Source organism: Nicotiana tabacum, chromosome 15, assembly GCF_000715075.1.
Source record: "Nicotiana tabacum cultivar K326 chromosome 15, ASM71507v2, whole genome shotgun sequence".
Classification (NCBI taxonomy): Eukaryota; Viridiplantae; Streptophyta; class Magnoliopsida; order Solanales; family Solanaceae; genus Nicotiana; species Nicotiana tabacum.
The window spans coordinates 129,642,477-129,786,655 of NC_134094.1; the positions used below are offsets into that span (position 1 = coordinate 129,642,477).

The following is a 144,179-nucleotide window of genomic DNA, read 5'->3' on the forward strand; positions in this document are numbered from 1 at the left end:
ACTATGTCATGAGAGAAGACCATTAAGGGATATGCGGCAACCACTCGGGCGCAGATTCTTTGGTGCTGAAATTAGTTCGGGTAGGATATTACTAGCCCCGTGGCCGTTCATGAAATGGGGGATGGACATCGTCGGACCGCTACAACCGGCTCCTAGAAAGGTAAAGTTTCTTTTAATTTTGACTGACTACTTTTCTAAATGGGTGGAAGCAGGTCCTTATCAGAATATCAGAGAACGCGGAGTGTCGACTTCCTATGGGAAAATATAATTTGCAGGTTTGGAATACCAAAGGAGATTGCTTGCGACAACGGGGTGCAGTTTATCGGCACAAAAGTAACAAAGTTCCTTGAAGATTTAAAGATAAAGAGGATCACCTCTTCACCTTATCATCCGAGCGCAAATGGTCAAGCAGAATCAACAAACAAAGTGATTATTCAAAATCTCAAGAAAAGATTGGAAGCAGCAAAAGGCAACTGGCCCGAAGAATTACCTGGGATTCTATGGGCCTACCGAACAACGGCTAAGTCAAGCACAGGAGAAACCCCCGTTTCCCTTGTGTACGGCGCAGAAGCTTTGATACCGGTGGAAGTAGAGGAAACAACCTTAAGGTATTTCTAGGCGGACGAAGAATCGAACAACGAAGCAATGCTAATCAACTTAGAGCTGCTCGAGGAGCGCAGGGACTTGGCGCATGTAAAAATGGCAGCTGGGAAGCAGAGAATGAAGCGATATTATAATCGAAGAGCCAACCTCCGCTATTTCATAGTAGGAGACTTGGTCTTGAGGAAGGAAAGTCAAAACACCCGGGAACTCAACGCGGGCAAGTTAGGCTCAACATGGGAAGGCCCTTACCGGGTTTCAGCTATCACTAGGAAATGATCATACGAGTTGGAGAACCAGCACGGAGACAAGTTGCCCAACAACTGGAATGTGGCTCACCTTAAAAGATATTACTACTGACGAACAACAGTTAAACGGAAAGTATGTGTCGCACTCTTTTTCCATTCGTTCAGTTTTTGTCCCAATTAGGTTTTTCTGGCAAGGTTTTTAACAAGGCAACAACGAAAAGCATACTACGAAGACAAGAGTGATAAGACCTTTGATAACAAGGCAAACAAACAAGTTTTCACTCGGTAAAGATTAGATAATATTTGCTTCGATAGTAAATTCCCACCGGGAAGTTAAGTTTGCTACCGAACAGAGGTTACCCGACCGTTCACGAGCACAAACCACTAGAGAACTGTTAGATATTCTTTTGCTCTATAGCATAGATTCCTAAGGGGAAGCAAAGTATGTTGCCGAGTGGATGATTACCTAGCAATTCATTGGTGGAGCCTTCGAGGGTACAAGACTTTCAGTGTTCCAATTCACACTCTACGCCTTCGAACACTGGGGGGAATAATATGAGGATATGGCAACAATGACTGCCACGTCAACCGGGAATGAAAATTTGAAAACAAAATGCTTCATTGGGACCGGGGACTGCATAGCAAGCCCGGTAGAAATAAGTTGTACAAGATAGCCACATGTAGTGGCAATTTCTTTTTGCATAGCAAGATACTTATATATTTTTTGAAATAAAAGGAATAAAATGAAATCCTTTTACTTTTATCTTGTTTCATATCTGAACGATGAACTAACTTTGTCATTTGAAAATTAAACAAATACTTCAAATGTTAGTACCGTAATGAAGAGGAGACAACCTCTTCAAGAGCACCATAAACATAAGAGGGCCCTCTCTTATAAAAATCCTCACGTTAAAGGGTTGGTTCCAGAAGAATTTATGCCCAGAATCAAAAATGCTATCGATATAAAAACCCTCACATTAAAGGGTTGGTTCCAGAAGAATTTATGCCCCGAATCAAAAATGCTATCGGGGAAAAATACACCCGAAGCCGCATATGAAAAAGATGAAAAAAAGAAAATCAACCTATAGAATTCAAAAAAAAATCTCTCTCTAGAAAAAACGCTCCCTCCACTCTCTTCTTTGGGCGACAGATTATGGGGGACTAGCGCAGCTATGGCTGCCACCATCTCTCCCCAGCTTAATGCTATGGGAGAGACAATCAAAAACCATAATCCATCAACCTCATATGCAGCACAACTGGAATCCAACAAATCAGAACAAAATCCGGCAATAATCGAACTAAAAAGAGTGGAGTTCGTCCATGGGGAAACCACAATTAAATTTACAATGGAGGAAGTAACTCAATTTGTTAAGGACGAAGGACTACATCAAGCCCCGGTAATCAAATTTTCGCAAGAGCAATATGATATGCAAGAACTCAGAAAACTGTTGCCTAAATAATTTGGAACGTAAGGTCGTTGCCTCGTTGGATGGCTCGCAAGAAGACATATGTTGGTAAGGTTTGATAGACATGACGATTATGTTATTGCTACTGCAAAATCTGTTAATTATTTAACAATCAAAGCACAAGAATTAAACTTTAGAATTTTTCCATGGACCATTGGTTTTAACCCTAAAGAGGAGACGAGCAAAGCTTTTGTGTGGATATCGTTTCCTAGCCTTCCTCCTATGTTATTTGCAAAGAAGTCATTGTAGTCCATTGCTTCAGCGGTGGGTAAACTAATTGCAATTGATAAAGCAACCCAAGAGAAGTCCAGACCTAGCACAGTAAGGGTTAAGGTAGAACTTGATCTGTTAGGTAATCTGCCGCAATAATTGCGTATAAATTTGGTGAATGAAAAAACAGGCCAGGTGTTTGAACATGTTCAGAAGTTTGTTTATGATAACTTGCCTTGTTTTTGCACTTTTTGTAAGCATCAAGGGCATGGTGAGGATGACTGTCGTTTACTACTGAGAAAACATGCAACAAATTCACAAGAAAATGCAGAAATTATGTGCACTGATATTGAAAAATATCAGGGTGATGCAAGGGAGATTTTGAATGCCAAATTGGCTAAACAAAATGGAATTGCTAATAAAGGTACGGCTAAACATTTAGCAGTTGTTACTGGTGCTGTCACAGTTCCTGTCACGGCAGATATTGGTAGGATTGCTAAGGAATTGAAGGTTGATTCAACTGCAGTTTTTGATCGAGTTTCGAACGTTGTTACAAAAGGTCCAGTTAGTGGCCAAAAAATTGATGAAGTAGGGCACGGACAGGGGCAAACTAGCTTACAAAAATTAAAAGATGGAAAAAAGAAAGGAACTAAGAAGATGATTACTAGAGGAATGTGCTTGGAATCAACAACAAATAATGGTTCAATTTTTCCAACTGCTGGAGTTCTAGTGGAACAAGGGATGTTTTAAGTGATAGTTGGTACAAATCAACAAATGGATACTGTGCAAGACTGTGGAAAAGGGGAGTTGGTTGTTGCAGTTGCTGGAAAAATGATTGAGCAGAATTCTAAATTGGACGAGATACAAGTTAATCGAGCTTTGGCTATGGTGGCGCAAGGATTAAAAGTCAATAGAATTGGGCAGGAATTAAAATGTGATAAATAGTTAAATGTGGATTGTGCTGTGACTTTGAATGTAAATGTGGATCCAGCTACTAGTTTAATATTGCCTAGGTTGTGCGACGTTGTGGTTGATCAATGCTCAGCTGGAGTTCTTAAAGGTTCAACTATTAAAACTGGGCAGCTTCAGCAGCTGCTGGACAACAGTGCAGTTATTGTATCTGACCAAGTACATAAGAGTAGTGAGGCGGATATTTCAAAGCTGGGGGATACTGCTGCAGCGGAACCACCTGGTGTTTGAGATATCACTGGGGTTATTAAACCTACTGCTACATTGGGTGTTAAGGCATTACAATATGCAACTTCCACAGGGTCTAAAGGGGTTAATATATAGGCTATACAACTTCAGGAATCTGCTGGAAAGGATCATGCAGCAACTGGGGTTTTCAAACCTACTGCTTACTTGAAAAATAATGAGGATCGAACTACGACAATTCATTTAACAGCTAAAAACACTGGGCATGTACATCATACTCTAAGACAATCGGCTACATCTCCAAGAAAATCAAATACAAGGAGTAAGAAATGGACAGGGGGAAATAGATCACCTACCGAGAAGCAAACTCCAGTCCTTAACAATCAGTTTGTCTCATCGACAGTCATTTGGATCTCCAACTCTTTTGATGCTTTGTTGTGTTATGTCGAGCATGCTATGAATGAGACTGAGCATACGGACCAACAGCTGGAGGATGCGACAAGACCAGTAATTGAAAATACAGGCTACAGAGATAGTGTAAAGCAACAGAAAAATGCAGCAGACCAACAAGCACGACTTCAGCTCGTTACTGTTGATGTTCAAAATTGTGGGCAAAATCAGTCAGCTGATGCAGCAACATCAACTCTTCATATTTTCAATCCCGAACTAGTTAAAATGGTAAAGTACGCACAAGCAGCTATGATGATGAACACAACTACAAAGATCATGGCACCGCTTGTCACATTGAATACAACAGTACTTGAGGTACCCTCCCAATCCATCGAATCTTTCAGTGAACAAACAGATAATTCTGGATAGCAACTACTCTCAACGGGAAACAACAAACAAGCAAACAAATGTTTGGCATCGCTCTCTCAAACATCCACAAATGTGGTAACTGCCCAGAATTCAAATGAGATAGAGAAGGAAGATATGTGTAGGCATAATACCTGGGCTGACCAAAGAGAAGAGGATGAAGAAGAGTGTGATTCTATAAGAAATATGAGGAAGATGAAGAGGAGCATGTATCCAAATGCTGGGTAGATCAGGTTGATGAGGAGGAAGGGAATGAGGTTGAGTCGATGGATAGTTATTCGTCAATTGATAATCCTTCCGATGCACAAAATTCCAATACACCAAGTTCCAAGGCAGCAACAGGGAAGAAGAATCAAGAGCAGCAGCTGCACCATGAAGCAATTAGGAGGCACGATGAGCAGGCCACTAAATCTGCTACTATTTTAGGAGCCAAGAAAGGTTTAAGTCCAAACACTATTGCATTTGTCCCAACTGGACATAAGCAAAATGCAGCAATTGTTTCGACTATCATAGTACTGATCACATCAACAAGTCCTCAATTCCGGCAGGGCAGCAACTAACAGCAGACATGAAGGGCACTGAAATTTCAATGCATACTAAAGAAGTGCACAAGAGAGTAGCTACTGGAAGTACTCTTGCATTGACTACAAAATTCAACTTAACACTTACCAATATCCTCCATGCTCTTGTTACGCATGATATGGATACATTGAGAGCTATTAATAATCCGAGGAATGATCAAGGTGCATTAGTGGTGTCCGGATACAATCATAGTGACGCGTTTGGGATGGAAACGGGTCAAGATTTTTATGAAGAAGGGGAAGAGGAAGAACTACTGAATGACTCCTTCAAAAATATAGCTAGGGAGGGAGATCTTTCACCTAGGCATATGAGAAGTGGATCAAACAAAAACAAAAAGAAGGCACATGAAAGGCAACATACTTGGGATGGCAAAGCAACACAAGAGGTTGTCATCAGGAAAGCACCAATGAGAACTGCAAAGCAAAAGGCGAGTGTCCCTACCACTTCCACAAAGTCAAATAAATCAAAAAAGAAATGAAAAAGTTCGAAGAATATTTGAAGACAGTGGAAGAAGAAGCCAGTGATCTACAATTTGAAGAGTGCACAAGGTTGAAGAAAGAAGGGAAAGACTCAAATTTTTACCTTGTTTTATTTTATCATTTTTAAGTATCATCATTAGTAATATCATCACAGAGTATGTTATAAACTATGTGATGATCATAGAGTACTTAGTTCATTCCAATTCATTTTTTCTTCATGCTTGCCAGAAGATGAGGTTTATTATGCCTCAATAGAATTTGTAAGGTAATGTATAGCATAATATGTGTGTGCTATATTTCTATGCCTTTGGGAAGATCCAAACCCTCGTGAGACTTCGGCCGACAGCTACACCATGATCCTCTACATGAGGCTGCCATCTTAAGGCAATGAAGGTGCAGAGGAGTAATTATATAGCCAAGGTATAGAGGCAACACTATTGTAGCTACCCCCCTTACTTGTACTTTTCCGTTGTGGTTTCTTTTTTATTATTATTAATAAAATAGCTACTAAGCACGCCTAGTAGTATAATTTGCCACACAAAAAAAAAGACGCAAAAAGCAAACTCGCGCAAATACTTATTAAAACCCTCACGTAAAAGGGATAATTCTTGGAAACAAAGTGCATCGAAGAAAATGCATCCGAGATCACATACAGAAAAATGTTAACAGAAAAACATGCACAAAATCATTAAAAAAAATATAATGATTAAAAAACTTGCACGGATATTCAAGCGAAAGTAAGACTCAAATAAACATTTGAGCAAAAATATGTCTTCATTTATAAGAACGTGCCAAAAGAAATACAAAACGGGAAAAGACAAGTAAAGCTAAACTGCAGTACCTCCTGGTCTAGGAGAAAGAGAAGTGTCCGCGCCCCCAAGAGTGGTAGACGGTTCTACCGATGGCTCGAGATTTTCCCCAGTCTGTTCTTCAACATCGTCGCCCTCCGATTCTTCTTCAGTTCTCGAAAATTCGGAACCAAAACCAGATGGGCCAGATACATTAGACCTTGATGGAAAGCTAGTCTTAGCGGCTAACTCAAGCTCGCGTGCCTTGGCAATTTTGGCATCAATATCAATGACACCAGCTTTGGATTCTTCCAAGATTTTTCTCCTCATGTTGTACATGGCGTAAGTTTTTTCAACAACGAGGAAAGCCTCTCAGTGCTTGAGTTCTTCTTTGAGTTGGGTTATCTCGACAGAAAGATTTTTTCGGGCGGACCTAACAGATTTAAGGCTGTCGTCAAGCTCGCGAACAATTGAACTAAAGAGCTTGTTATGCTCGATAGTTTCCTGTACTTCTCTTCTAGCTGGGCATGTTTCACCCCCGCGGCAACAAACTCTTCAACTTTGGAGTTCAAGGCTGCTTCCAAGTTAGTTACCCTTTCAGCAATAGCAGCCTCGCGCTCGGTTGCAGCAAGAATGGCGTCCTGGAGGTCAGCCCATTTAGACTTGGCTTCATCAAATCTAGCCCTCAGCGGGCTAACTTCTTGGCTGAGGGTTGTCACTTCTTGCTCGCTTTGCTGCAAACGAGCTTCCAAAATGTCGACCTTGGTGGATCTGGTTTCCAGTTCTAAGAGACGAAGAATGTTGGTCCCGTTCCATCAAAAGTTGATCCCGTTCAAAAGTAAGTCCTTCCTTCTCGCAAATCAACCTTTGAAGACCCTCAGAAGCAAGAAAGTTGGCCTACAAAACAAAAAGAGTTAAAAACTTAAAATACATTCATTCAAAAGTAGGAGAAATAATAGGGGAAGAAAGAAACGTACCGTTGCGGCGTTATGCATAGCATTGTTCAACAAACACTCTCTCGAGAGTGTCTGAATCTTTTCCCAATCCTTCTCTGAAGCCAAAGGCTTCAGATAGTTAGCAAGCTCCATCGGCGGGGAAAGAAGATTGCACCCGGTAGAGACCGAAAGAGTAACGTTCCTCCTCCTCTGAGGATCTTCAGGAGGGGCAACATAATTTTGCCCCAAATTACCATGAACTGGGGACTGTGGAAGAGGAACGCCTTCTTCATGGTCAGGTGTGGCCGCTGGAGATGATGTTGCTGGTGGAAGAGTGGATGAAGATGGAAGTGATGTAGCAGTTGCTGGTGTTAGAGAAGGTGGTGATGAAGCTGATGGGATAGAAGATGGAGAAACAGTGTCAAAAGCAGCAATGGATGTTGGGTGCTCGCCAACCGAAGACGTCAAGGACCCGGTACTCTGCCTCACAGTACCGGGCACAACAATTGGGGCCCGAGAACAGGAGTTGGCATTATCTACCAAATCAAATTCTCCCCAAAGTGCCTAGATATCATCCTCGGTTGGTATGACTGTCTCAACAAGTTGAGCATCCTATTGAGATTGTTACACCCCATGTTTTTGTACGTGAAAGTACGTCATCAATCATCACAGTGTCTATGACCGGCCTGGGAGGAGGACCAAGCACCATCTCCACCAGAGATAGCTCGGGAATAGCAGTCTTCGATCGCTTATTCTTCTCCCCGGCCACTGAGGAACGTCTTCTCTTCGGTTGCTTATCTTCTGGATGAGGACTCCGTGAAGGTGTGGTTGCACCCGAAATAGGCCCGGAGATACCTGTTCGAGTGAGAGCTTCCTGAAGCAGCCTCGCTGCATCAGCGGGATCAGCCAAAACGTCCTCCTCGGGGACAGTAACAAATCTCGCAGGTAGACTTAATTTCATAAACAAGTCAGAAAGGTTCAATCGATATGCAAAGCAGAGAAAGATGGAAGCGAGGTAAGTTCAAATTACCATGATTTTTGGCCTTCCACCCGTATTTCAGAGCCAGCTCTTTCCACAAGCGAGTTTCGGGCGTTCTGACATCCAAAATATTTTGAACCCATGGTCTAAACCTTTCACCATCGGTGGGACCCATCGAGTTGCTAAAACATACGAAGAATGAAAATACGGCCATAGAAGAATATTTAATGAAAGAAGGAATATTAGAGATCTTACGAGCGCGGTTCCAAACGGCCGAAAAGGATGAAGCTGTTGTTGGAATGATACTGCTAGTGGCAACGCGACGAACCATTCCGTCCACCCGCGGCGAACCATTCTGTCCACCCGCGGTCACTATCATCATCCATGCTAGTCAACAAAGCATGGTGACCTCATTTGCAGAGATTTATCATACCCCTCCCCCATACCCCTCCCTCCCCCCTCCGAAAAATTTTGGGGGAGTAGAGATTCATCATGTGAGCTAATATTAGCTCTTCTCTAGTTTCTTGGCACAAGCGTCGAAGGCAGGTAACTGTCCTCTACACATAAGGACTTACCTGTGCCAAACACACTTGATATCAGAGGCAAAATTCTGCAATCATGGAATCAAACTCTCCACTCAAAGAAAATGCACCCAAAGTGAAGGGATACGTGTAAAAGTATGTAAAACCTTCCTTGGGAAGGGTCACTTGCTCTGATAGATCGGAAGTGATGATATTCAATTCATGGCAACTATATTCTTCCTTCACAATGGGAATATTGGAAGGACGAACGGAAGAAGGGTACCTGCTAACAACCCATGTACGGGGGTTAGCAGAAGGGAATTTCTCCTCAAAATTCTTTGCGGTATTGAGTCTTTTTGGTATGATAGAGTCTACGGTTGGAGCGACAAAGTCGTCGGTTTTATTTTTGCCTTTTGAAGAACCAGTACATTTTGAGGAGGAAGCCATCGAAAAAGAGAAATGATTTTTTTTGAAGAAGATGAAGACTCAGTAGGCGAAATAAGATGAAGGAAATTGGAATACAATGGGGGAAGTTGATACGTATAAGTAAGGTTTTGGCGGCTAAATCCTTGGCTAAGATTACCTCGATAACCGGAAAAAGGCGTGCATTAAATGCGGAGAGATAGGCGTCTAATCAACCGTCAGTGGCCTTCAAAAGGAATTATAGTAATTCTCACCAAAAGAGTGTTTCTACCAACTTACAGGTAACACAAAGTTATATCACCGGAAAGCAGGGGGACTATCTGTATTAGGTAAAATATGTTATGGCATGAGGCCACCCAAGAAGGGGACACGTGGAACCTAAGCCGGGATGACGAAAAATCGGACGCAGTTATCCCGTGTGTCACCGGAAAAGATAACGTTTATGAAGACATTGAATACTTTGCGCCCTTTAATGAGGAATATTCTATAGCATTAAGAGCAACAGCCCGTTACAGAGAATTTGACATTTATGTTCACTGTTACGTATTCATCAATGCTCATCATAATTGACATTAAAGAAGGGTACGATTTTAGTAACTTTTTCATAGCTATAAATAATAAGCTCAATAATTATTATAAGGGACATGAATTTTCTGGCTAACTTACACTACATTTTATACAGAATTTTAATACAATTTTTCTTTCTCGCTCTTTGATCTTATCATTACCGTGCCCGAAAATTCTGTTCCCGAACTTGTCAGCTCTGTCATTTCATCTACATTTTAAGGCTGAGTATTTTTTATTTCATCAATTATTTCGTTATTTTTTGGATCAAATTAATTTACTTATCTGAAAACCACGAACAAATTCAACCGTACCATTTTACGGGTAAATAATGTACAAATACAATCTTCTTTTTGTTGTATTAGATCTTTTTTTTAATCGATAGAAACAATTAAAAGACATAGTTAAATGGGAGGGATGAAGTATAATAAAAAAAATAGTCAAAAATATTTTTATGATTACGTACATAAATTATGGAGAAAAAATTAAAATTAAATTAAAGTACATCATTCAAAAAAATATGTGTTAGATAAAATGACAAGTCACACTGAGTAATTATGAAAAGTGCATCACATCACAGGAAAGGTCACTGCTTAGCGCAGTAGATCCCATCACACTCAACAAATCCCTCTAATTTCTGCCGAGTGTATACAGCTAAGCTACTACTACAATATAAGCCATTTCCAACACTTCAACTCCTTCCCAAATTCTCGTTGTTCTTTGACTTCTATCTCCTTCTGTTTCTTCCTCCTAAAACAGCAAATCTTCATTTCCTTTTCTTTCTTCTTGATCTGCCTCCCCAAAAAACGAAAAAAATGCAAATGCAGTACAAGAATTTAGGCAGATCAGGCCTAAAAGTATCCCAACTTTCATACGGAGCATGGGTCACTTTCGGCAATCAACTCGACGTCAAAGAAGCTAAATCCCTCTTACAAAAATGTCGTGACCACGGTGTCAATTTCTTCGACAATGCCGAGGTTTACGCTAATGGAAGAGCAGAAGAAATAATGGGGCAAGCAATTCGTGAATTGGGTTGGAAAAGATCAGATATTGTTATATCTACTAAGATTTTCTGGGGCGGATCGGGTCCGAATGATAAGGGTTTATCGAGAAAACATATAATCGAGGGGACGAAAGCTAGTTTGAAAAGACTGGATATGGATTATGTGGATTTGATTTATTGTCATAGGCCTGATGCTAGTACACCTATTGAAGAAACTGTTAGGGCTATGAATTATGTGATTGATAAAGGTTGGGCTTTTTATTGGGGAACAAGTGAATGGTCAGCTCAACAGATTACTGAAGCTTGGGGTGTTGCTCAAAGATTGGATCTTGTGGGTCCTATTGTTGAACAGCCTGAATACAACTTGTTGTCTAGGCACAAGGTATTATCTTTTGACTCTAATTTTGGTATTTCCTTTTGTCAAATGCGAATTCAAGATTCAGTCAGTTTAGAATAAATGTGATCTTATGTGTAGAGTCTATGAGTTCAGAATTAATGTGATCTTATGTGTAGAGTCACTGAGTTCAGAATAAATGTGATCTTATGTGTAGAGTCAGCGAGTTCAGAATAAATGTGATCTTATGTGTAGAGTCTGTGAGTTCAAAATAAATGTGATCTTATGTGTAGAGTCACTGAGTTCAGAATAAATGTGATCTTATGTGTTTTCATATGTATACATAAGTTCGAGCCAGAAAAATTGAGTTTGGATTGTTTTGGCATGAAGTTCAAGAAAGAAAGAAATATATTTAAAACTTGTGATCTAAAACAAATCATTGATATTTGTGTCATTGTAAATCAATTTATTAAGGGAAAAGTAGGAATTCTAAAGATAAATTATTTCTAAATAAGGAAATGTGACATTCTTTATGGGATTAATTAAAAAGAAATGAGTGTCACATTAATTGGGACAGAGGGAGTATTTCTTTTTGTCATATGTGAATTTAGGATCTAGAGTCAGTGAGTTCAGAAATCAATATAAGATAGTCAGACAAGTGAAATGTGAAATATGGAAGGAGTGGCTTAATGGTGATAATCCATGGCAGGGTATTTGAGGTAAAATAAGAGATTTGTTTTCTATATAGGCAATATGGAAGGAGTGGGTTAATGGTGATAATACACGACTGGGTGTTTGAGGTAAAATAATAGATATTTCTATATAGGCTATACTAATTAGTTGAGGGTTGTCTTTAGTCATGTTAGTACGTTTACTTTAAGTTTTGTGCTTTGTAGGAGTCTTTTGGTTCAGTCCATCTTTTCTTTCTAGGATTCTTTTAACCCTAGCAGAGATTTGTATACCTGTAAAAAATATAGACAACTTCTACTACTTTTTAATTTATTTTGTATAATAGTGGCCTGAGTTGAGTTTTAATGAAGAAATACGGTCCGTGACCCCAACTCGTTTGGTACTGAGCATAGTATTAGTTGTTGCTGTTGTATCATCTAGGTCTCTCTACAGTCAAATATTTTATTGCAAAACTGCATTCTTTTACAGCTGCACGCCTGTCATGACAGCTTCAGTGTAGGATTTTCAGGGTGTTGCAAGTCGAATGTTGCTATTTGTACATGGCCAAAATCCGTTGCCCTTTGTTGTATGAGAAGAGAAAATATGTTGTTGGCTGTAGAAACTTCTGTGAACGTCTTGTCTAAGTATGCTATAGGATGTTGTCCATTCATGCTTCATCAGGATCTGATTTTGATTTATGCTGCTTTTGTTGGAGTGATTTGGCTGCCAGAATCTTAGTTGCTTGCCATTTTTATGCTGATCACTACCTGAATTGTCAGATTTCATTGCATTTGGCCTCCGCCTGTAGCTCCAATGTTAACTTTGCAAAAATGTCGTTCTCTGTATTTACAATTTGTCATGTGTCTTTTGTCTAACAATATGGACCTCATTGAATTGTTGCAGGTTGAATCTGAGTACCTCCCTCTGTATAGCAACTACGGCATTGGTCTTACCACATGGAGTCCTCTTGCTTCAGGCGTTCTGACTGGAAAATACAATGCAGGGAACATTCCAGCCGACAGTCGATTTGCACTGGAAAATTACAAGGTAAAACCCTCAAAGTTTTACAAGAAAATCCTGTTTATTGAAACTGTATGCTGCCACTCTAATTGGCTTTTAAGTTAATGTTCTTATATGTACTGATGGTCATCAGTAGTTCCTAGATCATAGCTTCCTAAATAACTAAAGCAGAAATTTCTATGAGCAGTTGGTTGAGTAGTCAGACTTAAAGGAAGCTCAAGTTGCAAAAGTTGATTAAAGAGTTTGGGTCTCAATAGGCCTGAGGTCCAAGTTTTTTTCTTTTGGCTACTCACTTGTAAATATGGTTTCAGTCCAACCTAAATAATATACCATATATTACCATCTCAAAAAAAAAAAAAGAGTTTGGGTCTCAGCAAGTTGAAATCCCCTTAATCGTAAGAGGAGAGAACTTCATAAAGAGTAACTCCAATAATTGGTGAAAGTTTTCGAAGGGAACTAAATTTCCTTTTTTTTTTTTTTTTTTGAGAAAGAGAGGAGATTTGCAAGAATTATTAAAGTTTAATGTAAATCAACCATGACTGGAGAGCTAAGTGAATAATGGTTGCCCGACTTATTCGAATCTGCTTAGAAGAGGCTTTGCTTGTGCTACAGATTTAATCTTTGATCCAGCAACTATTATAAAAAAAATCTTTGCTCCAGCAACTCAGAAGATATTAATCACCTCTCTTTGCACTGACCAGTGGTTACTCAATTATCACAACTATTTTTTTGCCTCTCTGATGTTAATTGGAGCATGTATGGACAGCTAACGGTTGCTATTATTATTAGCTGGATGGGGATAAAGATGAAGAATTGTTTTTTGAGAATACTTCTAATGCTGTCTAACACACTATACCAGCGTACATCCTATGGGTAATAACTAATATGGAAAGAAACAAAAGTCGTTTTAAAGGGATGACAGTAGCTTCACATACACTCAAATACAAATGTTTCTACTTATTTGCCTTTTGAACTAACTTAAAACGTGTACAACCTTGATAGTCTTTTTGAGTTCCTCGACACTCTACAGGAACAGTAGGACTTAAATCTTTTTTAATCTCACACATTGTACATTTCGGCACCCACATAGGTGCTAATTCATTAACACTTTGTTTACTTTTCAAAAAAATAAGTTGCAGTTTTTAATCACTAACATGTAATGACAGCGAAAAAATATAGTTAAGGAAGAGTGATGCTAGTACGAATATTAGACCAAGCTTAGCATCGTAATAATTCCTTTTTTTTTTATGCACCTCTATGAACATTATGAACATGTTCTACTACTTGCCATGAATAAGATGGTGTTAAAGAGTTAAAGTTCTCCAAATTTAAGATGATCCGAGGATCTATCAAGCAATTAGTTCTTGTGGTTGTTAACCAGCATCTTCAATTATGAAAATGGACGGTTTATGTGTGCCAAAAGGAATTTTTGCTTCCCTTAGACATGAGTTGTGTTTGTAAGAAGAGGTTCAATATTTTTTGAGTTGCATTCCAAATAGAGGAACCACAGGTCCAATAGTGGAAAGTGAAAGTTTTCCTTGTAAATAAGATCAGATATATGCTTCTGTGGACATATCCAAACTTCATGTATTGATGTGTATGCATGTGCATACTTTGTTATTTATGTAAACATTTTCTTTATCAATTGTCACTCGCCTTTTAAACTACTCCTATTCAAGAAACTTGACTAGAAATTTTATGCATTGCAGAATCTCGCCAACAGATCTTTGGTGGATGATGTGTTGAGGAAAGTAGATGGATTGAAACCAATTGCTGAGTCACTAGGTGTACCTCTACCGCAACTGGCAATTGCCTGGTGTGCTGCAAATCCTAATGTCTCATCCGTTATTACTGGTGCCACCAAAGAGTATCAGGTCCGTTAGTTTTCCATTTATGCTATCCCCGAGCTTTCCCTTTCAGACAATGATTCTTTTTCTTTAGTCTTGGCCTGAATTTTGTTAGCACTCAGTTCAAGTATTGATATCAATCTCGAACAGTTTTTTTTTTTTAAAATTGTATTCTTTTTAGCATGCATTTTGAACATGGCATGATATAGAGTATTTATTGTATGCCGCGTATTGCATTTATATTTATAGTTTTTAACCAAAAGTTTCCAATTATTGCATGTTTGTCTTTCTTTTTAGTTAATCATGTTGGTCTGTTAAACCTTTCTGAACATAATTTATAGCTTCTACTTTCTAGTATATATTTATTAACTGAATTCAGGCCTGATGCCCCCTCTCCAAAACAAGTTAAAAGGGAGAAAAGGAAGTCCTCTTACTTTGCTTTCTGAAATAAGTTCTCTTATTGATTTGTTTTTACTCTTAATCTCTAATGATTAACATAATTTCTAGAGACATCCACGGAGAAAACGATACAATCTTCTCTTCGAATAGTTCTCTTCTAATTAGGGGTGGCAAGTGGGCCGGGCCCGGTCCTAAGTGGGCCGGTCCTATGCGGTCCGGTCCTAAACGGTCCTGGGCTTCGCGGGCTTATTGCCCGAACCGGCTCGGGACCGGGACCACGAACTAACGGGCCCGGGTTAAGTGGGCCGGTCCCGGGCCTAAACGGGCCTAAACGGGCCCAACAGAAACTTTCTATTTTTAATTTTTTTTTTATAGAAGTTAGAGAAAAAAATAGTAATAAAGATATATAAGCTATATTCGATTTATATACTATATATACATCTTAAAATATATATATACTATATTATATATACATAGTATACATCTTAAAATATACTATATATACATCTTAAGATATACTATATATATATATATATAGTATAGTATAGTAGATCTTAAGATATATATACATCTTAAGATATATAAGCTCTATATATATATCTCTATATATATATATATATATATATATAGTAAGATGTATATATAGTATATCTTAAGATGTATACTATCGAATATGACTTATAAACTATGTATATATATACATAGTATATTCGATATACTATAGTATATATACATATATATATATAAGCTTATATATATATACTATACTATACTATATATACATCTTAAGATATATAAGCTATATTCGATTTATATACTATATATACATCTTAAGATATATATATATATATATATATATATACACACACACACACACACACACACTACACTATATATACATAGTATATAAGTCATATTCTATAGTATACATCTTAAGATATACTATATATACATCTTATCGTCATACGGATCCTCATCAAACTCCCCAGTTATACAAATGGGAAGAAGGAGTTTAGTCAATGAGAGGATATCTCTCAGAGAAGAATCATCGATTGGACCATCCGTCCATCTGGAAGATATTCCGGAAGATAGTCCGTTATACGCACATTTGCAGGCATATTTGACTGCTCAAAAACAGAAAGATACTTCTGTTAAGCAAAGTAATACTTTTGCTTCCATTACTAAAGATGACAATGATGATATCAAGTCATACGAGAAAGTGCCAAAAAGAGAAATGATATTTCTCTTAGAAAATTCTGACATTCAGAGAAAAGAAGAACCATGGAAGATATTCCAAAGGTATTTGATAAATGGGTTATATTATCCGGGTGAGTCATACAAAACCCGTTCCTACTATGAAACGATACTGACCAGTACTGGAAGTGCAGATTTTCAGCACTTTTCTGGGTATAGCACAGACGAGAACGTTTATAACTTCTCGAAGATTATAATTAAACAGATTATATCTGTTGAAGACTGGGGTATATCCACAATGAAGGAAAGGCAGATAAGCCTTAACAAAAATAAAATAAATTTTACTTATTGGGATTATATCCAAGCTTTTGATAAAGTATTATACTACAATAATGATAGACACAAACATACTTGGTTTATAAAAGTATGTGCAAAGATATTTGCAACAACTGTTCCTAATTGGTTTCTAAACTGGTGGTCATACCACGGTCCAACAATAAAGATTTTACCAGATCCATTTCTCATGTTATACAAAGAATGGATAAAAATTTCTCCTTTTATTAACGATTTATACCACGTAGATCATATCTGCTACCCAGAAAAAATTAACCAAATATATTTCTTTCTGGAATTTTCTATCCCTTGGATACACAAATAGAATCCAGAAGTCGGATTCACTGAAGAACAAGTCCCCTGCTTATATAGGACTTTTTACAACAATTTTTGGGACAAGTTAATGAAGAAGGATCCCAAAACAAAGACCTTATATGGTCAAGAGCTCTTGGATTCAATCGAGATGAAGATCCAAGAATATTCCAGTAAACCTCAGAAAGAGGTAATTGATGACAGTTCAGTGAGGCATATTGCCAGAAGGATCTCCTTTCAAGAAGGAGATAAAACAGAGATGATTAACAGTTACTTGGAAGAGGTTAAAAGAAATTTACTGTCTTCCATTAATCAATATGAAAAGTCAGATACGTCAATGCAAAGTGAAACAAGCAACGATGATATTGCTGAAGATTCTCAGCCCATTGAAGCAGAAAGGATATTATCTGAAGAAGACTTACATGATACAGAAGAATTCATCCGCAAATTGAAAAAAGCGGAAAAGAAACCAGCACAGTGAAACAGCTGGACCCCACTCAAACAGTGAAGCTGCCGGACCTACAGCATAGTGAAGCCGCCGGACCCACTCGAACAGTAGATACACTGTTCATCAACAGTAAATACACTGTTACAGGGACCCACTTTTACTGTTCATAGATTCCTTTTCTATTTATAGAAATCATTCGTTCATTCTTAGGAGGCAGACGTCAAGACTCCCTCTCTCTCTCTCTCTCTCTAAGTGTAAGTAAAGAGTTAGTTTGAAGTTTGTAGATTGTAATAGAAGAACAAATAAATAAAAGTTTTCAGTTCTTCATCTTCAGGGCCTTGCTTCTTGGCCACAAGGTACATACTTCTGTCTTTCTTAGTTTAGATTTTCTTCTAGTCTCTCCTCTCTGGCCGTGACGATGTCCGGCTAAGAGACTTCATATCTATGTTGAGTATCTAACTTCTCTCCTATATACACTATGAAAGCGACGACATCTATTAAAATATAAATGAGTTTTATATATAGAGTTTTGACTTGGTGTCAAGATGGTTGGTACAGTCTGATATAACACTACTCTTATTGGCTTTGCCTTAGTGGCTCCGTCTAGCCAGCCGTGAACCTCAGCCCGATAAAGGAGTTAAAAGGGCATCTTCTTTCACGGTTAGAACTGCTAGACACATGGGCTCAATAAAAGTATGTATTATATTATGACAGACCCCTTACTTGAGTAAATGTTTTTAACCTTCCATACAGTCATTAAACTATATATAAAATTCAAGTATATTTCAATTCTTATCCTTACTGATTGTGCGGATTACCGCCAGTCTTTAAATATAAGGGTACTGAATTAGCTAGATTAAGAATTCTCAAATATGTTAAAATAGAAATCTTTAACTGGTGGAAACCTTCCAGGCATATAAAAGCCAGATGTGAGGTGTGAAACAAGTCCAGTTCCCGGTCAAACGGTGATTTCTGTTTTAATTTAATTGAGAAGGCATGGCGGATTACCGCCCGCCACTTGATCCTGTTAAATGGTATCAGAGCCTAGGTACTTTCATGGTATATATAAGATAGATATGAAATATTCGACATAGATATGTTTCTGAAATATGGATTTAGGAGAAACTAGTATGAAAAATACTAGATTGGAAGAGGTAGATATACCTCAAAACCTTGATTTGTTAAACAAATGGACTATTCCTAAAGTCCCTATTAAAACAATCTATGATTATGGATGGTTTGATAAACTCTCTTCTAAACAACTTGTTATATAAGCTTATATGTATACTATACTATACTATAATATATATATACATCTTACTATATATAAGCTATATTCGATTTATATACTATATATACATCTTAAGATATACTATATATACATGTATATCTACTATATATATCTAGTATACTATGTATATATAGTATATCTTAAGATGTATATATAGTATATCTTAAGATGTATATATAGTATAGTATATATAGTATATCTTAGTATATATAGTATAGTATATATAGTATATCTTAAGATGTATATATAATATATCGAATATAGTTTATATATCTTATGAGATGTATATATAGTATAGACTATAGTATAGTATAAATATAAGCTTATATATATATATATATATATATATATATACTATACTATATTATACTATATGTATAGCTTAAGATATAAAAGAACAAAAATATTGTAAAGAGATATTCAAATCAATGCGTTATATTTTTATTATAGCATTAAAAATCATGGCAATATCTTTCTTAGTCTTCCTCCCCCTATGGAATGAGCACAACAAGGTGCTAATACCACCATTGAGAAGAAAAAGAAACTAATCAAGATGTGCTAAAATACAAGTTACATATTAATTTACATGGTATCTCTTACAAATTTTATAAATCCTTCAAGGTCCGGAGGAATTTCCGTTGGTGGTGGCGGAAATGAAGCTTGCTCATCATCGCTTCCAGGCGAAGCATCATCCTCCGCAAGTTCAGCTAGCATTTCTTCATAAGCTTCGTCTACCTCTGGTTGTGATTCAGCAAGTCCAAAATTTCTTCTTTCCGAACGGATCCAATCTCTGAAAAGTACTGGTTTTTCCAAGCTCTCCCTCATAGACGCTCTATAATCACCGAGTTGAAGTCTTGCTTGACTGAAAGCGCTCTCTAATGCCACTGTTGAAGCTTGAATAGTTAAAATATCTAGGGCCATCCTTGAAAGAATCGGAAAGTGTTTTTCTTTGTCCTTCCACCATTCCAAAATATTAAAGGAGCCGTCGGGATTCACTTCCTCAATTCCCTGTGACAAATAAACTTCAAGCTCATTTAGTTGTGAAAAATCACTAGTACTAGAACCTTGAGAACCCCTGAACCCTGCCCAAGCACTAAGTGCTCTTACTCCCGCAGTTCTTTTAGATGATTGAGAACTAGAAGAAGAAGGAGTTGGAACATTTGGTCTAGCATGATCTAATGCAACTTGATAAGCATTATAAATAGTTTTATCTTGAGGGTGTAGCAATATGTTTCTAGTCAAACTCCCCTGCCCCCCCCGACTTCCAACATATTGAAAAACTAACTCTTTGCCACAAGTTTTACACTTAGCCCTATTTTTTCTCTTAGTTGAGTAAAAAATTGCCAAACAAGAGATGTTTCTGCCCGTTTAGGAGGTTGTCTAGAAAAAGTAGGGGCACTAATAGGAGGGTCAGATGGGGGATCATCTAGATTATTATTAGTTGGGTTAACTTCAGGAGCAGGACTAGTGGGTGTATCATCATCCGGTTGCGTTTCATCAAAATCTATTTCTTCATCATCATTTTCATCAATAGTTGGATTACCATAAAGAGCATTCATATATTCATGGTTTAATTGTTCACCGGGTGCTATATTATGGAAAAATTGACTATCGGTAAATTGTAATAAACTATTATCGTTATCAAGAATAGGAGGTGTAGGACGGGTAACATGTTTGGGTCGAGGAGCTGGGGGAAGTGGAGGAGGAACATATTGGCCACTAGATTCACCACTCTTCGATTTTCCCTTATTTTTACTAAACATATTTTTTAAGGAATAAGCCATCTTAATTAATCAAGCAAAGTAAATAAAACAAACAAAATTATAATATTAAAACTTAAGAGTTGGAACGAGTTTACCGAATTGACGAACAACTTGTTGGAAATTGATTATTGTTGAAGACTTCAATTCACCAACTACACAATTGTTTCACAAATTGTAACAATAAAGTAAGCAATAGTAGAAGTAAATTAGAGAGATTGTGATAGATTGATGATTTTGTAAGAAAAAATGAAATAATGATGGGGTATTTATAGTTGAAAATAGAGAAAAAGTGTAATTATAAAAAGTTTGGGATTAAAACAAAGTTGAGGGGTTAAATGGCTACTATTTTTGACAGTCCAACGTTTTTTTAAAAAAAAATAGCCGTTGGGCCCGCTAAGGGGCCGGTCCGATCCCGGGCCCTGGCGGGCCAAACGGTCCCGGGGCCTGACGGGCCCAATCATAGGACCGGCCCACGAGACCGGACCAGGCCCGCTAAAACCGGACCAAACGGTCCTGGCCCGTTTAGCCGTTTGGCCCGCGGTCCTGGGCTGGTCCCGGGCCTGGACCGGCCCACTTGCCAGGCCTACTTCTAATACTTTGATTAACATAATCTTAACTTTGTATCATATGCTGGCAGAGGAAGAATTCTTAATTTGTAACCTCTGTATGTGCTTTAAGGTAGTATCCGAAGTTGGTGACATCTCTCCCTGGATTATGATCAGCTTACTAATCTCTGATTACAATCAATTTCCTTCTACTAATTTCTTCTTCATTGTGCTAGAGAAACTAAGTTTTTATAATATTGCCAAGAGGGCTTAAATGGGCGAGATAGCTGACCACAACTTGCTTGGGATTAAAGCGTAGTTGTTTGTTATAGATTGCTTCTTCATATTAATCATTAAATATTCATTGATGCCAGATTGAAGAGAACATGAAAGCTATCAATGTCATTCCAATGTTAACACCTGCTGTGATGGAGAAGATTGAGGCTGTTGTTCAAAGCAAACCAAAGCGCCAAGATTCATATAGGTAGATAAATTTTAAGATCCATTAGGTCTTAAAAGCACTACTATTTCCAGAATGAGTTTTCCTTGCTATGTATTTTGCACATCCTATTGCTTGTCTTATGTTAAGTACACTAAGAGTTGGTGTTGTTTCGGAACCAACCTTTAATGTTGGTGAATTTTCTACTTTTCTTTGGGTGGATGAGATGTTGGCTTTCAGAGTTGGAATGAATATTGTCTTTAGTCTCTGTTTGTGAGTAGTAATTTTGTCAAAGTAGCACGGACTAGCCAGTTTTCGGACTGGTAATTGAAAAATAGCGAGTGTTTGCAAAGTCATTGAAAAGTAGCCACTATTTTGCTGCAACACGGAAAGTTCCAGCATAATATACCGGAGATTGGAGCACTTGTGTATGAACTTCCAGCATATTATGTTGGAACTCCAGCATACGGAAAGTTCCAGCATAATATACTGGAGATTGGAGTGCATGTGTATGGCCTTCCAGCATATTATGTTGGAGCTCCAGTACATTATGAATTTTCAGCATGTTATGCTAGAAGTTCACATGTAAAAAATTCAAATTTTAGGATTTAAATCAAAATGTTTCCAGATAACAATAACTTAAGTTTTCACAAAATCTAACCACAAATTTCTCCAGATAAATCTTTTTCTAAATTGTTCTATAATGTATCCCAAACCAAATTTGTTTCAAAAGAATTTTCATAAAAATAAACCATAAAACCAGCACGTTGTTTTTAGAAAACCGGATTAGTATTCTTTTGTCTTTAGATTGTGATGCTAAAAGCATCACATGAATTCACATCAAATGGTGCTGAGGGTATTGTATTACACAGTTCAAACTTCCATGTCAAGAGTGCATATTTTATTTGGAAACCCATATAGAAGGAAATGGACAAGCAGCTGAATTTTAAGAAAAAATTGAAAATCTCATCATTTCATGCCTTCTTTAAACTTCCAAGACAATTGGTAGTTGTAGCTACTGATTCAGCCAGGCCACTATGGAACTTGTTATTGTAGTGAACAAGCAGATCAAGTGAAGACTAACCTCCATTATGAGGGAAAAAAGTACATAACAGCTCCATTAAAGAACAATGGAAATAAAGGGCAGCCCGGTGCACTAAGCTCTCGCTGTGCGTAGGGTCCGGGGTAGGGCCAAATCACGGGTCTATTGTACGCAGTGTTACCCTGCATTTCTGCAAGAGGCTGTTTCCACAGTTTGAACCTGTGACCTCCTGGTCACATGTCAACAACTTTACCAGTTATGCCAAGACTCCCCTTCTAAAAGAACAATGGGAAGAGGGATATCAAATTGACTTTGTATTGATCAGAGAGTTTAACCATGAATAAGGTTAGTTATCTACATAGTGAATTTACAAGAGGTAAAAGGGTAAGTGTTGATAAAGATTAAATCTGTAATCAAAAATATTGAAAAGAACGAGAAGCATCTTCTAGAGAGAAGCATTTTATGTCATGCAAAAGCAACCCAACATGGAAATCCAAATTCCAGCGAAGGACAGAAAATGATAGGTAATCCAAGCAAGATAATTTCCATTCTGAACGTTCTAGAGCAATGATCTTTTCACAAAAGCCACTAAGTCAGTCAGAAGAAACATAAAAACTTGGAAAATGTACTGGAATTACGGTATGAAAAAACTTGTCAACAGAACACAGGAAAAGAACTGAGGCAACCAATTGTATTTACCTGAATCATAAGCAAAGTTGCAACACATTTAGTGATAAGTTCCTGAGTTTTTAGTCAAAATTATCCCTAACATTAGGGGTAGGCTTAACTTTGTCCTCAAAATATAACCCCAAGCACTATTTGTCCTTTAAGTTTACAAATCTTGAGCACTTTTAGTCTCACTAACAGAAAGTCATAACTTCAGTTAAAAAACTAACAGAATGTTCTTTATAAAATGTGTAATGCTAAACTAGCTACAGAAAGGTAAAACCAATGAAAAGAGTCGGCATCACCTAAATATTCAGATTTCATTGAACATCATTGGTTCAAAAATGAAGATCATATCTGTACAATTCCAATTCCACTAACTATCAATTCTAACTATCACCATAGACAAAAAAGGAAGAAAAGAAACAGATTCAACAGAATTAAAGTATCTAACAGAAGAAAAATAAAGCTTCGCAACAGCAAAACTAATATCGACAACATTTCAGCAGTAAAAAAGCCTTCAATCAGCACTCCAGCAGCAAAAATCAGCATTCCAGCAGTAAAAACGCATTCAAAGTGCAAAGCTATCAGCATTTCAGCAGCAAAATCAGCATTTCAGCAACAAAAATCAGTATTTCTGCGGGAAAAATACAGCATTCCAGCATTTCAAGAGCAAAATGATCAGCATTTCAGCAGCGAAAATCAGCATTTTCAGCAGCAAAAATCAGCATATCAACAGCAAAAATTCAGCATTTCAGCGGCAAAAGTACTCATTCCAGCATTTCAACAGCAAAATATCACCATTTCAGCAACAAAATATCAACATTTCAGCAGCAACAATATTAGAACTTCAGTCATGTTAACTATCAAATTCTTGAGCACATTGCATATGTTTATGCACCACATGTCCTCTTCTTACCTGCAAACAAAATATATGGTACTATTACTCGTTCATATTATAATAACTTAATAAACAGAATTCAATTGTAAGTTATTGATACTGGAAGCTTTGCACGAGTTGACGAGGCAGGAGCATAAGATGAAGGCTCATCAACTTGGGAATCTAGCTGAATAATAAATTTGCATGTTCTTTTATTGTGGCCAGCATTATGACATAAGCTACAAAGCAAGGAATTCTGCTTTCTTTTCATTTTAGTTCTACTCGCTCCTACTTCATCTGGTTCTTTTCTCCTTAGTTTTTGCTTTCTTCCTTTTGTGCTTGTTCTTACTAATTGTGGAGTCAAAGGAGGCACGTTGCTTGACTTAGGCCACATATGTTGACCATTCATAGGTAGAATAGCAAAGTCATAGACCCTTCTATATGTTTCCACCTTGTAGCAATCATGAACATAGAATTTAATCTCATCTTTTTTAGCCCAAATTGCAGCAATGGCATGCTTGTAAGGAATTCCTGTCAAATCCCATTTCCTACAACTGCATATTTTGTTTAGCAAGTCCACAACCCACTTATCATGTATGCTTGCCCCTATAATCTTATCATGAATTATTATTAGGATCAATTCCAATAGCGGTCAACAACTGAGTCCCATACATTGGACCCTTAAGCCAACAACCATCTACTCCTACTATCCTTCTACAACCACTCTTGAAACCTTCCTTACAACCCCCAAAACAAATATAGATTCTCTGAAATCTATTAGGTTTGTTAGAAACCTCATTTTCAACCAACTTCATATAGATAGAAGTATTTGGATTTGTCCTCCCAATTTCATTACAATAGTTCCACATTACCTTGTATGAGCATTTAGATCTCCATAAATTAGTTTCAGCGCCTTTTGCTTAGCTCTTCGACATTGATGTAATGTCACATGAGCTCTTAGCTCCACACTCACATGATCTCTAAATTTCCTTTGACATTCCAATTCATGTGCTTGCTAATGTCATCAAGATATCTTCTTGCAATGTAGGAAGAAGTGATGGTTTTGTTCCTATGGTTCCATCCTTTACAACTATGATAATCATTGTATGTCTTGATCTGAAATGCCCTATCCCTATGCATTCTTGAAGCCATAATCTCCCATTCGCAACCTGAATGTCTACAAACTGCTCTCACTCGTGTGTTGTCATTTTTGCGCCATTTTATGTATTGTCCTTTGACTAACTTCATGAGTTATTACAGCATATATGAACTCTCTTGTTTCCAAAGGTTAACTCTAATGCCAATTTTGGATTTTTTCCATCTGTTTTGGGGTTGAACTTTGGAAAGTTTAAACTTTCGGTATCCGAATCACTTTGTAAGCTCCTTGTGTCATCAGAGTTGCAGCAGTTTGACTCCCCATCTTCAACATTCAACTTTCTCTGTAGCTCTTCACTAACCTCATATCTACGCTTCTCATTTCTAATTCTTTCTGATAAATCATTTTCATCTGACAAGTCGTTTTCTGAATCTTCGAAATCTTCACTACTTGAAGAATTTTCACCTCCAACTTCTTTTTGATGTTCTCCAACAGTAACATGATTATCATTCCTTGAATTGTTTTGTCCATCATAGATATCATCCTCAATACCCATTTCTATATACGCATCCAAATGTTCAAAGTACATGTCAACTACCCAATCACTGAGAATATTTTTTGCAACAACGGCGGCTTCCTTATCAGTTGAAACTAGCCTCATTTTGTCACCTAGCCTGCTGGGCCTGTGCCAAAAAGTTATCGAGTCATTCCCATAACCACATAATTCAGCGATCGATTTGAATATCGACAACTTTAGTTCAGCCCCATTGACATAGTCAATAAAGTTCATTCTGCCCCCAACATAATGCCTTGTAGGATTGAGTTTCATTAAACCAACATGTGTTATTTTAATGGTAAAATAATCTGACTCGTACAAAGGAACTGCATAAACAAAAAAAATTGAAAGTTTATTTAGACATACTTGTAAGCACGTAATTTTTGATCCGGCACGTTTTTGAGCTATTTTAGTGTTTAAAATATTTATTTAACTTAACTTTAATTTTTATAGAGTTTCAATCAATTTTTACTTCAAATTACAATTTAAAAAAACTCAAAAATATTTTTATTTTTAGTTTAAGGTCAGTTAGTATATTTATGTTTATAGTATTTTAATTTTACCATGACTTTAGCCTATTTTCTCTATTTTTACTTTATTATAACATTTAAAAATATAAAAATATAGTTTTACTTTTAATATTTAATTTTATTTTAGTAGTTTATTAGGAATGATTTTTATAAATACATTACATTATTTTAGTCTTCTTAGCCCAAAATTAAAACCCAACAAGACATGGACCCAACCCAATTTCCTAAATCCAAGCCCAATCCCTTAACCCTAAGCCCCTTCTCCCTACCTAAAGATAAATACACACCTCACCCAAAATAAAAACAAGAAAAAAAGCGGCCGCTCTTCTCCTCTCTAAAATTTACTCTTTGCCTATTAGTTATCTCCTAAAGAAAAAGCTTTAACTTCAACACCTCTACTGTTTCTATTTGGTATTTACCATAGCAGAAATTTAGTTATCCTTTATTATCTTAGTGGAGTCTGCTTTTGTCCGAGGGAAAATAGTAGAGTCGAGGTCGAAGTTCGATAGCGCATCTAAGACCCGCCTCAGCTCGCTGCCCTACAAAAGCTCTTTGAGTTTCGGTTTTCTCTGGGTCGAGTAGAGTTCGAGTTCGTCCGCGAGATTCGAGTGTTTTCCGGCATGGTCTTTGGTTAACGGGTCTGGTATTATCGGCTTGATCTTCTTTGTAAACCAGCTGAGAAGTATGTTTTTTTTGATATTTCGAAAGTTATAAAAAGGTCCGTTTTCGGCATTTCCTTAGTTCTGCTTGTTTTCTTTTGCTTATTATAGTTTGGTGTTTATTTTTTATTAGCTTATGCCTATTTCGTGTCAGCATTGTTTTAGTTGTTGCTTTGTTTGGTCTTGTTCATTTTCATAATATTCTGTTGGTTTATTCCTTTGAGTTGTGAGGGTTAAAATCGTTGGTGAAATCTATTAAGCAGTTTGGTGGATGTTTAAGTCGTTCTTGCGTGATAACATACATTTATCTTGTTAATTTGACTAGTTTGTTCATTTTTTTCTTAATATTAATTGTCTTGTTCTCTGAATTATGATAATAGATTTGATATAATGGAATTTGGATTTAGTATGTTGGGTCATTAATCTGTTGGGGCTATAGAGTATTGGTACATGTTGGCCTATTTATTCCGTTAACTAATTTACTTCATTCTTCCACAAATAATTTCATAATTCTTGACCTTACAATAATCTAAAATTAGCTTTAGGAAATTAATTAATGAACATCGTAGTTTTCTTTAAGCGCGATTAATAATGAATCATCGTGGTCATGGGTACGGTTTCCGTGGCATGGTCACCATACGTAAATTCCAATTCGGGTGTGCATTTCATGTGACCCAACCATAACTTCAAACAACAATAAAATAAGCATGTCGTAAATCGCGAGTGCGTTTCACGTGACGCGATTCGCAATATGTACAAAAACAAACGAGTGCACGACATCGCGACTTGTTCAAATAAATTCCATAAATATTAAAAGCGGTCAAAAAGATAAAATGCGCAATAGGCTTCAAACATGTAATAAATCAGATAATTAGGCCAATTAATAATAGTTGAGCGACCGTGCTAAAACCACGGAATCCGGGAGTGCCTCACACCTTCTCTCGGGTTAACAGAATTCCTTACCCGGTCTTCTGTGTTCGCAGACCATAAATAGAGTCAAATTTTCTCGATTTGGAATTTAAAATAAACCGGTGACTTGGGACACCATAAATTATTCCAAGTGGCGACTCTGATCAAATAAATAATCTCATTTCGAATATTGTCACTTTAATTGAAAAAACTCCCTTATCCCCTGTCCCCGCGGGAAAAAGGAGGTGTGACAGCTCTGGCGACTCTGCTGGGGACCGAACCCAGAATCTCTGGTTCAGAGTTCAGAATTCGAGCTTAGATGACTGTTATACTTGGCTTTTACTTATTATCTGATTTTTTACGTGTTTGAGCCTAATGTGCTAAATGCCTCTTTTTACCGCTTTGATATTGTTTGGACTGTATATAAACTGTCACGAAAACCCTTCTTCTCTCTGAGTCTTCTAAATCTTCTAGGAAGTGCACGCTGGCGTGACTTCTTTTCTGTTAATGTCATATCCTAATTTAGAACGAGGATCGGATCAGTTACAAAGCCGGATGGCCTTTTGGTTACCGGTACGTTGCCCCCCCCGGCTCGAGTTGTCCGCTCGGGTGAGCCAGGTCTAGAACAACACACTTCAGGATTCAAACTTAGAATAACATAGCCTCATGCTGGATCCCTAGTAGGAACGTTTGTTTGCATCACGTGCATTTGACCTTAGGGACTCAACACAGGGGTTGGGTCCGTCTAGGACAGGTGTACCCAAAAATTAAAAGACCATCCTGATGCATTTTACGTGCTACTTGTGTTTTCATTTGCTTCAGCTTGTATGTTGACCGGCTTCTAGAATAGGGAAAGAAAATCAAGAAAAAAAAAGTGAGGTAGGTATTTGAAACATTTCGAAACTCTGCGGAAATTTTGAAAAAAAAGAGAGAAAATAAGCCAATACTTTCAAAAGTCATTGTTTCCCTTGTTCCGTCAAAACTGACAGAACTACGCGGGTCTGATTCTCACCGGAGGTGGGATACGTAGGCAAACCTCATCGGTTCCGGCCCACAATTTTCAAAAAATCCAAAAATATTTTCTTTACCTCCTCTTTAGGAAGTCTTTCTTTTAGACCACAATTTTTAAAAAATCTAAAAATATTTTCCTTTATTTCCTTGTTTAGAAAGTCTTTCTTTGAGACCCCATTTTTAAAAATCCAAAAATATTTTCTTTAATTCCTTCTTTTAGGAGTCTTTTTTTTTTTAGAAAATCCCAAACAAATAAAAGATTAAAAAATAATTTTACACCAAAAAAAAATAAAATTATTTGTAGGAGTCTTTCATTAGAAAAAGAAAACAAATGAAATTAAAATCCAAAAAATATTTTCTACCTTTTTTTTAGAAAGTCTTTCTCCCAAAAAATCCAAAAAAAAAACAAAAACATCAAAAGCCAAAAAATATTTTTATTTCTTATATAGAAGTCCTATCGGAAAAAAATTAGAAAAAATAATCAAATTCCAAAAAATATTTTCTTTTTTTTTATATATAAGTCTTTCTTTCGGAAATTAAAAAGAAAAGAAATCAAAATCCAAAAAGAGTTAGTTTATTTACCTTATTTCTGATCCTCTCGAACTACGCACGATCTGATTCATGTTCCCACATGATACGTAGACAACCCACATCAGGTTCGATCGACCAAAAAAAATAAATAAATGAAAAAATAAAATAAAAATGATGATGATAATAAGGACCGACTGAGTCCATTCTAACGTGTCTCTTGTTTTGAATCATAGAAAAAGTTTGAGGTGGTCGGTTTGTGGTAAGTTGGCAACACAATATCCAAGAAAAAAATGCCATTGACAACTGGCATCAAAGTTGTTACAAGTGCTCAAGAGACTCAGGGTCAGAGGGTTCTACATGAGTCTACTGTGGTTGAGGAAAATAGAGTACTGAAGCAACAAATGACTGAAATGTGTCAAGCATGGGCCAATGGCCAAGGACCGCCTTTTTCTATTCATGGTTTCCCAGAGTTCACATCCATTTCGACTACTACCATTCCGGTCTCATTGCCCGATCAATCCTATCCACCTGGGTTTCAGTCTTTTTCCTAACTGTATGACTACAACTGAAACTTCTGTTGCGCGCTCCCAAAGTGTGCCATTGACAACCAATCAGACAACCACTACTGTTATACCCGTCTTCACCATCCCACAACCGACGGTGGTGCAAAAGAAAACTCACGAGTCACAATTTGCTACCCAACAAGAACAATACCATTCTCCTGAGTACCACTCGTACCTATTCGATCTTCCTGCAAAGATTGAGAATCCTGCCCGTAAGATGGCACAGGAAGAAATGACCCAAAGAATGAAAAGCTTAGAACAGCAGTTGAAAAATATGCAAGGGTTGGCAGGTAAGAAGAGTGTTGCCTTCAAGGATCTATGTATGTTCCCCGATGTTCGTTTGCCACTTGGTTTCAAGATCCCCAAATTTGAAAAGTATGATGGACACAGCGACCCCATAGCTCACTTGAAAAGGTATTGCAATCAGCTAAGAGGTGCGGGAAGAAATGAAGAATTGCTAATGGCTTATTTTGGGGAAAGCTTGACAGGGGTGGCCTCTGAATGGTTTATTGATCAAGACACCTCTCACTGGCATGTCTGGGATGACATGGCCCGGGCCTTCGTCAGACAATTCCAGTACAATATCGACATCGCCCCAGACCGCAATTCCCTTTCTAACTTGAAGAAGAAATCGACTGAAAGCTTCAGGAAATATGCCATTAAATGGAGAGAGCAAGCAGCTAGAGTTAAGCCACCCATGGATGACCACGAGCTAATCACTGTCTTCCTTCAGGCTCAAGAGCCAGATTATTTTCAAAACATGATGTCCGCAGTTGGCAAATCCTTCTTGGAAGCAATCAAAATTGGGGAAATGGTTGAGAATGGCCTTAAGACAGGCAAAATTATAAGTCAAGCAGTTCTCAAAGCTGCAACTCAGGCTGTAAAGATTGAATCTGATAATTTTAGTGACACGAATGAGAAGGATGAAGAAACCATGATGACAATAAGGTCGAGAAGAGGTCCTAGGAGAACATCTCGAAGGTATGAGCAGCCTCATCAGGTTTCCGATGATTCCCCTGAGCACTACTATCCACCTCAGAACCCACAATACTCTATTGCTCCATTTCAGTATGTTGTCCAGCCACCAAGACACCCCAGAAAGCGAGCACCAGCACCGCAAAATCTCCACCAGTCTCCACAAAATTTTCAAATGCCCTATAACCCACAACGGAGCCAGGGGTATAGAGGGGAACAAAGGTTGAAAGATAATTTTACACCAATAGGAGAGTCCTATGCAAGTGTGTTTGAGAAATTAAAGCATTATGACATGATTGCACCTATTCCTCCAAATTATGTGGACCCACGTGCAAGAAACTTTGACCTTTCTAAAAGGTGTGAATACCATTCCAATGCCCAGGGGCACAATGTTGAAAGTTGTCGGGATTTGAAAAGAGAAATAGAAAGGATGATCCAGGAAAAACTGATAGTGATCCAAGATAATGACACCCAGAATATCACGCAGAATCCTTTATATGCACATGATGATGCACACTTTGTGGGGATGATGTGTGGTGACATGGAGTATGAGAATCCTCTCGGGAACTTGCCGACTGAAATTGGAGAAGGCCATGGTGATTCTGATGAACAAATTTGTGGCTAAATGTCAAGCTTAGCAATTGAAAAGTCATTCCCTCCTCACTAGGAAGGAATCTTGGTAGCTTGTTTTGATGATTTTTCTATTACCTGGGTTATTCCAGGGTGTGATCCAGATTTTATTTGTTTTATTGAGTCGAACCCTTCTATCCCTCTATTTTGTCTGTGTGAGTCTTTTCTGTTCGTTTTGTTGCTATTTTCATTAGCCGGGTTATTTTAGGGTCGTAACTCGGATTTTAGTTTGTTTGTCTTATTGTCAAATCCTTCTATCCGTTATTCAGTGAAATACAGTTTGTCCTTGTTTCATTCCATGCTTAGTTCTTTCGCCGCTAGTTCTAGTGACATGGCATGCATGCGGAACTTTTGGCCAGATCTTAGAAAATTGATCTAATCTTGAATCGGATAACCGAAAAAAGAAGAAGATATTTTTTAGGATGAACAAAGAGTCGAAACACTTTGGAATTAAGCTCGAGTAAGTTTTACCTTCAAATTATTGTGAAGATCGGGTTTGGGAAAGAATTAATTGAAGTTTGTTGGAAAGTTTGACATTAAGGGATGGAAAGTGTCTTTCGACCACGACACACCAAGAAGACAGACATGTTCATCAATGTTGTATCGCGAAAGGAAACCATGTTTGGCATTCTCGAGGCTAGGAGGCCATTTTTCTGCTACCCAAACACTTTACCCTTTGTTACCCCTTTTGAGCCTGTGTTATTTTCTTCGACCACCCTCTTTTGGAATCAAGTTTAGAGTTAAAAGTCCAAAAAAAAAATTGAAATGAAAAAATGAAAAGAAAAGTCCATGCCCAAAGAGTACGAACTGGGGCAACTCTTAGAAAGTACAAGTAAAAAAAAAAAAAAGAAGAAGAAAAGAACAGTCAAAAGCTCATACCCCCAGAAAATAGAAGTTGGGCAACTTGTTTTGAAAAAATAAAAGAAAAAAAAACGGAAAAAAAGAAAAAAAAAGAGAGCAGAAAGAACGATGAAAAATAATAGTTAGGTCAGTTGTTTGAACTACGTTAGACCTGATTCCTTTAAAAAAGGGATACGTAGGCAGCCTTACACGGTTTGGTCCAACAAAATAAGAATTCAAAAAAAATAAAAAAAAATCCAAAAATCCCCAATATCTAAAGCTGTGGCAAAGATTTTATTTCACTTTTGAAAGAGTCGATTCCAAGAGTTGTAAAGTGTACAACCCATCATATTGAGTCTACTTAAAGCCTCCATGCCGACCCATCTTTCCAACCCTATCCAAAAACCTTCCAAATAAAGACCTCCCGATATGCCTTCAAGAATGCCAAGAAACGCATGCAACGAGCAACGGTTGTCACACGACATAGAACACTGTCAGGTTGCTCACACAAAGAAAAAAAAAGAAGAAAAATGAGAGAGTCTTACTAGTGAAAACCCTCATGGGCACTGTAAGACGACGGTAATCAGAGATGAATAAATGAGAGAGACTTGTTGATGAAAACCCCTCGGGGCACCACTAGTCGAAAGTGAGTCATTAAGCTGATGCAAAGAATTGGCACAAACAAGCCCGACTTCAAATGTCATAGGAATGATAAAAGGAAAGATTTGAACAGTTTGAAAGATCAGGCCGCTAAGTCCAAAATGCATGTCATGATCATAAAGGCTAGCTGCCGCCCCCCCAAAAAAAAATCTTCCTCCTTTCCTTCCCGACAGGGGTATTTCTTGTTAATATTGTTTCTTCGCATCATTGTGTCATTCGCTCTGAGTCAGTCCTTGTCAAAACAAGCAAGAAAAGATTTCAAAATCTGCTACCAGCTTTTCAGTTGCACAAAGTAAATTTGGCCAGCACAGTCAGTTGTTACAGCCAACATGTCTTGAGGATTCGTGCAATACGAAGGTTTCCCCCAAAAGACTCTTGTCAGCCTATTTGGCTAAAGCAAGCAAAGATAACCTCAAGGTTAATCAGGGATTCCCTGTAGTACCGAACAAGGACTATGAAGTGGCACATTGTGCAAAACACACTTACCAGTTGTGATTCTCCCTGAGAGACCAAATTGCTCTAAAAGCAAAAGCCATTCAAGATATCTGAAAAGGTTATCCAAGAAAAGAAATCTCTCTTTTTTTTAGATAAGGCTGATTGAGCCTCAAAACACAAGTGGAATTGGGAGCGAAACAATCAGGTTTGATACAGAAAGTAAAGGTCCCTTGTAAGGAACAACAGAGTCTCCCAGCAGTGCAGCCAACTACCAATGCAGTCAGTCTTCCAAAAGTTGGATGATCACAAAGTCAAGCCATCCAAGACTCAAGGCCGCAAACCGACCACCACTTTTAAAACTGACAAAATTTTCTTTGTTTGAAACAGGAACAAAGCAGTGCAAGGAATTTGGGTTTCCAAAAAAAAAAAAAAAAAAAAAAGAGAAGAGCCAACAAAAGGTAAGTTTCTCAAATTTTTGCCTTTATCTGTCTTGCTAGTATGCATAAATGTTGCCATTGCTCTTCACATTTTTCCTTCTAGGATAAAAAGTCCTAGTCCGATGGATTTTCTCCCAATAAAAATCTTAGTCTGATGAATTTTTCTCCTAAGATAGAAAACCTAGTCTGATGAATTTTCTCCTAGGATCGAAATCTTAGTCTGATGAATTTTCTCCTAGGATCGAAATCTTAGTCCGATGAATTTTTCTCCTAAGATAATAAAAAGAGACCTAGTTTGATGAATTTTCTCCTAGGATCAAAATCTTAGTCTGATGAATCTTTCTTCTAAGATAGAAAACTTAGTCTGATGAATCTTTCTCCTAAGATAACAAAAAAAGACCTAGTCTGATGAACTTTCTCCTAGGTTCGAAGTCTTAGTCTGATGAATCATTCTCCTAAGATAGAAAACCTAGTCTGATGAATTTTCTCCTAGGATAAACGTCTTAGTCTGATGAATCTTTCTCCTAAGATCGAAGACCTAGTCTGATGAACTTTCTCCTAGGATCAAAATCTTAGTCTGATGAATCTTTCTCCTAAGATAACAAAAGGACCTAGTCTGATGAACTTTCTCCTAGGATCAAAATCTTAGTCTGATAAATCTTTCTCCTAAGATAGAAAACCTAGTCTGATGAACTTTTTCCTAGAATAAACGTCTTAGTCTGATGAATCTTTCTCCTAAGATAGAAAACCTAGTCTGATGAACTTTCTCCTAGAATAAACGTCTTAGTCTGATGAATCTTTCTCCTAAGTATCTTAGTCTGATGAATCTTTCTCCTAAGATACCAAAAAAAAAAAAAAAAAACTAGTCTGATGAATTTTCTCCTAGGATAATAAGTTTTAAAAAAAAAAGAAAATCTGAAAAAAAAATAAAGGTCAACTTTTAGTTTTCTTGAGTAATCAATCTTTAGTTTTCTTGAAATCAGGGGTCTCGCCTGGAGAATAGGGTCAGTTTTTAGTTTAGTCAAGCTTAGTTTATAGTTTTCTGTAAGCTCAATCTCAAATTTAGGAGATGCACTTCCTAGTTTGGGTTTTTCAGATTTTTATTTCTTTAGAAGATGCACATCCTAGTCGAGTCCTCAATTTTGCTCTCATCATTGCATCCTTCATCAATAACATAGGTAATTTATAGTTCTGCTAATAACTCACAAATCTTCCTAGTGTAAACTGGGGCAGAAAAAGTTTCTTTTGTTGTTTCCGTTTTGTTGTAGTTGCAGGCACCCACCTGGAAAACGAGGGATTTTATTTCAAGTTTTAAGTCAGCAGGCGCCCACCTGGAGAACGAGGGAATTAATTTCAAGTTTTAAGTCAGCAGACGCCCACCTGGAGAATGAGGGAATTTATTTCAAGTTTTAAGTCAACATCAGGCACCCACCTGGAAAACGAGGGATTTTATTTCAAGTTTTTAGGTCAGCAGGCGCCCACCTGGAAAACGAGGGAATTCATTTCAGGTTTTAAGTCAGCACAGGCGCCCACCTGGAGAATGAGGGAATTTATTTCAAGTTTTTAAGTCAGCAGGCGCCCACCTGGAGAATGAGAGAATTCATTTCACGTGTTAAGTCAACAGCAGGCGCCCACCTGGAGAACGGGGGAATTAATTTCAAAGTTTTAAAGTCATCAGGCACCCACCTGGAGAATGAGGTAATTTGTTTTAATTTTCAAGTCATTATCAGGCGCCCACCTGGAGAACGAGAGAATTTATTTCAAGTTTTTAAGTCATCAGGCGCCCACCTGGAGAACGGGGGAATTAATTTCAGTTTTAAGTCAGCAGGCGCCCACCTGAAAAATGAGGGAATTCATTTCTTTTTTAAGTCATCAGGTGCCCACCTGGAAAACGAGGGAATTTATTTCAGTTTTAAGTCATCAGGCGCCCACCTGGAAAATAAGGGAATTCATTTCAAGTTTTAAGTTAGCAACAGACGCCCACCTGGAAAACGAGGGAATTCATTTCAAGTTTTAAGTCAATATCAGGCACCCACCTGGAGAATGAGGGAATTCATTTCTGTTTTAAGTCAGCACAGGCGCCTACCTGGAAAACGAGGGAATTCATTTCAAGTTTTTAAGTCAGCAGGCGCCCACCTGGAGAATGAGGGAATTTATTTCGAGTTCTAAGTCATCAGGCGCCCACCTGGAGAACGAGGGAATTCATTTAAGAATTCAATTCAAGTTAGAAGTAGCAGAAGCTCGCCTCAAGAATGCGAGCTGACATTCCGAGATGACCAAAGGAAGAAGTCTCAATCCAGAATAAAAGAAAAAAAAAAGAAAAAGGAAAAAAGAGAAGTGAGTCCAAAATGCATAAGCCAATGAAAGACATGAACTGCTCAAGACATGGCTGAATACACGAGCACTGCATGTCCGGTCTTGATCCGAAGAAGCTGTAGAAGAATGAATCAGCACCTGCAGTTAGCAAGCCGCAAGGTTCAAATCAAAAGTCTGCATGAAGAACCATTCAAGCCTCAAGATCAAGCCTAGGAAGACTTATAGATAGGAATCTTGTAACTCATAGCTGACAGGCTTAGTTAGTCTTTTTTCATTTTTTGATGTAATAACAGGACCGCGGACCGGAACCTCGACGGAACGGTATCTCACTCGACTCTGTCATCCTCTCCACACACTCCATTACTTCATTCACCCCTGAACTACACGTGACCTGATTCCTTTAAAGCCAAGGATATGTAGGCAACTCAGATACCAGGGCTCGGTCATAATCTTTTGTCCGTCTTTGTTTCGCTTTGAATAAGCGTCGGGTCATAAATCAATTACGTTGCTTATTGTTCTTTGCTCCGAAAACTCTTCGTGTTTCCAAGCAAAGAGGGGCAGCTGTAAGCACGTAATTTTTGATCCGGCACGTTTTTGAGCTATTTTAGTGTTTAAAATATTTATTTAACTTAACTTTAATTTTTATAGAGTTTCAATCAATTTTTACTTCAAATTACAATTTAAAAAAACTCAAAAATATTTTTATTTTTAGTTTAAGGTCAGTTAGTATATTTATGTTTATAGTATTTTAATTTTACCATGACTTTAGCCTATTTTCTCTATTTTTACTTTATTATAACATTTAAAAATATAAAAATATAGTTTTACTTTTAATATTTAATTTTATTTTAGTAGTTTATTAGGAGTGATTTTTATAAATACATTACATTATTTTAGTCTTCTTAGCCCAAAATTAAAACCCAACAAGACATGGACCCAACCCAATTTCCTAAATCCAAGCCCAATCCCTTAACCCTAAGCCCCTTCTCCCTACCTAAAGATAAATACATACCTCACCCAAAATAAAAACAAGAAAAAAAGCGGCCGCTCTTCTCCTCTCTAAAATTTACTCTTTGCCTATTAGTTATCTCCTAAAGAAAAAGCTTTAACTTCAACACCTCTACTGTTTCTATTTGGTATTTACCATAGCAGAAATTTAGTTATCCTTTATTATCTTAGTGGAGTCTGCTTTTGTCCGAGGGAAAATAGTAGAGTCGAGGTCGAAGTTCGATAGCGCATCTAAGACCCGCCTCAGCTCGCTGCCCTACAAAAGCTCTTTGAGTTTCGGTTTTCTCTGGGTCGAGTAGAGTTTGAGTTCGTCCGCGAGATTCGAGTGTTTTCCGGCATGGTCTTTGGTTAACGGGTCTGGTATTATCGGCTCGATCTTCTTTGTAAACCAGCTGAGAAGTATGTTTTTTTTGATATTTCGAAAGTTATAAAAAGGTCCGTTTTCGGCATTTCCTTAGTTCTGCTTGTTTTCTTTTGCTTATTATAGTTTGGTGTTTATTTTTTATTAGCTTATGCCTATTTCGTGTCAGCATTGTTTTAGTTGTTGCTTTGTTTGGTCTTGTTCATTTTCATAATATTCTGTTGGTTTATTCCTTTGAGTTGTGAGGGTTAAAATCGTTGGTGAAATCTATTAAGCAGTTTGGTGGATGTTTAAGTCGTTCTTGCGTGATAACATACATTTATCTTGTTAATTTGACTAGTTTGTTCATTTTTTTCTTAATATTAATTGTCTTGTTCTCTGAATTATGATAATAGATTTGATATAATGGAATTTGGATTTAGTATGTTGGGTCATTAATCTGTTGGGGCTATAGAGTATTGGTACATGTTGGCCTATTTATTCCGTTAACTAATTTACTTCATTCTTCCACAAATAATTTCATAATTCTTGACCTTACAATAATCTAAAATTAGCTTTAGGAAATTAATTAATGAACATCGTAGTTTTCTTTAAGCGCGATTAATAATGAATCATCGTGGTCATGGGTACGGTTTCCGTGGCATGGTCACCATACGTAAATTCCAATTCGGGTGTGCATTTCATGTGACCCAACCATAACTTCAAACAACAATAAAATAAGCATGTCGTAAATCGCGGGTACGTTTCACGTGACGCGATTCGCAATATGTACAAAAACAAACGAGTGCACGACATCGCGACTTGTTCAAATAAATTCCATAAATATTAAAAGCGGTCAAAAAGATAAAATGCGCAATAGGCTTCAAACATGTAATAAATCAGATAATTAGGCCAATTAATAATAGTTGAGCGACCGTGCTAAAACCACGGAATCCGGGAGTGCCTCACACCTTCTCTCGGGTTAACAGAATTCCTTACCCGGTCTTCTGTGTTCGCAGACCATAAATAGAGTCAAATTTTCTCGATTTGGAATTTAAAATAAACCGGTGACTTGGGACACCATAAATTATTCCAAGTGGCGACTCTGATCAAATAAATAATCCCATTTCGAATATTGTCACTTTAATTGGAAAATCTCCCTTATCCCCTGTCCCCGCGGGAAAAAGGAGGTGTGACAGCTCTTAGTTTTAAGTCAATATCAGGCACCCACCTGGAGAATGAGGGAATTCATTTCTGTTTTAAGTCAGCACAGGCGCCTACCTGGAAAACGAGGGAATTCATTTCAAGTTTTTAAGTCAGCAGGCGCCCACCTGGAGAATGAGGGAATTTATTTCGAGTTCTAGGTCATCAGGCGCCCACCTGGAGAACGAGGGAAGTCATTTAAGAATTCAATTCAAGTTAGAAGTAGCAGAAGCTCGCCTCAAGAATGCGAGCTGACATTCCGAGATGACCAAAGGAAGAAGTCTCAATCCAGAATAAAAGAAAAAAAAAAGAAAAAGGAAAAAAGAGAAGTGAGTCCAAAATGCATAAGCCAATGAAAGACATGAACTGCTCAAGACATGGCTGAATACACGAGCACTGCATGTCCGGTCTTGATCCGAAGAAGCTGTAGAAGAATGAATCAGCACCTGCAGTTAGCAAGCCGCAAGGTTCAAATCAAAAGTCTGCATGAAGAACCATTCAAGCCTCAAGATCAAGCCTCGGAAGACTTATAGATAGGAATCTTGTAACTCATAGCTGACAGGCTTAGTTAGTCTTTTTTCATTTTTTGATGTAATAACAGGACAGCGGACCGGAACCTCGACGGAACGGTATCTCACTCGACTCTGTCATCCTCTCCACACACTCCATTACTTCATTCACCCCTGAACTACACGTGACCTGATTCCTTTAAAGCCAAGGATATGTAGGCAACTCAGATACCAGGGCTCGGTCATAATCTTTTGTCCGTCTTTGTTTCGTTTTGAATAAGCGTCGGGTCATAAATCAATTACGTTGCTTATTGTTCTTTGCTCCGAAAACTCTTCGTGTTTCCAAGCAAAGAGGGGCAGCTGTAAGCACGTAATTTTTGATCCGGCACGTTTTTGAGCTATTTTAGTGTTTAAAATATTTATTTAACTTAACTTTAATTTTTATAGAGTTTCAATCAATTTTTACTTCAAATTACAATTTAAAAAAACTCAAAAATATTTTTATTTTTAGTTTAAGGTCAGTTAGTATATTTATGTTTATAGTATTTTAATTTTACCATGACTTTAGCCTATTTTCTCTATTTTTACTTTATTATAACATTTAAAAATATAAAAATATAGTTTTACTTTTAATATTTAATTTTATTTTAGTAGTTTATTAGGAGTGATTTTTATAAATACATTACATTATTTTAGTCTTCTTAGCCCAAAATTAAAACCCAACAAGACATGGACCCAACCCAATTTCCTAAATCCAAGCCCAATCCCTTAACCCTAAGCCCCTTCTCCCTACCTAAAGATAAATACATACCTCACCCAAAATAAAAACAAGAAAAAAAGCGGCCGCTCTTCTCCTCTCTAAAATTTACTCTTTGCCTATTAGTTATCTCCTAAAGAAAAAGCTTTAACTTCAACACCTCTACTGTTTCTATTTGGTATTTACCATAGCAGAAATTTAGTTATCCTTTATTATCTTAGTGGAGTCTGCTTTTGTCCGAGGGAAAATAGTAGAGTCGAGGTCGAAGTTCGATAGCGCATCTAAGACCCGCCTCAGCTCGCTGCCCTACAAAAGCTCTTTGAGTTTCGGTTTTCTCTGGGTCGAGTAGAGTTTGAGTTCGTCCGCGAGATTCGAGTGTTTTCCGGCATGGTCTTTGGTTAACGGGTCTGGTATTATCGGCTCGATCTTCTTTGTAAACCAGCTGAGAAGTATGTTTTTTTTGATATTTCGAAAGTTATAAAAAGGTCCGTTTTCGGCATTTCCTTAGTTCTGCTTGTTTTCTTTTGCTTATTATAGTTTGGTGTTTATTTTTTATTAGCTTATGCCTATTTCGTGTCAGCATTGTTTTAGTTGTTGCTTTGTTTGGTCTTGTTCATTTTCATAATATTCTGTTGGTTTATTCCTTTGAGTTGTGAGGGTTAAAATCGTTGGTGAAATCTATTAAGCAGTTTGGTGGATGTTTAAGTCGTTCTTGCGTGATAACATACATTTATCTTGTTAATTTGACTAGTTTGTTCATTTTTTTCTTAATATTAATTGTCTTGTTCTCTGAATTATGATAATAGATTTGATATAATGGAATTTGGATTTAGTATGTTGGGTCATTAATCTGTTGGGGCTATAGAGTATTGGTACATGTTGGCCTATTTATTCCGTTAACTAATTTACTTCATTCTTCCACAAATAATTTCATAATTCTTGACCTTACAATAATCTAAAATTAGCTTTAGGAAATTAATTAATGAACATCGTAGTTTTCTTTAAGCGCGATTAATAATGAATCATCGTGGTCATGGGTACGGTTTCCGTGGCATGGTCACCATACGTAAATTCCAATTCGGGTGTGCATTTCATGTGACCCAACCATAACTTCAAACAACAATAAAATAAGCATGTCGTAAATCGCGGGTACGTTTCACGTGACGCGATTCGCAATATGTACAAAAACAAACGAGTGCACGACATCGCGACTTGTTCAAATAAATTCCATAAATATTAAAAGCGGTCAAAAAGATAAAATGCGCAATAGGCTTCAAACATGTAATAAATCAGATAATTAGGCCAATTAATAATAGTTGAGCGACCGTGCTAAAACCACGGAATCCGGGAGTGCCTCACACCTTCTCTCGGGTTAACAGAATTCCTTACCCGGTCTTCTGTGTTCGCAGACCATAAATAGAGTCAAATTTTCTCGATTTGGAATTTAAAATAAACCGGTGACTTGGGACACCATAAATTATTCCAAGTGGCGACTCTGATCAAATAAATAATCCCATTTCGAATATTGTCACTTTAATTGGAAAAACTCCCTTATCCCCTGTCCCCGCGGGAAAAAGGAGGTGTGACAGCTCTTAGTTTTAAGTCAATATCAGGCACCCACCTGGAGAATGAGGGAATTCATTTCTGTTTTAAGTCAGCACAGGCGCCTACCTGGAAAACGAGGGAATTCATTTCAAGTTTTTAAGTCAGCAGGCGCCCACCTGGAGAATGAGGGAATTTATTTCGAGTTCTAGGTCATCAGGCGCCCACCTGGAGAACGAGGGAATTCATTTAAGAATTCAATTCAAGTTAGAAGTAGCAGAAGCTCGCCTCAAGAATGCGAGCTGACATTCCGAGATGACCAAAGGAAGAAGTCTCAATCCAGAATAAAAGAAAAAAAAAAGAAAAAGGAAAAAAGAGAAGTGAGTCCAAAATGCATAAGCCAATGAAAGACATGAACTGCTCAAGACATGGCTGAATACACGAGCACTGCATGTCCGGTCTTGATCCGAAGAAGCTGTAGAAGAATGAATCAGCACCTGCAGTTAGCAAGCCGCAAGGTTCAAATCAAAAGTCTGCATGAAGAACCATTCAAGCCTCAAGATCAAGCCTCGGAAGACTTATAGATAGGAATCTTGTAACTCATAGCTGACAGGCTTAGTTAGTCTTTTTTCATTTTTTGATGTAATAACAGGACAGCGGACCGGAACCTCGACGGAACGGTATCTCACTCGACTCTGTCATCCTCTCCACACACTCCATTACTTCATTCACCCCTGAACTACACGTGACCTGATTCCTTTAAAGCCAAGGATATGTAGGCAACTCAGATACCAAGGCTCGGTCATAATCTTTTGTCCGTCTTTGTTTCGCTTTGAATAAGCGTCGGGTCATAAATCAATTACGTTGCTTATTGTTCTTTGCTCCGAAAACTCTTCGTGTTTCCAAGCAAAGAGGGGCAGCTGTAAGCACGTAATTTTTGATCCGGCACGTTTTTGAGCTATTTTAGTGTTTAAAATATTTATTTAACTTAACTTTAATTTTTATAGAGTTTCAATCAATTTTTACTTCAAATTACAATTTAAAAAAACTCAAAAATATTTTTATTTTTAGTTTAAGGTCAGTTAGTATATTTATGTTTATAGTATTTTAATTTTACCATGACTTTAGCCTATTTTCTCTATTTTTACTTTATTATAACATTTAAAAATATAAAAATATAGTTTTACTTTTAATATTTAATTTTATTTTAGTAGTTTATTAGGAGTGATTTTTATAAATACATTACATTATTTTAGTCTTCTTAGCCCAAAATTAAAACCCAACAAGACATGGACCCAACCCAATTTCCTAAATCCAAGCCCAATCCCTTAACCCTAAGCCCCTTCTCCCTACCTAAAGATAAATACATACCTCACCCAAAATAAAAACAAGAAAAAAAGCGGCCGCTCTTCTCCTCTCTAAAATTTACTCTTTGCCTATTAGTTATCTCCTAAAGAAAAAGCTTTAACTTCAACACCTCTACTGTTTCTATTTGGTATTTACCATAGCAGAAATTTAGTTATCCTTTATTATCTTAGTGGAGTCTGCTTTTGTCCGAGGGAAAATAGTAGAGTCGAGGTCGAAGTTCGATAGCGCATCTAAGACCCGCCTCAGCTCGCTGCCCTACAAAAGCTCTTTGAGTTTCGGTTTTCTCTGGGTCGAGTAGAGTTTGAGTTCGTCCGCGAGATTCGAGTGTTTTCCGGCATGGTCTTTGGTTAACGGGTCTGGTATTATCGGCTCGATCTTCTTTGTAAACCAGCTGAGAAGTATGTTTTTTTTGATATTTCGAAAGTTATAAAAAGGTCCGTTTTCGGCATTTCCTTAGTTCTGCTTGTTTTCTTTTGCTTATTATAGTTTGGTGTTTATTTTTTATTAGCTTATGCCTATTTCGTGTCAGCATTGTTTTAGTTGTTGCTTTGTTTGGTCTTGTTCATTTTCATAATATTCTGTTGGTTTATTCCTTTGAGTTGTGAGGGTTAAAATCGTTGGTGAAATCTATTAAGCAGTTTGGTGGATGTTTAAGTCGTTCTTGCGTGATAACATACATTTATCTTGTTAATTTGACTAGTTTGTTCATTTTTTTCTTAATATTAATTGTCTTGTTCTCTGAATTATGATAATAGATTTGATATAATGGAATTTGGATTTAGTATGTTGGGTCATTAATCTGTTGGGGCTATAGAGTATTGGTACATGTTGGCCTATTTATTCCGTTAACTAATTTACTTCATTCTTCCACAAATAATTTCATAATTCTTGACCTTACAATAATCTAAAATTAGCTTTAGGAAATTAATTAATGAACATCGTAGTTTTCTTTAAGCGCGATTAATAATGAATCATCGTGGTCATGGGTACGGTTTCCGTGGCATGGTCACCATACGTAAATTCCAATTCGGGTGTGCATTTCATGTGACCCAACCATAACTTCAAACAACAATAAAATAAGCATGTCGTAAATCGCGGGTACGTTTCACGTGACGCGATTCGCAATATGTACAAAAACAAACGAGTGCACGACATCGCGACTTGTTCAAATAAATTCCATAAATATTAAAAGCGGTCAAAAAGATAAAATGCGCAATAGGCTTCAAACATGTAATAAATCAGATAATTAGGCCAATTAATAATAGTTGAGCGACCGTGCTAAAACCACGGAATCCGGGAGTGCCTCACACCTTCTCTCGGGTTAACAGAATTCCTTACCCGGTCTTCTGTGTTCGCAGACCATAAATAGAGTCAAATTTTCTCGATTTGGAATTTAAAATAAACCGGTGACTTGGGACACCATAAATTATTCCAAGTGGCGACTCTGATCAAATAAATAATCCCATTTCGAATATTGTCACTTTAATTGGAAAATCTCCCTTATCCCCTGTCCCCGCGGGAAAAAGGAGGTGTGACAGCTCTTAGTTTTAAGTCAATATCAGGCACCCACCTGGAGAATGAGGGAATTCATTTCTGTTTTAAGTCAGCACAGGCGCCTACCTGGAAAACGAGGGAATTCATTTCAAGTTTTTAAGTCAGCAGGCGCCCACCTGGAGAATGAGGGAATTTATTTCGAGTTCTAGGTCATCAGGCGCCCACCTGGAGAACGAGGGAAGTCATTTAAGAATTCAATTCAAGTTAGAAGTAGCAGAAGCTCGCCTCAAGAATGCGAGCTGACATTCCGAGATGACCAAAGGAAGAAGTCTCAATCCAGAATAAAAGAAAAAAAAAGAAAAAGGAAAAAAGAGAAGTGAGTCCAAAATGCATAAGCCAATGAAAGACATGAACTGCTCAAGACATGGCTGAATACACGAGCACTGCATGTCCGGTCTTGATCCGAAGAAGCTGTAGAAGAATGAATCAGCACCTGCAGTTAGCAAGCCGCAAGGTTCAAATCAAAAGTCTGCATGAAGAACCATTCAAGCCTCAAGATCAAGCCTCGGAAGACTTATAGATAGGAATCTTGTAACTCATAGCTGACAGGCTTAGTTAGTCTTTTTTCATTTTTTGATGTAATAACAGGACAGCGGACCGGAACCTCGACGGAACGGTATCTCACTCGACTCTGTCATCCTCTCCACACACTCCATTACTTCATTCACCCCTGAACTACACGTGACCTGATTCCTTTAAAGCCAAGGATATGTAGGCAACTCAGATACCAGGGCTTGGTCATAATCTTTTGTCCGTCTTTGTTTCGTTTTGAATAAGCGTCGGGTCATAAATCAATTACGTTGCTTATTGTTCTTTGCTCCGAAAACTCTTCGTGTTTCCAAGCAAAGAGGGGCAGCTGTAAGCACGTAATTTTTGATCCGGCACGTTTTTGAGCTATTTTAGTGTTTAAAATATTTATTTAACTTAACTTTAATTTTTATAGAGTTTCAATCAATTTTTACTTCAAATTACAATTTAAAAAAACTCAAAAATATTTTTATTTTTAGTTTAAGGTCAGTTAGTATATTTATGTTTATAGTATTTTAATTTTACCATGACTTTAGCCTATTTTCTCTATTTTTACTTTATTATAACATTTAAAAATATAAAAATATAGTTTTACTTTTAATATTTAATTTTATTTTAGTAGTTTATTAGGAGTGATTTTTATAAATACATTACATTATTTTAGTCTTCTTAGCCCAAAATTAAAACCCAACAAGACATGGACCCAACCCAATTTCCTAAATCCAAGCCCAATCCCTTAACCCTAAGCCCCTTCTCCCTACCTAAAGATAAATACATACCTCACCCAAAATAAAAACAAGAAAAAAAGCGGCCGCTCTTCTCCTCTCTAAAATTTACTCTTTGCCTATTAGTTATCTCCTAAAGAAAAAGCTTTAACTTCAACACCTCTACTGTTTCTATTTGGTATTTACCATAGCAGAAATTTAGTTATCCTTTATTATCTTAGTGGAGTCTGCTTTTGTCCGAGGGAAAATAGTAGAGTCGAGGTCGAAGTTCGATAGCGCATCTAAGACCCGCCTCAGCTCGCTGCCCTACAAAAGCTCTTTGAGTTTCGGTTTTCTCTGGGTCGAGTAGAGTTTGAGTTCGTCCGCGAGATTCGAGTGTTTTCCGGCATGGTCTTTGGTTAACGGGTCTGGTATTATCGGCTCGATCTTCTTTGTAAACCAGCTGAGAAGTATGTTTTTTTTGATATTTCGAAAGTTATAAAAAGGTCCGTTTTCGGCATTTCCTTAGTTCTGCTTGTTTTCTTTTGCTTATTATAGTTTGGTGTTTATTTTTTATTAGCTTATGCCTATTTCGTGTCAGCATTGTTTTAGTTGTTGCTTTGTTTGGTCTTGTTCATTTTCATAATATTCTGTTGGTTTATTCCTTTGAGTTGTGAGGGTTAAAATCGTTGGTGAAATCTATTAAGCAGTTTGGTGGATGTTTAAGTCGTTCTTGCGTGATAACATACATTTATCTTGTTAATTTGACTAGTTTGTTCATTTTTTTCTTAATATTAATTGTCTTGTTCTCTGAATTATGATAATAGATTTGATATAATGGAATTTGGATTTAGTATGTTGGGTCATTAATCTGTTGGGGCTATAGAGTATTGGTACATGTTGGCCTATTTATTCCGTTAACTAATTTACTTCATTCTTCCACAAATAATTTCATAATTCTTGACCTTACAATAATCTAAAATTAGCTTTAGGAAATTAATTAATGAACATCGTAGTTTTCTTTAAGCGCGATTAATAATGAATCATCGTGGTCATGGGTACGGTTTCCGTGGCATGGTCACGATACGTAAATTCCAATTCGGGTGTGCATTTCATGTGACCCAACCATAACTTCAAACAACAATAAAATAAGCATGTCGTAAATCGCGGGTACGTTTCACGTGACGCGATTCGCAATATGTACAAAAACAAACGAGTGCACGACATCGCGACTTGTTCAAATAAATTCCATAAATATTAAAAGCGGTCAAAAAGATAAAATGCGCAATAGGCTTCAAACATGTAATAAATCAGATAATTAGGCCAATTAATAATAGTTGAGCGACCGTGCTAAAACCACGGAATCCGGGAGTGCCTCACACCTTCTCTCGGGTTAACAGAATTCCTTACCCGGTCTTCTGTGTTCGCAGACCATAAATAGAGTCAAATTTTCTCGATTTGGAATTTAAAATAAACCGGTGACTTGGGACACCATAAATTATTCCAAGTGGCGACTCTGATCAAATAAATAATCCCATTTCGAATATTGTCACTTTAATTGGAAAATCTCCCTTATCCCCTGTCCCCGCGGGAAAAAGGAGGTGTGACAGCTCTTAGTTTTAAGTCAATATCAGGCACCCACCTGGAGAATGAGGGAATTCATTTCTGTTTTAAGTCAGCACAGGCGCCTACCTGGAAAACGAGGGAATTCATTTCAAGTTTTTAAGTCAGCAGGCGCCCACCTGGAGAATGAGGGAATTTATTTCGAGTTCTAGGTCATCAGGCGCCCACCTGGAGAACGAGGGAAGTCATTTAAGAATTCAATTCAAGTTAGAAGTAGCAGAAGCTCGCCTCAAGAATGCGAGCTGACATTCCGAGATGACCAAAGGAAGAAGTCTCAATCCAGAATAAAAGAAAAAAAAAAGAAAAAGGAAAAAAGAGAAGTGAGTCCAAAATGCATAAGCCAATGAAAGACATGAACTGCTCAAGACATGGCTGAATACACGAGCACTGCATGTCCGGTCTTGATCCGAAGAAGCTGTAGAAGAATGAATCAGCACCTGCAGTTAGCAAGCCGCAAGGTTCAAATCAAAAGTCTGCATGAAGAACCATTCAAGCCTCAAGATCAAGCCTCGGAAGACTTATAGATAGGAATCTTGTAACTCATAGCTGACAGGCTTAGTTAGTCTTTTTTCATTTTTTGATGTAATAACAGGACAGCGGACCGGAACCTCGACGGAACGGTATCTCACTCGACTCTGTCATCCTCTCCACACACTCCATTACTTCATTCACCCCTGAACTACACGTGACCTGATTCCTTTAAAGCCAAGGATATGTAGGCAACTCAGATACCAGGGCTTGGTCATAATCTTTTGTCCGTCTTTGTTTCGTTTTGAATAAGCGTCGGGTCATAAATCAATTACGTTGCTTATTGTTCTTTGCTCCGAAAACTCTTCGTGTTTCCAAGCAAAGAGGGGCAGCTGTAAGCACGTAATTTTTGATCCGGCACGTTTTTGAGCTATTTTAGTGTTTAAAATATTTATTTAACTTAACTTTAATTTTTATAGAGTTTCAATCAATTTTTACTTCAAATTACAATTTAAAAAAACTCAAAAATATTTTTATTTTTAGTTTAAGGTCAGTTAGTATATTTATGTTTATAGTATTTTAATTTTACCATGACTTTAGCCTATTTTCTCTATTTTTACTTTATTATAACATTTAAAAATATAAAAATATAGTTTTACTTTTAATATTTAATTTTATTTTAGTAGTTTATTAGGAGTGATTTTTATAAATACATTACATTATTTTAGTCTTCTTAGCCCAAAATTAAAACCCAACAAGACATGGACCCAACCCAATTTCCTAAATCCAAGCCCAATCCCTTAACCCTAAGCCCCTTCTCCCTACCTAAAGATAAATACACACCTCACCCAAAATAAAAACAAGAAAAAAAGCGGCCGCTCTTCTCCTCTCTAAAATTTACTCTTTGCCTATTAGTTATCTCCTAAAGAAAAAGCTTTAACTTCAACACCTCTACTGTTTCTATTTGGTATTTACCATAGCAGAAATTTAGTTATCCTTTATTATCTTAGTGGAGTCTGCTTTTGTCCGAGGGAAAATAGTAGAGTCGAGGTCGATGTTCGATAGCGCATCTAAGACCCGCCTCAGCTCGCTGCCCTACAAAAGCTCTTTGAGTTTCGGTTTTCTCTGGGTCGAGTAGAGTTCGAGTTCGTCCGCGAGATTCGAGTGTTTTCCGGCATGGTCTTTGGTTAACGGGTCTGGTATTATCGGCTCGATCTTCTTTGTAAACCAGCTGAGAAGTATGTTTTTTTTGATATTTCGAAAGTTATAAAAAGGTCCGTTTTCGGCATTTCCTTAGTTCTGTTTGTTTTCTTTTGCTTATTATAGTTTGGTGTTTATTTTTGATTAGCTTATGCCTATTTCGTGTCAGCATTGTTTTAGTTGTTGCTTTGTTTGGTCTTGTTCATTTTCATAATATTCTGTTGGTTTATTCCTTTGAGTTGTGAGGGTTAAAATCGTTGGTGAAATCTATTAAGCAGTTTGGTGGATGTTTAAGTCGTTCTTGCGTGATAACATACATTTATCTTGTTAATTTGACTAGTTTGTTCATTTTTTTCTTAATATTAATTGTCTTGTTCTCTGAATTATGATAATAGATTTGATATAATGGAATTTGGATTTAGTATGTTGGGTCATTAATCTGTTGGGGCTATAGAGTATTGGTACATGTTGGCCTATTTATTCCGTTAACTAATTTACTTCATTCTTCCACAAATAATTTCATAATTCTTGACCTTACAATAATCTAAAATTAGCTTTAGGAAATTAATTAATGAACATCGTAGTTTTCTTTAAGCGCGATTAATAATGAATCATCGTGGTCATGGGTACGGTTTCCGTGGCATGGTCACGATACGTAAATTCCAATTCGGGTGTGCATTTCATGTGACCCAACCATAACTTCAAACAACAATAAAATAAGCATGTCGTAAATCGCGGGTACGTTTCACGTGACGCGATTCGCAATATGTACAAAAACAAACGAGTGCACGACATCGCGACTTGTTCAAATAAATTCCATAAATATTAAAAGCGGTCAAAAAGATAAAATGCGCAATAGGCTTCAAACATGTAATAAATCAGATAATTAGGCCAATTAATAATAGTTGAGCGACCGTGCTAAAACCACGGAATCCGGGAGTGCCTCACACCTTCTCTCGGGTTAACAGAATTCCTTACCCGGTCTTCTGTGTTCGCAGACCATAAATAGAGTCAAATTTTCTCGATTTGGAATTTAAAATAAACCGGTGACTTGGGACACCATAAATTATTCCAAGTGGCGACTCTGATCAAATAAATAATCCCATTTCGAATATTGTCACTTTAATTGGAAAAACTCCCGTATCCCCTGTCCCCGCGGGAAAAAGGAAGTGTGACAATACTATATGAAAAAGGACTGCAATTACAAAGGCTATGCAAAAGCAGAAAAAATAAATTTATAGTTGTGCATATTGGGACCATTGAATGTTGGAATAAAGAATGGAGTTCACATGAGTACGCACACAATATTTATTTTATATTGTTCACCTTTTGTATGGCATATAAAATTCGAGATAAGGACCACAATATTATAGAACTTCAAAAGACAGTAAAGTATTGTAAAAATGGTGGAGATTTCAAAAATAAATTAAGAAGGAATATTTGCAAAATACAAGTAGCAAGAACACTCACCATAACTAGGGTTTATTTCACCATTGCTCCTAATAATCATTGCTGGGATCGCAAGTAGTAAAGACTTGAAATGTAATCAAGAATGATAGGGTTTTTTTACCTACTGTAATAGAGATAAACTACCTACCTTAATAGAGATAAAATGAGTGAATTGGAGAAGGGAGGCTCTTAAAAAAGGAGGGAAATCAACTGAATAGGGGGTGAAAGAGCGGGTATTTCTTTCCCTTAAGCATCACGTGCAAATCACGTGTTATTTCTCTGTTAGGTTTTTAACGGGAGTGAGTATTCTCTGTTAGTGAGACTAAAAGTGCTCAAGTTTTGTAAACTTAAAGGGCAAATAGTGCTAAGGGTTATATTTAGAGGACAAAGTTAAGCCTACCCCTAAAGATAAAGGGGTAATTTTGGCTAAAAACTCGATAAGTTCTGAAGGAATTTCTGCTTCGTTTCTATCTGACATATTCTTCGACTTAGGATCAGGTAGCTGCAAGATCAATGCACTAAAATCAATTGACACAGAGAAGTGAAATAGCCACATGCTAAAAGATCTTACAGTTGGCATGTGGCTCAGGGATAAATCGGCCTGGAAACCATGTGAATGCGTTTTTCTAAGAAACTGATAAATATTGACATGCTATGCTTAATCATAACATCTTTAGAAACTTTTCAAACATCATTTTAAAAACGATTTGGGTCACGCGATGCTTTTAGAAATAATCCCAACAGAAATAACAGTTGAATGACTGTGTACCTGCACGGCTGCATCTACCATAGGTCGGGCTTTGATTTTTGAACTTTCTATTATCTCGTTGACAAGGAACCCTGATTCCTGCGGTGTACAAGTCCACCGATCAAAAGTGCTAAAAACTCTAGGATCGACAAAATTTATAACTGGCCTTGGCCATGTGAGTGAAACGCTTCCCTGATAGGTATTCCGCTGTCTCAAGCAATACAGAGCAGAAGAAACCTGCCAAAGCAAACGAAATACCATAGCAAACTTTGTGCATCTTAGAAATTTAAATTCTAATACGAGGATAAACATACCTGCTCATTGACTTCATTTAACTGTATTAGCACGGCAGCATATTGCTTCCTGAAAGGCTCCGAGTCCTTAAGAGAACAGTCATTGCTCTTTTGGTTTTAAAATACATCATCAATTATGCGCCTCAACTCTGAAACAACTGCGTCCTACAAGTTCAAGCCAATGTCATGAGCTCACTGCACATCTAGCACAAAATATTCATGCCTCTTGTATATCCATATCAACTAGAGAAATACATCTATTGACACAAATCGCAGAACAGACATACATTGAAATACAAGAATAGCCAGAACTTAACAGCTAAACTAAAAATAAAAGACAAGAAGCAGTGAAGCTCTAAAATAGAAGAAACTAGTCATCAATATGGCAACAACAACTGCTCAAACTAGCTAAGCTCTACCTTAAGTATTCCCCACTTCAAACAAAACAGTAAACACAGATTCTTTTTATCAACATATACATGCTCAATAAATACCACCTCCACAGATTTAGAAACGGTGTATAGATGCACATAGGCCTGTACTTAGACTAGGTTCTATAAAGCTTCTTCAGCCTTCGTTTTTAAAGAAGTAAATAGAGCCTTAATCTGCTAGTACATGAAAGCTTACCTCTTCTACAATCTTCCTTTTGCATGAATAAACCCTTAAAGTTCAGAAAAGAAGAATATTTTTCTCTCATTAGCTTATCCCGGTAATGTTGACATGAACGCCAACAAGTTCTATTGATACAGGTATTTATTTGGTTGAATTAAAAAACAAAATACTGTTAGAAATGTGTGACCATCTCATCTAATAGTTTTAACTTTAAAGTTTAAACTATTAGAAAGTTACATATTTATTTATTAGTTATAGGTTTTAAACACTCTCCCTCACATGCAAGCTTGATTCGTTTACTTGACCCAAGCACGTGAAAATAATTTTGATTTTGGGCGCCGGTGATTGGTGAGAATTGAAGCACCAGGAATCTTGACGATCACCATAATTTCTGCCACAATGCAAAAATTCTGGTGATTGATCAGAATTTGTGGCAAATCCTGGTGAGTTTTTGAAACATTCAGGATCTACCTTTCCGTTTTAATCTGTATGCACCAAACTTGCAGCCTTGAAAATATTCTAGTAGCTTGTAAAATTCGCATTTCCTTTGGCATGCGCCAATCATTCATATTCCTTCTAAATTTACTACCCAAGTACCATTAACTCTAGAATCAATTAAAGTAGCATCTTTGGCTTAAAAAGCTCAAGCATACAAACTAGGGAATTTGTCCATCAAAAAAGGGCCAGCCATACAAGCTAGCATTTGGTGAAACTTTTAAGGCAGAAGAGAGAACATTCACAAATTGAAGTTCAGTGTCTTGTCTTTCTTAGCCTTTTGGTGCAACGTCCAGAATGGTATGATATAGAAATCTCAAATGCTTTTAAGGCAGAAGAGAGAACATTCACAAATTGAAGTTCAGTGTCTTGTCTTTCTTAGCCTTTTGGTGCAACGTCCAGAATGGTATGATATAGACAGCTTTATAGATTTCCTTCGCTATCTCTCGAATTAGAGTAGGCGGGAAATAAGTTTTTGTAAGTGTATACAGTCAAAATCGAGCTTGCCCTTCGTATGACTAATCGAGAGTGGAACATAATAGGACAAGGTTCGAACTCGTGTAATATCGAACCATGATGCGAAGTTTGACTGTCGAGCTCGTGACCTAGAGACCGATCGAGATCGAGATCGCCCAAGATCGAGACCGACCAAGAAAGAAAGAGATCGAGCGAGACCGAGGAAAGCTTATCGAGCCAAAAAAACATAAAGCCGAAATATCCGCAATTAGGCGAGAATCACGGCGGAAATTCCGGCACATATCAAGGAGAGACCAATTAATTAGCATATCATGAGATTCCTTACTGTATTTAGAATTATATCAAGAGTAAGACTCCCCTACCATATAAAGGGGGTCTAATCATTTGTAGAGGGGGATTACATTTACACAATACAAAGCAATACATTGCCTTCTTTTAGCTTTCATTATTTTGTTACTCTGTTCATATACTAGCAGAATCTTCATTTGGTTCGAGATTGACCTAACTCGAGGCCAAAGCTATACGATTCGTTTGGTTTGCATTTATTTCTTTCTACAATCAATTTCAAATATCAATTTATATGTTTTCTCAGTTTGTGCCAAGTTATATCACGTATCCTTAGAGCCACGTATAAATTCAATTGTTATCCGTATTTTGGGTAAACAGTTTGGCGCCCACCGTGGGGCTAAGGATAATAGTGAATGCCTGGTACTAACCCTCGTAACACACACTATTTTATACTTGTTCTTGTGAGTATCTTTGATTCCAGGATCATGTCGAACTCTCAGGCAGCACCCGTACACGTGGACAATGACTTCGGTCACCATGATGAAAATGACAACATACCACCAGGGAACGGCGTACCTCCAGTTGGTCTCGATGGAGTTCCGACAATAGATCTGATCGACGTCAGCTCGCATGTAGCCATTAATGCAAATTTGGTCGTCGATCCCGAGCTTAGCGTCCGCAGGGATGTTCGGTCGGCCGCTCAGAGCATACATGGCGGCAAAGAAGACGGAATCAGCCTTCGAATGATCTTCGAGATATTGCAGGCTCAACAAGCCGCGATAGCACAACTCCGAAACCAGAACCATGCACCAAGCAGGATCGAGCCCAAGCCATCCTAGGAAGCTGTTCACGGGCGAATCGGTGTCGAGGAAATCGAACGAAAATGAATCGGGGACCGATCCCGCAATCATGAAGATGCTCGAGGAACTAACGAAGCGAGTTGAATCGGGGGAAAAGAAGATCGAAGCAAACGACAAGAAGATGGAAACTTATAACTCTAGGGTTGATCAGATCCCGGGGGCACCACCAATATTAAAGGGTTTGGATTCCAAAAAGTTCTTACAAAAGCCCCTCCCCCTGAGCGCGGCTCCCAAACCGATCCCCAAGAAGTTCCGCATGCCCGAGATTCCTAAGTATAATGGAACGACCGACCCCAACGAGCATGTCATCTCTTACACGTGTGCGATTAAAGGGAATGATCTAGAGGACGACGAGATCGAATCCGTGTTACTAAAGAAATTCGGGGAAACCCTGTCAAAGGGAGAAATGATATGGTACCATAATTTACTACCTAATTCTATCGATTCTTTTGCCATGCTTGCAGATTCTTTTGTAAAAGCACATGCCGGAGCCATAAAGGTCGAGACTAGGAAGTCGGACCTTTTCAAGGTAAAGCAGAAAGATAACGAGATGCTCAGAGAGTTTGTGTCTCGATTCCAAATGGAACGAATGGATCTACCACCGGTCGCCGATGATTGAGTCGTTCAAGCTTTCACTCAAGGACTAAATGAACGAAGCTCAGTGGCTTCACAACAGTTAAAGCAGAACTTGATTGAGTACCCGACTGTTACCTGGGCCGATGTACATAATCGATATCAATCGAAGATTAGAGTCGAAGACGACCAGCTGGGGGCTCCTTCCGGGTCCGTTACCAAAAGGGACGTTGATCGAGAACCAAGGTCGAACAGGGATCGATATCAGCCGTATAATAGAAATCGCAGGGGCAACGGACCTGGGCACAACTCCGTACGAGGTGAAAGGAGAAATGATCGAAGCCAGAGCTCTCGAGGGCTCATGAGCAAGAATGGTTTCAACAGGCATACCGGACCTAAGGAAGCACCGCGATTGTCAGAATATAACTTCAATGTTGATGCATCCGCCATCGTATCGGCCATCGATCGCATCAAGGATACTAAATGGCCTCGACCTCTGCAGACCGACCCAGCCCAGAGAAATCCCAATCAAGTATGCAAATATCATGGCACCCATGGCCATACAACGGAAAATTGCAGACAGTTGAGAGAAGAAGTAGCCCGGTTATTCAATGAAGGGCACTTTCGGGAGTTTCTAAGTGATCGGGCCAAGAATCATTTCAAAAACCGAGAGTTCAACAGACAAAATGAGCAAGAACCGCAATACGTTATTCACATGATTGTCGGAGGGATCGATGTTCCCCAAGGGCCAATGTTAAAACGCACTAAGGTGTCAATCACAAGGGAGAAGCGATTTCGGGCTCAGGATTACATACCGAAAGGAACCTTGTCCTTCGAAGACGCAGAAGGAATCATACAGCCCCATAACGATGCACTGGTAATATATGTACTCATGAATAAAACTCAAGTTAAACGTGTGTTAATTGATCCAGGTAGTTCGGCCAACATCATTCGATCGAGGGTCGTAGAACAACTCGGTCTACAAGACCAAGTCGTGCCCGCGGCCCGAGTGAAAAACGGATTCAACATGGCATGTGAAACCACTAAAGGCGAGATAACTTTGCGGGTAAACGTGGCCGGGACCATCCAAGAGACGAAGTTCCATGTGATCAAGGGCGACATGAGGTATAACGCTTTGTTCGGGAGACCATGGATCCACAACATGAGAGTAGTGCCCTCGACTCTTCATCAGGTTCTAAAATTCCCAACATCAAAGGGAATCAAAACAGTCTACGGGGAGCAACCTGCCGCAAAGGAAATATTTGCCGTTGACGAAGTGATTCCGATATCGACATTCTCATCTACGAAGGGGTCAAATTCGAAGGGAAAACAGGAGGCCAAATAGCAATCATAGACGCCGGCCTCGATCCAACTAGAAAAGCAGGGGACTGACGAAGATGATAACTATGGAGTCCCTCGATCCTTCATAATCCCCGATGACTCTGACGCCACCAAGTCAACGGTAGAAGAGCTAGAGCAAGTCATACTGATCGAACATCTGCCCGAACGAAAGGTATACCTGGGCACGGGGTTAACTCCCGAGCTCAGGAAAAAATTTATTCAATTTCTTATAGCTAACATGGATTGCTTTGCTTGGTCCTATCTCGACATGACAAGGATCCCACCGGAAATCACCACCAATAAACTAAGCTTGGACCCGAAGTTCCATCCGGTGAAGCAAAAAGAAGACCCCAGTTCGAGGTCAAACATGTTTTCGTCAAAGACAAGGTAACCAAGCTTCTTAAAATAAGGTCCATCCGTGAAGTAAAATACCCCGAATGTTTAGTAAACGTAGTAGTAGTCCCTAAGAAAGGAAACAAACTTAGAATGTGTGTAGATTACAAAGATCTAAATAAAGCATGCCCCAAGGATTCTTTTCCTTTGCCTTAATATCGATCGCATAATCGATGCCACGGCCAGCCACGAGATCCTCAGTTTGGTCGATGCTTATTCCGGGTACAACCAAATACAGATGAACCCGGATGATCAGGAAAAGACTTCGTTCATCACTAAATATGGTACCTACTGCTATAATCTAATGCCATTTGGATTAAAAAATACTGGTGCCACTTATCAACGCCTAGTAAATCGGATGTTCGAAGAACAAATAGGGAAATCTATGGAAGTTTACATTGATGACATGCTAGTTAAGTTCCTACGAGTAAAGGACCATTTGAAGCATTTGCAGGAAACTCTCAATATATTAAAGAAATACAACGTGAAGTTGAACCCGGAAAAATGCGCATTCGGGTCGGGTCGGGTCAGGCAAATTTCTCGGATTCATGGTATCCAACCGAGGAATCGAGATTAATCCCGAGTAGATCGAAGCTATCGATGACATCACGGTAGTAGACAACGTAAGGGTCGTGCAGAGGTTAACCGGGCGAATAGCCGCCCTGGGGCGATTCATTTCAAGGTCCTCCGATAAGGGCCACCGAATTTTCTCGTTGCTAAAGAAGAACAACTTCATGTGGACTCTGGCATGCCAGCGAGCCTTGGAAGAGCTTAAACAGTACTTATTAAGCCCGCCGCTGCTTCACACGTCGAGGGCAGACGAACAGCTTTACTTGTATTTGGCAGCATCGGAGGTAGCGATAAGTGGAGTCCTAGTCCGAGAAGAACGAGGTACGCAATTTCCTATTTATTAGGTTAGCCGGACCTTAGGTGAGGCCGAAACTAGGTATCCCCATCTAGAAAAATTAGCGCTCGCTTTGATAAGCGCCTCTAAGAAACTAAAACCATACTTTCAATATCACCTCATATGTGTTGTAACAACTTATCCACTTCGAAATATTTTGCATAAACCCGAGCTTTCGGGACGGTTGGCCAAATGGGCTATAGAAATCAGCGGGTATGATATTGAATACCGACCCCGAACAGCCATTAAATCTCAAATTTTGGCAGAATTCGTGGCTGACTTCACGCCGGCCCTAGTACCCGAGGTTGAAAGAGAGCTATTGGTAAACTCGGGTACGTCATCGGGAATCTGGACCCTCTTTAAGGACGGTGCTTCAAATGCAAAAGGGTCCGGACTCGGCATCGTACTAAAACCACCCACAGGCAGCGTGATTAGACAATCTATTACAACTATACCTGTTAATCGGGCCGGGCTGACCCGTTTACAACCCGGTTCAGCTCGGGTCAACCCGGTACTGTAGCGTAGGGGGCGGGCTGGGACAGGTTGGGCGGGGAGCGGGTTTCAAACGAATACTTTTTTGATACCGGTGCACCGGAACCCGCTAAGCCAGTTAACCCGTTAACGGGTTTTTAACGGGCTACAAGCCGGTTCAACCCGGTTTTTAACGGGGTTTTTTTTTTAAAATTTTTTTTTTTCTGGACTGTTACCAACGGTCAAATTCAAATATGGCTACCCAATTCCCCCTATTTATCTAATTGGTGTTATTTTAAACCCTTCTATCAAAATGACCACTTGTCGCCAATTAATCAGTGCTTTATATTCTTATATGGATATTGGACCAACTGAAACTCCTGATATTGACACTTGTATTTCTGATCTACACAAACATTTAGAAATATTATATAATTATTATGCTAACATTGTTGATGCTTCTTCTGCTGTAGATGCAAATATTCCTTCAAGTTCAGTTTCAACATCTGGGACCAGTGCTTTGGATGATAATGATAGTGTTAAAGATTATTTGATTTGGTCTACACTAGGAGAGCATCAACAAACCAGTAGCAGGCATATTGATGAACTTCAATTCTACTTGGAAAAGTCAGCAGAGCCCCGCACAAAGGAATTTCTACCACTGGTTGGTGGAGGAGCAACTCAAATCAATTTCCTGTTCTTTCGGCCATGGCTCGAGACATGCTAAATGTGATTTCAACAGTCGCATCATAGAGCGCATTTAGCCAAGCAAGGCAGCAATTAGGAGATACCCATCATTCATTGGGCAGCAACGCTTTGAAAATTCCAGTGTGCTTCAGAGATTGGATAAGATCAGAACGGCGAAATCAAGGACGTGACGAGGTAGATGAAGCGGAGGACCAAGAAATTGAAGATATAATGGTTTATGGTTCTGATTCAACCAATGCCGGAAACCAAGAACCTCATGTTGACATGGATGAACTTACAAAAATGATGCAAAGCATGTAATGTACTATTTCTTTTTTTTGTAATTGTTATAAACTTTTAATTTGCAAGTTCAAAAATAACAAAATCAAAATAGAACTTGTAACTTAATTTGAAGTATTATATATTATTCAATAAAAATATCAAATGAAAGTCTTCGGAGCTTGATCCTTACATATTGCCTATTGGTCTTATTAAATAATTTTTTGTAGCCACTTATTTTCAAATTTCAATTTTAAAATTGTAAAATTCAAATTTCAAATTTAAAACTTTTAACTTCAAAGTTTAATTCTAAGCCTTAAAAGTTTGCAAACACTTAAGTATCAATAACATTGAATAAGAAAAACAAAATTTACTTTAAATATATATATATATATATTGCACGGCCCGGTCCAGCCCGCTAAGCCCGAACCCGTACGGACAAAAAAAAACCGAAAAAGTACAGCCCGCTAACAGCCCGGAACGTTAAACGGACGGGCTGATTTTTTTTGTGTACAGCCCGTCCCAGCCCGCCTGTTAAACACCCATAATTAGAACTGTGAAATTAACTAACAACGAGGCCGAATATGAGGCCATGATTGCAGGTCTCGAACTAGCCAAAGGCTTGGGAGCGGAGATGATCGAAGCCAAATGCGACTCCCTCGTGATGAATCAGGTTAACGTAACCTTCGAAGTTAGGGAAGAACGAATGCAAAGATACCTAGATAAGTTACAAGTAACTTTGCACCGATTTAAGGAGTGGACTTTGCAACATGTGCCTCGAGATCAGAATAGTGAGGCTGATGCCCTCGCAAACTTAGGGTGATCGGTCGAGGACAACGAGCTCAATTAGGGGGCGGTCGTGCCGAGATATCTCATAGTCGAAGAAGGCCACGCCGAGATAAACTCCACAAGCTTGACCTGGGATTGGAGAAATATATACATAGAGTATTTGAAAACCGGAAAGCTTCCCTCATATCCAAAAGAATCGAGGGCCCTGCGCACGAAGGCAGCACGATTCACATTGTCTGAAGACGGAACCTTGTTCAAAAGAATGTTCGGTGGTCCAATAGCGATATGTCTGGGACCAAGAGACACCGAGTATGTTCTGAGGGAAGTTCACAAGGGCACTTGCGGAAATCATTCCGGTGCCGAATCATTAGTTCAAAAGGTAATCAGAGTCGGCTATTACTCGATCGACATGGAAAAAGATGTGAAAGAGTTTGTTCAAAAATATGACAAATGCCAAAGGCATGCACCGATGATTCACCAACCCGAGGAACCACTCCATTCGGTCTTGTCGCCATGACCATTCATGAAGTGAGGAATGGACATCGTTCGCCCTCTTTCATGGGTACCAGGTAAAGCTCACTTTATTTTATTTATGACTGATTATTTTTCTATGTGGGTTGAAGCACAGGCCTTTGAGAAAGTTAGGGAGAAGGAAGTCATCATTTGGGATCACATCATATGTCGATTCGGGATGCCATCCGAAATTGTGTGTGATAACGGAAAACAGTTCATCGGCAACAAAGTAACCAAATTTCTCGAGGATCACAAGATCAAAAGAATCCTATCAACACATTATCATCCAAGCAGGAACGGACAAGCCGAATCGACCAACAAAACCATCATCCAAAATCTTAAGAAGAGGCTAACCGACGCCAAAGGAAAGTGGAATAAAATTTTACCCGAAATTCTCTGGGCATGCCGCACAACCTCGAAGTCATGTACCGGGGCTACCCCATTCTCATTAGTTTATTGAGTCGAAGCTCTAATATTGGTCGGAGAACCGAGTATCCGGTTCTAATATGCAACAAAGGAATCAAATAACGAGGACATGAATACGAGCATAGAACTATTGGATGAAAGGCGTGAAACCGCCCTCGTCCGATTGGCCGCCCAAAAGCAACGGATCGAGAGATACTACAATCGAAGAGCCAATCTTCGATATTTTAAAGTCGGGGACTTAGTGCTAAGAAAAGTCACCCTCAACACCCGACATCCCAATGAAGGGAAATTGAATCCGAATTGGGAAGGACCGTACCAAATTCTCGAGGTCACCGGAAAAAGGTCCTACAAGCTCGGAACGATGAATGGGGAACAACTACCGAGCAATTGGAACATATCTCACCTAAAACGGTACTACTGCTGAGGTAAGCCCCTTTTCCATTCCTTTTCTATTTCAAATTAACACTTGCAGGTGGTCGACAAGAAACAACGATGGATTTTTCAGCGAACAGCACGAAGTCTTTAGGTCTGAAAGCACGTGTTGCACTCTTTTTCCCTTAGACCGATTTTGTCCGAAATGGATTTTTCCGGCGAGGTTTTTAACGAGGCAACAATGAATCGTGCTAACTTAGAATCAAGCCTGATTACGAATCGACACCGAAGATCAATTCAACAACATCCGAGGTTCCTTTGCAATCAACCTCGAATAATGGGGGGCTACCCTCGGATATGCACTATCTTCGAATACTAACTCTAGCGAAGAAACTACTTCTTAAAGAAAAGGTCTCGATAGACAGGATTTATTGTAAGGGCCAAACGATCAAAACGAGTCGTGCCCACGTGGATCGCTCGAGCCCTAACATAAAACATGTACGCATGTATGATTGTTTCGATCGAGAATAAAGAGAAGTACTTTCCTTGCAATCATCTTATTTACCCTCTTTACACCTCCTTAAAAAGCTTCGTACTACCGAAATTAACAAGCCCAAGGGCAATACATAACCGGAATGCGAATGACCACCCCCTCACTCGGGGACTGCCGTCCGACTCAAACAGCCCAAGTCATCGGGCCTCGGAAGCAAAAGACCCAATAGGCAACTCCCCGATTTCTAAAGGTCATGACCACCCCACTCGGGGACTATTATCTCGGGCAAGCCCGGATAAAACGGGAAAACAAGCCCAATGGGTAGCTCCCGAACTAAAAGGCTACGGCCAATTTAACACGGCTCGGAGACGTCCGAAATCCGTAATAAAAATAGGCCTTCGAAAATAGAAAAAATTCTTTTACAATCGGTTCTAAAGGCTACCCTCGGTAAAGTCTCAAACTTAGGATGTTTTCGGGGAAAAACTTTGGTAACATCGAACCTCAAACCCAGAAAGGCAATAAAGGCAAGGTTTGTTCGAACCCTCGAACACAACCTTATTGTTTCATGCTAAGACATTTCAACCTTTGTGAATACAAATAATAAAGCAAAGGAAAAATATGAGAGACGAAAGGGAAAGAAAAGCCATATATTTATATACAGTAGTTTTTTACAAAGGCCAAATCGGCCTAATGCAAAAGTTACAACGGCCAAAAACGGCCCCAGAAAAAATGCAAAAGAAAAACAAAAAATATAAAGTCCTAAGTGGCTTGGTCTTCATCGGAGGTTGCATCTACATCCTCGGGATCTTCCCCGTTTTCGGATTCACTTGAGCTCTTGAAGTCTTCCTCGGGGAAGGTCAGCCTCCGGGCCCTGGCTTCCTCTGCTTTGGCATTTTCGATTTCGGCTATAATATCGAAACCCTGGGCATGAACTCCCTCGAGGGCTTCCCTTCGAGCTTGCCATTTTGCACGATCTACCATGCCCTTGGCCTTGGCAAAGTTGGCCTCGACGTCGACCCTAAACATGGCCACTTTAGCATCAGCTTTTGTGTTGGCCACGACTACCTAAGATCTGGCCACTTCGAGTTCGTTGGCCAAGCTTGCCTTATCAGAAACGACTAAATCCAACCGAGACTGAAGCTTCATGATCTTCTCGACCTGCACCGAGGCCTTCTCTTTTGCAGCTTGGAGCTGGGTTTCGGCCGACTCCAATTGCGCTTGGACAGTTTCCTTTTTCGAGGCTAGGATGTACATGTTCTTTTTGAATTCTTCCGCCTCGGCCTGTATCGCATCTACCTGCGTCTGGAGCCGTCCGATTTGTTCGAGCCTCTGTTGGACCTGCATAATCGGATCGTTAGTAGTTATCTCCAATTCATCTTCACTATCGTGAAGCACTCGAAATACCTGCTCGGCCATCTCGGCATGCTCATCCCGAGCCGTTACTAAATCGGCCCGACGCTTCTCACTGAGAAGTTTGTAGGTATCACTTTTCTCAGTGAGGTCCCGAACCTCATCCTCGTGCTCCTTCCGGATTCGGAGGAAAGCCTCGTGATGCAATACCGAAGCCTGCAAGCAAGGAAGAAGATGTTAGAATTATCTACAACTCTAAGTTTAAAAGAAAGAATGGAAAGACCCTCGAAGTTACCCGATTTAGAGCATGTTGGGCTTCATTAAACAGGCAAGCGGCTCCCACCGCGTTCATCACGGCTTGGTCTTCATCGGTCACCAAGCATCTAAGATAGCTAGCAATCCCCGGGGGGAGAGAAAACCTGGGCATCCTCCGGGACAGAAAGCACTATATTCCGCCTGCGGTCGGGGTTAACACTTGGGGGCCTCATTGCAACATCCTTCCCGAGGCCTACAAAGGAAAAAATGGGAGTAGTCTCGAGAAGAAGCCCGAACGATAACCGTTCTAAAAAAGAAACTTACTATGACTGCGGGCCTCCCATCGACCCTTTGATAACTCCATCCAAGCACGCTCGGAGTATGGTTTCTGCGACACCAGGCCCTTGACCCATTGCTTGAGTTCCGGAATCGAGTCCGGCATCTGGGCCACAGCTGCAACACCAAAAACACATATGAGGAAAGAAGATAAGAAGTAAAACAACAAAATTGAACATTTAAGGCAAAATACTACTCACGATTCATGTTCCCTTTCTCAGGAAACGGCGTGTCTTCAGCAAGGATTAGGTCTGAGTCCTTATTCGGACAAATCGGCCCATCCAACCTCTGTCACGAGCCTCGTCTATGCTCGAGAACAAGGCTTTGTTGGCCCGGAGAGCAAGCTTGATCAGCCCTCCCCTGATAGAGTCGGGGACTGTAAAGGCGCATAAGGTGATCGAGGGTGAAAAGACATCCCTCGATTTTGCTTGTGAAAAATCGGAGGAGAATCACAATTTTCCAAAAGGAAGGATGGATTTAGCCAAGGGTCACGTCGTATCTCTTGCAGACGGCAACGATGATAAGGTCTAAGGGACCCAACGTGAAGGGGTGAGTGTAAACACTTAGAAACCCCTCCACGTGGGTAGTAATCAATTCCTCAGGCAATGGAACTACTACATGTTTTTTGTCCCAGTTGCATTCCTCTTTAACTTTGTCGAGGATTTTTTCGGTGATTGAGCATATGTACCTCGAGACCAGCTCACATCGGCCCGGTACCGAGGAGGCCTTTTCGACCTTAAAATCAGTAACGGTTGGGCACCCTACCGAAACGAATTTCTCAGCGTGGGGCTCCGCCGCAGCCTCGCCACCGGCGGATCATGATGAAGAAGCGGCCTCCTTTTGCGGCACAGTTTTAGAAGTTTTTGTCATTGATGAACAAAGGAAAGGAGAATTAGGATAGTATGTTGTTTGATTAGTAGAAATTTGGGTGTAAAAATGAAGCAAAGGGATTTTCTGAAGAAGAAGCAAGAGTAAAAAGAGCTTTGAGTGTAAAAGTTTGAATGAGAAAAGCTAGGGTTTTTATAGTTTGCTGGCGACGGTTCGGAACCGGTAATGGCCGACCAGCGACTGACAGGCATTTAATGCCTTGATAACTGGGTGGACAAGTCGTTTCATCAAACAAATAAACAAATAAAAAATGGTCTGACCCTCCTCAGTATCACCTGGTAAGAGGTCGTTCATTGGAATAGAAAATTTCGGAAGAATTGAGAAATTCATGGGTACCTAAGATTGAGAAAACTTGGGCCATTTCCACGTGTATTGTTTGTTTGTATATGTATTTCGCAGGTTTAATGAATCTTCCACTTATTTGATGGGCTGGTTAAGGGATTATTTATGGTTAAACTCTTCACAACTTATCAACGGATATAATCCTTTTGGTATGAATAGTTTATCGGTTTGGGCATGGATGTTCTTATTTGGACATCTTGTTTGGGCTACTGGATTTATGTTCTTAATTTCTTGGCGTGGATATTGGCAGGAATTGATTGAAACTTTAGCATGGGCTCATGAACGCACACCTTTGGCCAATTTGATTCGCTGGAGAGATAAACCAGTGGCCCTTTCCATTGTACAAGCAAGATTGGTTGGATTAGCTCACTTTTATGTAGGTTATATATTCACTTATGCGGCTTTCTTGATTGCCTCTACGTCGGGCAAATTTGGTTAATATTTTTAAAACATCCGCGATAATCTCATTTCTTTCGACGGAGAGGGGATCCACCTTCTTCTATTTCTACATCTAGGATTCGACTTGTATCATGGATACTAATAGGAATTCAACCATTATGGCAAGGACAAGTTTGATTCAGAGGGAGAAGAAGAGGAAAAAATTGGAACATCATAATCGGGTGCGTCATTGACGTCATTACCCATCGAGTCGGAGTTCGAAAATTCATATTGTTTCTCGCCATCTTCTTCCCGAGAAACGAGGGGACTATCTGTATACGGTCAAAATCGAGCTTGCCCTTCGTATGACTAATCGAGACTGGAACATAATAGGACAAGGTTCGAACTCGTGTAATATCGAACCATGATGCGAGGTTTGAGTGTCGAGCTCGTGACCTAGAGACCGATCGAGATCGCCCAAGATCAAGATCGAGCGAGACCGAGGAAAGCTTATCGAGCCAAAAAAGCATAAAGCCGAAATATCCGCAATTGGGCGAGAATCACGGCGGAAAACCCGGCACATATCAAGGAGAGACCAATTCAAGGAGCTCGCTGTTGCTTGCTGCCTGATATCTCATAGTCAGCTACCATACTTAAACACTAGAACTCAGAAATCGTGAACAAATATAATAGATAGCATTGAGCAGATATTCACTTCTCCTTAAAAGAAACTATTGCTGACCATCAGAATCTGTGGCCTAATGCACAGAATCATCTTTCCTGATGTTTATCTAATAACAGATTGCAAAGACATTTGCGTTCAAGACAAGCTGCACTTTTCGTTTGAAGTATTCAAGCAATCCGTACACCGATGCCGATGCCAACAACAACAACAACAACAACAACATACCCAGTGAAAGCCTACAAGTGGGGTCTGGGGAGGGTAGTATGTACGCAGACCTTACCCCTACCTTGTGGAGGTAGAGAGGCTGTTTCCGTTACACTGATGCCACGACGATAAAATGCTAGTATCTCTTTCATGTATAACACTACTCCTTCCACTTGAAAAAAATAGGAAAAGGAAAAATATGTCTGGCGGATGGGGAAGGGAGTGAGGCATGGACAGATAAAACATATAATATAACACACATTCCCCTTACTCAAACTCAATATATCTCAAGCCTTACCAAGTAGCAGTAGTGATCAGAGATCAAGGCAATCAGCCCAACCGCAGATGCAGTCCCCTCTGGAAGCGATAAATAAGCCTGAAAATACAGTAGAATAAAATAGGTAACTTTCATCTTCACGTATGACTTAACAATATATTCATGTATATTAATTATTCAGTGTCATCGGTTGTCGTAAAATATAACCACAGAACAATGACCAAATTGACGCTGACCTGTTGCTGGAAAAAATCACAAGACCCTGATTTATGATGATCTTTTCATAAAGACAATGGTTCATGATGTTTAACATGGCACTCCATGTATTTTATGTATATAACCATCTAAGGAGCAACAACGATCACAAATGAAGCGATTACTCTTTTTCACCAAAATGTTAATCCAAAAGACTATTGGCATTCTCTTCTGAAAGAGATGGCTCATTCTAAGTATCATGCACTTCACCAGGAAATGACAGTTTTCTATATTAAATGCAATGATGGCATATGGAGGCTGTTTCACTGTATTAACGCAACATAATAGCATCAAAAAGAAAATGAACAAATCATTTCACCAACTGGCAGATTTATGGATCTGAGGGTCATCTTTGATGCAAATCTTTTCAAGTAATATCAATTACCCACATGTTAGAACACATTGTTCCAAATAAGGATAGAGAAACAAGGTAGAAAACAGAAAATTATGTGTATGAAAGTACTTGACTACGTGAAAATCTCAGAGGACTCATGGAAACCTATTGTTGGACGGCTGAAATCTATACAACTGGTGAGTACAAAATAAGAAATTGTGATTACACAAGTGACTTTCTGATTATGCACAGCACACTCATGGAGATAGGAGACTAGAGCTCATGTTCATAACATCCGCACGTCTATGATACAAATTGGAAACACATATGATATTATCAGCAATCATTACCACGTAAGAGAAAAGGCTAAATTATTTCCAAATGACAGAGAAACAAAGGCAGTGTAACCAAAACGCAGGCAATGTAAAAAAATAAAAAATTATAAGGTCGAGTTTAGGCAATGTGGTATGATTGACTACAGAAAAAGAGAATATGAACATCAGAAAAATACGACCCCACAAAAGTTGACAACCCTAACCAAATTTCATTGTGAAATTTTTTTGACTTATTAGATATTGTGCTCCTCAAATAACTTATATTGAAATGTTCACAAGCCAACAACATGAAACGTTAGAACGAGATTCTGACAAAATGGGCTCTCTCACCATGCTATCAGTATAGATGACATTTAAGTCCAGCTATACATCAGTAGGAGCATAGTTCAGAAGATGGATAAGAAGATGAAGAGAAGTATTGCTATCAAGATACGACATTAGATGATTTCATAAGCAAAGAGGATTCAATAATAAAGACACGTGACTTTGTTGTCTGCACAGTGCACTCAGAGCCTACCATATGCATTATGTAGAGAGCTTCCACCATTTCTGCAGTTCGGGGTTTCACTGCAGCAGCAACCTGCAATAAGTAGAAAGCAGCTCTTACAGGCAAGGCGTCAGGGATCAACCAACAGCAAAAACATGCTTACCAGGATAATCAAGAAACTTCAATTAATGGATATACTTTGAATTTGGACAGACCTTTTCCCAATCTTTACCATACTTGCGGTATGCTTGATAGAAGTGTGTCAGGTCTTCCTCACTCCAATGGGGACCAATCATGTCAGACGCCTTCCTCTTCTGCAATTTTGATCAAAGAACAGCATCAAAATGCGTACAGAATTCCACAGGTCTTTAAAGACTTTGTTACATCTAACCCAAATGAAACAAGATGAAATATTACTCCTTTCCAACTCAACATACAAGCCCCACTTCTCAAACCAATAAAAAAAGAGCATCTTGTCATTTCCAAGAAGACACTAATTTATCCTAGGTGCATTTTCCAAAAGCAAACAAAACCATAACAGAACTCAAATTTAATTGTCTTTTCATGTAATACAAGAGCAAACAAAAGTATTGTTGAACTCACCCGCAAGCTATTCTTCATATTGTCCCCATTACCATCTTTACTGGGAGAGATTTCAGTGTTGGAGGAAACCTCTTATTCGCAATTCTAGATTTTTTTGCTGGAGCCATGCCTAAAATTCTGGGAAAACTATAAGGAAAAAAAGAAAGAAACCAGAATCAAGGCAAGCACGATGTAAGATTCTGCTTTATGACAATTGAATATTTTGGAAAGTGATAAACTACATAGGGAACAAACATGATTTTTAACACACACACAAAAGAAAAGAAAAAAAAAAAAAACAGTAGAATACCACAAGTGGAATCCAACAACAAACATGATTTTTTAATATGTACACCAAATAATGGTTTCAGCAAATAAAAGCCCACGGAGTAGTTACTTGATTTTTTCAATTTATATAACAAAGAAGTAGCAAATTTTATATATGTGCTCAAAAAGGAGCCAACTTCAACCATTCTGAAAGATACCATTAGTAAATTTCAGCACTCAGCAGCAAAGCCTCATCATCGAGATCAGTACATATTCAGAAATAAATGACTCCTCTACTCTGGACATTTAACCTCCGCTGTCCTTTTCTCCTGTGGGGGATTGGGGTTGGGGGGATAATTAACCTCTTCCACTACTTAAATGAGCCTCTAGAGCTTAATTTCACTCGCCTTTTAGGGTTCCATCTTAGATTGTCTAAACATGTGTTTCTTCAATGTATTAAGAGATTTCACTGGTATAATCCCCCTGTTCTAAAACAAAGATGGTACGGACTAGACGCGAATGAATTAGATTGAGAACCATAACATTAAAGATTCAAATCCCAACCGAGTCAAAAAGTAACTAGGTGACTCTGTACAAGCTTTGATGGATCCGGTTACTTGGCACACCTATTATTGTTGAGAGGTAACATGTATCTTTTGAAATTAACTCTACAAATAGACTTTGAGCTAAGTGACCGTAGTATATATAGGTGACAACAACAAACAACAACAACAATAACTGAGTATAATTTCATTAGTGGGATCTGGGGAGGTTAGTGTGTACGCAGATCTTATAGGCTATTTCGGATACACCTTCGGCTCCCTCCCTCCAAGAACTACCCACCTTGATCTTGGGTGACTCGAAATGCTTAACACTAGAGCAACTCACTCTCGACGTCGAAGCATGAGCAAAGCAATGAAGCCGTGTCTTTATGCACTTAGAAGGTGCCAATAGTAATAGAAAAACATTTTCAACTGGCCTTTTTTCCTAAACAATTCACAATGTGCAAATTTCAATACAATCAATTGACCAAAATACAAAATGTCATATTAGTAAATATCACGAATAGATAAAAGCAATATAAAACCCCCGGAAAAAATGGAAAGATTAAAATATTCAAAATTCATAGTTTAAAATCCTCTTTTTTGCACCAATTCATTGGAAGAATTCAAAATATTAGGGTTTTGAGCAGTAATTTCAAAATTAGCCAGTTTGAATATCACTCAAAAATAGATAAGAGGAAAAAGCCTACATTTACTTTGAAGATTCAGTAAAAAAGAGATTAATTTACTGCAAAAAAAAAAAAGAGGGAAGAATTTTGAACCGTGATTATCCAGGCAAAAGGAATCAAAATTCAAACGTCGTCTTTTGGACTCATAAAATCTCTAAATATTTCATCCAATAGGTTGTAGTATTAATGTTAAGGAACTGAATCTGCAGTTCTCTAATATAAAAAATAAAAAATAAAAACGGAGCAAAATTGCTATCATTAACTTCAATTTGGCACTTTCTCGGTATTGAAGTGTATAAGCTGAAACCTCTTCATTTAGCTGAATTGAAGAATATTAGTTTTGAATCATTAGATTATGTGAAAGATTTTTTTTCTCGAATTCAGCAAGAGAGATATTGGTTTCTAATTGATAGTTTCTATAGTGATTTTCAAGTGTAACAAACAGTATATTTTAAAAAAATATTGGGTATGACGTGAAATAGTTATTTTTAAAATGTAACCAAATTATTTCAAAATGGGATTATTTTTTAAATTAAAATATAATTTTAAAATAAAAGATCAGATATTTTTAAATTTTAGTAGAGAGTTTTTAAAATAATTATAATAGAAGTCATATCATGGATAAAATCAAGAAACCGGGATCTTACGGATTATTACATAAATATCCAGCCAGATTTATTGTTTACTTTTTATAGCTAATATACATAGATGATATACCGACAACAGACAATTATACACCTGTTATATATGAATTATATATAAATTACACATCCTCGACTTTTTAATTTAAGTGATTGGGTGAGCACTTGTTTAGGTTGATAAGATAAAGCCAAAAGAAAAATATGACAAAATTTCAACCAAAGACTAAAAATATAAATAAAGTTTTTATGTATACAATTTCTATTAAAACTCACCATTTTATTACGAAATAAATTAATTTTTTGTAACAAAAGAAATAAAGACATAAAAAATAAGATAAAGAAAATAAAATAGAAAAAAATGTATGAAAAATCTAAAAATCAGAAATAAGAGACGACAACGAATTTCTTCTTCTGTTTCATCTTTGTTGAGTGTAAAAATTTGGAAGTCAATCTCATCGATTTCAAATATTGTTTTCAACTCAAATACATAGATTATAAGATAAGGATATCTTAGAATATATTTTTTTATTTACATTGTGTGTCGTTTTTAAAAAATCACTATTACTAACAAACTGATATGATGTTCGAATTTGAATTTGAATGCAATTTAAGTAGTTTGCATTGAGGTTAAGCCAAGTATGGTGTCGAGAAAAAATTGCTTGGCAATTTTAAGAAAATATATGCAATGTTATATAATAACAATCAATTAATCTAACATTTAATGATTGAAATAACAAAAAATATGTATTTGTAGGGTATTCAAAACTCAAAATCTATGGTTAGATATATCGATAAACTCAAAATGGAGTCATACTGAAATAAATTTTCACCGGCCAAAGAATCACTTAAATTTTTAGATAGCCGATTAAAGTAAATTTTAAATGAAGGATAATATCTTCACTTGCATCATTATAAAGATAATCATTATTGAAAATTATATAATGTTTTAGAAATTGAAATTTCAAAATAGAAATATTTTTTTAAACATAATAGCATACTAAATAAGAATTCAAGCGTAGTAAAAGAGTCACGTCGTAGCCAAAGAATCGTTCATATTGTGCCAACCTTTGTGCTTTGCCATAGTTCATAAATATGAGTTATTATTTCGCTTTGTGACTTTTTTTTTAGGTTCCAATGATATCAATAAAAATGGTGCAAAACTAAAATTATCACTACGAGGTTTGAGAAAATGTTAGCCTTTTTTCATGTAGTGTTTATTAATTAATATCTAACGATTATCTATAATTATCTAGAAGATTTAAATTTTAAGGTTATTTACATATAATTTAAATAACTCAGATATTTAACATGGTTAATGTCAAATATCAAAATGGAGTCATACTAGAAAAAAAATCACTGGCTAAAGAATTTTTAAAATTTTAAATAGCCGATTAAAATGAGTTTTGAATTAAGAATAATATTTTCACTTACATTATTATAAAAATAATTATTATTGAAAAATAAAGTTTTAGAAACTGAAATTTTAAAATAAAAATATTTTTTGAAAAATATCAACACACCAAATAAGAGTTCAAGCAGTAGTAAAAGAGTCAAGTAGTATCAAAAGAGTCCTTCATAGTCTCAACCTTTGATTGTTTTACCATAAATATGAGTTATTATTTTGCTTCCTAACTATTTTTTGGATCCAATGACACCGGCGAGAATGGTACCAAAAAAGAAAAATAGAACTATAACTAGGAGATTTGAGAAATGTTTAATCATTTTTATGTAGTGTTTTTTAATTAATATTCAATGATTATCTATATTTATCGAGAAAGTTTAAATTTTAAGATTATTTACATATAAGTCAAATAACTCAAATATTTAACATGGTTAGTGTCCGCCCATCCGCACGGGTACTAATACTAGTCGTTAAATATAGAAAAAGAGCGCCGCTTGATTAATCTGATCCAACGGCCATCGATGAGTCTCTCATTTTACTACTAGTCTACTACTTCTCCCTCCGTCTTTGACTGGGTTTTTTCTTTTTAAGAAATTGATGGAAATTTTGAAATTTACAGTCTTAATTATATCATAGTTTTGTATGGTTATGTATTTTTTTTTATATATGTCATAATATTTGTGTGGTAATATGCCTATAAAAAAAAAATTATTAAGCTTAAAATGTGACTGTGTTATTCTTTTTTTAACGAACTAATAAAAAAATCGTGTCACATAAGTTATAAATGATATAGAAACAATAATACTTAGTTCCAGATGTTTGTTTTCCATTTATGTTTAAACCTTATTACTTCACTTTCCTTTCATATGCTGAGGTAAATCAAACTGTTTTGTAAACTTTTTGGTCCAAATCACCTTTGCTCTTTATGATTGTCTCAAAGCTAAGACACTTGAGGAACTTACATAGCTTCTCTGAAGAAAAGATGGATGCTGGAATTAAAATAATGACTAGAATAGTTTGTGCATCAAATATAGGAGTGTCAACGAAAATATTATAAATCTTATTCCCCATAATAAAATTGTGGAATATCCTTAAGATTATGGGGGAAAAATTGATTATGGAGAACAGAAATTAGCAAAGCTTGAGGCATGTCAAAAAGATTGTCCTTAAGGATATCTTGCTCACACAACGATAAATAAAATTAGTCATATCCCCTAGGATTCAACAAATTCTTTCAGTTATAAACTGGAAATAGATCTAGCAAAAAAGTTAAGAAAAAAAAGTCCAACGTAGAAGGAGGAGGAGAAATAGAAAGGAGAGTTGGAAAATCTATGTTATTGGTCACAAGAGTGCCATATATAGGAGGAAGAAAAGTTTGAGAAAAGTATATCTTTAGCTCTCTAAAAATCATATTCATATACGTGTTGCTCCAACGGTTAGTTTTCAACAGACAAATTAACGGCTAGTTTGACTATTTCATAATGAGAGAAAATAAGGAATAATAATTAGATAAAAATAAGGGACACTTTCTTTGAGATATCCACACATTCCAACACCAATTATGAATTTGGTGACAAGTTTAGAACCCATAGATTTTAAATTCAGACCATACCTCTACTTTAAAGTGGATAATGATATTTAAGGAAGAAGGTTTTTATATTCTTATTTCTTTTTATATAGTTACAAACTATAAAAGGAAAAGGAAAGGTTAGATATAAGAATTGAACTTTGCACCTTCACAACTTAAATTAGAACATACCCACTCCAGTAGGATTAGTGTATACTTTATAAATAGAAGTGCATTATATTCAATATAAAATGCAGATCTCCTCCATTTTCCTTAGAAAGAAATGCAGATATCCTCCACTTAGTTATTTCGTTTTGGTGATAGATAACACTCTAGTTAAGTTTCATTCTTTCGTTTTGCTCATTTATAATACTGCATAATGTTTATGATTCTTAGGACCAATTCAAAGAAGATTGGATTTTCTGTTAAGGCGGCCCTACCCTAAAGCAGCTAAAGCAAATGTGGGTCTCATTTTTTATCACGTCTATTATATTAGTAAAAATAACACGGGCTAGCCAGTTTTTGGACTGATAATTTCAAAATAGCCATCATTTGCAAAGCCATTGAAAAATAGCCACTATTTTGCTGCAACATGGACTGATCCAACATAATATACTAGAGATTGGTGCACCTGTGTATGAACTTCCAGCATATTATGCTAGAACTCCAATATGCGGAAAGTTCCAGCATAATATACTGGAGATTGGAGCACCTGTGTATAAACTTCCAGCATATTATGCTGGACCAGTGTATTATGCTGGAACTCTAGTATATTATGATGGAGTTCCAGTATAATATACTAGAACTCCAGTATAATATACTAGAAGTTACATGTAAAAAATTCAAACTCTAGAATATTATGTTGGAATATTTTTCGGATTTTGAACAGTTTTTTCGTTCAGATTTATCTTTACACAAACAACAACAACAACAACAACCCAGAAAAATCCCACTAATGGGGTCTGGGGAGGGTAGTGTGTACGCAGACCTTACACATACCCCGAAGGAGTAGAGAGGCTGTTTCCGAAAGACCCTTGGCTTAAAACAAAAAGACAAAAGGGGCAAAAGGGGGTAAAAAGGGAGACAATATTAGTATCACAACAACAATCATAGGATAAATAGGAACACCATGAAATCCAGAAGAAAGATGCAAAGTAAAGGGAGACAATATTAGTAAATATTAGTATCACCACAACAGTCATAAGAAAAATAGGAACATCATGAAATCTAGAAGAAAGATGTAAAGCAAAAGCGATAGCTAGTAAATAGGACTTGCACTGAAAAGCGAAATAGTAAGCCATAATATTCCCACTAGTTATCTTAGACAAAAACCCTACATGGCTAGTCCCACCATGTTACGAAGTAAGGCACGACTCAACTACCTCCTAACCTACAACCCTAATACTCGACCTCTACATCTTCCTATCAAGTGTCATGTCCTCGAAAATCTGGAGCCTCGCCATATCCCGCCTGATCACCTCTCCCCAATATTTCTTAGGCCACCCTCTACCTCTTCTCGTGCCCTCCGTAACCAGCTGCTCACACCTCCGTACCAGAGCATCTGGACTTCTCCTCTGAACATGTCCGAACCATCTAAGCCTCGCTTCCCGCATCTTGTCATCAATGGAAGCCACATGCACCTTCTCCCAGATATCATCATTCCTAATCTTATCTATCTTAGTGTGCCCGCACATCCACCGCAACATCCTCATTTCTGCTACTTTCATCTTCTGGATATGTGAGTTCTTAACGGGCCAACACTCAGCCCCATACATCATGGCCGGTCTAACCACCGCTTTATAAAACTTACCTTTGAGTAACGGTGGCACAAAAAATAACTAAATTTCGATTACTTTTGAAACTGTGATTATTTTTCAATTACCACTTGTAAATCTGGCTATTTTGAATTTCACCCATTATATTATATACTCTTTATGTTTTAATTTAGATGAATTTGTTTGACTCGTCACGGAGTTTAAGAAAAAAAGACTTTTAAAACTTGTGTCTTAAAAGCTTAAGGGGTAAAAGGATTTACAACTAGTATGATTTCTGCCAAGAAGATTACATCTGATATGAAAATCAAACCCGAACTTTGTAAGTAACGTGTAATATATAAAAAAAAAATTGACGTGAATATTGATATTGAAATCTTTTGAAGAGTCCTTCAGAGTTAATTACTATTTCTACATAGTAGACAAGACTATTTTTTTCACTTCAAAATAGATTTGAACAATTCGAAGCATATGAAAAAAAATTATTTTCTATTTAGCGTAAAAAACTGAGATCACTAGATAATGAAAATTTGAAAAAAATACTGCCTTAATCTTGAGTGTTCCTTAAAGCACAATAATCAATCTGATATTGATGGTTTAGATTTATTTTTTGAATTAAAAGTGTTAAGGAAAATAGTACAATTAGAATATAATAGTTTTGAAGAGGAGCCTTGGCGTAACTGGTAAAGTTGCTGCCATGTGACCAGGAGGTCACGGGTTCGAGCCGTGGAAACAGCCTCTTGCAAAAATGCAGGGTAAGGTTGCGTACAATAGATCCTTATGGTCTGGCCCTTCCCCGGACCCCGCGCATAGCGGGAGCTTAGTGCACCGGACTGCCCTTTTAGAAGATAATAGTTTAATTGATATACTCAATCAAATAAAAAGATTTGATTCTTTTTCAAATGTCTATATTGCTTATAGAATAATGTTAATAACTCATGTTACCGTTACTTCAGCAGAAAGAAATTTTTCGAAATTAAAATTGATAAAATCTTAACTAAGCTCAATAATGTCTGAAGAGAGGTTAAATAAATTAACTATATTGTCAATTGAGAAAGAATTATTAGAAAAAAAATTGATTATAAAAAAATTATTAATAACTTTGCATCTAAAAAAAATTTAAAAAATGGACTTCAAATTAAAAAACAAAATTTTAAAAAATTAAGGTCCCTCATAAAATTTGACTTTAGGCCACAAAATTGGTCGGACCGCCCCGGGTGTTGTTGAAAGAACCAGCCTTTGCATTTCAGACCAACAATTTAATTCAACTAAAGTAAATCAGTTGACTAGACACTAGACACTAGACACTTAGACACTTAGACACTAACTCCTTGTATATCGTCTTCAAAATATTTTTCAAAGAATCATCACGAATGTGTCGGAACTTTAGAAAATTTATGTAAAGAATTAAATAAGTTATAATTATTCTGAAAAGAAATTTTCAAAAGAATGTATTGGACATACATGAATAAATACTATGTGTGAACCAAACCTTACACTGCAATAAGTGAAAATAGCACGGGTTAGCCAGTTTGCAGACTAGTAATTGAAAAATAGTCAACGTTTGCAAAGTCACTAAAAAATAGCCATTACTTTGCTGAAACACGGAAAATTCCAGCATAATATGCTGGATTATGGAACTCTTCCATATAAACTTCAGCATAATATGCTATAATATGGAGCTCCTATTATGTTGGAACTCCGGCACATTATGAAATTCCAGCACATTATACTGGAATATTTTTAGCTTTTAAAGAGTATTTTTATTCAGATTTTATCTTTATATGAAAAAATGACTAAATTTTGATTACTTTTGAAATTGTGGCTATTTTTTAATTATCATATGTAAATCCGGCAATTTCTGATTCCCCCTGCAATAATTATACAAATCCGAACATAGTTCAAGAAAATTCGGTTGCTTCTTTAATCTTTATTTTTCCTCTCATTTTTTTCCTAGATTTACCAATTACTATTTTTTTTTAATTCTCATACCAATTTTTACTAATTCAATCACCTTCGTCTTCAACCATTCAACAATATGCTCTCGTTTCATTTCCATGCATGCAAAATAATTTCCCATTTCTCTCTAAAATATATTTTTTCTCTAGAATGCTATTTTCCCTTTGATTGAATTCTTTTTCTCCATCTTCTCTCTTTTGAGGTTCTTGGAATTTTCCATTACAAAATTAAAAGGATGGGACAACAGACGTTGATTTATAGCTTCGTCGCGAGGGGAACGGTAATTCTGGCCGAGTACAGCGAATTCACAGGAAATTTTAATAGCATAGCCTCTCAATGCCTGCAAAAACTGCCTGCATCTAATAACAAATTCTCATATAATTGTGATGGTCACACCTTCAATTTCCTCTCCGACAATGGATTCAGTCAGTTTCATTTCATTTCATTTCTATTCATAATACCATTTTTCTTTTTCTTTTCTTGGATCTATTTATTTGATCATTTTGATTGTCTAGCGTTAATTATTGAATTACATGTACATAATGAGCTTTCTTTTATGCATGCCAAATTGCCAATGTGTTGGAAGTGTCGAACAATCAACCATAATTGGAGATATTACAATAAGAAAAAAAAATTATGACATTTAATTTGTAAAACATAATGTTGGTAGATTGAGGTTTGCATTAAAGATTATGAGTTTTTGTTTGGGTTATTTGTTGCTAAAAAGGATTTTACATATCAAGGATGTGGATTATACAATGCACCCTGAACAGATGACCTTTTGCTATTTCCATCCCCTTTCTGGTTCATTTGCCTTCTTATGTGTGAAAAAAAATCTACCAGGTCATTTTGGGTTTCAAGCAACGGTAGACGACATGATTTGAAAGGTTTTAATTGAATTTCTTTTGACAGAAAACTATATTGTGCAAATAGAGTAAGAACATATTTTTTATATATATATAAATTATTGAATTTCCTTGACGTAAGGAAAATTTTTAGCGAGCGAGAAGTGTGGTTCAAAAATTTCTTCTTATCATAGGTTAAATCGTATCTTAGGTGTGACTTCTTGCATTTCTTTGAATCTCCTTGTTAGAACTCTTGGCTCCACCGCGGGTTTCAAGAATCATCATAGACTAGCAGGCATCTTGTGTTCACGCAGGGTTCGGAGAAAGGCCATACCCAAGGGGTCTGATGTAGACATCCTAATGGTCTAACCTAATGCAAACATTAGTGGCTGCTTCCACGACTTGAACCCGTAACCTATAAGTCACACGGAGATAATTTTACTATTGCTCCGTAGCTCCCCTTCTAAGGATCCTCATAGACTATTCATTTCATTCTCATAAAATGGCCAACATTAGTTCTTAGATGGGGTATTCTCCTTTTCTCAATGTTTGTTAAAATATTTGTTACAAACTTGACCTATTAAATACTATCTTAATCATTGAACCTCTTTTACTTTTGATACTGCAGCCTACTGCGTGGTGGCTACTGAATCTGCAGGTAGGGAAATTCCCATTGCCTTCTTGGATCGTGTAAAGGATGATTTTAGCAAAAGATATGCTGGAGGAAAAGCTGCAACTGCTAGTGCTAAAAGCCTGAATAGAGAATTTGGGTAACTTTCTTTGTCAATTATAATTAACATATACACTATCTTTGTACATGAATTACCAAACAATTGTTTTCACACGCTATTGTAGGTCAAAATTAAAGGAACACATGAAATACTGTGTTGATCATCCTGAAGAAATCAGTAAGCTTTCTAAGGTCAAGGCTCAAGTTTCTGAAGTCAAGGGAGTGATGATGGAAAACATTGAGAAGGTAAATTTTTTATCTTAGGTTAAAGTTTATTCAAAACAAACTTTGAACAGGAGGAGTCACATCTGATAACATGGGTGTTATCCGGCACAGCTTTGTCAACATTCAACAAGTTATATTGAAAAAAATATGCATCTATGTAATAGAGAAGAAAAAAATGTAAACATTAATTCGGGCAAGAAGTAAAGCTTTAGAACCTCTTCTGCCCCATAACTGAAAAAACATACAAGTTAAGTTGCGATAATAGGCTGACAGCAATAACAACCCAGTGTATTCCCACAAGCGGGTTCTGAGGAGGATAGGATGTATGCAACCTTACCCCTACCCCGGAAGGGTAGAGGCTATTTTCGATAGACCATTAGCTAAAGAAAAGATGAAAGAAGCACTGATATTTAGAAAACTGAAACCAAGATAGTAAAACAAACGATGAAAGAAGTACTAATAGCAAGTAATAACAATACAAGGTTAAAATGATACCATATGCTACTAATACTATTGAACTAAGGAAGGCAAAGGGAAACACTCGACTACCTACTAACCTTCTGACAACACTTGTGTAAAATTCTGCATACGCCATTGACATGGAGAATCTTCATGTTTTGTAGTGCTTTATTACTGAATTCAACATTGAATGTATTCTGAATTTGCTCAAGATTTTTGTCTGATATCAGGTTCTTGACCGTGGTGAGAAGATTGAGCTTCTAGTCGATAAAACAGAGAATCTTCGATCACAGGTCAGCTTAATGCATCATGAATATGTTTTGAGCAACTTTAACTGAATGATTGATGTGTCCATTTTCCTATTTCATTCCTTTAATTTTTATAAGCAAAAATTGTTTCATGGTTTGTGCAATGGTTGATAATCTGTTATTTGCGATTTTCAGGCTCAGGACTTCAGACAACAGGGGACCAAGATAAGAAGGAAGATGTGGTATGAAAATATGAAGATAAAACTTATTGTTTTGGCTATCATCATAATCATCATTCTCATTATCATTTTATCTGTCTGCCCGGGCTTCAAATGCACTTGACTTGCATTAGACTACCTCTACCCCGAGGTTCTTACCTTCAATATATACCCTTATTCATGCTTGCTTGATCCATTTTTGATGTTAAACCTACCAATCAGTCAGAGCGTTTTTCTTTCCAAAGGCGAATTCAAGATCTGAAATCACTGAATTCAGAATGAACATGATCTTATTATTTGTATACATTATTTATTTATTTATTTTTTGTATTGTATACATAGTTTGAGCTGAAAGCAATAGGTTCAGTTGAACTCATAGAACCCGTCCTAAAATCTGACTATGTTTCTTTCAAATGGCAATTAGCTCATGAGAAGCTGGATTGGCCTGTATTTTGATATAGATGAATAGGTAATCAGGTTTAGTTTATTACCTTTCTTTATCTTTGGGAGTTGTCTCTAATTCTTTTTCCCAGTTTGTCCTATTGATGTTTTCACAACATGATACTGTAAATATTTGTTTAGCTTATGATATATGCGACTTTGATAGCTACAAAACAAAAAGTAGAACTCCATAGCTGTGATGTTAGAAGATGGTCCTCTAAAATGTCAGTAAGGTTTTGGAATTTCAAGGAAATATTACAGAATATAGTTACTTCTAATCATTTATGGTTGAATCTTGTTTTCTCTTTGAAATAATAGTTTCTAGTTTATTATCTCAAATATTCAACCTGATAATCTCAACTGGTAAACTCCACATATCTAAAGAGTTAGTAAAGGGATGTACCTGATTATCATTTGGCTTCCACCTAAATGAATCCTTGAGAGTATGCTTGTGTTCTCATAGCAAACCTTCTGCAACTTAGAATGATTCTGAAACAGAGTACTGTTACAAGCATGCCAATTAGACCACAAAAGCATGATCACAAGAACTTAGTAAAAAGGGAAGCCCGGTGCACTAAACTCCCGCTATGCGCGGGGTCCGGAGAAGGGCCGGACCACAAGGGTCTATTGTACGCAGCCTTACCCTGCATTTCTGCAAGAGACTGTTTTCACGGCTCGAACCCGTGACCTCCTGGTCACATGGCAGTAACTTTACCAGTTACGCCAAAGATCACAAGAACCTAGTAAAGGACAGAAAAGAACTCAATTTCCTTTCGGAAAAAGTATAAGAACCTGAGAGAAAGTGTCCCAATGCCTCAATAAACTTGTAAAATAATAAACAGTATGCAACAGATTCCTGCTTCCTCCTTCATTATTAGCGCGACCTTAGGCCATTAGGAGTCCACTCAAAGTTGTGAATCAAAAGATAAACTAGTAAGTGCTTCCGTAATGTTGGCCTAAATTGACCTCCAGCAGTTAGTCCTCAAAGCTCAAGTGCTGCATTTCGACTTAATGATATGCAGCTTTGCATAATCAGAAGCAGCCCCGGGTGGATATTAGAAACCACACCAAGGGAAATGTTAGAGAAACATGTTCCTTCAAGTCAATATGGAGAATCTACACAGGAAAATATGAGTTAATATGTCTCTAGCCAAATGATCTAGTAGGAATTGAACCAACAGTCATTTAAGATCATCAAATTACATGGAATTTGATCTCCTCTCTTTCTTGAAAATGCTAGATAAACAAATTTATAGAACAAATATATTAGCAGCAGGAGCTGGCACAAAGAGTGTAAGTCAAGGCATAAAAGGGAAGAGTGTAAGTCAAGGCATAACTTTATGGTTTCCTACAATAACCTTATTTAACTTTCATTCTAGCATAGAGAAGGTTAAGTTATTCCCAAAATTGCGGGGAGTAAAAAGAGTTGAGCATAACAGAGTGCAGAAGTTGATGCTACAAACAGGTGGCATATTTCATTTATAATCATAAGAAGATATTGAGGTTTTTACACACATCTACTCACTCTGTATTGTACATTAAAATAGTGAATCAACTCTATGGATAACTCGGGGTTGACCATTTTGTGAGAAGGGCCATATTTAGAAGAACATTATATCAATCCAGAAAAGAGCGACTCTTAGCAAGGCATGGTAAGAGGATTCTTCTCTTCTTCATTCTGGTCGAAACTCCATTCCTTGAACAATAAGGCCACCTTTAGCAAAGAGACGCCTAATCTCCATCAATCTCGCTTCAACATCTCCATCTTCTCCAGCATCATTGAAAAAATTTCCCATTTCTATTTCCATCCATCCATCAACTCTTCTCTTGGATCGCTTCTCACTAGGCCCTTCTCGTCTGGAAAGACTAACAACACTTGCTCGTTCCTCAGCTTCATTGTTACTCTCACGACCAACAAATCTAACAAATGCATTAGCAGTTTCAAGGCCATAAAATCCGTTTGCCAATTTGAACACCAAATAAACAGCGTATTTGGTTCTTTTTGACAGTATTCCAGTTTCAATCTTGCCTCGCATATCAAGCCAACAAACAAACCGAAGATTAGCCACTTCCGAGAATCTGCAAAAATTTATAGTGATTAATGTTTATGTTTAAGTTAAGTAATTTCTTTCTAAATTACACAGGAAAGGAACAGAGAAAATACAAAACCTGGAGTCTGGGTGAGATGACCATCCCCAATAATGTGGTGTATCACCCCATGAAATAACAAGCTCCCTTGCTGCAACCATAAAACATTTCTTCCCGGTCTTCTTATCCAATGAAAAACTCTATTTAACAAATAAAACCATGATACACAAAACATCAGGAATAAAAAAGTAAAACATTTAAAAATAATAAAGGGTCTAGACTTTATCTAACTACATGAAAGGGAGTCCGGGACAAGACCATTAAAAACCCGTTATGGACGGGTCAGGTCGGGCTGGGACGGTCACAGGCTGACCCTGCCCAACTTGACACGACTAGCTACAAGCGCCTGCCCATTTCCACCCATACACTGTACGCATCTATATATTAGGGCCCTTTTTCATTGACAATTAGCTGAATTTTTCTTGTATTCGTGAATATAGTCACATTTACACGATAATCCAATGAAAAACTCTATTTAACAAATAAAACCATGATACACAAAACATCAGGAATAAAAAAACAAAACATTTAAAAATAATAAAGGGTCTAGACTTTATCTAACTACATGAAAGGGAATCCGGGACAAGACCATTAAACACCCGTTATGGACGGGTCAGGTCAGGCTGGGACGGCCACAGGCTTACCCTGCCCAACTTGACATGACTAGCTACAAGCGCCTGCCCATTTCCACCCATACACTGTACGCATCCATATATTAGGGTCCTTTTTCATTGACAATTAGCTGAATTTTTCTTGTATTTGTGAATATAATCACATTTACACGATAATCCAATGAAAAACTCTATTTAACAAATAAAACCATGATACACAAAACATCAGGAATAAAAAATAAAACATTTAAAAATAATAAAGGGTCTAGACTTTATCTAACTACATGAAAGGGAGTCCGGGACAAGACCATTAAACACCCGTTATGGACGGGTCAGATCGGGCTGGGACGGTCACAGGTTGACCCTGCCCAACTTGACATGACTAGCTACAAGCGCCTGCCCATTTCCACCCATACACTGTACGCATCCATATAATAGGACCCTTTTTCATTGACAATTAGCTGAATTTTTCTTGTATTCGTGAATATAATCACATTTACACCTTAATAAAAACTTAAAAGGAAATAAATCGATATACTTTTGATCCCTTAGTTATTATTGAATGATGATTGTGGTCCTTGTGTTATCTAATTAAACACCACTTACCCTTTAGTTAAATAAATTTACACTTCAAGCGCAACAACAACAAAATAAAAACCCCAATGTAATCCAAATTTATACTTCAAGTCCATTTCCAAGAAATCTAACTTTGATTGTGAATACCATGTCATATGTCAAGCGAGAATTACTCTAGAAAATATTTTTCATGTTGTGATCCTTGTAAAACTGTATCAATCTCGGAAAACCATCAGTAGAAGTACTAATACAAACACATAAGTGGTATATTACACACTAATCACAAAGCTCATCGCTTAACAATCCGGCAATCTGAGACCAAAATAATAGTAGTACATATCAATCTATTACATATATTACTTGATCAAATTTTATAAAAGCCAAAAATTATTTGAAGAGTTTAAGTTGTATGCACTAACTGTATAAAAAATATTTTATACAATCAGGTCACTCGAAAGGTAATTACAAGTAACTTTATTTAATAGCATTAAGCAGTAACCTAAAATAAATGGTAAGTAACATTCTATAACATGTTAGATTATACTAGCACCAAAATTTATAAGTATATATATAACTTAAATCCTTATTCCTCCATTTATTTTAATTATCACTTCTTTCTAAATTTAAAAATAATTTAACTTAAACTTTCTATTTTACCTATTTTTATAGCCACAACGTTATAATATGATTAAAACTACAAGTTTCAATACTCTTATAACAAGATAAATTTCATGGCATATTTAAGACCACAACCTCCAAAATCTTTCATTTCTTTTTTAAATTCCTGTTCACTCAAATATGTTCAGGTAAATTGAAATGAAGAGAGTAATTACTCAGTAATTCAGGGATTAAAAACACAATCTTTTCTTAAAACACCAAACAAAGCAAAACAAAGGTTAGAGAGTTACCACTTTGCCGCCATCAGTGAGAATCGGGGAATCACAGAGACTAAAATAAAGCTCTTTTTTGGAAGGAGAAACTAAGAAAGAGTTTGAGCTAGAAATAATATGTTGATAATCAGAGGGCAAAAATTTCTCCCAAACGACGTCGGATTCAGCAGCAGACTTGAATCCGAGTGAGATTGCTGAGGAACTAGCAGCATCTTTAGGAGAAGTGAAGGAGAGAATTTCAGATATGCAACCTTCTGGTAATAAACGAAAATAATCCATTGGCAAAAATCAATTGATTAAAGTTGCTGAATTTTTGGACGGTATTTATAGAAAACGAAGTACAAGCTTTGGAAACTTACTCTCCACGTTGTTTTGTTCGTCTCAAGGCGTCAACAAGTGTATTGGATAAGTAATAGCTAAATGTTTGTTTTAATTATTATTTAAATTTTATTATAAAGTATACGTAACAATAGATTTAACGCTACCATATGAAATGTTCGATTTAACATGATTGCGTCATTATCTTTTATTTTCTTATTATCTTGTCATTCCTTATTATTAAATAATTTTATTTTATTATTTACTCTACCTATTTTTATAATAATTTTATCTTATATCATATTTTTTTATAATATTATAAATTTATTTTTCATATAATCGGTGCATGAAATCATGAAACGATGACAAATAATATAATATATCCAATTGTATACATCAAAAAGATACAATAAAATTTAATACTATACAATTGTGTAAATAATTTTTACTATCATGGCGTGTATTTGGATATATATTAGCGGAACAGCTTAGTCAAATGAGAAAGATTGTAACTATTGGCGGTTAACATAAAAATTTGAAAATAGTAAATTATAAGTTTCTTTTTTTTCAACATAAAAGTATACAGATCATATATCTTTTACATATCATATAATCCCCTTTTCAATATTGATGGAACATGATAGGGATTCATATTGTTCTTCATTTTTAAGTTTATAATCCCTCTGAAAAAATTGTTTTTCATTTTTAAGTTTATAATCTTTGCGGTAGCTTCATTAACATTATGTATCAAATAAAAGGTATGTCCAGGAAAATCACCTAGTTCTCCATAAATAATCAATTGAAATCCTAGAATTATTTATGTTAGATCAGCATATTTCTATGGAGGACCGATAAATACTTTTGCTACAAAAAAAATTGTAATAAGAAACATTCGATATTTCGCACTATGAATTTACATTGAAGAAGTTGATATAACATTCCAAACTCCAAATTTAGCATCATAACATTTAATTTTCTTGTGATTTATAATATTGTGATTATCTTAGTTACTTGAATTTTTTTATAGTAATTATTTAACATATATATCAATAATAAAAATTAAAATCGATAATTTTCCCTCCTAATATACTATTTTATTTAATATTTTTTTGTGACTGATGAGTAATTTTAAAGTTAAATTATTTCTAAAATAAAAAATATATCATTTCCTTCGTATAGACTTGGGACAGAGATGGTATAATATGGTGTAATTTAACGCCTTTTGTCATGTATTTCCTCTAAAATTGCGCCGTTTCAATTAGCAAAACCTTTCTCTAAACATTATTGAAACTGTCAAAAATGGGCGATCTTTTTACGCTGCCAGTAATTTCAAGCCGCTCGAAACCTCCCAATTCAAAGCCAATTGGAGGTATGCTCACTATTATATATGTAGCTCCTTATTCTAGTATTTAATTTTTTAGAACTTGACATTAGATGTAATTTTTAATCCAATTTCTAAATTGTCATTCTTTTAGGGCTGAAGTGTTGACTAGAGTTAGTGAACAAGCTGATAAATTAGCTATAGTTAACTATGTAACTGTAGTTGAAGGTTAGTTAGTTAGTATAATATTAGAAGTTAGTATAGTATAGTACAATATAAATACATTGTAGATTGTACTCATTGTATAAACGATACACAGTATCATTTCTTCTTCTTCAGAATAACAAATTTATGTTTCTCTTGAGTGCTTCCTTTATTTGCATGTCTTCTTCCTCAAGTTCAATCCTTATATCCACGGTAGCTAACATGGTATCAGAGCTACCAGAGTATATCGAAGGAAGTTCTCAAGTCAGTCTCTACACTTGTTACTTCAATTTTGCAATTCTTCTGAAAAATTATCCAATTATAGCGTGTAGTAGAAAGTCTAGGGTTTACTCTTAAGAAGCAGCTGAAAATGGTGATTGGAGAAGAAACGGTAGGTGATACTTCATATCCAACAACTACAACCTCTGGTAATGTCAATTCCGGCACCGACGTAACTGCATTTCCCTCAATTGATCGCAATCACTCACTATTCCTTCAACCAACAGAGACTGCAGGTAGTACTCTGATCTCTCTTCGGCTTACTGGTTCAGATAACTACGCATTATGGAGTAGGTCTATGGGGATTGGATTGTTAGGGAAGAGCAAGTTAGGTTTTGTAGATAGTCGATTTCCTAAGTCCAAGTTTGAACCTGAACTTCATGACCAATGGGAGAAAGTGAATGATGTAGTTCTCTCATGGATAATGAATGCAGTAAGGCCAGGTTTACTTAGTAGTGTAGTATATGCCTCTAATGCTCACAAGGTATGGGAGGACTTAAAGGAGAGGTTCAACAAGGTGAATGGATCTAGGGTTCTGTATTTACATAGGGAGATTCATACTCTTACTCAACGTACCATGTCTGTTGTTTACTACTTTTCCAAATTGAGAGACCTTTGGGATGAATTTGATGCGTTAATGCCTTGTCCTGGCTGTCCTTGTCCAGAATCAAAGAAGTATGCTCAGCACTTTGAGTATCATAGGCTACTACAGTTTCTGATGGGATTAAATGAGTCATACTCACAGTCAAGGAGCCAAATTATAGTGATGTCTCCAATTCCTAGCATTAACAAAGCCTATTCTCTACTGATTGATCAAAAGAGTCAAAGGAATCCAACTAATTTTACTCAAACTACCCAAACTACTGAAGGCATAGAAGGAGATGTATTATATAATAATAAGAATCCAACAAATGCAGGTGAAAATTTCAAGTATAGAAAGAATCAGGTTCAGTGTGAATACTATCACTACAAGGGGCACACAAAGGAGAATTGCTACAAATTGCATGGCTATCCATCAGATTTCAAAGGAAAGAAAAAAGGGTAGAACTCTAGAGTGTATGCAAACAGTGTGAGTAGTCTAATGTTTCCAAATGCTGCAGAATCGGGCTATCAACAAGGTTCTTATGGAACTCAATCAGGGATACAATAAGTTCTACATTCTTATATGCCTCAGTTTGCCCAGACCACTCCTAACAATAGTCCTGCTGCTCCCTTCTTCACCAAAGAGCAGTATCAACAAATTCTTCAGATGCTGGCCAAAGGGAATGAAGAGGGTCCAGAATCATCCACCAAGTTAGCTATTGCAGGTACTCTAATTACTCTGATGTCCAATCATCTTAAGCATAACTGAATCATAGACACAGGAGCCTCAAATCATATGACTTCTCAACTTGATGCCCTTACCTCCTGTCAGTCCATTCCCAGTTCAGAGAAGTGCAAAGTTCAATTACCTATTGGGAATGTAGTATCTGTATCACATAAAGAGACATCCTCAGTACTTAGAAATAACAATATTTCTAATGTAATGTATATTCCAGACTTTAAATATAACATGCTCTCAGTGTCTCAATTCACCAAAGAACTTCAATGCATGGTTGCCTTCTTCCCTGACTTCTGCATTTTTCAGGATCTCTACAGTGGTCAGGTGAAGGGGATTGGTAAGGAGGAGTATGGTTTGTACATACTTCAAGGAGGATCATCCCAGGATTCTACAGCAACACCAGACAATAAGTGTGCTCATACAACCAGCTTACCTGATTCTGCAGTAGTATGGCATAGAAGATAGGCCATGTTCCTATTGATGTAATAAGGAAGTTAGATGCTCTTAGTACCCTAAAGATAGGAACCCAATACTGTCTTGTATGTCCAGTTGCTAAACAAACTAAACTACCTTTTCCTCTAAGTACTTCAGTATCTCAATCTGCATTTGGCTTAATGCATTGTGATATCTGATGGCCATATAGAGTTCCTTCTCATAGTGGTAAGAGGTATTTTGTTACAGTAGTTGATGACTATACCAGATACACTTAGATATTTTTGATCAATTTCAAGTCAGAAGTTATAGTTGTACTAAGAGATTTTCTAACTCAAATAAAGAACATGCTTTCAGCTTCCATAAAAGTCTTAAGGACTGATAATGGTAGTGAATTCTTTAGTAATGAGTTTAAACAGCTGCTCTCCAGTCTTGGTATATTTCATCAGAGTTCATGTGTCTACACCCCTCAACAAAATGGAATTGTTGAGATAAAACACAGAATAATCTTAGACATGGCCAAGTCTCTCAGGTTTCAGGCTACTGTTCCTCTAAGGTTTTTGGGTGAATGTGTTACCACTACAGTCTAACTCATCAACAGGCTACCCTCTAGAACACTTGGGCACAAATCCCCATTTGAGTTGCTTTACTTGCATCCTCATTCACTGCAACACTTAAAGGTCTTTGGTTGTCTGTGTTATGCAGCATGCCCCAGGATTGTTAACAAGTTCTCACCAAGAGCTATTCCTGCTGCCTTCCTGGGCTATTCTTCATCTCAAAAAGGTTATGTTCTGTATGACTTGAATTCTAAGTCTTTATTTGTTAACATAAATGTTGTTTTTCCGGAAGACATTTTTCCTTTCAAGCATGTGTTATGTTCTGGTAGCATTATTTTTCTTATACTGGATCTACTCTCATCAACTAGTGCAGATCCCAAGATCTCTGCTTCAGATTCATCTCCTGGAGTTGATATTCCTTCACATGAGACTAGTGCTACATCTGAGGGGGAGTGTCTTCTCATTCTCCTGCTGACTCTCCTGTGGCTACTCCTCACTATACTACAAATTCTGAAGGTAACTTCACAGATAATGCAGCACCTGGTGACACTTCTGCTGAGACTCAGTTTGATGATGCATCACCTAGTGCAATGGCTAACACACCTGGTGTTGTACCTGATCAGGTCCGAAAATCTTCCAGTCCCAGCAAACCTCCCATATGGATGCAAGATTATGTGGTGCAGTCCAAAGATGCTAAGTGTTCTTATCCCATTTCAACTTATGTAGGTTACTCTCACATTACTCCTTCATACAGTAAGGTATTGGCAACTCATTCAACATGTTCTGAACCTCAGTTTTTTAGTGAGGCAGTCACTGATCCTCAATGGGTAGAGGCTATAAAGTTGGAGATTGCAGCCCTAGAGGAAAATAAAACCTGGAGCATAGTTGATCTACCTCCTGAAAAAACTCTTATAGGTTGCAGGTGGATATTCAAAATTAAGTACAAGGTCTCAGGAGAGGTTAAAATATACAAGGCCAGACTAGTTGCCAAAGGCTATAGTCAAAAGGAAGGGCTGGACTACAGTGAAACCTTCTTTCCTGTTGCTAAAATGGTAACCGTTAGGTCCATTGTAGCTCTTGTTGCATCTCAACACTGGATGATATACCAGATGAATGTTCATAATGCATTCCTAAATGGTGAATTGGTTGAAGAGGTGTACATGCATATTCCATAGGGATTTGCAAACCAGGGGGAGACTAAGAAGGTTTTCAAACTTCACAAGTCCTTATATGGTCTTAAACAAGCACCAAGACAGTGGAATGTGAAGTTAACAGAGGTACTTCTGCAGATGGGGTTTAAACAGAGTCACTATGACTATTTATTGTTCATTAGAGGAGTTAATGGTGATACAGTTATCATCATTGTGTATGTGGATAACCTACTGATCACAGGGAACCATGATAAGTTATTGTGTGACACCAGAGTAGAGTTGCAGAAGAAGTTCAAGATGAAGGACTTAGGGGAATTGAAATGCTTCCTGGGAATTGAATTTTCCAGATCAAAGGAAGGGATCCTTATGTGTCAAAGAAAGTATGCACTTGAGTTAATATCTGAAGCAGGTTTAGGTGGAGCAAAGCCTTCTGGTACACCATTGGAGTTGAATCAAAAACTCACATCTGTAGAGTATGACAAGTGCATTCAGAACTGAAAACAAGAAAGTGATCAGGAGCTCAAAAGTCCTAGCTGTTATCAGAGACTTGTTGGGAGGCTGTTTTATCTCACCATGACCAGACCAGATATTGCCTTTGCAGTGCAGGTTTTGAGTCAGTATATGCATTGTCCCAAGGTGTCTCACATGGAAGCTGCTCTTAGAGTAGTCAGATACATCAAACAAGCACCAGGCTTGGGGTTACTTATGCCTGCAGAAAGTACAGACAAGCTGATTGCTTACTGTGATTATGATTGGGGATCATGTATAGAGTCAAGGAGATTAGTAACTGGGCACTTGGTTAAATTTGGAAATGCACTGGTGTCTTGAAAGTTAAAGAAATAAATGGCTGTATCTAGAAGCTCAGCTAAGGCTGAGTTCAGAAGTATGACTTCATGTGCAGCAGAAGTCACTTGGATGGTAGGGTTGTTCAAGGAACTTGGAGTCAAGATTCAACAGTCTATAAGTCTGATATGTGACAGCAAGGCTGCTATACAAATAACAGTCAAACCTATCTTCCATGAAAAAACTAAACATATTGACATCGATTGCCATTTTGTTAAGGAGAAAATATGTGAAGGGCTACTGAAGACAGAGTACGTACATACTAAAGACCAGCTAGCAAATTTACTGACAAAGAGCTCGGGAAAGTTTCAACATGATCAGTTACTAAACTAGTTAGGAGTGAAGAATCTGTATCAACCATCAGCTTGAGGGGGAGTGTTGACTAAAGTTAGTGAACAAGCTATAAATTAACTATAGTTAACTATGTAACTGTAGTTGAAGGTTAGTTAGTTAGTATAATATTAGAAGTTAGTATAGTATAGTACAATATAAATACACTGTACTCATTGTATAAACGATAGACAATATCAATTCTTCTTCTTCTTCTTCTTCTTCTTCTTCAAAATAACAGAATTTTATTCCTTCATTTGCATGTTTTCTTCCTCAAGCTCAATCCTTAGATCTATGGCAGCTAACACAGAGTGCAGACACCAACTGAAGTTAATAAATAGCTTTGGAGAAATTTGAAGTCCTCAACAAATTTGTGACAAGTATGCAGTTTTCTTTTTTCTCTTACTTAAGTTGATATTTAAAATGTTTTTTTATTTTTTGGGAATAATATTGTTGTTGTAATTTTAGCTAGTTAATTGGGAATGTGAAACTTCCCTTGTTGAATTTAGATTCTTTTACAAATTATAAACCAGTATGATCATATGCAATTGTTAATTTTGTTATCTCTTTTTCTTTCCATTATGCTTTTAGAAAATTGTCCTGTTATTAAGTATGAAAATGCATTTTCCTTTATGTGAGAGATTTTTTATTTCGAGCAGCTGCAATTTAGGTTAACCACAAGTGAAATATTGGTTGGGATTTAGAGTTACATGCATAATTCGATTGAGAAGGTTAATTTGCTGAGGGAAAATAGGAAAAAAAAATGCTAGAGCATGCATTTGAGAAGAAGAAGATCTGGTTCACCATTCTACTCGGAAGTTTAGGTAATTTGGAGGAAAAGAAATAACAGATGCTTTGAAGGAAAGGTTGACACTATATACAAGTTAAAATGTGCTTGCATCAGTTAGCTATAGGTGACTTGAAGAATGTATATTAGTCAAATATCTCTATAATAGCTTAGTTTGTTCCGAATATTTTTGGATGTTATAGCGAAGTGTTGTTATAGAGAACATATATTTTAACATAACATAAAAATTGGTTCTGAAAAAGTTTGGCTTTTATAGTGAAGTGTTGTAAAGGCATAGGTAAGCGAGTTAGCTCGAGGAAAGAATTGGAGTCAAAACACATGTGTTCAGAGGATCCTGAATCAATAATCCAAGTTTTAGTGTTAAACACTACTAGACAGATTCCAGAGTATTTGAGTACTGTACCAGCCACATCATTAGCATTAATCTCTGTCCCTCCATTTTTTGTGTGTCCAATGTGCACCTGTTTGATTAGGTTAACCAGCTCTGAGAGTTGTTCTTTGCTGATGTGCTGATTGTGATTGTCCACTGATCCTTCGCCAGGAGGATTATTGGTGCAGTCATCTTCCTTAGCTCCAAGTACTGTATTAGCCTTAGCTGATACATGTTTGATTTGGTGAATTGGAAGTCTTTTGGAAACTCTATCAACCTGTAACAGTATGTCCTGACATGTCCTGTTCTCATACAATGGCTGTAGCTCACATTAGGATTATATTTAGTCTTCCTAGCCTTGAACTTTTGTTGAGTGTTTCCAGATTTTTGTGATGCATTCCAAGTCTTTTGAGTTTGATTGTTGTACTTCTGTGGACTCCTTGTTTGTGCACCTACCATAAAAGATAAAGCATCACTGGGATACTGTGGGTTGATGTATCCTTCCTTTTGACCTTCATCCTGTAATAGCAAAGAATAAGTCACATCCATAGTTGGAAGAGGGTTCATCATCAGGATGTTCCCTCTTGCCTGACCATATGCATCATTAAGTCCCGTAAGGAATTGGATGATCCTTTGATCTTCCATAAACTTGGCTTGCTTCTTTCCTTCACACACACAGTCACAGGTGCATCTTAAATGTGAGTTTAGAGAACCCAGCTCATCCCACAACCTTTTCAATGTGGTAAAGTATCCTGCTATATTGTTGTTTTCTTGTACTGATCTTGCTATTTTCTTCTGTAGGTGATATAGTTTGGCCCCGTTTGACTGGCCAAATCTATGCCCAAGACTACCCTAGAGTTCCTTTGCACTTTTTGAGTAGAGGACACTGTCTCCAATATATTTGGATAATGAATTGAGCAGCCATGAAGTCACCGTGTCATTGCACCTGCTCCAAAGTGCATAGTCTTTGGAAGTCAGGGGTGGTGCAACACAACTCCCATCTATGACGCCTAATTTGTTTCTGGCTGAGAGTGTTATAAGCACTGACCTTCTACATTCTTGGAAGCCTCTTCCATCAAATGGTAAGTTGACAATGATCATACCAGGTGCATCTGAAGAGTGTAGAAAATAAGAATGATTTGTGTCATGATTTGGTCCATTGTTGGATGAACCAGAGGCAATAACAGCAACATGAGTCTCTCTTCCAGTCATGATTCAGTGATTGAATTGAAAAAGAAAATTTGAGAGAGAGATTGAATGGATCGAGCTACTGCTCTAATATCATGAAGAAATGTAAAGCAGATTTGTGAAAATTTCTCTGTATTATTTCATCACTGTGTATCAATATTTATACAAAAAGCTAATCTAACAAGAAAGAGAAAAATCTAATTATCTGTACACTTGTACAAATTCTATTGCTAGTCCTATAACAGAAAAAACAATAATATTTTCTTGCAATGTATTAACATGTGCTTCTCACGTGAGAGAAGCTTCCTTTATATTCTCTTGTTCCAACTGTCCAGAATTGTTAATCAAACGGTTGAGATTTAAATTGACTTGGATGGTCAAGATATATCCATGTGTAAAATCAAAAGGGCCCAAATAAGAGAGACACCATAGAGATGTCTGTACCCTATTTATTGTGTCTCAAACCCGTCTGCTTCTCCTTCTCTTCTTTAACCACAAATGTCTTCTTTGAAGGTTCTGCAGAGAAATTATCATAGGGCCAATTTGTCCATGGATCAAATATCTTTGGATACTAGGTGTTGTGGCGTACGTAGGATTTTATATAAGCAGTGTCATAATTTGAAGAAAAATAGTAAAATGAATAAAAAATTATTATGACAAGCGATGTCTTTTTATATATGTATCACTCAGTATTTTTATTTTTTTTATAAATATCTAGTGAAAAATTTCGACCGATGGTATAAAGTGCACACGCCCCCTGACTAAATGTAGTCATTGTAGTGACCTAGTATCCAAAGATATTTGCTTTTTTCCATAGGTTGCTACTCGAAATGAGTGTACTGACATATATATAAGTACACACGCCCCTTTTTAATTTATATGGTGTAGTTTGACTGAGCACAGAGCTTAGCGTACGCATGGTGTTCTTCAGCTCAATGTTACTGTAGATGGTGAAAATGTTGACATTGTGCTATTTACATGAACAAGTTTAATTAACTGGTGCTGAAAACAAAGTGGAGCAGGACAGAATTACAATTGTGGAGCTCCAAATTTAACTAGTAAAGAAATTGTTTTCTTCCCCTAAATTTTATAGTTATTCTTAATAAGGTAATTTATAGTCTTACATATTTATGATTTATTTTAAATCAAAAATTTTAAAATTCTTTCTTTCTTAAATTTCAATCCAGGCATAAATGGGACGGAGGGAGTATGACTATTATAGAGTTTTTATTTTTATTTATTTAAATATTCGAATAAATATTTAAATATTTTTCAAGATGCTAATAACATGTTTGGCCAATCTTCTTCAAATCCAAAAGCACATTTTTTCCAAAGTTGTAGTGTTTGACCAAGTTTTTAGAAGAAAAAAAATGCTTTTGAGCAGAAACAAAAACAGTTTTGGAGAAACAGAAAAATAATTTCTCTCCAAAAATACTTTTTTTAAAAGCACTTTTATGAAAAATACACTTATAAGCAGTGTTTAAAAGATTGGTCAAACACTAATTGTTGTTCAGAAGTGTCTTTCAAATTAATTAGCCAAACACAAATTAATTCTGGCCGAAAGTACTTTTAAAAAAAGTATTTCGTATAATAGGCTGATTTCAAACAAGTTGTAAGGAGAAGTTTGACTTTTGTTTGATTTATTAGCTCTCCCATTAACTTTTATTATTAGAAATTTCTGAGTAAGAGTTTGGTTGACTTAGCTATCCCATCAAAGAAGCTTCTTTCCCAATTCCAAGCTTACGGTCTTTTTTTTCTTTTCTATAAATGGATAGTTCATATTTTAGCAACTTTAATCAATTAATTTTTGCCATGGATTATTTTCGTTTATTGCCAGAAGGTTGCATATCGGAAATTCTCTCTTTTACTTCTCCAAAAGATGCTGTTAGTTCCTCAGCTATCTCACGAGGATTCAAGTCTGCTGCTGAATCTGACGTCGTTTGGGAGAAATTTTTGCCCTCTGATTATCAACATATTATCTCTAAATCAGACTCACTCTTGGTTTCTTCTTCCAAAAAAGAGCTTTATTTTAGTCTCTGCGACTCCCCAATTCTCACTGATGGCGGCAAACTGGTATGATTTTTTCGTTTCTATCTAACCTTTGGTTCTTTTCTTTTCTTATCTTTTTTTCCTTCCTTCTTTTTGTGTTTTGCTTGTTATCGCTGAGTAATTGAAATCTGATTTAGCCTAAGGCTTTGGGTTTAGTGAGAAAAAACTGAAATTGTGGCTAATTCCTAAATAGCCGCCCTTTAAAGTGGATACATGGTGTCATTTCTGCACAAAAACTTGGAATATAAGTGGGGAAAGTGGAAGAAATTTAAAAATAGCCAGATTTACAAGTGGTAATTAAAAAATAGTCACAGTTTCAAAAGTAATTCTTGTAAAGATAAATCTAAACGAAAACATTGTTCAAAATTCGGAAATATTCCAGCATAATATACTCGAGTTCCAGTATAATATACCGGTCCAGCATAATATGCTGGAAGTTCATACACATGTGCTCCAATCTCCAGTATATTATGCTGTAACTTTCCGCGTGTTGGAGTTCCACCATAATATACTGGAAGTTCATATACAGGTGCACCAATCTCCAGTATATTATGCTGGACCGGTCAGTGTTGCAGCAAAATAGTGGTTATTTTTCAATGACTTTGCAAACGCTGGCTATTTTTGAATTACCAGTCCGAAAACTGGTTAGCCCGTGCTATTTTTACGGGGAAAGTAGAAGAGCGAGCCCATTAATCTACCTAGTTTCAAGGTATTTTTTCACTACTATCCCGCCCCAGAAATTATTTATATTTTCGGTAGTCAAAAAAGTGTATAAATTTGAATAAATTTGTATAAAAAAATACCAAAAATATATATTTTTCGGCTTTTATTTTGAGAGCAGTTATACAATGTCATTTTCCCTAGTTTTGAAACGTGTGGATTAGTTGACCCTCGAAAATTACTCAGTTATCGGAAAAGACTCCAATTTAGTATAACCAGTACTATGCAATCGATTAAAATGTATAACTGGTCTTACATTTTGCCGGATTGTTAATCAATGAACTTGGTGATTTCTATGTGATATTGTGAAGTGGTCTAGCAGTTCTTTTTGGTTTGTTTTTAATTCCAGATGTTTCGTGTATCTGTGATTTGATATGTCAAATAGAGTTTTTCACTGGATAAGAAGACTGGGAAAAAATGTTTTATGGTGGCAGCAAGAGAACTTGGTATTACATGGGGTGATACACCACAGTATTGGGAATGGTTACCTCACCCGGACTCCAGGTTTTATATTTTCTTCGATTAATGGAGATTATACATCTCGATGGAAAAGCTGGCCTCATTGTTCAAGGAATGGAGTTTCGTCCGGAGGAGGAGGAAGAAGAAGAAGAAGAGGAGGAGGAGGAGGAGGAGGAAGGAGGTAGAGGAAGACAGTTTTGAAGAACAAGTAGACCATTTGTGAAGAACGAGTAGACTGTTAAGTTGGAAAATGGTATTTGCAATTTGAAATTATGTTTGGATATGTATTTCACTTGAAAAAATGTTTGTAGTTTTGTGAGTGGGGAAAAAAAAATGAAAATTTTACGTCAAAATCACCTTTTGATTTTTGTAAATCTCATTTTTGAAAAAGTTTTAAAAATTTTATGGACAAACACATTTTTGAAAAATAAAATCGAAAAAGAAATTTTTTTTTATGGACAAACGGGTCCTAAGAGTATAGATGTATTTATCTTCTTCAATTGCTTTTCTCAAGTCTATCTACCTATCATGCATGGCATCGGCTTAGTTCTGCACAGCTTTGCAAAAGTGTAAGGAGAAGTTCCGTACAGTATATCACATAAAATAATATAATACTCCCTCCGTTTCAATTTAATGTACAACTTAAACTAATATGATCATAGCAATATATTTTCCCATGGAGTTTTTTCAGTCTCTGCCAGAAGGTTGTATATCGGAAATTATCTCCTTAACGTCGCCGAAAGATGCTGCTATATCTTCAGCTATCTCGCAAACATTTATGTCTGCTACAGAATCCAACATAGTTTGGGAGAAATTTTTTCCGTCTGATTATCAAGATATTATATGAGACAAAAGATTCAAGAAAACATAAGTAAAAGGATCTCTACTTCAGGAACATGAATAACCATTTGGTCTCCATCAAAATCGGTATTGAATCCCTTGCAAATTAATGGATGTATACAAATAGTGCGATGTTAACCGATTGGTCATAGGTTCGAAATGTAAGGTAATGTTGCGTACGATAAACCCTTGTAGTTCGATCCTTCCCCGTATCCCGCGCATAGCGAGAGTTTAATGCACCGAGCTGCCCTTTGCTTAGCAGCAGCCCAATGTTTAACTTTGTAAATCTGCTCATGTAAATAAAGTGTCTGACACCAACAATAAGAATTCATTATCTTCGACAAATGTATAAAGGGGCACTGTGTGATTTGGATCAACCAATAAAAAACATCATCAAAGACTCACTCTGGCTTGTTTGTTAGCAGGTAGTATCTTCACACTTGTACAGGAATGTTTGTATCTTTTGCATCATTACCATAAATTCCAATTTTCTTACTCTTTGAGATATTTCCTGACATAACAACCAAAAAGGAGATGGAGAAAAGTTCAGATATGAAAGGGTAAAGTATGAATTGATCTCCCAATAGTAAGTTTCAACAAATAGAAATTTTAACTAACCTGCTTTTAAGTATTCTGTTGCGCTTATAGTTTTCTTAACAGTCAATACTGCGGTTCATCACCCCATGAAATAGCAAGTTCCCTTGCTGCCACCATATAACATTTCTTCCCTGTTTTCTTATCCAGTGAAAAACTCTATTTGACAAATCAAATCACAGATACACAACAAATCAGAAATTAAAAACAAACAAAAGAATAAGAGAATAAAAAGGAGGTCCTCGACCATTTCTACAACTACATGAAAAGGAAACCTGGATGCAGAGACAGACCCAGGATTTGAAGGCGGCGGGGCACATGAGCTAACTGCTCAACGAGTGCCCCATCGGACTTCTGATCTTAAGGATTTCAGGCAAAATATTTGACTGTTTTCAATATATATATATATATATATAGAATTTTTGCGAGATTAAAAGGGTCGGGTGACCCCTCTTCTCTATACTAGATCTGCCTCTGCGGCTGGACGTAGACCACTCAACACCCCTTATGAATTAAAAACAGAATCTTTTGACCCTTAAGGTTAAATAGGATAGAAGATATAGTACCAGTTTGCCTCTATCAATGAGAATTGGGGAGTCACAGAGGCTAAAGTAAAGGTCTTTCTTGGAAGGAGAAACCAAGAAAGAGTCTGATTTAGAGATAATATCTTGATAAGGTCTGGATACACACTACCCTCCCTAGACCCCACTTGTGGGATTTTACTGGGTCGTCGTCGTTGTTGTTATCATTGTTGTTGTAATGTCAGATTCAGCAGCAGATTTGAATCCTCGCGATATAGCAGACATACCAGCAGCATCTTTGGCGAAAGTGAAGGAGAGAATTTCTGATATGCAACCTTCTGGCAATAAACGAAAATAGTCCATGGCAAAAATGAATTGATTAAAGCTGCTGCATTTGAACTATGTATTTGCTTTGTTGTTTGTTACGTATAACTGAATCAAGAAATATCACATTTCTAGATATTTGTAATCTATAATAGTAACAATTTAGGAAATAAATTTAAATCTTGGATCCTAGTTTTACTCTTACCAAAATTGTCTATTTTGTTTCTTCACTCACCAAATGCGACAGACACTAATAAAGTTGTTACCGGAATTAATGACAATGACTAATATCTACAAACAGCAAAATGTTAACCATAAATCTGCATTTTGAGTTAATAATCAACCTCAAGGGCAAAGCGAGGCTCGAAATATATGACACTTTGGATTATAGGGAAACCAAAGCAGATGAATTAGAAGCTTCCTCTAGCCAAATGATGTACTTGTACAAATTGAACCAACAGTCACCTAATATAAATAAATTACAGGGAATTTGATCTCCTCTGTTTCTTGCTAATGTTAGATAAGAAAACTTAATATTATATCGAACAGTTATATGGCAACAGGAGCTAAGACAAGGAGTTGTTCATATAGCAAATCTTTTGGTGAGAAGGAGGGCGCGAATCCAAGATTTAAAATCTATGAGTTCAACTTTTAAGATTTTTAGTATTGAACCTATTATCTTTTTAAAGAAATATTGAATCTAATAGTTAGGATGTCAGAGAGAAACCATGCAATACCAGACACCGGATAGATCTTTTACATGAAAAGACATACTTCAACATCTCTATCCTCTCCGCTATCATTGAAAAAGTTACCCATTTTTATTTCTGTCCATCCGTCAACTCTTCTTTGAGCATTAGATCCACTAATTCTCCCGACTTTTTGTTGTTCCTCAGCCTCGTTGTCGCTCTCGCAATTGACAAATCTAACAACTCAATTGACACTTCCAAATCCGTCAAATGCATCTTGCACTTTGTACACCAGATAAACAACATATGTTGTTCTCTTTGACACAATTTTACTTGCAATCTTGCCACGGATATTAAGCCTTCGGAAAAATGGGAAATGACTCACTTCTGAGAACCTGCAAAAATTTATTTTGATCAATATCTGTCTGTATATGGTGTCCAAATTTACTTTTAATCTTCTGCAAAGAGATTTTTTTGATGTTAGAGTGTCATTTCTTGTTAATTTAATTAACTAATTCCTCTTAATATAAATTCATCAACAGAAAAAACAGAATACCTGGATTCTGCCCAATACCACGGTGTATAGACGTTCCCCGTTGAAAAATTCAAGTTCTCTTGCTGCCACCATAAAACAATTCTTTCCGGTCTTCTTATCCAGTAAAAACCTCTATTTAGGAGATGAAATTTTGAACAGAAATCACGTTAGCGAGGAAAACACATGTTTCTGAGTAAAAGAAAAAACGGTATTCTGGTGCACAATGTATCCTGTGTTCACGCAGGGTACGGGGAAGTGCCGAAGTCTAAGGAGTGTGATGTAGACAACCTACCCTAATGCAAGAGTTAGTGGCTGCTTCTACAGCTCGAACTCATGACCTATAGGCCACGCGCAAACAACTTTACCGTTGCTCCAAAGATAAGTCCTACGACCCGAGGTTATCAAGAAGAGAGGATGGATCATACCAGTTTGCCTCCGTCAAGGAGAATTGGAGAGTTACAAAGACTAAAGTAAAGTTCTTTCTTCGGAGAATGATCCAACAAAGAGCTTGATCTACAAATAATATGTTGATAATCAGAAGGCAAAAGATTCTCCCAAACAACGTCTGATTCAACAATAAACTTGAATCCTCGCGATACAGCTGAAGATGTAACAGTGTCTTTCCGCGATGTTAAGGAGAAAATTTGTGATATGCAACCTTCTGGCAGTGACAGAAAATACTCCATGGAAATTTCACTTGATTAGTGTTGCTGAATTAATTTGGACTGCTTATATTGAAAACAAATGCAAGATTTTAAACTATGAAAACAAATGCAGAGCTGTTTTGTTTGTTAGTTTGTGGTTAATAATTGTTATAGATTCGAATATATTAAGGGGATACCTGATGACAAAACCAAAGTCTTTCTCAGAATGTATTAACGGGACAGCTAAGTAAACCAAAGTCTTTTTTAAAAACTACCCCCCCCCCCCCCCCAAAAAAAAAAAAAAAAAAAGAGGTAAAAAGGAGAACATCCATTTTTTATTATTTGGATAACAGGACATATATGTTAGTTTTGTTACATAGTGATATCCTCAGGAACTTAGCTTTAAGGAATCATTATCTAAAATATGCATTACAAAAGTAGGGGGTGATACATAAAGCAGAATTTCCCCTTGGTTTTCACTTTCATGCTTAGTCATCCTGTCTGCAACTTGATTTTCTTCTCAGAAAGTGCGAATTATGTTTAACTGGTATAATTTCAGATAATGCTGTCATAGAATTTCCCCATTTCTATTTCCATCCATTCATCAACTCTTCTCTGAGCTTTAACTAAACCAATTCTCCTGACTGTTCGTCGTTCCCCAGCCTCATTGTCACTCTCACAATTGACAAATCTAACAACTGACTTACCAATTTCAAGACCGTCAAATGCATCTGGAGCTAAGTTGAACACCAGATACACGACATATGTTGTTCTCTTTGACAACATTTGACTTGCAATCTTGCCACGGATATCAAGCCAACGAAAGCCCCGGAAATAAGCCATTTCTGAGAATCTGCAATTCAGATAATATCAGGAACTGGTATAATTCAGATAATAATGCTGTCATCCCTCATTGATGTGGTTCATTTGCAAGTTTTCTCAATATTTGTATATTCATATGTGGTTCATTTGCAAGTTAAGAATGTATGGATTGACAGATTGTTAATGAGAATCAGCAAAAATTTACTTTTCTCAATATTTGTATATTCATATGTGGTTCATTTGCAAGTTAAGAAAATTCATATGTGGATTGTTAATGAGAATCTGCAAAATTTCCATGAATTTTCTGATCTTCTGCAAAGATATTCTTATGGTCATTCTGCTTTCGCAACCGATACTGATAGATATAGGCAACTGGAGCTTTTGAGCAATACGTTCAGTTGAACTCAATATTTTCGACACAGAACATATACGTAAAAAGCTATTAAAATTTAGCAAATATTAAAGTTTGAACTCATAATTTCAAAAGTACAATGAGTTTACTACTAAGAACGTTAAAGATTAAACCCGCGATGGTTAAATCTTGGATTTACCTATATAAAATAATAGCATTTTATTTCTACATATGCAATGCTTAACATGGAGTGTTACAGAATTTTATTTCTGTTCATGGTTGCAAATCCATTTTCTTGAGAAGCAAGTGGTGCTATTCTGTCTTAAAGTGTCCTTTCTTGTCTATCTAATTAACTATTCCTTCTAAAAAATAAATTCATAACAAACAATAACAATAACATACCTAGTGTGATTCCACAAGTGGGGTCCAGGGAGGGTGGGGTAAGTGGCGAAGCAAAAAATTTACCCAAGGATGTTCAAATTTGAAAGAAATGAAAAACTTCCTCACAAAAGGGTGGTCTGTATATGTTATATATCTCTAAAACCTGTAATTTTTCGACGAAGGTGGTTAATTTTAAGACATGTAGCTTCGTCCCTCGTTGAGGTATACGCAGACCTTACCCCTATCTTGTGTGAAGTAGAGAGATTGTTTCCGATACACCAAAGAATTAGGGGGCATTCCGAGAATTGAACTCGGGACATCAAAAAGTAAATTCTTCAACAGAGAAAATAGAAAACCTGGATTCTGGGTAATATGAGAGTCCCCAATATTGTGGTGTATACTCCCATGAAAAAGAAATTTCCTTTGGTGCCACCATAATACATTTCTTCCCGGTCTTCTTATCAAGTGTAAAGCTCTATTCAAAAGATGAAATCACATATACAAAATACATCAGTGAAAAAAAAAACATGTTTTTCACGCCATTCTATTTTCAGTACAATTTTCATAACTTTCAAGAATTCAAATAATTTGATTATTCAAATATTAAACTTTAATGGGATGAATTCTAGAACTCAACATTTTGATATTCCTTCAATAATTTTTCCACTATCACCAATACAATACATAAGTCAAATTAATTATTGAAATTTGTCAAAAACCGTCATATAAAATAGGACAGATGGAGTAACATTTGATGGGAAAAATAATAATCCCGCCCAGGAATAATATCCACGATAAATACTAATAACACAAGAGAGTAACAACGACACCAACTCTTTTAATGGGTAAAATACAATACTCGAGCGGAGCAATATAATCACTATAATATTACAACTTAGTAGTGTCAAGAGACTACTACAATCTTGAAAGAAATAACACTCTTTATTTAAAACACTTCACTACAATATTACTCACACTCGTTATTTATCTTACAGACTACAATCTGTAGATTACTCTCTCTAACTTCTATTGCTTCTCTCTTATTTTGGTATGATTGAAATGAAAAATGGAAGTCTCTATTTATAGTAAGAGATGCCATCCAACTACTACAAAGAAGATGACTTGTTGTTGATTTAGTTCTATAATTTTTCAACAAAGTTAGGCACCTCCCATTTTCTTCAACAAAATTGTCAACAAAGTTAGGCACCTCCCATTTTCTTCAACAAAGTTATCAACAAAGTTAGGCACCTATCCCATTTTTTCTTCAACAAAGTTGTCAACAAAGTTAGGCACCTCTCATCCCATTTTTCTTTATTTCTTTTTTTGTTTTTCTTTAATATGTACCCCACAAATCTCTCCCTTAATTTTGATTTTTCTTTTTCATTCCAAGACTTGATCTCAATCTCTGAAAATTCTCAAACTTAATAGGCTTTGTAAAGATATCTGCAGCCTGATCATGAGACTTCACATATTTGAGCTTGACTTCCTTCTTGGCAATGCACTCTCTGATGAAGTGATATCTTGTATCTATATGCTTGCTTCGATCATGATACACCGGATTCTTGGCGAGTGCCTTTTAGGTAATGAAGAATTATTCTAGTGACCTTCAAGTGAGTGGAGGTAGGAGCTTCCATGAAGCGGCTTATCAAGTGCATAGATAAGCAAACGAATCGTCTCCATGCGGGCAACATGTGCATAGACTTCTTCATAGTCAATGCCTTGTCTTTGCTTGTAGCCTTTAGCCACAAGTCGTGCCTTGTATCTCTCCACATCTTCATCAATATTCTTCTTTGCCTTGTATACCCATTTAATTCCAATTGCTCGATGACTCTTGGGAAGTGTTGTTAACTCCCAAGTTTTGTTCTTCTCTATTGACTCGATCTCCTCCTGCATCGCTTGTCTCCACCTTTTGTCTTCAACAACTTCATCAAAGTTCATTGGTTCATTATCAGCAAAGAGACAATATAAAAAATCTAAATTATTAACTTCCTCTGTGTCCTCATAGAGCTCTTGAATACTCCTTGTCCTTTGTGGTTGTTCATTTGAACATTCTTGAAAAGAGGGAGATGCAACATTTGTTGGAGAAGGAGGTGGAGTTGTATCCTGCACAGGTTCTACGATCTCTGGTTCTTCTTCATCATCAAAGTATGGAAGAAAATCATATGAAGTTTCTTCCTGAGCTTCCCAGTTTCATGCCAATTCTTCATCAAATTCAACATCGCGACTTACCACCATCTTGCCGCTACTTGGGTTGTATAGCTTGTAGCCTTTTGAACTCGTATCATAGCCAACAAACACATACTTGACACGTCGATCGTCAAGCTTCGCTCTCCCTTGATGTGGCACATGAGCATAGGCTATGCTCCCAAAGATTATCAAGTACTTGACACTTGGCTTTCTTCCACTCCATGCTTCTTGAGGGGTTTGATCTCTAACATTCTTTGTTGGAGACATGTTGTTCAAATAAACTGCACAAGATACAACTTTTGCCCAAAATTCCTTGGGCATATTTTTAGCTTTTAATATACATCTAGCCATATTAAGAATCGTTCAATTCTTTCTCTCTGCAACTCCATTTTGTTGGGGGTGAATAAGGTACCGTTAGATTCTATGAGATTTACAAAAGTCATAAAATTCTTTTGAAGTGAATTCGCCTCCTCTATCGGACCTTAAAACTTTTATTTCATAGCCACTTTATTTTTCTACAAATACTATAAAAATTTTAAAAGTAGCAAAAGCTTCAGATTTTTGGTTCAAGAAATAAACCCAAGTCTTTATACTAAAGTACAACAACAACAACAACAACCCAGTATAATCCCGCTAGTGGGGTCTAGGGAGGGTAGTTTGTACGCAGACCTTACCCCTACCCCTGGGTAGAGAGGCTGTTTTCGATAGACCCTCGGCTCTCTCCCTCCAAGAACTCCCCACCTTGCATTTGGGGTGACTCGAACTCACAACCTCTCATCAATGAAAAGTAGAAAGTATTTACTTTTACCAAAGGAAGGTAGATTGATTGGTCCACACACATCAGTGTGAACAAGCTGAAGCGGCTTAGTTGATTTTGACATGGCCTCCTTTAGAAAACTCCTCCATGCATGTTTTCCAAGAAGACAAGCTTCACACAATTGATTGGGATGACTTATTGATGGTATCCCATGCACCATGTTCTTTTCTCCCATTGATTTGAGTGCTTCAAAATTTAAGTACCCAAATTGCATGTGACAACACCATGATTTATCTTGCACATTAGCCTTCAAACACTTTGCATCAATTGTCTTAAGATTCAGAGAGAATAATCTATTTTTAGTTATATGTACTTTAGCAATTAGAATTCCACTTGAATCTCTAAGATAAAGATGCATATTTTTCATGTGGATGTCATATTCCTTTTCAAGAAGTTGGCCCAAACTCAAAATATTACTTTTTAATTTTGGGACATAATAAACATCTTGAATTAACTTGTGACTACCATCTTTACAGGAGATCAGAATCGTACATATCCCTTCAATTTGAATCTTTGAGGTATCTCCAAAGGATACATTACCTCTCACCATTTTATTGATCTCCACAAACTTCTCTTTGCATCCACACATATGATTGCTTGCTCCATTATCCAAATATCACGATCTGCAATCATCCTTGTCTTCTTCCATGACTGTCACGACCTCGTCCCCGTCAACTTCTTATTTCTTGTCGTCAACAAGGTTAGTTTTTTCTTCAACATTGCTATGACATTCCCAAGAGTAATGGCCAAATTTATGACAATTATAACACTCAATTTTGGATTTGTCATACCTTTGACCATTATTTTGTTGGTAGTAGCCACGTCCTCTTCCTCCTCTATGTCCACGACCACGACCTCTGAATGTCTGGTGGATTTTAACTTCATTGTTAAAGTTGTTAGCGTTGCTTCTTCCTTTTCCATGTCTGCCACGACCTCGTCCCCGTTCATTCCCTCAATAGCTCTTTTCATCTCCATAATCTTTGAAGGATGCCTGAGTTTTAAGAAGTTGCTCTAATGGAACTTCTTGTCTCCTCTTGATCTTTTCTTCATGAGCCTGTAAAGAACCCTCCAATTGCTCTACCATCATAGAGTCTAAATCTTTAGACTCCTCAATAGCACACACCACAAAATCAAATTTAGGTGTTAAAATGCGAAAGATCTTTTCTACCACACTGACATCTTTTATGTCCTCTCCATATCTTCTTAATTGATTTACAACAGCCTTCACTTTTGAACAATAATCCGAAATGCATTCGGATTCTTTCATTTTTAAAACTTCAAAATCAGCCTTTAGAGTTTGAAGTTTTACCTTCCTCACCTTGTCAAATCCTTGAAGAGAATTTTGTAAACTCTCCCAAGCTTCCTTTGAGGTGGTAACATCTGCCACCTTCTCGAACATGGCATCATCCACACATTGATGGATGAGCGTGAGGGCTTGTTGATCCTTCTTCCTTTGTCTTTGCCAAGATATCTTTTTTATTTTTAGGCAGAGCTTCCTCATTATCGGGTTTTGCATACCCTCTATCTACGATTTCCCACACATCCTGAGAACCAAGAATGGCTTTCATACGTAGACACCATTTCTCATAATTATCTTTTGTGAGACGGGGGTACTGAAAAGACAGCGTACCATTATTTGCCATGGCTCTGATACCACGTTGTTGGAAAAAATAATAATCCCGCCCAGGAATAATATCCACAACAAATAATAATAATACAAGAGAGTAACAACGACACCAACTCTTTTAATACAATACCCGAGCGAAGCAATACAATCATTATAATATTACAACTTAGTAGTGTCAAGAAACTACTACAATCTTGAAAGAAATAATACTCTTTATTTAAAATACTTCACTACAATATTACTCACACTCACAGTCTACAATCTGTGGATTACTCACTCTAACTTCTATTGCTTCTCTCTTATTTTGGTGTGATTGAAATGAAGAATGTAAGCCTCTATTTATAGTAAGAGATACCATCCAACTACTACAAAGAAGATGACTTGTTATTGATTTAGTTCTACAAAGTTGTAAACAAAGTTAGGCACCTCTCATTTTCTTCAACAAAGTTATAAACAAAGTTAGGTACCTCCCATTTTCTTCAACAAAGATATCAACAAAGTTAGGCACCTATCCCATTTTTTCTTCAACAAAGTTATTAACAAAGTTAGGCACCTATCCCATTTTTTCTTCAACAAAGTTGTTAACAAAGTTAGGCACCTCTCATCCCATTTTTCTTCATTTTTTTTTGTTTTTCTTTAATATGAGCCCCACCACATTCATGATTAAAATGAAGAGAATTAAAAAGCATAAATTGCACTTTTGGTCCTTAGATATTATGGTAATAAAGTGGTGGTCCATTTAATTACACAATTAAGTTAAAAATCATTTATATCTTCACTAACTAAAAATAAGTAATCAAAACAAAAATTTATCTTTTTCTCAGGGTCAGGCACCGATAAGCATATTGAATTATCTATGTGGCTGGGAGCCCTCGCAGCCCAAGCACAACCACAAAATTATAAGGGGTAAGCCGCTTTATTGCTGAGCTAATAACCCGTCGCCCTGCTATGCAGCGAGAGAAACCCCACCCTCTCTTTACTTTTTTCTCCCCATGTCTCCACACGGGAACACGGGGATGTAAAAAAGGGGTCCTATCAACTTGTTTTCAAAGAACAAAGTAATAAATCAAAGACTATAAAGAAAAGAATACCAGTTTGCCTCCATCAAGGAGAATTGGTGAGTTGCGAGACTAAAGTACAGTTCTTTCTTAGAAGAATATACCAAGAAAGATTCTGATCTATTGATAATAGGTTGATAATCAGAAGACAAAAAAAATCTCCTAAACGACATCGGAATTGAAAAAGAAAGAAAAGAAAAATTAGTTGTATTGCTGTGAAAAATATCCCTTGATAGTGGTGACTCTTGATGTAATTGTGCTTAAAAAAATATGGAGTTAATATATATTGAGGTGAAGGTGGAGTAATGGTTTGACATAAGTATGGGATGTGTGTTAAAATATACATATTAAAGTGCTTAAGGGAGGTGTAGTCACTCATATCCAAATGTATCCTACCCGACCCACAGCCTACATTACAACCAATGAAAGACCTACTTGATCTTAGACTGAATGAACTCAATTAGTAGCGTATTACACTACGGGCAAGCCTATGTTGCATCTTTTGTAGCATGTGAATGTTATTTCTGAGAGCGAGTGAATTCTTCCTATCTTGAGTTCTTACGGTCTTAAAATTTATTGTGTGTGGAACTAATCTATTTTGTTGTCTGAGGGCACGTGATTCATAAAGGAAAGGTAATGTTGTTGACATCCATGTCAGAGTAAGTAAGTGAATTGTGAATAAGGCATGGTATTTGTGAGTCGAATCTTAAGGCGAGGATGTCACACTTGTGTGCTTAAACTATTTTAAAAATTCTTGGTGCAATGAGTTAGGAGAATTGCTTAAAAAGGTCGTATCTATAAGTGTAGTTTGATTGCTCGAGGACGAGCAATGTTTAAGTGTGGGGTATTGATGTGTGGCTATAATTCCATAGTTTCGTACATTATGTGCCTTGCATTTTACATGCTTTAATGATAAATTACACTTTATTTGTGCATAATGGAGTCTATTTTATGTGTAGGTGAATTGGAGATGAAAGTAGAGCAAAATGGATACTTAAACGTTGAAAGTGTGCTCGAGAACAGTGAAAAGGAGAGACCTGGCGAGGCCAGCCTAAGGCCAGGCTGGACCAGGCTTTAGCCTGGCGAGGCCAGCCAAATTTCAGGCGTTAGGCTGGCGATGCCAGGCCTGAGGCCAGGTCCAATCCGAGTTTTGAAGACTTAATTCGTTTCGGATTTGACTAGAACTCGGCCCACACATTTAGGATTTCTTCTACACATATAAATAGACCTAAAACACCACTTGGAGAGAACGCTTTTTCAGCAGCCAAGAAGGGACTTGGGCAGTTAGAGGCAAGAAGAGCTAGTGGAATCACCCATTGGGAGTGAGAATCATCAATTTCTACATCTTTTTATCTTTACTCTGTATTTTAATTTTGCAAAATATTTGGGATATTGTTACTATGATTATGAATAGCTAATTTGTTATCTAGGGTTTTGATAGAACATATTGGAGGATGATTTTCTTGTTACGTTAATATAGATTTGCTGTAGTATTTTCTCTATTTGTTCAACTATATTATTCTTGTGGTTGATTGAAGGACCCTCAATTATCTGTGCCTATTTAGTATGTATTACTCGGGAGAGAGTGCATATTTAGGTAGTTGTTGAACAACATCACTCCTAAACGTATATGAGGGATCAATACGGAGGTTTAAAGGTGGGATTAGGGATAACGAAATCTTGGTGCGATCTGAGTGAGTTGTACTTAATGCCAGCTAGCGTAATTCGGGAGAATATGTCTAGTAAATTGTGGTAATTATTCGAGAGAGAGTTACGACATTTAGAGTGCTCATGATCGGCAGAGAAGACTTAGACAAATTTATAGGAAACGTAGCGAAAAGGATTCCGACAATTGGGTAAATCATAACTCTCGACCTCCTTAGTCTTGTCTATAATTTCATCCATGTTAGTTGATAATTCAAGTGGCTCTTACTTTTTCAAAACAATGCACCTTTCTCCTTATTTCATTAGTTCCATGCGAAAGCCGAACCAACCACCCCACACTTTAACTTTTACAAAGTTCATAACCATTCAAGTACTCATTAGAGGTGAAAAGGTTCAAATATATGGTCTATTAAAACAAAGGGGTACGACTTGTAATGTGGTTACCAAAGAAATAAGATTATAGGCTCAACGGGGTTAACTACGGTACATAACATTTAGGTGGGTAAACTTTATATATCTGGCTTAACAAAGAAACGCCTATATCACTTCCTAGACTGAACAATACTACTATTTCGCTTTGCAAACACACGGGGCAAGTTCTAGACATCAAATGCAATGCACATAATACATACAAAACTCACACACACATGGCACATAACTCACTCAGGATTGGTTTCATCGCGATACTCCAGTCAAAGCAGTTAAGCAAAATTAGGAATCTATGATTTAAGGTACTTATGCAAGAGTCAAAAATCGAGCCTAAGTGTCACAACCATAGTACTAACTATTCTCAAGGCATAACAAAGCTAAGAGATATTGCTTCAATTCAATTCATGGTACAATGGTTCCTATTCCTAAACAAAATAAAACTAACTATACCCGGTTCAAACAAAACCCTTAGAAAAGAACCGCGGTACAAAGAAAAATCAAGGGGGAATTGCTACACTACCTAACAAAAGAAAATCTTTTTGTATTTTTTCTTTCGACTTAAATCCCTCAAGAAAATTGTCTAATAGATCCATCGTCGGGAAAAGTCCAATCTTTTCTATTTCTGCTCTCTAAAAAAAAAAAATTCAATTAAACTAACATAATTAAAATAGCATAGAAAGTCACCTAGACAATCTCCGCACCCCACACTTAAAATTGTGGTTGCTATTGTTTATTGCTTCCATTCTATTGCTTCAATTCAATTCATGGTACAATGGTTGCAATTGTTTATTGCTTCCATTCTATTGCTTCTTTATCTTTTTAAGGTCGGGGTAAGGTCTACGTACACACTACTCTCCTTAGACCCCACTTGTGAGATTCCACTGAGTTTGTTATTGTTGTTATTAATCATTTGTTATCTTCTTATACATAAAAAAGGAAAAGGTCCAAATTCATTTGTTTAGTGTACGAAATATCTTATTATATTTTGAGATCATTCATACTCTTTTTTGACAAATTATCTCATATATACCCCTTGCTTTTAATGGAACTCCAATGTGGACTGTGTCTATTCCACGTGCCAAAATAATCCAGGAAAAAAGTTCAAATGTTCATATTCACCTTTTGACTGTGGTTCAAAATTACCCTATATTACATTTCAGGGCAGGTTGAGCTCGTTTATGGTCAAGGACAAGGGCATACATAGTGATCTCAAAATATAACGAAGGGTAAAATTAAACTATTTCTTATAATCGGGGAGTATTTTTTATCCTTTTTCGATAGAAAAATAACTAAATAATCTTAGCAGGAGTTGGAAGGTGGAAGGGTGGAACAAAACCATAGACGAGCAAGCGATGAAAATAAAAAAAGAACAAACCTAGAGTCCGAATGAGGCTTCCATTGCCAATAGTTTAAGTTATCGCCCCACGAAATTATAAGCTCTCTTGGTGCTACCATGAAACACTTCTTCCCACTATGCTTATCAAGTGAAAAACTCTGAAAAAGAGTTTGAATTAGAGATGCATTTACACAAGAATCAGGGTTTGGCACTTAACTAGAGAAAAAAAGGACAAAAAGAAGAATATTACTCCTTCCATCTCAAATTTAATATATATATATATATATATATATAGTACTCCCTCCGTTTCACTTGAGTACAAGGTCAAAGTCCTTAATTTTGAACTGTCAAATTAGATATAGATTCTTCAAGTTTTTTAAATACATATTTGAAAACTACATAAAAAGTACTATAAATTATAATAAGTTAAAAATATGATCAAAGAACAATCTCGTTTTGTGGAACAGAGGGAGTACGTCTTAAGTTGCATTATTACCTATAAAAAGAAGGAACAATGATAGTAATTTTTTGGTTGAGTAAACTAACGCTTAGCTAGTAACTCTACTCTGTACTTAATTAAAAAGAATGTTATTCAGTATGACCCCTCTCCAAAAAAATATACAGAAGCACCAAAAAAATGGGCACCAAAAGGTGTGAACCTATGGAATTTAGGTGAAAATCGTGAGAGATTAGGGTTCAAATTCTCGCCAGAGAAAAAAACGCTTTGATTTTTTTTTCATTTGCCTAAATCTTGGTAGCATAAGAGTTGCACGATTTATGCTGGTAGGAGATAGTAGATATGGTAAAATAGTCAAGTCACAGAAGTGGACCCGACACCACCATTATTACAACAACCAGAACATGCTCAGTGTGATCCCACAAGTGGGGTCTGGGAAGGGTTGGGTATACGCATACCTTATTTTCGATAGACTCTCGACTCAGGAAAAGAAAAAAAAAAACAAAAATAAATAAACAAACAAAGCAATGCAAACATAAAAGATAACCACTTCAAAATAGGTTTTTACCAGTTTGCCTCCATCAAGAAGAATGGGACATTCACACATATTAAAATAAAGCTCTTTTTTGGTGGTGCAAACAGGAGGAAACTCTGATCTTTCAATTATTTCTTGATAATCAGAGGGCAAAAATCTTTCTCAAATAACTTCTGATTCTAAAGCAGACTTGAATCCTCTTGATAGAATGCATGATCTTACTGCATCTACTGGAGTTGTATGTGAAAGAATTTTCAATATGCAGCCTTCTGGCAATCTTTGAAAATAATTCATTGGAGCAATAAACTTTGAAAAGTTCAAGTCACAAAACTTTGAAGCCCGTAAAGAATAGAACCAAAGGTTTTTTTTTGTTCCAACATTTATATATATAGACACGTATATGTGTTTCAATATTTGCTTAGATTTTAAGCATGTGTGTTCAATGCGTAGTTGGATAGTTCAAAGGCGATTCTATACCCAAGGACTCGAATTTGAGATCTCTGGTTAAGAATGAAGGAGTACTTACCACTCCAACCCTTGTTGGTAACTTATTTTTTCTGTTGTGCCCTAGTTTAAGCTATCTCAATTCCAAGAGATTATTGTAAATTTTTCGAGATAACTTTCTTTCATATTATTTTATGTCTACCTTATTTTCCTTAACACCGTCACTCACCATAATCTTCACACCTATAAACCAATGCATCTGAAAGTTTAACGTAAAACATAACCAAACCATCTCATTCGTTTTATCTTTTAGATATAAACTATGTGCTATGTTTAGATAATGTAGTTTATATCTAACATGAGTTTCCATTGCCGAATCTTCATTTTTCCTACATTTAGAGGTAAACGTAAGCCATTTTATTCACTGTACAGACCAAGGAAAAAACTTGTTGAATCATTTCTTCCATCTTGAAGTAAAGTTAGCCCATATATAGCCATAAAATATCTCACTATTTATATATCAAGAATACATAACTGAGTATATGTTTCTTCTCTTCTTCATTCTGGTCGAAACTCCATTCCTTGAACAATGAGGCCACCTTTCCCATGAAGTCGCGTAATCTCCATTAATCGCGCTTCAACATCTCCCTCCTCTCCAGTTTCATTGAAAAAAATTCCCATTTCTATTTCCATCCATCCATCAACTCTTTTTCGTGGACGTTTCACATTACGTTTAATACCTCTCTTAACTTTTTGTTCAACTAGACTCACAACGCTAGCTCGTTCCTCAGCTTCCTTCTTGCTATCGCGATTCACAAATCTAACATATGCATTAGCAATTTCTAGTCCCTCATGTCCTTCTACCAATTTGAACACTAAATAAGCAACATATTTTGTTCTTTTTGACAGTATTTGAGTTTCAATCTTGCCTCGGATATCTAACCAACTTACACCCTTGAGATGAGCCACTTCTGAAAATCTACAAAGTAAAATGTACTTGTCTTAATATTCTGTATGTAATTAGCAAATTCTTCTAAAATAGACCAATAAATTCATGAAAATGAACAGAGAAAAATATTAAAACCTGGATTCAGAGTGAGATATCCATTCCCAATACCATGGTGTATCAACTCCCCAAGAAATAGCAAGTTCCCTTGCTGCCAACATAAAACATTTTTTCCCTGTTTTTTTATCAAGTGAAAAGCTCTGTTTTGAAAGAAAAAAAAGATCAAACCACAAATACAGAGCACATCAGAGGGGAGAAAACAAAAAGAGAAATATATATTTTGATCCCAAAAATAATAATGACAATATATATATATTTCATGTATAGATGTGTGTAATATACAAAAAATATATATTTTTTGATTAGCGAATATAATTAGTTTAAACTGACCGACCAATTTTGTATTTTATAGTAGCTCATAACTACGACCGACCAATTTTGTATTTTATAGTAGCTCATAACTACGGCTAGCCAATCACCCATAACGCCTTTCTACATTGACAATTAGTTGAAAATTCTAAGTATTTCATAAAAGTAATATCCCATTTTATATTGGCACTCTCTACTTTTTCGTCTATTCAAAAAAATATTGACTATTTAATTTTGTATATTTCAATTTGACTAGTTGCCATAATTCGTTTGGGGTCCCAAATTGTTTTGTTCAAACTCCGGACTCACTAGCCCTTAATCCATACAAAAGGACAATTTTGCTCCACAAACAGAAACAATAACAATAATAATCTCACAAGTGGTAACTATAAGTTAAAAAAAAAAAACCTTCTTTTCTCGTTTACAGCTAAAATGAAAAATTTAAAAAGGGTAAAGAAAACAGAACATACCAGTTTGCCTCCATCAACAAGAACAGGGGAATCACAGAGACTGAAATAAAGTTCCTTTTTAGAGGAGAAAACCAGTTGAGAGTCAGATTTAGAGATAATATGTTGATAATCAGACGGCAAAAACTTTTCCCAAATTGTGTCTGATTCAGAAGCAGACTTAAATCCTCTTGAAATAGCAGAAGAAATAGCTGCATCTTTTGGCGAAGTGAAGGAGATAATATCAGATACACAACCTTCTGGTAACAACCCAAAATAATCCATAGAAAAATTGTATAAAGTTTCTCAACTTGAGAACTTTCTATATAGCAAAGCAGAACTGTAAACGAAAACTACTACACATTTGTTTTCTTTGTCTTAGCGGTTAAGTATTTGGTAGTATGTTACAATATACTACTTTATTGGACCCACAATCTTAGTTTGTATAGCCGCCGTAAAAATAATAATCAAAAAATATATAAAATTTATATATTTTTTTATGTATGTATACATTCTGTACGTTTATTTATATATTTTTTCGATTACCAAATATAAATAATTTTTAGAGCGGGCTAAAAGTGACAATACCCTATCAATATATTTCTCGAAAGACCAAAAAAAAAAAAAATTATCCCCTCCGTCAAAATTTACGTGGCAATATTTGACGGAGAATAAGGTTATTAAAAATATTATAATATTTATATAGTTATAAATTATTTTTAAATATAAAAACATATTATTCTTCTATCGACAAACTAAATAGTTGCATTAGAAGGACAAAGGGAGTAATAAATAAAAGAGTAAGAGATAGAGGAAATTCATATATACTTTCATAGATGATATAATTGCCAGTTATCCAAACTTATTAATATACCAGGCAAAAAAAATATACTTATTTTATTTCAATTTACGTAGTTATTTTATTATTTGAGAAGTGAAGCAATTGTTTTCGTACTAGGGCCATAAAATGATACTTCATCGTTTTATTTTATGTGATACTATTAACTAGATACGAAGTTAAAAGAAAGAAAGATTTTTAAAACTAAATGATCTTAGATATACCATAATATTTATATAACCATAAAACTTTTGAAATTTGTAATATTATGTCATAATATTTGTGTGGCTAGAGTTTTGGCTCCTGCCATTTGTATGGTCTTTGAATGCAATAAGTGAATGTTGAGTACAATGTGAAAGCTTGTCATTAATGGTTACTTCTGTAAGTTAAATTGCGTTCGAATTTAAAAAATGTATTGTTTTTTAAACAACTTAAAAAGTAAATGCGTTAAATAAATTGAATAGGAGAAAGTATGATTTATCGTAATACATAGATTTCATTTAAAAAATGTATCCAAGTCTTAATTAACACAAACAATTTTTTTTTTCACTCTCATATACTTATAAATCTTTCTCCAGAAATTTGAATAAATTAAGAGAAAACCTTACAACTATGTGTGTGTGCGCATATGTACATGCAAGTTGTAAGGATGGGCTTGGATATACCAGAAAAACAATGGAAAATGACACGGTATAATCGCCGTAAAAGTAATAGCTGAAAAAATGCAAAAAAATGTATAAAATTTGTATATATACATTATGTATGTTATATACAAAAATTATACAAGTTTTATATACTTTTTTGACTACCAAATATAAATAGTTTTTGGCGCAGGCTTTAAGGATGGGCTTAGATATACCAGAAAAACAACTCATGTGGAGGAAAGTATGTCCAATGGAATACTCCATTCCAAAAACACTAAAAAATTAGGTGGTGCCTAGGAAATGCCTAAACATTGGACTTTACTATGTTTGAGTTTGAATTTTTTGTCATTCCTTTTTAGTGAAGTGAAACATGAAATGTCAGGAAGATTGATAAGTATTGGGGTTTCTCTGCATCCTTTCTTTTTATATTTGCCCCGTACAAAAAAAAGGGGGGGAAATAAAAGAAAAGGAATATATGAGTGGAATTAAATGAGTTGATTAATTGCTTTCTTTTTTTCTTATGATACAACCTATAGTTTAGCCTAAGTCAGAGACGGATTTAAGATTTTCACAATATGACTGTACCACTAAAAAAAAAAAAAAAGCCTAAGTAGAGCCCGTAATACTTAATAGGAGATTTTTTTATTATTAAAAAATATGAGAATGTCACATCTATGATTTGAGACTGTGACCTCAATCAACATTTGCCACTACACTACAATCTTCCTTATTTCAAAGGAATTCAACTATTTTATCTATTGGATCTCACTCGAATCGCCCCATCTATTCTCCTGAGGAGGAGTTTGGTTTCAAACCCCGGTTCGAACAGGAGGAGTACGCCATGCTAATGTGCCTTGGATGATCCACTTCTCAGGGTCAGGCGTCGATGAGCACATTGAACTCTCCATGTGGCTGAGAGCTCTCACAGCCCAGGCAAAACGACACAATTATCAGGAGCGCGCTCTACCACTGAGCTAATAAAAAAAATTATTTTTTCTATATTGTGCATTATAATTCTCGGCGAAAAGGATTCAATTGAACTCCCTTGTGGACACCTAACTCAGTCCCTAAGCCTAAGAAAGGAATAGAGGGCAAGGGTGTAAATAGAGTTAGTGAAGCTAATGGCCTAAGTCAGAAAATATTACATGGTCTATACTATGGAGATAAACTATATAATACCATGTTTTTTTCTAATTGTTGTATTCAACCTTGCTATGATGCAAATTACTATTTTTATTCAATGTTTTACTAAAAGTTAACAAAATGAAACACCAAATATTATTTGAATGGAGAAAGTAAACAGTTGTTCAAGCTACAACCTATATACAAGACTTTTACAACCAATCTCTCGCCAGTACTTGAGCTCGAAAAAAATTCCTTATACTGACCGTTTCTTCTCCATTTCACGAGCGGTGGTGACAACGTTTCAAACCTAGCCACTTTTTTTTATATAATCGTGGTGTCTGGGCCAGTTTGTGCGCACCTCGACTAATTCCACAAGATATCTGCTAGCCACACCAGTAGATCTCCAAATTGTGATGAATTTAGTGTGGAAAAGGGGCAAAGTGCTCAAATTTCAGTAAATAAATAAGATATAGTAAGAAGATGGCAAGGTAAAGGGTCAAGCCAACTATATATGGAACAAATTTGCCACTATATTTTCATTCAACACTTATAACTTATTAGCTCTTACACAAAAACTTGGGATTCAAGAAAAAATAAACAGAACATATACTTCTTCATGTTATGGCCTATATATACTAGCTAGTAGTTTCATAATCAACTCTTCTCCAATCTTACTCTTAAATCTTCAGCAGGTAACCTCTTCTATCTTTTCTGGAAATTGAATGCCTTAATACCAAAAGCAAATGTGAAGGCAAAAACAGCAGCATATGCAACAGTCATACCTGCAACTACTCCAAGAAAATCATGCTTGAACCCGAAGTAACTTCTCAAGAATTGTTCCACTGTTTGATCATCACTAAGTTTATTTTGGAGGTCCCCGAATTGTGATACAACCAAACCATACAAAGTCCACGCAACAGGATTAGCCCAATAGTACCATCTCCACCATATGGGCATACGCTGTTTTTTAATGAAGAAAAACAACGGAAGCATTTCATTTTCAAAGCTCTAAATCAAAATTTTCAGTGTTCTTGAGAGCAAAAATGAAGGTTTTTCAAGAACTTACAGGTCTTGGAATGATGAATCCTGAGAAAAGATTCCATATGACATGGAATAAAAAGGCGGCGATTTGACCAACATTTTGATTTGGGGTAACAGCAATGGTCATCATACCATAGAAGGTGTAGTACAATAGGGTGAAATACATGACGAACAAGTACCAAAAGAACTTGGCCGCTGTCCATTCAAATCCAACCATAGCATACACAATGACACTATAGGAAACAGTTTGTGCAAAGACATAAGGGATTTCAATGAAAACCTACAAGATAGAAAAACTTTTATAGGTAATGTAGACTTCTTTTAACATGAAATTGGTTTATAAGAAGTTGAACCGTACGCTGACCTGTCCAAAGGCATAGAGTATGGCAGAATACATCCCAGTAGCTCTTTCCCTGTAAAATACTGTACGCTCAACTGCTACAATAGGCCTCTTACCCCTGTAACCAGAAAATATGAGTAGACTTCTAGCGTTAAGAACTAAAAGTAATTTCCAGATTATATACTTGTTTTATGGAAAGGGGAGCCTTGGCGTAACTGGTAAAGTTGCTGCCATGTGACCAGGAGGTCACGGGTTCAAGTCGTGGAAACAGCCTCTTGCAGAAATGCAAGGTAAGGCTACGTACAATACACCCTTGTGGTCCGGCTCTTTCTCGGACCCCGCACATAGCGGGAGCTTAGTGCACCGGGCTGCCCTTTTTTATATACCTGTTTTATGGCATATGTTTGGACTTACACTTTAGTACCAAGATCCCAGAACATTGACCCGAAGATCAGAGCAATGAAGGTTGTAAAAAGAAATCTGACTGCAGTATAAGCAGGATTACGCCAGTAGGACCAGTGTTGCTTCCAAAGGCAGGCCATACATTGGGTCCAGAATGGCTGTGAGTATTGGCTATCAAAATGCAAGTCTTTGGAACCAGGGCGAGGGATACTTAGTTCGTTTATCAACGCTTTGTTCCTTCTGTAAAGGTCCGATTTCTTGTATAAATCAGCAAATTCAACCCCTAATATCATTCCTGAGCCAAGGCTGTGACTTCTAACATCCAAGTTGCTGGATTATAGCCATCTTTTATTTTACTTACCCCAGGCATTGACTGAATACAAGAAAACTTAGTGTAGCATTTGATTATATAAAGCTCAAAAACGGAAAGCACTTGTTCACTTAGACAACTTATCTCAAAGTATTTGATCAAATGGCAAGAATGGCGACCCAACGGACCAACATATATCTCGTCCTCCTCGCTTCATTAGGAATAGCTGCAATGTGGTGTTTATATTAGTATTCAATGTCAAAAGAGAAAGAAAGACATTTATTAGCTTGATCGAGTTCAAAGGGTATTAAATTCACCTCATCAAAGGCTTCAAAAATGTCGATACTAGGCTGATGGATGGTACAAACAACGGTTCTTCCTGTGTCAACAGTGTTCCTAACAGTTCTCATAACAATTGCAGCAGCCCTTGCATCTAGCCCCCGAAGTTGGTTCATCCATGAAAATGATAAGGGGTTTGCCACTAGTTCCACTGCAATGGTCAACCTTTTCCGTTGCTCAGTTGAGAGACCATCGACTCCTGTCAAACCAACTAAGGCTGATCTTAATGGTGTAAGCTCCACAAGTTCCATAACTTCCTCAACAAACATCTGTAAAACGATAATAAGGAGGAAATATCGTATGAGTGCTACCTTCTTTATTGTATTTAACTGATCTTTGGCCGAGATTCATATGATGGAATAAAATTTTCAGACGAACCAACCTTTCTGGCATTTTTGTCAACATCATGAGGTAAACGCAGCCAAACTGAGTATACTAACGACTCACAAACTGTAACATAAGGTGAATGGATGTCATTCTGCTCACAATATCCAGATATATGAGCAAAAGTTTCTTGCTTCTTGGGATAGCCAGAAATCTTGATGCTACCCTCAATATATCCTCCTGTTTTTCTTCCCGCTAATACATCCATCAACGTCGTTTTCCCGGCCCCACTAACTCCCATCAAAGCTGCCAAAACACCGGGCCTAAAAGCTCCACTTACACCCTTCAGAAGTACCAATCTATCTTCAGTGGCACCCTGATCTTTCATTTCCTGTGCGTATCATTGGAAGTTCGGTAACATATTCGTTGAGATCGGGGATTAGCATCACCGGTTGCTGATTAATAATAATTCTTGGCTAGTTACCTGAGGCATGTCCACAGAGTATATAACTTCATCAAAGGTGATGGAATGCGGTTCAAATGGAAGACCCATTCCCTTTTCCTTTTTCTGACCCTCACTACTGGAATCCTCTTTCTCATTGGCATCTTCATTGTCTTCTGGTATCATAGCTTGTGGCTTACCAAATGCTGTAGATATTCATACTAAACATTTAATTTTTTTTTCCTTTAGGGAAAAATAAATGGAGATACTCACGGTTGAGATAAGCGAGTGCAATACGGTAGCACATGTTAAATATGATTGTGAATCCAGTAAGCGCCCTAATACCTATCCAGTACCACGATGCATCTGGGAAGTAGCCTCGAGATCTTACAACTGCAGCTCCAAGTGACTCAGTTCCATTTGGTGCAATCTGTTTAAATTAGAGTGAGCTCGAGCATTCGCTCAAGAAGAATTAGTAATTATTTGCAGGTTGCATTAGATAAAGAAACTTACATGTTTCCACTGTTTCCCATCAAATTCATTCACAAAAATTGCATTCAGAGAATACATCATTGGTGAAGACCAGTAACCCCATATCCACCATTTCTTCACGTCATCTACAACATTAGAAGTAGACAATTAACACTCTTCGGTTTAAGCTAGACGAGCTTCTGCAAAACATATAAATGACCAAATATACCTCGTGAAAGGACAAATCCACCCAATGTAAATAGTATAATCAGAGCAAATGTTCCAAATGTATTAGCAACTCCCATGGTCCTTCCTGCTGCCCCAATGAAGCGGAACAATCCTGATGCCATCTGGTTTACTATTACGAGTAGCAAGAAATGTTTGAACAATCTGTAAAATCAGAATCCTGATAAATTATCATGGGAAAAAGGAAATTGCTGAAGGTAACCAGACCATCATTCTGCATCATCTCTTTCTTGCCATACCTTCCCGGGTTCGGATCAAATCCAATGACATAGTAAGTGAGGAACACCCAAAGACTAACTTCAATAAATGTTATAGGGATTTTGAGTATCCAAGAGGGAATTGCATAAGCCAATGAAGGGAAAAAGATAAGGTCCCTTTGCTTGTAGAAGACAGGAAGTTTTAGAATTGTCAACGCGATCTCCAACATTCCATTAAATAATCCTCCATCATCTATAGTATCACGGGGCATCTCAGTTCGGAAAAATAGAGTCATCATCGTGAGTGCAATTAATAAAAGCTGAAAACATATCAAACGAAAGGGCATTAGTACTTATAAGCAAATATGATGTGACAGAGAAGAAAAGAAGACCTCAGTGTACTAAACTCCCACTATGTGCGGGCCGGGAAGGGCCAGACCACAAAAGTCTATTGTATGCAGTCTTGCCTTGCGAGAGGTTGTTTCCACGCCTCGAACCCGTGACCCCTGGTCACATGTCAGTAACTTTATCAGTTACGCCAAGGCTCTACTTCTGATGTGACAGAGACTCGAAAATTTAAATTTTTAAAAAGACTCATTAGTCACCTGTGTGAACCTGAAGACGTAAACAAATGAGTTCCTCTTCATTAACAAGAGTTCTCTTTCAGTACAGACCTTTAAGAGTTGTTTCTTCCCTATACCGTACTTTTGAGTTGTCAAAGCAGCAGGATGGCTTTTGCTCTTGTCACATGAGGCTGAGGGGTGATTTGGCAGGAGGAATTAGAAAACATAATAAAAGCATTATGTTACAACCCAGAATTTGGGGTTGTAATTTCGGCCAAGAACTGGTGAGAAAGGAGTCTTCTGATGGTCTGACGTAGAGCAGTCTACTCGGGCAACTTGGGCTTTTTAATTTTAAGCATATATAAGGGGGTATAGGTGATGAAAGCTCCGACCTGCCTCCCCCATACGTGCTGCCACCGAGCCGTATAGAACGAGCTGCCTTGGGGGCGAACCCCAAGGGCCTGCCTAGATGACTCAAGAGAGTGTCAAAGGTATCCATGCGAGTTTGGGAACTCGTATGGGCTGCGCAACGCCTTAGGGCCTGCGTTGGGCATCAAGAGGGTAGTGGAGGCTGCTATTGTGGAACGGCCAGCCCCGCGGGCTGCCGAGTGTTGGAAAGAGACCTCCACGCCGATTGGATACTTGACGCACCTGTCATAGGGGCATCATGTGTCGACTTGTGAGCATGGCTTTGGTTCAGCCATGCAAGCAAGGGTCCGTTGGCCTAAAGGTGCAGGTGTGGGCGACACTGCACTACTTCGGAATGGAAGCGTGCTGCAAGAGGGCTATGTATGGGCATGGCACGAAAGAGGCGCATGACAATGGCCAAGGACTAAAGGTTGCCTTACTCGGGCGAGGCACGATCTAGTCGCGGATGCACTAGACGAGTGTAAGCTTGAGGATTGGGCTGTGCACGTGGGAGCGATGCTCAGTCTTGGGCTAAGGACAAGGCATGTCCTAAGCCAGTCCCCAGGGCGCGCATGGATTGTGATCCTAAGATCGAGCGCCACGACATGCCTATGGCCAAGGGCCTAGGCATCTTACGGGCGGCACAGGTTGGGGCGAACCCCCAACCCACAGGCACAGGATCGTGCTTGGGAAATCCTGGGACGGATAGGAAGGCTGGCCCGCAGCGAGGGGAACTACGGGCGCCGCACGGGCGAGCAGGTGCCGCTACCCAATGTAAGAAAATGGGCCCGTGACACTTGGTATCAGAGCTGATTAAGGCCATACTGTGCCATGGCACAACGTCAAGGCAAAGGGTGGATATGGCGAGTGCATTTTGGATGTCAGTGCCGAGATCACGTCAAAGCAGAGATTGATGTTCATATGCCAACAAAGATCGAGAACCAGATACTAATGGTCGACGAAGGAAATGGGTGATTCCATTGTCTTTCGTCAGTCTAAGGTGCTACTGAATGAGGTGATATGCCGATGAGTCGGATGGCCAAGAGAATGCCATGTTTGCCAGGTCGTGCAACCATATTACGAAAGAGTAGGCCATGGACTATAAACTTTGGGCATGATCATAGCGGAGATCTTGCCAAGGATGCATGCAACGCATCAAGCTGAGTGTCTTTCCTTCGGGAAAAGACTTTGGGTTGCCTGAGGGCATTGCCAAGGTGAGGAAAAGAATTTGAAGGTATAGCGAAGCAAGCGGAATGGGACGAGTTCCCAAGTTTAGACGGTGTCATCATTCTGGAAAGGGGTATGTCGAATGATCGGGGACCGAGAGTGTCCAAGTGCATGGCACACCGAACCGGGAAGCCGTGCTAGCAGGACCAGGAGAGTACCTGTCTATAGGGCGAGTATTGAAGTACTACCGGGAGCATTGGCTATTTGCTGAGGAAGTGACGGACGGAAAACAAAGAACTTTGTCCGGAAAGGCAGCGACGCTATGACTTTGGGAATGTAGTACTCACCGAGGGTCGTCTCAAGAGCTGGCCAAATGCCAAGTGAGACGACAGTGCTAAAATGTATCCTCCACATTGAGTGTGGGAGGATCCCGCCTATGCAAGAGGCATAAGGGCGAAGTCGTGGGTCTGGAAGCGAACACAACTTCAAGGTAGGGGGCAAAGAGAGCTGCGGGAGCAGAATGCTACGTGAGCTATGCTAGAGGTGTTTGAAGGTCAAGTGAGCGAAGGAGCTACTACGGCCGCGTCAAAGAGGGCGTCTTAATGCTACGGGAGCGAAAGGCTACGGGAGCCATGCCAAAGGCATCTAAGGGCTACGCGAGCGAAAGGCTGCGGGAGCTATGCCAAAGAGGGCATCTTGAGGCTACGGAAGCGAACAGCTACGGGAGCGACGTCAAAATAGCACATTGATGTGCTAACCTGTGAAGGAAAGCTTCAGACGGACATGAAGGCCGTGAGGGTCATGGTGTGATTTGACTAGTGTGGGTCAATCACAAAGTTAGACACCAGAGGGTGCAAGTGCGGAGGCACTTTCCAAGTGAACACCGAATGGAGGTGAAGTGCAGAGGCACGCTTGGAAGATACTTGGGAGGAGGAGTGCATGGGGCACGACTCCTTTTGAGAAAGGACTTCGAGGAAGTCCAACCCACAGGACAAAGGGAGCTTGAATGGGCATACCTGAGGGGGCAGACTCCGGGATGTCTTAAGCCATGATGTGTCATCGGGGCGATGACATTATGAGTGTGGGAGGATGTTACAACCCAGAATTTGGGGTTGTAATTTCGGCCAAGAACTGGTGAGAAAGGAGCCTTCTGATGGTCTGACGTAGAGCAGTCTACTCGGGCAACTTGGGCTTTTTAATTTTAAGCATATATAAGGGGGGTATAGGTGATGAAAGCTCCGACCTGCCTCCCCCATACGTGCTGCCACCGAGCCGTATAGAACGAGCTGCCTTGGGGGCGAACCCCAAGGGCCTGCCTAGATGACTCAAGGGAGTGTCAAAGGTATCCATGCGAGTTTGGGAACTCGTATGGGCTGCGCAACGCCTTAGGGCCTGCGTTGGGCATCAAAAGGGCAGTGGAGGCTGCTATTGTGGAACGGCCAGCCCCGCGGGCTGCCGAGTGTTGGAAAGAGACCTCCACGCCGATTGGATACTTGACGCACCTGTCATAGGGGCATCATGTGTCGACTTGTGAGCATGGCTTTGGTTCAGCCATGCAAGCAAGGGTCCGTTGACCTAAAGGTGCAGGTGTGGGCGACACTGCACTACTTCGGAAGGGAAGCGTGCTGAAAGAGGGCTATGTATGGGCATGGCACGAAAGAGGCGCATGACAATGGCCAAGGACTAAAGGTTGCCTTACTCGGGCGAGGCACGATCTAGTCGCGGATGCACTAGACGAGTGTAAGCTTGAGGATTGGGCTGTGCACGTGGGAGCGATGCTCAGTCTTGGGCTAAGGACAAGGCATGTCCTAAGCCAGTCCCCAGGGCGCGCATGGATTGTGATCCTAAGATCGAGCGCCACGACATGCCTATGGCCAAGGGCCTAGGCATCTTACGGGCGGCACAGGTTGGGGCGAACCCCCAACCCACAGGCACAGGATCGTGCTTGGGAAATCCTGGGACGGATAGGAAGGCTGGCCCACAGCGAGGGGAACTGCGGGTGCCGCACGGGCGAGCAGGTGCCGCTACCCAATGTAAGAAAATGGGCCCGTGACAATTAGCTCTATGCATTATTAATACTTTACATGTTACGTTCTTTTGACTTGTGTATAACTAATACTCATACTTGGTATTATCCTATGTATAAGTAATGCATAGAAAATTATGTCATTAGTAATGCCTAGGCTACTAATGCATGCATTAAGTTGGTTAAAGACAAAATTATCCTTAAAGTCCCTTAAAACTTGAGAATATGGAGGGCATTTTTATAAACAACTATTTTTCTTAAAAATTATGCAATGCATTATAATTTTAATACACCACATCAAACAATAGATAAGAAATAATATCTGCTTAACTAATACTTGCATTATTAACCCATGCATTACTAATCAATGCATTACTGTAACGACCCGACCGCTCGTTTTGAACATTTACGCTCATTTCAACTATTTGAAGTATTAAATAATTTCCTACGAGGTATTATGACTTGTGTGAATTGTTGGTTTGGTTTTAAGGTATTTCGGAGTTAGCTTGGAAGAATGAATTTTCAGGTTGGAAGTTTAATTTGAAATAGTTGACCGGATATTAACTTATGTGTTAACGACCTCAGAATTTAATTCTGATGATTGCAATAGCTTCGTATGATGATTTCGGACTTAGGCGTATGTTTAGATTTGGATATGGAAGTCCGTAGGGCAATTCGACACATTTTGGCCAAAGTTAAAAAATATTAGATTTTGAAAAAGTCTGACCAAAGGGTGAATTTTTGATAACGAGGCCGGATTTCGATTCCGGAAATGGGAATAGCTCCATTAAGTCATTTATGACTTGTGTGCAAAATTTGAATTCATTCCGGATTGATTTGATATGTTTCGGCACAAAACAAAGAAGTTGGGAGATGATTCAAAAACGAAAGTTGTAGCCCTTCGTGTCTAGTTTCCAGAAAGGTAAAGAAGTCATCATTTGGACATCTGTAGAGAAAGTTATGGCCAAAATACTAAAGTTTGGCAGTACAGCCACCAAACGTTCGGGGTTGCGGTGGGAATTCCGCGGACCGCGGTGAGGCATTCGCGGGGGCGGTGGAAATGCGCGGTCAGCATATTGAGAATCCGAGAGGTGCACTATATATCCGAGGTTTAGGTTATTATTTCATTTTTGGACTTTGGGAGCTCAGTTAGAGACGATTTTTCGTGAGTTTTTCAAGAAATTTATCGGGGTAAGTGATTCTAACTCGGATTTGGTTAATATACATGAATATATCAATGATTTCATCATGTGATTAGTACTTTGAGGTGAAAATTTGGGGAAGATTGTAGAAATTTCATAAAATAAATTTTCGAGATTTGAACACCGATTCAGAGTCGAATTTGAGTGAAATTAGTATAATTGAACTCGTAATTGAATGGGTTGTCGGATTTTGTAATTTTTGTCGGTTTCTGAGACGTGGGCCCCACAGGCCATTTTTTAGCTAAATTAAGGATTTTTATGGAAAATTAGTATTTTCTCATGGAATTAATTCCAATAAATTTTATTAACAAAAATAAATTATTTGTGGCTAGATTCGAGGCGTTTGGAGGCCAATTCACGAGGCAAAGGCATAACGGAGTAAAGAATTACATGGTTTGAGGTAAGTAACACTTCTAAACTTGGTTCTAAGGGTATGAATCCTCGAATTTGGTATGATATGAATTGTTTATAGGTGACACACACGATAGGTGACGAACATGTAGACGTGCACCACAGAAAGTGTGTCTTGAATAAATCCTGTGAAGTAGTAAAAATTAAAGAATCATTTTATCATCTAAACATGTGGCACGTGTTAAAGGAATTAAGCTGAAGCTAGTAATAAAGATCATGTTTAGGCTATGTGCCGATATTGTTGGACACATGGGGTCGTGATACTGTTGAATTAATTGTTTTAAATATACATTTCATACTCAGTAATGATTGTCCATTGTGAGAATATTTATGGGATTGAGTTGCACAATGCAGCAGGCCAGAATGGCTTTATACATTACTATTTTATGGATCGGGGCTGCCCGCCTGCAACATGCCTTATTGGCTTTACTATTTTATGGATCGGGACTGCCCGCCTGCAGCAGACCTTATAGGCTTTATTATTATACGGATCGGGACTGCCCGCCTGCAGTAGGCCATATTGGCTTTATATTACGCTTGGGCTGAAGGAGCCCCTCCAGAGTCTGTACACACCCCTAGTGAGCGTAGATGATCATCGATATTCGGGATGGTCTTCCCAGGGCATGGACTTGCCTTACTTACTGCTTATATATATATTTGGGATGAATTTTTCCCAGGGCATGGACTTGCCTTACTTATTTGTATTGTAATGAGTTATCTGGACATGGATCTTGTCCGTATTATTTATATTTAGGGATAAATTATCTTAGGGCTGGATTGGCCTTATACAGTACTAGATGACTAACTGTCAGTCGATGTGTACTTATATACGGGTTGGAACACCCCTGGGCTGGATTGGCCATAAACAGTACCGAGTGACCGGATAATTTGTGACCAGTATTTACATGAGGTCTTTCTATTGAGATGTCATATGCCTCATATCATGCAGTATTGATCTATTTCACTTGTACTCAGTTTAACTGTTGAACTTGAAAGCATGCCTACATTTTTGTACCATTATTTTTACTGGACTGTATCTACGGAGCTCATCATTTCTTTCAGCCTAGAGGTTAGTCTTGTTACTTATTGAGTTACTCATACTACACTCTGCACCTCGTGTGCAGATTCAGGTGCTCCCGAATACGACGACTGCTAGAATTCAGAGTTATTTCTGTTGGAGAGTATCAAGGTAGCTGCTTGACGACCGTACACTTGATTCCCTTCCTGTTATTGTATTGTTCTATACTTCAGACAGTGATGTTTATCAGTCAGACTTTGTATTCATTTAGATGCTCATGTACTCAGTGACACCGGATTTTGGGAGTGATATATTTGGAATTTTTTTTGAGATTTCTTCCGCTAAACTTAATTATTTTGTTTTCAAATTCAAAAGAAATGGTAGTTTATTGAGATTTTTGGCTTGCCTAGTATTGAGATAGGCGTCATCACGACATGTGAGATTTTGGGTCGTGACAGTTATTAATACACCTTATTCCGCACTATTCTTATACACCCTACCAAACGACCACTGAAAGCTCATCTTCTAATTTCCTTCCAACATGGAATGCGCGATATGCCTCAGCAAATTCTTTTGAAGTGATAAACCTGTAAGGCTCATCCGTCTCACCCAATATTGTTGTTGATCCTTCTTCGATGTCACCTGCAAGAAATTCAAAGCCATTACAAAATAGAAGTACATCAATGCTTGTCAACTTTAACAGTTGGAACTTATTATAAGAAATATATACTTCTTGCAAGAAGTCGGCCACGCCTTTTCTATCATGGAATTTGAAACCCATAGACTCAAAGAAGCCAAGGACGTCTTCTCGAGGACCCTGATAAACAATTTGCCCATCTGATAACAGAATAATATCATCAAACAAGTTGTAGGACAAGTTGTAGGTCTCGGGTGCTGGATGCATGAAAGATATCAAAGCAGTTCCATTCAAGATTTCCACAGATTGTCTTAGAGAATTCACAATGGAATAAGTCGTGGAACTATCCAATCCAGTAGAGATTTCATCCATGAAAAGTGCCTTTGACGGTCCAACAAACATTTCACCTGTCGTCACACGCTTCTTTTGTCCTCCTGAGATACCCCTTATCATTTCATCTCCTACCATACTATCTGCACAAATATCCAGCACCAATAGCTGGTGACAAAATACACAAAACACTTAGTTATAAAATTCCGCTGGCTTTTCATTCTCGAAAATTTGTAGAATTTTTTTGACATATGTAATGTTACTGTGTACGGTCAAAACCGGTTCTCAGTCATAAAGACTGGTCGAGACAATGACGTTTCAATCGAAGGGTATCCACACGACAAGCTCGGACGAATTCCGAAGTAGGGGCGTCGAGCTTCGAACTATAAGACAAATCGACGGCAAAACTCAATATCGTTATCGAGCCCGTGTCCGAATCGGACTACGGGGCAACACCGATCGACACAAGCCCCTAATATCGATGCCCCAAGGCAGAATCGAGCTCGAACCAAGACTGGGGATTCGATCTAACACCGAGCTCGAGCCAGTGCTAAGCTCGTAGACAAGAGCCGTTACAACCGCACCGAGGGAGAGAATCTTGGCGGGAATCAAGGCAGAGACAAACCATCATGGGTCATCCACTATATGTATTATTTTATTATTTTGTTATAGATAAAGCAGTGACCCTCTACTATAAAAAGGGAGATAGACTGCAATAGACAGAGCGGAAAGAGACATGGAGATTTCATTGTGCTTGTTTTCTTTAACTCATTCAGTCTTCCTGTTCATTATTCCCACTTTATAGCAAAAATACCTGTATTGTCATTTTGTATCAAAGAAATTTGCATACCCTTAGAACCGCATCTAAATTTAACGTTATCCGATTTTTTGGATAAACAGTTTGGCGCCCACCGTGGGGCTAAGGGTAACAGTGATCGTTTGATATAAACCTAAAGTACACGCCAGTTTGCAACTTCAAATCAGCAATGGCTTCACCTATCGACCACAAAGCCGGCCTTCACGATGAAACCAACAACTTGGCGTCCGGGGCCGGAAGGCCACTCGATGAAGGCGCTGAGGCTCGAATCGAAGCACCCGAAATTCGAGCCGAAGTATCATTGGATGTCAATTCACAAATAGCTCTAGAGGCGAATCAGCATTCCGAACCGGAAAGAAGCATTCAGGGCGGTACTCGATCCGTAGCTCGAGACACCCATAACGAGGAGGAGATCGGAGTCAGCTTACGGATGATTTTCGAGATGTTACAAGCCCAACAAATAGCGATAGCTCAGTTGCAGAGCCAAACTCAGGTGCAAAGCAGGCCGGATCCCAATCCGCTACGAGAAGTCACCCACAGAACGGAACCAGCCATAGAGAAGCCAAATGAGTAAGAATCAGGGACTACTCCTGAAATTACTAAATTGCTCGAGGAACTCACAAAACGAGTCAAAGCCAACGATAAAAAAGTAGAAACATATAATTCCAGGGTCAACCAGATCCCGGGGGCTCCACCAATGATAAAAGGGCTAGATTCGAAAAAATTCATTCAAAAGCCTTTTTCCTCGAGTGCAGCCCCAAAACCAATCCCCAAAAAATTCCGTATGCCCGAAATACCCAAATATAACGGAACGACCGACCCTAACGAGCACGTCACTTCTTACACGTGTGCCATCAAGGGCAATGATTTGGAAGATGATGAGATCGAATCTGTATTATTAAAAACATTCGGTGAAACCCTGTCAAATGAGGCAATGATATGGTATCATAATTTACCATCTAACTCCATTGATTCTTTTGCTATGCTTGCAGATTGCTTCATAAAAACTCATGCCGGAGCCATAAAGGTCGAAACCAGAAAGTCAGACCTGTTCAAGATAATACAAAAGGATAACGAGATGCTAAGAGAGTTCGTAGCTCGTTTTCAAATGGAACGAATGGATCTGCCACCAGTCACAGACGATTGGGTTGTTCAAGCTTTCACTCAAGGTCTAAATGAGCGGAGCTCGAGGGCTTCACGGCGGCTGAAGCAAAATCTGATCGAGTACCCAGCTATTGCTTGGACCGATGTGCACAATCGATATCAATCCAAAATAAGAGTCGAAGATGACCAGTTGACTTCTAGGTCCATTACGAAAAAGCAAAAGTCGACCAGAGATCGATACCAGCCATATAGTGGAAACGATACTACTGCTGAGTATCCGAGGCCTCGTTAAAATCAATCTCGTACACAGGGGGGCTTTATCATTGAACGCATCTGTAACGATTATCAAGTTCGGTGAAAAGGAAGTTACTTCGTTATTTCATGACAAACAATGTCTCAACGGGAAACGTTGTAAGGGCCAAACGGTCAAAACGAACCATGCTTATATAGTTGGCCCGAGCCCTGATGCAAAACATGAACCCATGTATAAAGACCTGCAAAGAAAGCTCTCTTCTTTACCGATATTCTATGTTCAAGATTTATTATGCAAACAGGATCGATTTCGAATCATTCGCTCGATTGCCAAGCCTACGGGCTACCTTTATTTCGAGTTCGAGCAATCACCCACTCGAGCATTAAGCCCACGGGCTACTTCGACTATTATGCCTACGGGCTACATTGCATCGAGTTTGAATCATTCGCTCGACTGCCAAGCCTACGGGCTACCTTTATTTCGAGTTCGTGCAATCACTCACTCGACCATTACACCTACGGGCTACATTGTATCGAGTTTGAATCATTCGCTCGATTGCCAAGCCTACGGGCTACCTTTATTTCGAGTTTGGGTAATCACTCACTCGACCATTAAGCCTATGGGCTACCTCGACTATTACGCCTACGGGCTACATTGCATCGAGTTTGAATCATTCACTCGACTGCCAAGCCTACGGGCTACCTTTATTTCGAGTTCGAGCAATCACTCACTCGACCATTAAGCCTACGGGCTACATTGCATCGAGTTCGAATCATTCGCTCGATTGCCAATCCTACGGGCTACCTTTATTTCGAGTTCGAGCAATTACTCAATTGACCATTACGCCTACGGGCTACATTGCATCGAGTTTGAATCATTCGCTCGATTGCCAAGCCTACGGGCTACCTTTATTTCGAATTCGAGCAATCACTCACTCGACCATTAAGCCTATGGGCTACATTGCATCGAGTTCGAATCATTCGCTCGACTGCCAAGCCTGCGGGCTACCTTTATTTCAAGTTCGAGCAATCACTCACTCGACCATTATGCCTACGGGCAACATTGCATCGAGTTCGAATCATTCGCTCGATTGCCAAGCCTACGGGCTATCTTTATTTCGAGTTCGAACAATCACTCACTCGACCATTACGAGTCACTTTTCTCAGTGAGGCTCCGAACCTCGGCATCATGCTCCTCCCTGATTCGGAGAAAAGCCTCTTGATGCAACATCGAAGCCTGCAAACAAAAGGAGAAACATTAGAATTACCTACAACTCTGTGTAAAAGAAGTGGCGAAAACGCCATCAGAAGTTACCCGATTCAAAGCATGTTGGGCCTCGTTGAAAAGACAGGAAGCCCCTCCACATTCATCACTGATTGATCTTCTCCGGTCACCAAGGACCAAAGGTAACTGGCAATTCCCACAAGGGAAGAAAAAACTCGGGTATCCTCGCTAAAGTCGGGGACTATAAAGACGCATAAGATGATCGAGTATTACATATGTCATGGTCGGGGTTGATAGAAACGTCAGCATAAACTTGATCGAGTCGCAGGGAAATCATATCGTTCCTCGCCACATCCTTTCTGAGAAACGAGGGGACTATCTGTGTACGGTCAAAACCGGTTCTCAGTCATAAAGACTGGTCGAGACAATGACGTTTCAATCGAAGGATATCCACACGACAAGCTCGGACGAATTCCGAAGTAAGGGCGTCGAGCTTCGAACTATAAGACAAATCGACGGCAAAACTCGATATCGTTATCGAGCCCGTGTCCGAATCGGACTACGGGGCAACACCGATCGACACAGGCCCCGAATATCAATGCCCCAAGGCAGAATCGAGCTCGAACCAAGACTGGGGGTTCGATCTAACATCGAGCTCGAGCCAGTGCTAAGCTCGCAGACAAGAGCCGTTACAACCGCACCGAGGGAGAGAATCTTGGTGGGAATCAAGGCAGAGACAAACCATCATGGGTCATCCACTATATGTATTATTTAATTATGTTGTTATAGATAAAGCAGTGGCCCTCTACTATAAAAAGGGAGATAGACTGCAATAGATAGGGCGGAAAGAGACATGGAGATTTTATTGTGCTTGTTTTCTTTAACTCATTCAGTCTTCCTGTTCATTATTCCCACTTTATAGCAAAAATACATGTATTGTCATTTTGTATCAAAGGAATTTGCATACCCTTAGAACCGCATCTAAATTTAACGTTATCTGATTTTTCGAATAAACAGTTACCTTAAGAACATAATCTGTAACAAAATTGGCTTCTTGTCCCTTTGTTGCTGCCGCCTACATTATCACCAAACAATGAAGGTCATAAAACAATTCCCTTGAGCAAAGCAAATTTTCTTACTTGGTTCAATTTACTTGTTGTTATTGGGAAATAGCTTATATATTAACATGTAAACATGAAGGGGAATCTTGGCGTAACTAGTAAAGTTGCTGTCATGTGATCAGGATGTTACGGGTTCGAGCCGTGAAAATAGCCTCTTGCAGAAATGCAGCCCTTCCACGGACCCCGCGCTGTAAACATGCATATGGTTCCCTACTACTCTTACCTTCACGAAGATATCAATATCAGGATCTGGGTTGATATTAGCTGCTGTCTCTCTTCTTGCCAGTTCAGCCAACATCTCTACAAAAAGAATTCAAGAACCAATAAATCTATGTTAGTTAATTTCAACATAAAATGATTTTTTTATTGAAGAAAAAATCTGAACAAATGCTAACCATAACGAGAGCCAACTCCCTGGCATCTGGCAGAGAATTCTAAGGTTTCTCTCAAAGTCATTTCTCCAATGTGCAAATCAAACTGACTAATATAAGCAGCAGTTCTTTGTGGCACAAATTCATTCATTTCATGTCCATTGTAGGTTACCTTCCCAGTAACCTGATTTCCACACAAAATAAAAATAAAAATAAAAATAAAAAGAACAGAAAACTTTAGCTGCTTCTAACTTTTAGAACCATTTCATTATTTAATTTACATATGTTTGTTTTGGAGTTTAAGTTCTATATATTGACGGTTAAAAAATTACTTAAACAATTATGTTATTTATAAGGTAGTTACACATAAATCTCTTTAATAAGCATTAAATGAGAACTTAATAAAACCGGTAACTAATCTACTATCACAAATTAAACTACATAGGTAGTGTAACAAATCATTACAACAAAAACATACCCATTGTGATACCATAGTATGAGGTCTAGGGAGGGTAAAGTATATGCAGACCTTACTCCTACCTTGTGGAGGTAGAGAGGTTATTTTCGAAAGACCCTCAGTTCAAGAAAAATATTTTCAACAGGTTTCAACAAGAGAACAATAATGAAGAGATCATGTTGAAAATACTAAAGACAATAATATTAACAAAAGAATAATAAAGCGGTAACATAACCAAAGCAAGGGGATCAACTAGGGGTGTTCATAAAAACTCGAAAAATTGAACTAAACCGACCAAAAAAATCGATACTTTTTAGGTTTGGTTTGGTTTTGGTTTTGAATTTTAAAAACCAATTAAATTTGGTTTGGGTTTGATTTTAATCAAAAAGTAACCGAAAAAAATGAAACCAAATCTTTCTGACTTGCTCCTACGAAACCAAGGTCGAAAAGATTATATATATTTTTATATAAAAATTTTAAAATTTTATGGTACATATTATTCATTTATATTTTTAGTCTAGTTCTTTGCTATTATAATAATCTAATTATTTGTCTTTACATTCTAGTTTGATTGGTAGTTTTCTTTTGATAAGTACAAGAATTTATTTTATGTTAAAAATAATCGTTTTTTAATTGAGTACTTAAATTATTCATCACTATTGATACCAAATTAACTGGTTTGGTTTGGTTCCAATATTTGAATAACCGACTTACTTGATTTAGTTTCTTTTTAGGAAAAAACCGATCCAAACCAAACCATGAACATCCCTAGGAACAACAGATAATACTGAAAATCGAAGAATAAGTAACAAATCTTTACATTGTCACCAGTGTTTTAAAAGGCGTGGGCGTAAGTAGGGACATTTTACATATGCCTCAGCGGGGCGTAAGTCCCGAGGCGTAAGCCCCATAGGTATTTAATTTTTAATATTTTATAAAATAATATAATGACAGTTAATATTTATAAAAGAGGTAAAATTGCATAAAAATTGAAGAAAACTATATATATGTGTGCTCCATCCCCACAAAAAACTAATCAAAATAATCTATTATATGTTACTTACAAGCACAAGTAATTTGAGTCTAAAAGAATAAAGTTTTCTATATGGAGGAACAAAAAGGATGATTAACCTGCACTTTGAACTTTGAATTTGCTGCTATGAAGTAAAATGTAGTTATCTTTGTATTTGTAAAAAAAAATTAAATATTCGTTGCTTTTGGGAGATATTAGCAGACTAGCGGACAAGATAAAAAATTGGGAAAATCATGAATTAGGGCTTAAATCAATAAAAAAGGTCTTTACTTTTAAATTTAATACTTTTGAGTTCCTTTTTAAACCTTTTGAGTAATTACCAAACTGACTTTTGAGAATTTGGGTATTATATGAAGGACTAATTCAACAAATTTTATTTTAATTTGAAAAAGTGTCTGGAGCTTACTCCTTACTAAAAAAAACGCGCCCCGAACGCCCGGATGTACGCCCCGAACGCCGGGGCGTACGCCCCAAATTGCGGGGTGTACGTCTCTTGAGACTTTCGCCCCACACCATCGCCCCGGGGTATTTTTGATACGCCACGCCCCGGAGTTCGCCCCAGAAACGCCTTTTAAAATAGAGATTGTATATATAACTTAAATCTATTTGATATGTACAACTAATAGTCTTACCTTAAGGGAAGGGTCAAGCTTTCCGGCCAAAGCTAATAAAAGTGTAGTTTTACTAGAACCTGAGGTCCTAAAAGCAAAGTCAATCTACAAGGCTTAATGATACCACTCACATCATTTAGAATAGTGAGTTCCTCTTTAGATTTGGTAGGATATGAAGAGAGTTCCACATTGCCTATGGAAAAAAAATAGAAAGAAGAAGAAGAAGTTACAAATACCCTTTTAATTAAAAGGAGATTCAAAATTGAAAAAATCAAGATATTCTTTGGATTTTTACCTCAATAAAATTAGTGATGAAGTTAGTAAATGTAGGAAAAGTTCTACTTCCTACATATGCATCTGCTACAATATTTAGATGCTCATATCTTACTTCTATTGATGGCAAATCAATCCCAACTCTGTAAGAAGGAAAAAAAAAAAGCCAAACCCTTAAACTGTTAAAAGTATAAATAATTAAATACTACTCATGGATTGTGAATAAATGTTACGGACGTTGAGCCTAACTCAACCCCAAAATCGAGCTTATGAGAGGAGGATTGCTCAAGACAACATAAGGAGACCACAACTCATTCCCTCAACCAATGTGAGACTTAATAACACTCCCCCACATGCCCAAGGCTGAACAATCGGAGTGTGGATAACATAACACGGATACAATAATAGTGATCCATGGGCCTAACATTGACAGAAAGGGAAGCTTGGTGCACTAAGCTCTAACTATGCGCGGGGTCCGAGAAAGGGCCGGACCATAAGGGTCTAGTGTACGCAGCCTTACTACAAGAGTCTGTTTCCACAGCTCGAACTTGTAACCTCCTGGTCGTATGACAGCAACTTTACTAGTTACGTCAAGGCTCCTCTTCAAGGGCCTAACGTTGATACTATGTTTAAAATGACCTTTAACCTAACTGAACCACAAAAGTTAGCTCGGGAGGATTGTCCAAGATACTTAAACAACAACATACAACCAAAAAAAACATGTAAAGTTTGAGCACAGTTTGAGTATGATCTTATTATGTGTAAACGACAAAAACGTCTTTTATATATGATATATAGTTCGAGTCAAAAGCAATAGGTTTAACTGAACTCAAAGCTCATCCCGACACACGAAGATACAAAAGGAACCTTTTATTTACCAGTCAGTTCTTTCCTTGAGTTTTAATAAGAACTTCTCATTATCTTTGTAATATGGCTAATATTTTGGCTAATGGGGTCCATATCACATAAGTATAAGCATCTTTACAAAGTGTAGACTTTGTTGGCAATATTCTTTGGGACCCAAAATATTGCATTGTGTGGTGGACATCATTTGCACAAGTTGTATTTCTTATTTTACACCTAAGAGACCAAGACTTTTTTGCCTATAAAAGGGAAGACCATTAGTTCATTTTAGATACACCAACAAGACTTGAGTCTTCATTTCTTGTTTCTTCCTTTTCTCCTTTATTAAGAGTATTTTGTATGAGAGGTAAGTGTTGGGAAGCACTTGTGTGAACCCTTTCTTTGGAGTGATCTTGTGAGGTTATTCCCTTAGGGTATTTGGGATTAATTAGAGTATTTACTCTAATTTTGTACTCTCTTTTGTACTCTTATTCGTATAGTAAAATTGTTCCTCTCCGCTTGTAGACGTAGGTCACTTTGAGCGAACCACATTAAATTTATGGCTTCTTTATATGCTTTAATTGTCGTTGTTATCAACTTTTATTGTCTTTGTTATTGTCATTATACCATTGTTTGGCTAAATTCTGCACTACCCGGGTTCCTGATCCTAACAAATTGGTATCAGAACCGGATCTTACCGGGTTAGTTTCAATAGCCAAAATAACTCTAACAAAGACCTATGTTGAGAAATTTGACCGAAGTGCAAACTTCGGAATGTGGCAATTAAAGATGGAAGCTATCCTAATTCATGATGGCTTAGACTTGGCGTTGCAAGGAAAGGAGAAGAAAGCGGATAAAATGACGGGAGAGGAGTTTGCCATCATAGATAAAAAGGTAAAATCATGTATCATTTTAAATCTCTCAAATGAGATTTTACGTGAAGTTTCTGTAGAAACCACAGCCAAAGGCATGTGAAAAAATTAAGAACCTTATATATGAAGAGGACGGTGAAAAATAGACTTTACCTGAAGTAGAAGCTTTATACAATTCGTATGGGTGAAGGTACCTCTATTCTCTCTCATCTTGACACCTTTGATTCCATTCTTATGGATTTGAGTAATATAGATGCTGAAATTAAAGATGAGGATCAAGTCGAGTTACTGCTTTGTTCTCTACCCCCATCTTTTAAGCATATAAGAGATACTATACTTTATGCAAAGGATAATATCTCTTATAAGGATATTAAATCTATCTTAAAATCAAAAGAACAGATAGATAGTGATATTACTGGGGAAGCTAGTGGAACTCAAGCGGAAGTTGGCTTGTTTGTTAGGGGCAAATCCGACTCCAATTCCAGATACAATAATTTAGAGTGTCGCTATTGTCATAAGAAAGGTCACAATATCTCTGAATGCTATAAACTGAAAAATAAAGAAAAGCACAAAGAAAGAAAAAATGAGCACAAAAATACTGACACCGCCGAAGCTAGTGTAGCAACTGATGAGATTGAGGGAACTATATTTTTAGCAACTGAAACTAGTTTCAGATCAGACAATGAGTGGATTTTAGATTCCGGTTGTTCATATCATATGTATCCTAGCAGGGACTTGTTTTCTACATATGATTCAGTTGCAAGTGGAGTTGTCCAACTGGGTAACAATGTTACTTGTAACGTTATTGGTAAAGGTACAATTCGAATCAGAATGCACGATGGTGTGGTGAGAACTCTCACTGATGTTAGATATGTTCCTGAGTTGAAGAAAAATCCCATCTCTTTGGGCACTTTAGAATCCTTTGGGTGCAAATTCACTGGTGAAGGTGGAGTTCTAAAAATATTTCAAGGTGCTCTTGTGGTCAGGAAAGCACACAGATCTGGTTCGTTGTATACTTTATTGGGCTCCACTGTTATAGGCCCTACTACAGTTTCGGTATCAGACAACATGTCTGATTTTGATAGCCTTAAAATTTTGACATATGCCCATTGGGGCTTTTGCGGAGAAGGTGGAGCAAATTTACTACATCATCAAAAATTAGGCTAATGTGGAGATTTGTAATATGGCCAATATTTTGGCTAATGGAGTCCATATCACATAAGCATCTTTGCAAAGTGTAGAGTTTGTTGGCAATATTCTTTGGGACCCAAAAATATTGCATTGTGTGTTGGACATCATTTGCACAAGTTGTATCTCTTCTTTTACACCTAAGAGACCAAGACTTTTTTTCCTATAAAAGGGAAGGTCATTAGTTCATTTTAGACACACCAACAAGACTTGAGTCTTCATTTCTTGTTTCTTCCTTTCCTCCTTTATTAAGAGTATTTTGTATGAGAGTTAAGTGTTGGGCAGTGGCGGATCCAGGATTTTATACAAGCGGGTTCATTAAATACAACATCAATAATAGAAACAATATCAATTATAATAAGCGAGATTTGCTCAATTATATTTTTATTCTTTTTTATTCACTACAGCAAAATGAAGTCATCAAATTTAAGTTTTGTTTTTTGCTTTATTAGTTGAGCAAGTTTTTTAAAATAAAAGTATTACAAATTCTATTTAAATTTAATTTTAGAATAAATTATCTACTTATTTTTAAAAAAAAAATCTTTAACATATTAAAAAGTATATTAAACTTTAAAATATATATAAACAAATTTAAATATTTTTCTCGTTTATAGAAACAATGATGTTATTTACAAATAAAAAATAATCAAAAGAAAGAGTATTAACTAAACTAAATTAATACAAATAATTAAAGAGAGCTATAAGTACCAGAAAAATTTAATACTAGAGCAAATAAATAATTTCATATTGAAACAATCAACTTAAACTTAAAAGCTATTGATCATTCCAAAAATACAAACATACAAATATAACCAATAATTGTCAGAAATAAGAGATAGAGTGCTGTAACGTAGACTCAAACTGTGAACCACCAGGAGCTTTTGAAGCCACTTGACCATTACACCGCAAAGGTTTGTTATGTCAAGTGGGTTCATTAATAAAATAATATTTGTATTCATTCTGTTTCAGATCATAATTACATGTATACACAGTATATTTTTCCAACGAACCGGGTTCATTTGATATTTTTTTGATATATATGGGACCGCCCCTAGTGTTGGGAAGCACTTATGTGAACCCTTTCTTTGAAGTGATCTTGTGAGGTTATTCTCTTAGGGTATTTGGGATTAATTAGAATATTTACTCTAATTTTGTACTCTCTTTTGTACTCTTATTCGTATAGTGAAATTTCTCCTCTCCGCTTGTGGACGTAGGTCACTTTGACCGAACCACGTTAAATTTGTATCTTCTTTATATACTTTAATTGCCGTTGTTATCAACTCTCATTATCTTTGTTATTGTCATTATACCGTTTTTTGGCTAAATTCCGTACTATCCGGATTTCCTATCCTAACAATCTTTCATATGCAACTTCCACAAGCCTTTCAAGCAAGTTCTTTCTTTCTTGAAATCCAAGATCATTTATATCAATTTCAGCAGCTGCACCTTGTGATCCAAATAAGAGACCTTTTTTTAAACGATCAAATGTTGGGAGTTTTTCAAGTGCTGCCCATTTAAGAGCTTCTTCATCATCTTCATCTCTTGTTGAACGATTAAAAACACTATTATTTCTCCATATAGAATTGTTGTTTAACCTTAAACTTCCCCTCATACTACTTGCTCTCAAACTACTAGGTCGAAAATTACTTGAATTTGTTGGCTCCATTTTGAACCTACCACTCTATCAATATACAAGAAACTCTCTGTAATTTGTCTTTTCTTATACGTAGTTTTTAAATTTTTTCTGAGTTTTTCGAGCTTCGAGAAATGGCCGATAATTGTTCTTGATATTTCTTAGAACAAAAGAATGGGAGGCAACTTTAGAGTTGCTGTTAAGGTGTAAAGTCTAAGAGGCGGGCTATATATGGGGAAAAAATAGCGTAATTGAAAATTATTCGCGGTTTGAAAAGTAATCGAAATTTAGCCACTTTTTTATGTAAAGATAAAATTTAAACGAAAACACTCTTAAAAATTCGAAAAAATTCAAGCATAATACGGTGGAATTCCAATTTTATACATATGAGATTCCAACATAATGTGCTGGAATTTTATAATGTGCTGGAGTTTTAACATAATATGCTGGAAGTTTATACGCATGAGCTCCATAATCAAGCATATTATGGTAGAACTTTTCGTGTTTCAGTTAAAATAGTAATTATTTTTTAATAATTTTGCAAACGCTGGCTATTTTTCAATTATCAATCCGAAAATTGGTTAGCCCATGCTATTTCCACTTATATACGTAAAGGTGAAAAGGCCAAAATATGCCACTAATATTTGCGATTTGTCTTATATATGCCTCGAGTTCTCACTTTTATTTTTCATCTCAAACATGTCCCCTCCAGTACTAACAGATTTTCACTGTGAAAAAATTGGTCAGATTTAATGGGGGAAGCAAAATAGAAATATATTTGGACCTTTTTAAATGGGTAACGACTCGGTCGGTCGTTTTGAGAATTTAAGTCATGTCCGGCGGCATAAGGCCCTAAGCAGTTTCATATTATGTATATTGACTTGCGTGCGTGGTTGAATTCAGTTACCGGATGATTCAGAGTAATTTGGGACACTTAGTCCCTAAAACGAAAGCTTAAGTTTTAGGATTTTGACCGTAATTGGAACTATGTGAAGACGACTCCGGAATGGAGTTCCGTCAGTTCCATTAGCTCCGTTGGGTGATTTTGGACTTAGGAGCATGTCCGGACTGTAAATCTGAGGTCTGTAGCTGATTTAGGCTTGAAATAGCGAAAGTCAAATTTTTGGAGATTTGGACCGGAAGTGGACTTTTTGATATCGGGGTCGGAATATGATTCCGAGAGTTGGAACAACTCCGTTATGTTATTTGGGACTTGCCTGCAAAATTTGACGTCATTTCGGGTTGATTTGATAGGTTTCGGCATGAGTTTTAGAAGTTGAAAGATTTGAAATTTAAAAGTTCGATTCATGGTGCGATTCGTGGTTTCGACGTTGTTTGATGTGACTTTAAGGCTCGACTAAGTTCGTATGGTGTATTAGGATTGGTTGATATGTTTGGTTGAGGTCCCAGAGGCCTCGGGTGAGTTTCGAGTGCTTAACGGATTAAAAGTTTGATTTGTGTTACTGCTAAGTCTTCAGGCTTCTGGTATTTTCGCACCTGCGAAGAAGAGACCGCAGGTACGAGAGCGCACGTGCGGAGAGGCAAGCGCAGAAGCTGAAAATGGAGGAGTGCCAGGGGTCACAGGTGCGAGGAAAATTCCGCATCTGTGATGCCCGCAGATGCGAAGATTGAGGCGCAGGTGCGAGAAGAGCTGGACTTGACAGTCTCCGCTGGTGCGGAGAAATTGTGCGCATCAGCGGCTCCGCAGAAGCGAATTTTTGGCGCGCAGAAGCGAGAGGAAGCGCAGGTGCGGTTGGACATGCGCACCTGCGATCACGCAGATGCGGCAATTTATGCGCAGGTGCGATCACGCCTGGGCAGAAAAGAGAAATCCGAGGGTTTGGTTTCATTCTTCATTTTTGAACTTGAGAGCTCGGAATTTGGCGATTTTTCGAGGGTTTTTCAGAGAAAACTTTGGGGTAATGATTCCTAACTCATTTTTGGTTGTTTTTCATTAATCCATAGTTATTTTCTCCATTTAGTTTCGGGTTTGGATTGAAAATTTAGGAAAAAATGGGAAGAAGTTCTTCAACTAAGAGTTTTGAGTTTTGATTGGGATTTAGACACCGGATTTAGATAATTTTGGTACGAGTGAACTTGCGAGTGAATGGGTGTTCGTATTTTATGACTTTTACCCGATTTCGAGACGTGGGCCCGGGTCGACTTTTTAGGGTGAATTTCGAAATTTTTATTAAATATTGATTTCATTGATTAGATAAGTTTATTATTGTTGTATTCATGTTATGCAATTGTGTTTGGCTAGAAATGGGTCATTCGGAGTCGGATAATTGAGGAAAGGACATTCTTACGGACTGCTTGAGCTTGGTTCGAGGTAAGTATCTGGCCTAACCTTGTGTTGGGAATTTTTCCCTTAGGATTTAAGTCTTCTATGTTGATTTGTAGTCCATGCATGCGAGGTGACGAGTGCGTGCTCGGACTTATTTATAAAAATTTAGCCTTTTAGGATTCTTAGGTCCTTATATTCACTGAGTATGAAGTTGTTCTTGATATGATTAAGTTCCTATTTACTAGTTTCACCTCTACATGATTTAATTAGAATTAATTGCTTTCAGGATTCACTCTTATTGCCTATTGGACTCTTATTTGACTTAACTGAAGATTTTTTTACCTCCTCTATTGTCATGCTACCTTTTCATAACTGTTTATTTTTATTTGAAATTATTATTATGTCATCTTATAATTTATTTAGTCTTAATTGAGGTTATGATTATCTTTTCACTGCTTATCCTTAATTAAATTGTTGAAAATTCTTAGTAATTTATCAACCTTAAAAGAAGTTTTAGATATCCTATATCTTAGTCGACTTATTTTATTTGGAATTATTTGACTCGTGTTAGTTTTCCTGTTGTTGAAATATATATTGTGGGATCGTTGATACACATTAGTTTTCCTTTGTTGAATTGTTCTCTTTACGCCTAGCATTATTTACTGTGGTTATTCTTTGTGATTTGGTCCCACATTTTTCTGTGATTTTAAAAGTTCTTGAGTTGATTTACTTGTCGTACTTTGTATTATTGCCATTGTTGTTGTTGTATTTGTTGTGGTGATGCACGAGGTTTCTGCCGTGTGGCTGTTATTATTATGATGCACGAGGTGTCTGTCGTGCGGTTGTTGTTATGGGATTGCACGAGGTTTCTGTCGTGCT

The 144,179-nt window shown here is 37.4% G+C and overlaps 5 protein-coding genes, 1 long non-coding RNA gene and 3 pseudogenes across 17 annotated transcripts; 3 read left to right on the forward strand and 6 right to left on the reverse strand.

The window, feature by feature from the left end:
• Positions 1 to 10,350: 10,350 nt before the first annotated feature.
• LOC107800680 (putative voltage-gated potassium channel subunit beta) lies at positions 10,351 to 21,631 on the forward strand. The gene is made up of 4 exons (XM_075231277.1): positions 10,351 to 11,151; positions 12,676 to 12,819; positions 14,502 to 14,666; positions 21,299 to 21,631. Exons 1-4 carry the CDS (start codon positions 10,582 to 10,584, stop codon positions 21,410 to 21,412), a joined length of 993 nt encoding a protein of 330 aa, XP_075087378.1. The 5' UTR covers positions 10,351 to 10,581; the 3' UTR covers positions 21,413 to 21,631.
• A 1,741-nt stretch (positions 21,632 to 23,372) lies between these two features.
• LOC107784961 (protein ALWAYS EARLY 3-like) lies at positions 23,373 to 69,815 on the reverse strand. Of its 12 annotated transcripts, XM_016606169.2 has the most exons (9): positions 69,666 to 69,815; positions 68,096 to 68,221; positions 67,708 to 67,806; positions 67,523 to 67,585; positions 66,103 to 66,180; positions 63,296 to 63,424; positions 63,012 to 63,224; positions 62,771 to 62,932; positions 61,998 to 62,704 (listed from the first exon to the last, which is right to left on the reverse strand). In XM_016606169.2, the coding sequence occupies exons 2-7, from the start codon at positions 68,111 to 68,113 to the stop codon at positions 63,201 to 63,203; spliced, it is 411 nt and encodes a 136-aa protein (XP_016461655.1). In that variant the 5' UTR covers positions 68,114 to 68,221; positions 69,666 to 69,815; the 3' UTR covers positions 61,998 to 62,704; positions 62,771 to 62,932; positions 63,012 to 63,200. The 12 variants fall into 12 exon arrangements, 11 of the variants coding, with proteins under 11 accessions (XP_075087383.1, XP_075087381.1, XP_075087382.1 ...); XM_075231282.1 differs by lacking the exons at positions 61,998 to 62,704; positions 62,771 to 62,932; positions 63,012 to 63,224; positions 63,296 to 63,424 and adding exons at positions 23,373 to 23,708; positions 51,122 to 51,337; positions 51,415 to 51,558; XM_075231280.1 differs by lacking the exons at positions 61,998 to 62,704; positions 62,771 to 62,932; positions 63,012 to 63,224; positions 63,296 to 63,424 and adding exons at positions 23,373 to 23,990; positions 51,122 to 51,337; positions 51,415 to 51,558.
• A 7,166-nt stretch (positions 69,816 to 76,981) lies between these two features.
• Positions 76,982 to 80,472, forward strand: LOC107784959 (putative vesicle-associated membrane protein 726). The gene is made up of 5 exons (XM_016606162.2): positions 76,982 to 77,338; positions 78,387 to 78,528; positions 78,614 to 78,734; positions 79,403 to 79,465; positions 79,616 to 80,472. Exons 1-5 carry the CDS (start codon positions 77,149 to 77,151, stop codon positions 79,760 to 79,762), a joined length of 663 nt encoding a protein of 220 aa, XP_016461648.1. The 5' UTR covers positions 76,982 to 77,148; the 3' UTR covers positions 79,763 to 80,472.
• Positions 80,473 to 81,528: 1,056 nt separating this feature from the next.
• Positions 81,529 to 84,682, reverse strand: LOC107784958 (F-box protein PP2-B10). The gene is made up of 3 exons (XM_016606160.1): positions 84,323 to 84,682; positions 82,249 to 82,367; positions 81,529 to 82,158 (listed from the first exon to the last, which is right to left on the reverse strand). The coding sequence occupies exons 1-3, from the start codon at positions 84,581 to 84,583 to the stop codon at positions 81,753 to 81,755; spliced, it is 786 nt and encodes a 261-aa protein (XP_016461646.1). The 5' UTR covers positions 84,584 to 84,682; the 3' UTR covers positions 81,529 to 81,752.
• A 10,378-nt stretch (positions 84,683 to 95,060) lies between these two features.
• LOC107784955 (uncharacterized) lies at positions 95,061 to 97,010 on the forward strand. Its single transcript, XR_012699462.1, has 2 exons — positions 95,061 to 95,499; positions 96,581 to 97,010. It is a non-coding gene; the product is annotated as an uncharacterized LOC107784955 (long non-coding RNA).
• Positions 97,011 to 97,459: 449 nt separating this feature from the next.
• Positions 97,460 to 100,988, reverse strand: LOC107784953 (F-box protein PP2-B10-like; annotated as a pseudogene).
• A 131-nt stretch (positions 100,989 to 101,119) lies between these two features.
• LOC107784952 (F-box protein PP2-B10-like) lies at positions 101,120 to 112,761 on the reverse strand (annotated as a pseudogene).
• A 587-nt stretch (positions 112,762 to 113,348) lies between these two features.
• On the reverse strand, positions 113,349 to 115,112 carry LOC107784954 (F-box protein PP2-B10-like). Its single transcript, XM_016606156.2, has 3 exons — positions 114,757 to 115,112; positions 113,996 to 114,117; positions 113,349 to 113,890 (listed from the first exon to the last, which is right to left on the reverse strand). The coding sequence occupies exons 1-3, from the start codon at positions 115,015 to 115,017 to the stop codon at positions 113,470 to 113,472; spliced, it is 804 nt and encodes a 267-aa protein (XP_016461642.1). The 5' UTR covers positions 115,018 to 115,112; the 3' UTR covers positions 113,349 to 113,469.
• Positions 115,113 to 117,828: 2,716 nt separating this feature from the next.
• Positions 117,829 to 141,046, reverse strand: LOC107784951 (pleiotropic drug resistance protein 1-like; annotated as a pseudogene).
• Between the last annotated feature and the right edge of the window lie 3,133 nt (positions 141,047 to 144,179).

What these genes read in the sequence shown, in the direction of transcription:
- LOC107784958 (XM_016606160.1), bottom strand. Translation starts at nt 84,583, where the DNA reads ATGGATTATTTTCGTTTATTACCAGAAGGTTGCATATCTGAAATTCTC. An exon ending in TCACTGATGGCGGCAAAGTG is followed by an intron (nt 82,368 to 84,322) that starts GTAACTCTCTAA and finishes TTTGTTAAATAG; the next exon opens with AGTTTTTCATTGGATAAGAA. An exon ending in TCATCTCACCCAGACTCCAG is followed by an intron (nt 82,159 to 82,248) that starts GTTTTGTATTTT and finishes AAATTTTTGCAG; the next exon opens with ATTCTCGGAAGTGGCTAATC.
- LOC107800680 (XM_075231277.1), top strand. Translation starts at nt 10,582, where the DNA reads ATGCAAATGCAGTACAAGAATTTAGGCAGATCAGGCCTAAAAGTATCC. An exon ending in TTGCACTGGAAAATTACAAG is followed by an intron (nt 12,820 to 14,501) that starts GTAAAACCCTCA and finishes TATGCATTGCAG; the next exon opens with AATCTCGCCAACAGATCTTT. An exon ending in GTGCCACCAAAGAGTATCAG is followed by an intron (nt 14,667 to 21,298) that starts GTCCGTTAGTTT and finishes CATTGATGCCAG; the next exon opens with ATTGAAGAGAACATGAAAGC.
- LOC107784954 (XM_016606156.2), bottom strand. Translation starts at nt 115,017, where the DNA reads ATGGATTATTTTGGGTTGTTACCAGAAGGTTGTGTATCTGATATTATC. An exon ending in TTGTTGATGGAGGCAAACTG is followed by an intron (nt 114,118 to 114,756) that starts GTATGTTCTGTT and finishes CTTTCAAAACAG; the next exon opens with AGCTTTTCACTTGATAAAAA. An exon ending in ATATCTCACTCTGAATCCAG is followed by an intron (nt 113,891 to 113,995) that starts GTTTTAATATTT and finishes TTTACTTTGTAG; the next exon opens with ATTTTCAGAAGTGGCTCATC.
- LOC107784959 (XM_016606162.2), top strand. Translation starts at nt 77,149, where the DNA reads ATGGGACAACAGACGTTGATTTATAGCTTCGTCGCGAGGGGAACGGTA. An exon ending in TGATGGAAAACATTGAGAAG is followed by an intron (nt 78,735 to 79,402) that starts GTAAATTTTTTA and finishes GTCTGATATCAG; the next exon opens with GTTCTTGACCGTGGTGAGAA. An exon ending in CAGAGAATCTTCGATCACAG is followed by an intron (nt 79,466 to 79,615) that starts GTCAGCTTAATG and finishes TGCGATTTTCAG; the next exon opens with GCTCAGGACTTCAGACAACA.